The 124153-nt window shown below is 38.2% G+C and overlaps 7 protein-coding genes across 18 annotated transcripts; 4 read left to right on the forward strand and 3 right to left on the reverse strand.

Moving 5' to 3' along the window:
* Nucleotides 1-5815: 5815 nt before the first annotated feature.
* On the reverse strand, nucleotides 5816-34914 carry LOC139991236 (large neutral amino acids transporter small subunit 1). 7 transcript variants are annotated; one of them, XM_072011196.1, is made up of 12 exons: nucleotides 29363-29577; nucleotides 24764-25011; nucleotides 23664-23910; nucleotides 15363-15488; nucleotides 13319-13457; nucleotides 12388-12511; nucleotides 11648-11848; nucleotides 11330-11404; nucleotides 10206-10365; nucleotides 10021-10113; nucleotides 9760-9815; nucleotides 5816-8691 (listed from the first exon to the last, which is right to left on the reverse strand). In XM_072011196.1, the coding sequence occupies exons 1-12, from the start codon at nucleotides 29385-29387 to the stop codon at nucleotides 8689-8691; spliced, it is 1497 nt and encodes a 498-aa protein (XP_071867297.1). In that variant the 5' UTR covers nucleotides 29388-29577; the 3' UTR covers nucleotides 5816-8688. The 7 variants fall into 7 exon arrangements, with proteins under 7 accessions (XP_071867297.1, XP_071867298.1, XP_071867299.1 ...); XM_072011197.1 differs by lacking the exons at nucleotides 9760-9815; nucleotides 29363-29577 and adding an exon at nucleotides 34287-34914; XM_072011198.1 differs by lacking the exons at nucleotides 9760-9815; nucleotides 29363-29577 and adding an exon at nucleotides 30405-30541.
* Nucleotides 34915-42817: 7903 nt separating this feature from the next.
* On the forward strand, nucleotides 42818-49663 carry LOC139990958 (RRP12-like protein). Of its 2 annotated transcripts, none has more exons than XM_072010625.1 (23): nucleotides 42818-43045; nucleotides 43133-43310; nucleotides 43432-43558; nucleotides 44260-44442; nucleotides 44528-44687; nucleotides 44773-44945; nucleotides 45025-45260; nucleotides 45344-45511; nucleotides 45586-45694; nucleotides 45766-45930; nucleotides 46016-46137; nucleotides 46221-46335; nucleotides 46407-46643; nucleotides 46709-46935; nucleotides 47024-47147; nucleotides 47237-47534; nucleotides 47617-47774; nucleotides 47867-48129; nucleotides 48203-48366; nucleotides 48436-48621; nucleotides 48706-48816; nucleotides 48892-49048; nucleotides 49120-49663. In XM_072010625.1, exons 1-23 carry the CDS (start codon nucleotides 42910-42912, stop codon nucleotides 49208-49210), a joined length of 3888 nt encoding a protein of 1295 aa, XP_071866726.1. In that variant the 5' UTR covers nucleotides 42818-42909; the 3' UTR covers nucleotides 49211-49663. The 2 variants fall into 2 exon arrangements, with proteins under 2 accessions (XP_071866726.1, XP_071866725.1); XM_072010624.1 differs by having other exon boundaries at nucleotides 42819-43045; nucleotides 48889-49048.
* On the reverse strand, nucleotides 49545-51051 carry Grx3 (Glutaredoxin 3). Its single transcript, XM_072010626.1, has 2 exons — nucleotides 50754-51051; nucleotides 49545-50397 (listed from the first exon to the last, which is right to left on the reverse strand). Exons 1-2 carry the CDS (start codon nucleotides 50801-50803, stop codon nucleotides 49773-49775), a joined length of 675 nt encoding a protein of 224 aa, XP_071866727.1. The 5' UTR covers nucleotides 50804-51051; the 3' UTR covers nucleotides 49545-49772.
* A 1110-nt stretch (nucleotides 51052-52161) lies between these two features.
* On the forward strand, nucleotides 52162-61992 carry LOC139990962 (uncharacterized). 2 transcript variants are annotated; one of them, XM_072010631.1, is made up of 9 exons: nucleotides 52166-52449; nucleotides 54175-54237; nucleotides 55125-55183; nucleotides 57315-57892; nucleotides 58250-58593; nucleotides 58668-58815; nucleotides 60734-60907; nucleotides 61062-61200; nucleotides 61698-61992. In XM_072010631.1, the coding sequence occupies exons 1-9, from the start codon at nucleotides 52366-52368 to the stop codon at nucleotides 61843-61845; spliced, it is 1737 nt and encodes a 578-aa protein (XP_071866732.1). In that variant the 5' UTR covers nucleotides 52166-52365; the 3' UTR covers nucleotides 61846-61992. The 2 variants fall into 2 exon arrangements, with proteins under 2 accessions (XP_071866733.1, XP_071866732.1); XM_072010632.1 differs by lacking the exon at nucleotides 61062-61200 and having other exon boundaries at nucleotides 52162-52449; nucleotides 61698-61902.
* A 1932-nt stretch (nucleotides 61993-63924) lies between these two features.
* Hr96 (Nuclear hormone receptor HR96) lies at nucleotides 63925-69636 on the forward strand. Of its 2 annotated transcripts, none has more exons than XM_072010630.1 (5): nucleotides 63925-64069; nucleotides 65492-66855; nucleotides 66932-67148; nucleotides 67219-67638; nucleotides 67716-69636. In XM_072010630.1, the coding sequence occupies exons 2-5, from the start codon at nucleotides 65588-65590 to the stop codon at nucleotides 67911-67913; spliced, it is 2103 nt and encodes a 700-aa protein (XP_071866731.1). In that variant the 5' UTR covers nucleotides 63925-64069; nucleotides 65492-65587; the 3' UTR covers nucleotides 67914-69636. The 2 variants fall into 2 exon arrangements, with proteins under 2 accessions (XP_071866731.1, XP_071866730.1); XM_072010629.1 differs by lacking the exon at nucleotides 63925-64069 and adding an exon at nucleotides 64142-64816.
* Nagk (N-acetylglucosamine kinase) lies at nucleotides 69567-73496 on the reverse strand. 2 transcript variants are annotated; one of them, XM_072010637.1, is made up of 7 exons: nucleotides 73337-73496; nucleotides 72787-72955; nucleotides 71776-71860; nucleotides 71203-71301; nucleotides 70781-71033; nucleotides 70097-70395; nucleotides 69567-69986 (listed from the first exon to the last, which is right to left on the reverse strand). In XM_072010637.1, the coding sequence occupies exons 2-7, from the start codon at nucleotides 72843-72845 to the stop codon at nucleotides 69684-69686; spliced, it is 1098 nt and encodes a 365-aa protein (XP_071866738.1). In that variant the 5' UTR covers nucleotides 72846-72955; nucleotides 73337-73496; the 3' UTR covers nucleotides 69567-69683. The 2 variants fall into 2 exon arrangements, with proteins under 2 accessions (XP_071866738.1, XP_071866737.1); XM_072010636.1 differs by lacking the exon at nucleotides 73337-73496 and having other exon boundaries at nucleotides 72787-72977.
* A 215-nt stretch (nucleotides 73497-73711) lies between these two features.
* On the forward strand, nucleotides 73712-96655 carry Dsd (attractin-like protein dsd). Of its 2 annotated transcripts, none has more exons than XM_072010627.1 (12): nucleotides 73712-74381; nucleotides 88098-88445; nucleotides 89399-89580; nucleotides 90003-90403; nucleotides 91110-91702; nucleotides 92188-92671; nucleotides 92999-93410; nucleotides 93532-93675; nucleotides 93756-93905; nucleotides 94013-94400; nucleotides 94627-94858; nucleotides 95504-96655. In XM_072010627.1, the coding sequence occupies exons 1-12, from the start codon at nucleotides 74077-74079 to the stop codon at nucleotides 95747-95749; spliced, it is 3885 nt and encodes a 1294-aa protein (XP_071866728.1). In that variant the 5' UTR covers nucleotides 73712-74076; the 3' UTR covers nucleotides 95750-96655. The 2 variants fall into 2 exon arrangements, with proteins under 2 accessions (XP_071866728.1, XP_071866729.1); XM_072010628.1 differs by having other exon boundaries at nucleotides 94642-94858.
* The last annotated feature ends 27498 nt before the right edge of the window (nucleotides 96656-124153 follow it).

The raw sequence follows: 124153 nt of genomic DNA on the forward strand, positions 1-124153 counted from the left end.
TCGTTCTTTTCTCTACCGAATGATTCGGTTCGAATGCAGTATATTTTGATCGAACGTTTTTCGCGAGGCTATTTCGAGAAGAAAAAGGAAAATAAAAAAGAACTCGATGAATCGCACAGGTGACGAAGCGTACGAGTATCATCAGGCGCAAATACACGCTGAAATTTATTTATACGATAACGTTGGGAGGAATTTTTTACGCTATCGAGAATCGATAGAGAATCGGCGACAAGTAGATGAGCGAAACCGAAAGTAGCAATCCCTTTTTTAATATCGACGAATCGTCGCCGTTACGTTACATCGTTTTATTAGTCTTTGATTCTCACCACTTTTTTCCTCTTTTTTTTTTTTTTTTGTCCTTTTTCCAAGATCGTATCGCGCGTCATGCCGAGGAAAATCGAATCGTACATTATGGAATGGGTTGGCAAGCGATTAATTTCAATTTCAATTTCAATTTGATACGATTATTTTAGATAATTATAGATTATACGCGATTTCTCCGAATAGATCGTCTTTATTCAAAGACGGCGTATTCGCTTGGCAGCCCATTCGGTAGTAATATTTATGTACTATCGCGTATTTAAAAGTAAACGGACGTGTATGTCTCTATAAGCGGTACCGATCTAGTAATTTAAAACGAAGGAAAACGTATTATTAATTAATCTACGAATAACGGTGCGACCTCCTATTGATCATATCTATCGTTAAACTCGATTCAAACGATAAACGATCTTCGCGTTTCGAGAAAACGTTATTTCGAAGGTTTATCGATCGAATCTCGGGTTTTTAATCGCTCACGGTACAAGTCCTTGTCATTCGTACAAATTGCGGTAGAATTCTCATTGTTTAACCATCGACGACGATCTCGAGGAATTATTAATCTTAGAGTATCGGTTTTTGTAATTTATTCGATCGGTTGATCGAAAAATATGTTCTCCAGTCGGTGGGAAAGTTGATATATCGTCTATCGTTCGTTCAAATTAATCAAGGAAAATATCGACGTCCAAGAATTAAGGAAAATAGCAAGATCCGCGGACTACGATCACGCATTTTTATATCGTTCCGAACGTAGGCGAAAGAACGAATGCTACCTTAAATATCATAATAAGTATTCTAGTTTAAATATTTTATATATCTTTTACATATTACACTCACTCATTGTGTAAATTTTTGGAATTCCAAATCTTCCAAGAACGCAGCGATCATAGCGATAAATTATTTTGGATTGATTCTCGAGTCGTTGAGACGGTTTTAAATCAGTGACGCAATTTCGTATTACTCGTAATATCGTAAGTTAGCGTGTAAGCAAGTAATTACCATCAAATATCATCGCGTAAGTGGAAATGCCGGTAGTTCGTTGTAGGTTGGCGCGACGTCACCGAGTCAGCGTGATCGTCCATATACTTCCGATTACGAAAGAAATCTCTCAGTGCTCTCAACTGTGATTTTGTCCGACGAGTTGCAGCTCCGTTTATTTAATTTATCGATAGTTTTCTGCGAGCTACCGAGCATGTTGGAGGAAGATATCGATAGAAGAACGTAGCGGATCGTGTCCGATCCGGAAAGACGACGATGCTGATGCGTGTCTTTTGCTCAAAAGAGACAAAGAAATATGTATTCTCGTATATAAGTACCTCAAATTCTAGCGGACAAGCGTTCCGCAATCTCGTTCGGTAGCCTGTCAGCGATGTCAGCGATGGACGTTCGAATCTCGATTTCGCAGCGATTCGAAATCTTACGATAGCGTGAAAATTCGGATCACTTTGAATACGAATCGCTATTTAGCATCTTTTAATCTCTTCGAGACCGACTGCTCGAACCTTTAAAGATTCGATATCTGTTAAGGCTCGAGGTAGTCACGGTAAGTCCGCGAATCTTCTTAAGATTCGGAATTTATCGAATCCATCGAACCATATCGAAACGGTTCGAGCTTTTCGTTAGACGTACATATTCGACGCGATTCGAAACGTTTCAAAGCTCATCGCTACAGATCGCGTTTCGTTACTCTTACTCTTCCTTTATACGAATCGTGTCTTTGTTCGTTCTCGCTAGTTTATCCTCGTTTTTTACATCATGTATAAATTACTTTACTAGGGCTTTAACGTTCTTCCTCTTTCCCTTTTCTTTTCTTTTTTTTTTTATCGAACATTTTTGTACAGTATGTCGTTTTATGTAGAACAAGGAACGAGTGTCTTTATTTTTTACCGACTCGAAGAGCGAGACGAATCGCCGTGAGCTGGCGCGAATACTAAATCATTCCACTTTTTCGTGCAAGTATTCGCGTGGTAACTGTTTCGCTTTCTGTTCGCGATAATTTACGCGCAATGTTCAAGTTGGAAACGCCGAGAGGCGTTCGTGGTTACCAAATTGCATTGGAATAACTAACTAATACTTTGTCATTTTATAGCTCTCTATTCCTTTCGTTGTCGTTGTGTTTCTTTCTCCGTACAACGATTTATCGACGAAATCGACGTTCCTTCCTACTTGCGTTAAAATTTCTTCCATCGATGAAGATATATCTCTCGGTGTATTTCTTTCGAATATTAGACTAATAGTTTCTTAACGTTATTAAGAATAAAAATTACCGATATGCAAATTGTCGATCGTTATTCCTCTGCAACTAATTGGTATTTCCCCGTGGAGGAATCTCGATAATCGCGAGAAAACCATCGGCAAAGCAGAATCTCCATGCAAGCACGTGAAAGTTCTCCTTTGTACATAATATTTACGATGATAACGATGATATTAAACGATAGCTATATAATTCTATACGAACAGCAAGCGAATAAACGAATAAATTAAGCGTAGATATGCGTGTTTGTATAGGTGCAAGGAGGGATACAAGCGATAGGAAAAAAGAACTTTTTCGCGAGAACGGCAGGAATACCCGCGTGAGATTATCACTGTATTTATATCGTATACCTTCTTCCACGCTTCTTTTTACCCGCTACCACGTGCAATTGCGTAAAACAAAAGACTAAAATGCCATGGAACGATGCGCGTAAACGTAAGCACGTTCGACGAGCGAACAAATAGTATTTGAAATAAACGAATTTAAAATTGTCTTTTAATATTATTTTTACGCCAACGATTACGAATTATTTTTAAATATAAGAATTTTTTTTATTTGCTAGATACGGAAAGAACCGTTAATTTATACTTTATTACAAATACTATTTATGCCGAGAATTACGCGAATCCCCGATGGATCGAGGCTAATTCTAAAAGGCAACTTAGCTACCGTAGATCGTGCGCGGTAATCGTCGATCGAATTTCCCGTACTTTTGATCCGCGTCTCAGCCACGATATCCTCGGCCTAATTTCACGAATTTCTCTTTTCCGACGAACCATATGTCGCTCAAAAATATCGTTTCTTTTACCATGACTAATCTTAGTCTTTTGCTACGAAACCACTGAAATTATTTGAAAAAAAAAAAAAGAAACAGATCGTGGTTTTATCGATGGGATGCGAGTTCGTAGAACTGTACGGATCTCCTTAGTCTGCAAGACCAGATTGTCGATGTTTGATGGCATTTCTAACGAATAAAATATTAAAACGGCACTACTTAAAACAATGGCACTACCTTCTTGAAACTATCTTACGTTTTACATTATTGTAATTTTTCTACCGAGTTTATCAAAATTTTGGTCACGATTCTTATGCAACTTTTGCGTCCCCTTACGCCACTAATTAACGATAAAAGCGATACAGAAGAATCGCGAGTCTGTTTTAACAAACGCATTACGCTAAAAGTATTAAACGAGATCGTCCTGCAACGTTCGCTTTTTATTCCGTCGATACTTTTCTCTTCTCGTCTCGTGATCTTCGATAGATGTATCAGAGATGATCTATCGGAACGAGAAGAGACGAATCAGTTCCTGTCGCGTTGACCAAGCCGAACGAAATTTTTTTCTTCCTTTTGTAATCTCTGTACGTTGTGCACGATGCTGTGGACAATGTTTAAAAATTATAAATATATATTTTTTTCTGTATGTATAAGTTATAAATATGCGAGCGTTATGTATTTATAACTTGTACGTTTATACATATAAATATAGACGCGCGTATAGCCAAGAATTTTTCCATTTACTTACTATTGCTCTTAAATACAACCTGTTGAAAGGAATATCTCGTACCTTCTCGTTTCGTCATGTAGATATCAGCCGAAAGATCTTTTTCACGTTTTCAAAAACAATGATCAATATTTTTTTCAATGCTTTTATATTATATTTGCATTTACCAATTGTTCGAACAATTCTTCCACGCCAATCGTATCGTCAACGATATTCTCTTTTCTCCCTTTTCTTTCCACGGAAGCTGATATTCGGTCAGGCAAGGGGTTGCGTTACAGGCTGAATGGGATTGGTGGAAGTAACACGTGTGTTGTATAATACAATATATTGTCACAGTTTGCTCGACCCCAATTTCCTTCTTTTCTTCGTTTAGATGCTAAGCTACTGCCTGCTTTCGCACCGTTTCCTCTTAATTATTATGCGTTTCAACACGAATTCGTACATTTGACGTGCTTTTAAATGCTCGCAAACGTGGTTGCAGCACTTTTATCCTTTAACGTCGCCTCTTTCCATCTATTAACTCTGAAAATTCGTTCGAAAATACTCACGAATACGATTTCAATGACATTCGCCTAAGATTCTCAACTTCCGGTTCTTCCATCTTTTCACAACTCCGCAATTATCTTACATCGTTATATTATTATTATATGTACAATATAAAAATAATACAACCTTCTCTCGCTACTTACGATTCATCGAGACTCCAGAAGTTGAAATAAAAATGATGCAACCACCGTAGAGTAAAGTGTCGAGACAAACGCTTCTTCTTTCCCTCGCAAGCCATTTCAAGTACACGCTGGTATTTCGTAACATAAAAAAATAATACAAAAATCGAATTCTGACAAACATTCCAACTGTTTATAGATTTTTCTTCTTTGTTATTTTTTATCTTACTTACGCCTGACTAATTAATTAACAGATGTTTATTGTCACATGCGTCAGAGTGGCCATCGATACTCTTATCGTCAAAAAAATATGCAATTCCTCCTCGTTTTCCTACAATTTATTTACAGAATCGCTATCGCTAGCGTCTGTCCATTCGCCGTTGGTTTATTACTCTTTCTATCTTTTTCTAAACGCTATAGTATATCGATTAGTACTTGTGCGTGCGATTAATGTTTAAATTGCAGTAATTAAATTATGGAATTCGTTCGAGGCTATGGGTAAGTTTCGTAAACGTTTATAAACGCTTTTTTTGAAAGAGACGAACCTGGCGCTTGTACAATTAACTAGACGAAATACCGCATCATTCGATGATCGACTAGGCCGTGCATCGATGGACACTCTGTCAGGTCAGTTGTTTTCCATGGGAGTTGACGACGATCGTCGAAACGTATCCCTCAAAAACAGCTAAACCATGGAAAACTTAGATATTAATGGTAATTGCAAGCATCGACGATTCGTCCTCCTTTCTTTCTTATTTAACGCTTGATACTCTCCAATGGGAAAATTCTATATAAATTAGGAAAAAGATATTGTCCGACTCTATAAATCGCTAGTTGGAAAGAAATACATACACATTGAGCATCTAGCGACTTCTTAAATTTCTAATTTGTTTGGTCTTTTTGTTTGGTTTTAATTTTTGATCGGTGATTGCGGTTAGCATCGATTAAAGTATCGACTAAAATGAAAGAAGCGCGAGTTACCGTGAGGTGAGATTGCTTAGATTAAACTTAATATTAAAGAAAATTTGTGGAAAACCCCTGTTTGTAAAATTGCGTTTCGACTATTGAATGCATAAAAAAAAAAAAAAAAACAAACGAAATAATAATAAGAAGAAGATAGAGAGTTAAAAAATCTGCAAATTTCGAAACAAGTGGTTCTGAAGGAATTTTCAAAATACCTGATTAATATCTAACCGATTCGTTTCAATTTTTTGATGTAAAAAGAACGTTCCGCTTCGTAAAATCGTTTCTCGATATATTAAAAGATTATATTACTATTTATTCTTATTTCAATTTTCTGACCACCAAACATATTTTGTTCCAAAATAAATTTGGATCGTGCGAATCATCCAGGCTGGCGAGTTTCGGTAAAGGTAATTCAATTACTTTAGGATTTTACGCGTGGACGCACCAGCGCGTTTCTTCGATTAGACAAGACTTAGCACCGAGAGAACGTTCTTTAGAAAAATCTTGGTCCTAGATCTAAATCTTGCTACAGATATGTTCGAATTTTCTAGTTTCTTTTCTATTCTCTTTGGTAGAATAACGTTTTCGCCTTTCTTTTTCTTACAGATGATCATTCGGATTAGAAATTTTGTTAGTTTCTTGTCTGTTAAAAAATCTCGAAATACGAATATGCTTTCAAAAGTTTTTCAGTTTACCAAAATAATTTCAAATAAAATCGCGTATTTTGTTTTTTCTTCGCTATACTCGAAGAAAAGATTGAAAATCATGACGCGAAACGTTTAAAGAATAAAGAAATTGCTGCGATCGAAAACATTTTCTGGCTAGGTGAAATGTCAGTTTATAAACAATTTGTATCAAAAACATGCGAATACTTTTTAGATATGTTAAGACGTTCAAACTAGTCGCACGATCGCTATCAAAAAATGTCCATCGTCTCGAATCTCACAGTCTACCGAAAAGGTCCGTGCGTCGGCAATCGTTTGCAAAAATCGATATTTACAAAAAAAAAAAAAAAAAAAAAAAGAAATGCATCTCTAAGATAAAGTAAGAATCACAGCGTGTAAACTATGGTATCCGTGAGTGATAGGAGATGAGATAATGGGTTAAGTCTTAAGAGGTTCGCAGTATGTATTATAGTTCGACTAAATTAAATTCGTCAAATGAACAGGACAATCTTACGAGCTGCCGTCATATTTTTCTTCTTTCATTTTCCTCCGATGTTTCATCAAGAATAAAGGAAAGCCTCGCAACATTTGGATTCTACGATCTTTCCCTTTCGCTAACGATAAACTTAAAACAGAATTCACAATCGTCAACTGGTACACACAAAGGTTTCTTTAGTTTTTCATAACAATTTAACATTTACTATTTCTTTTTTGAAATTTTCTTGAAATATAAACTTACACCATGCTCGGTACAATTTTATCACTGATCCTTCGCATCTTCTATATTTACATTCACGCTGCATGCATTCGACATTTTTCGGCAAGGAAAAAAAGGCCGAGAGAAGGAACGATCAAAAATGATACAATCGCTAAGAAATCGACTAAAATCGTTTTTAAAATCTTAGATTACGCTTAAAAAAGTATAAAAACTATGAAAATTCGTACGCTCGTAAGTTTGCTCTGCGTTACACAGACGTGAAATTAAATTTTCCTGTTAAACGCTCGTTCAAAATCTAATAAAAAGAAAGTTAAAAGAGAGGAATATATGAATAGCCAGAGTTACTCGAGTGGCTCTCCGTCCTCTTACAAAGTTTTGCTCGCGATCTGGAGCTTCGTGATTCTATGGTGTACTTATAGCGTACCTACGTGGTGCACGCGCCAACAACAGTGGCAGTAGAACGAGATTGTTGTACATATTATGCGATCGGGTGTCAGCGCGTTATAATATTCTCACCCTTCGTTTCTTCGCTTTTTATTCTTTCTTTTTTTTTTTTTTTTTTTCTTTTCTTTTTACCTTAGTAACTAATCGGAAAACTATCTACGGTTCTAATCATATAAAACTATACAATTAATCCTTTGTAATCCTATTTAAAATCGTTATTCGCGCCTTATTTTATTTTACTTTTCCGCTTTTGATACTTAAAACCATAGTTTTTAATTCTTAATACATACCGCATTAAGATTATATTAATTTACAAAGCGTACACTGCTCTTGAAAGCAACTACGATAAAAAAATTGAGTAACAACCATTTGCAATTATTTGTTGAATATTATTTGGATCACGAAGGATTAATTTCGTTCGAAGATTATAAGAAGAAGGGATAATAAATTAATTACTGTCAAAGAATCTACGAACTATCATTTCTATGCAAGATCTAGTGATGCAAAGTTTGAAACGAAGGGTCGAATCACGGGAATGGAAATGATACAATGTGCAATGAAACGGTATAATAACGATAGAACGTCTCTCTTTCGAGTCGTATCCACGTGTTGTCCAGTGGAGGGGCAAATCATGTTTCCTTTTGACAGTAGTTACGTGTCGATGCTTCTTTATGTTAAAATACAGCAGTTCTTTGTGGTCATTGTCGTCTATGATGTTACACCTCCGTTGGAAGAAACGTGTGAACGATAAATTACCGCAAAAATCTCGAAACACAGTTTAACACAGATGGCGACTAGACAAGAGAACCAGATTTTTATTGTTGTCTACCGGTAGGCGTCCTGATTTGATATGGCTGCCTCTAATAAGGACGCCCTTTATGCTCAGAGAACGAATATTGTTCCAATCGAATTCGATTTTTAAATCCGATATTTTAAAGTTTCCACAGACTTTTCAAATTTGCCACGTAAATAAATACGGAATAAATTTTTTTTAAAGAAAACGCGATTCCCCCTGAGCATTTTGAGCATAGTGTCTGGTTCTCTTGGAACCGGAAGTCATCGTTGTCGAATCGGATCCATCGTAACTGCGGTTAAACCTGAGCGGGTTTCGACTTGCCGACGACCAGCATTATCTTCTGCAGGAACTTCGTGACGCTTACTGCAAACAACGAATAAAGGGATTTAGCGATTGATTTATTTTACATAGCGTGTTCGAGAGAGAGAGAGAGAGAGGGAGGAAGGGTGTTGGGGAGAGAAAGAGAGAGAGAGAGAGAGAGAGAGAGAGAGATGATTAGCTAGAGTTTCAACCTCGATGTAAAGTCGTCAAGCTTTAAAATAGAAATTATCTTTTTCTATAAAATGAAACAACGCTTATAGTTTAATTATTTCATTATGTAAGATAATTTTTCGTCTGCTTAATCCAATAATTGAATTATATTTAAATTTATATGTATATTTATAATTATTTAATAATAATTTATACTTTTTTTTTAAAATTGTACTACATTTTTCTAAATTCTCAAATACTAGAAAAATTAAATTACAAGTAGCGTCTATTCGAGAGCATGATTTAATTAATTATCAACGGACGACACCACGATCGAGGAATAAAAATTAGACAAATCAGCAGTCGGACTTCAATTTCAAAATTACATATTAGTACCATTAATCGTAATTTGTACTGGTGCATCATGTAAGAGCATGTACGAGTTAGTGTCAGCGTGGTGCTGATTATGTGAGTGCAACATGCAAACGTAAATTTGAATAATGTTTGAGCAAACTTAAAGACGAATCAACCAATACTTATGAAACTCTCTAAATCGAAATAAAACCACACGACTAGTATAATATGTAGAAATAATATTACGAAACTTTATATCGCTTTATATATATTTGTTAACTTTATAACGAAATTAACCAAAATATATGGACGATAATATGTCAAAAATTGATAAAATATTCAAACGATTCAATTCTGACTAGTAATGCGAATATAAGAATTATAATACAGTAAAAACTACCCAAGGTGAATAGAATAGAATAATCAAAAAATATACAAATAATACAATGCTCGTGAAGATTCAGATTTGTCAAAATGATTATAGCATGCACGATGATCGAAAAGCAATAAGCTTAGACGAATCAATAATAGAAATCAACAGATGCTAAACATGCGTGACATGAAGAGAGTAAGATCATATCAGAGTGTATCTTTTCTTCTTTGAACCTTAGTCTTTGGTCCGACGACTACCATCATCTTCTGCAATGTTTTGGTAACGGCGCCTGCGAGAACAGATTTAGGCAATTAAAGAGAAACGGAACAAAAAGATCCTATCTTCGTCAATAAAATAAGGATAACCGAGGGAGAATCATAAAAACTTAACTATTCTCTCAAACTCAAATAGTCCCTCCAAATAACCGATTAAAAATATCTTTTTCCCCTTGATGCAACTGTTCTTCCTGAGAAATGTTTCTGGTTTATACTTACCGACTCCTTTCTGGAACAACTTGGGCTTGTTTTTCCACGCGACAAACACAAAATATACGGGTATGGATGAGAGGATCATCAAGCAACCATATCCTGGAAAAATTGAATTTATTTTTTATTAAACTAGAAATTATCGTTTATCAAATGAGTGGTCTATAATACGATCAATCAACGAAGATATATACCTGTTTCCACAGGACTGGCATACATGGGCACGATAGTTACAAAGAGGGTGGCAAGAATATAGATTATGGGGAAGAAGAGGTTCACTTTGATGGGCCTGAGCAGCTTTGGTTGCGTCCATCTGAGCCATGGTAGACAGAGGACAGAAACTCCTATGCTCAACTGCAACGAAAGATAGAAAAATTTGTACACTCTTATTTCTTGTAACGTTTTAACAATTCGTCGAATTTACTCTGTTACTTTCTTCTTACTAGTTTTCTCTTTCTACTTTCTTCTTTTCGACTTCTTATCGATCCTCGCTTATCCATCAATTTTTTCTGTATTTTATTCTTTAATGCTGATAAAGAGACAACAGATATTGAAATAACCAGGTGTAAAAAAACGAAGAAGAAAAATATGCGTGTTTACGGTTGCGAACGAGAGTCAGACGCGAAGGTGGACACGTTCGTGCTCGGCTATAAAGTCGGACAATACCGTCAATTATACGAACCAGCATGAGCCACAATTAGAAAATTGTCACTCGTCCGATTGTGCTAATAATTCGCGGCGAGCCAGGTATAACCCCGCTAATGTTCTAAATGTGACGTGTGCGTACGTACAACGACGTTCAATGCGTCTCTTGGAACATAACGAGGGGCAATTACACGATTTCATTCGCATTGTGTCAAACTGAGTAAACGGCTCCGTATTATTGTTCCAATGGCTGACCGAATAATCAACGTTACAAGTTTCTTGGAAATATTCTAACGATTTCCCCTTGATGCAATGGCGTTTCTCTTTTTTTCTCTACCCGTACGAAGTTAGATTCTGTGATTAATAGTGTACAAAGCAAGGGACAAAGAAGAGTTTTAGATAAACGTTTGGAAAATATTAATTCGTTGTTTGTTTTTATATTTATCGTACGAATGGAGAAACCGAAAAGAATATACGTATATTACAAGCAAATATTTCTAGTAGAACTTCTAGTAGTAAAAAAACACAATTGTAGATTTTATGATAAACCTGTTTCTAATTTCTGTACTTTTAAAAAAAAAAATATAAATAATAAATAAAAGAGTAAAAAGATTTATTTTTCAGTGACCGTAGTACGAATGTTTTTTAATTTCTTAAACTAACTGCTACGTACCCAAGTAGCAAAACCAACGTAATTGATGAGGGCGAAGATGTCGGAAGAGCAGAGATACAACATGGACAACATGGTCTGCAACAGATTAAACAAGTTTTCAATCATCCTGCACAATGGTCACTTTCTTCGATCTCCATCGATTATTCCGAACAACCTAACATTTCTAAGGAAACTTCGTTTCACTCGGCAAATAAACGCGATTCAATCAGAAAGTTGAACAAATGACTTTTCAAGCAAGGTAGAAATCGTTACTATTGACTTTTACTTATACCCGATAATATTGTTTATACTCGAAAAACGATGGAAATAGCAAGGTACCATGCAAAGAACAGCTGGCGTAGGGGTGAGCCTCGAAATTTGGATCATCGTTAATATTTCAGGCATTTGACCCTCACAGGCGCCAGCGTAGAAGAGCCTGGAGGATGTCAGAAGAATTCCATTTACAGCGCCGAACGTGGAAAGGGCGACGAATACTGGTATCATCCATGCGAACATACCGAACAAACGATTCGCGAACGTCTGAAAAAAGAAATAAGGCAGAAAATCAAACCATTATCTTCTTTGTAAAAAGAAATTTTAATTTTCTACCCTTTGTTGGTTTGCAGTAAAGAATTTTTTTTTTTTTTTTTATGACAAGTTCTTTATCCGATACAAAGTTAATTGCCAACGTAAATATATTAAATACACTTTTTGTCAAAGTGACAACGAGTACGGTTATCGTTCTCCTATCTAAATTTTTGTTCCAACTTTAATTTGTAAAACTTGTAAATCAATATCTTACGAATACGATAAACGTGGAATAAACGGCAACAAGTTTCAAGTAAAATGCAAAAATTCCTTGCAATTATTAAATTATAAAGTAACAGAAACTTTAAGAGGAAATACGTGTATTAAGTACGAATGCATAGGTGAAGTGTAAGATAAAGCTATTCTTTCTTCTTCTTTTACAATGTAATGGAAGATCGTGGACTCGGATTTATAAAAACAAAAAAGCATAGAATTTTCAATACCAAAGAAACGTAGAAATCCGATTCTTTTAATTATAAAAATGAACTTACGACTGCTACAGCCTCACTGCCGAGAACTTCCACTGGACTCAGCGTTGTGTAAAATGCCATGTTTGCGAAAACGTAGACTGTTGTAACAAGGACGCACGAGATAGCAATAGCCTTTGGCAAATTCCTAAACAGAAAAGAGGGTGAAAAAGATGAAAAGGATCATATTCGATGGACATATACGACTGAGGATATAATTTTTACTACGATTAAAAGCAATTTAAGAATCCGAAGGGTTTAAAAGCTTTAAAGGTTTAATGCGCAATTTATAGATCGATCGAAATATGTCCAAGGAGCAGGAGCGAATAAAAAGGATGGATATGGTCTTCGATCAACGTCCTGCGAGTCGAAAATATTCGACCTTGAATAGTATAGGATACGAAGTAGAAGCCCTCGCTTAACCTCGTGTCCAAGTTGACGAAGGCGGGCTTTACTGCTCCCTGTTTTAATTAATAGATACACGAGACCGGCTGTTGCAATCGCTATTAATCGTTGCATGAGGCTACCGCGAGTCTCTTAAATGTTTTGCTCCGCACGATTGTTTCAACGACTTCGCTCGTGCTCGTTCATGCCCAAACAGTTTTGAATCGTCAAAGTAAACTGGGATTCCCTTTGCAAATAAACGATTCGAAACGGAAAATGAAAAATATTCGTGTCGACCGATCGCAGAGTTCCAAGAAAAAGAGAGTAATGGCAATTTTGAAGATTTCCAAGCCAGTGCCTCCATTTTCTTTTTAGACTTTCTCTTACGAAACGTTTCTCTGTTCTCCGGCTTGGCAAGAGGCAATTAAGATATTTAGAAAAACCATTTAAAAAGGTAACTTTAATCGAACTAATCGTTTTTTATAGCTTTCCGATTTACGTACGAATAAACCAACGTTAGTCGCTTTTTTTTTTTTTCAAGCGTTTAGCAAAATGACTTATCGTCGCTTACTTGACAGGGTCCTTCAGTTCCTCGATGATGAAGTTCAAGTAGTTCCAGCCGTTGTAAGCGAACAGTCCCGAATAAAAGCTGAGTGCTATCGACGTCACTTCTGTGTTTGTGTTGTCGAACGTGAAATACTGCGTGTGTCCTGTGAAATATAGATAACATTGGTCGATCAGCCACGCGTAGCTTCCATAGTAAGGAACGATATATCCCTAGCTCTTTTCGCATAGTCTCTTCTCTCTTACACGGAAGAATGATACAAGCATTAACGATGATAACGACCAAAGATTTTAACGTTTTTTTTTTTTTTATGCATCAGGTACACGATGTATCTTAATCTTGTCTCATACTCCACTGTTTTTCGTCGTTGAACGATAAACTTCTCCATTCGGTCGTTCGGCACGACTCGTTAAAATCGAGAAAGAAAAGTTCTCACGTCGGTAACTCAATGCTACGGGGGCCCATTTGAACGCAGTGAATAGATCAATTTAAGCGAATCCTTGCACGCACATACGTGCACCTCGAATCGTCCGCGTCTTTAACCCACCTTTTTGATTGGGCAAATTGTCTCGTCCGGTAAGTGAAAGGACGCCTAACAGTCTTATACACCGAGTCTGAAGGGAGGCGTGGGTGGTGTAACATTAACGCGAGCTTCCTCGTTCTTGCCCAAGAAATTGCCAGCGCGTTATTGAATTTAACACGGAGCAAACAATTGGATACGCGATACAGAAATTGCCTTACAACTTCCTCTATTCTAATATTTTTCGTTTGTCATTCTACGTAAATTTTCTAGACTGAACACTTTTCACTCGGTTGAAAATTAAAGAAGAGAGGAGGTCGTGGAATAAACAAATCTCGAGATATTCGTAAGCTTTCTGTTTACAACAACGGAGACTGCGATGGACTCGAATTTGAATGAAAAAAGGGAAAAACGATCGAACGTAATTTAAATATTGAAGATTTAAGATCGAGAAAGTGTTAGAAAAATTATAACGATCCAAGAGAATCTTTCGAAAAGTTATTTTCACGCTCGACCGTTTTATTGATCCGGAAAGGGTCAAACATATTTTTCTCGATTCTATCCCAACTTCTTTTCATTCGAACGCTTTCCTACGATCGCGATGTTTATTGCTTCCTAATAGTACACGCGAGACTCTCCATCCATCGATTTCTCCATAGAAAAAGATCGTTGCATAAAAATCCAGCAATTTCTTTTTACATTAACTAATCTCGGTAAAGTCGAACCGTGGAAAATTGTTTCGAAGAAAATCCTATCAATCACGCGCGAAACCTCGCGCAAATCCACTTTTTTCCTAAATAACGTTTCGAACGCCGAGAGTCCGCGAAAAATCGAGTCTACTTTCGAACGGATCGCCCGGAGGAATGTTTTCTTATCGAGATTATGAAGAATGACGGAACAAAAATCGAACATAGATTCCTACGACCGACAGACCACAAAAGAAACTTAATTTACGCGGAGAAAGTGGAGCAATTGCGTCGATTATTTTCTGCGCCGCCTATTCATACCCGAAACACCGGATTGGGCAACAACCACGTGTTGCAAAAAGAAGAACGACCTTCGATTTTCTTATAACCGCATAATGCCTTTAAAATACGAAAGTGGATTTCAAATAGTAGATAAAATCATGAAAAGTACACCTATTGTAGTAGCTTCAACGTCTTGAAATTTCATCTTGAACATCGCGCGGAACAACCAAACTCGTTGCGTTACATGTATATTACGAGACGCCATTAGTCTTTAATATAATAACGAAAGAACGTTCATTCGAATCAGCGAGACGTTATTATACACAAGAATTAATAAAATAAATAGCAAAATAACTTTTAAAAATAAATATACACATGCCGTTTAGTACGATAATTACAACTGAGAATATTAACGTTCGACAAACTTCTTTCCCTTCGACGAGTACAATCTATTATGTGCGTACGGTACATACATCTTCGTAGAAAATTATGATTGTCGTACGACTTTGCTCGAATGAACCTGCTTCGCGCTATAGAGATTCTCAGTTTGTACGAAACTTACCAGTGAAGAGTTGATAAGCTCCTGCGAAGATGATGATGAAGAGAGCGAGTAATTTTGCGTATGTGAAAATGTCTTGCACCCTGGTGGCCCATTTTACGTCCCAGCAGTTAATGAACGCCAAGATGCCTGGAAAACGAACGATTCAGGAAAGGTTAATATCGATATCATAGCATGTACATACATATCTACGTAAGTATCGTATGTAGTTATACGTAATTCAATATGTACATAAATCTATTATATATGTACTATTATTATTATTACTATTATGAACGTTGGAGAAAATCTCGTCGTAGCACGGTGACAACGCGAATCCGCGAATCTTGCCATCGGTTTCTGCTTGTACGTTGGTTAATTAGATTCATCGGTGGATGGAACTAACGGAAGAAGCCTGTCAACGCGATCGGATTCTTAGACACGGGAACACGCAACGATGACACGTGTCTATCCAACTATCGCACCGGTGAAACTTTTCACGTTCACCGTGATACGAGCGGAAAGGTGACCTAATGTTAACGAACGCGTGATTACGCGAGAAACGCGTGTAGTTGGTTCCGTTTCTCGGTGATCGGGGATATCGAGAACGTGATCGTGATCGTACTATCGCAATGGAATATTTATTACCTTGGAGTGCAAACGTACGCATTAGCGTTAGTCCCGAGCATGTTACGAGGTATTTGCAGCACGGTGGTATAGCGGAACTCGGACCGATCGACTTTACTTCACTTTTGAAAATTCCCGAATCGTAGTATTAGTTTATACGCATATACGCACACGTTGATATTCAACTCCTTTTTCTTCAGAAAGAAAACGTTCGATCTCGATCGGTAAAGCTGTTTTCGTCCAAGAACAACGTGTAAAAGCAGTACGACGCGATTCCTCGTGTAAAAATAAGAAAAAAGTTCGGATAATCGGAAAGAAATCGCGTAGTGCCCGCTTTTACAGGTTATCGGGTCGATAATCTTCTACGATCGAACTGCGTGGTAACATTTTTTTGCGCGCAGCAACACTGGCTGCTCTCATACGATCCTAATTAAAATATTTTCACCATAAGAAGAAATAACATTTTTACGAGTAAAATCTTGTCGTTATAACAACTGCGTGTTCTATGTTACGAAGCCCGTAATGCCGCAATTTCGTCTTTTTATCGCCTCTTTTCTCGATATACCTTGTTCCGTTAATTCTCTCCTCGATATACCTGTCCTTGTTCGTTAAATCATTCCTCGATAATTGAAAATAATTTTCCGTTCCTCAAGGAAAAGGAACAAATACGTCGATAATAAGGTAGCGCCGCTACTTATTCCAGCCTATCGGATAGAAAGGGTAACGCAACTTTATGGTACTCAAGATTCGCGAACGACGCTTCTTTCGCGTCTGTTCGATCATTGCCTCTGCCGCGTAATTACGCGGCTGGCGAATCGTTCGTTTGTTTAGTTGAAATTACGTCAGGTCGATGGACAATGAAATAGAGAGGTATTTTATTTTATGGAACCGGTTGCGTACGTAAACCTAACGCTGCAGACTAACTGGCACCAGTCCAACCGACCATGACGTCAGGGGTGGAATCGATCGTAGATGGTTATCGACCTACTCCCTAGATGAATAAGAAAACGAGTTCACTCGATGTCAGTTCAACCGACCAGATATATATTATCAGGATGTGCCATTTTTCAAACCAGTTGCGTTTCTATTAAAATCCAGGTTTCTAGATTTTGAGCAAACTGCATCTTTTCGGAAGATAAGTCTAAATTCTATTTCAGAAAATATATATCAAATTTACGAACATGAAAAGATTCAGTCCTCTTGAAAAGTACATCTCGTTTAGAACGTGGGAATTGGAAAATCGTGTTCTTCCGGAAAAGCGATTCGTTTATTGTAATTTATTGATATATTATAAATTTATCCGACTTTAAATTATCTCGATACGACCGGCACTCGGAAGCTTCGAAGATAGAAGATATACGATAATATGCAAGATAATACGATAATTGATGGAAATTGTTGTCGATTTAATAATAGAGATCAAAGGGACACGATAATGCAACGATACGTATTGTTATGCAATGGTCGATGTATTTGCAATGTCACGGTCGAAATTCTGACGCAATCAATTGGAGATTTTGCATTTTCAACGTGTGCAGTTATAGTATATGTTATAATCTAATTACCTAACAGCAAATAATGTAACTTGGCAGATATCTGATTATAGATATTTTTCTTCTAACGACCGTTAAACGTCATCCTATTATCGTTTGAAGCTTCGCTATCCTAATTGCAAACCAGCAGTATTAGATCGCCATTTATGAGTAAAAGAAACGATCGAATAACTGTCCAGCGAGCGTTCAATTTCACCGATTTCGAGCGAGAATTCTTTTTGCATAGGTACGATCAAGATCGTTTGAACTTTCGATTTCGAGCTGAGTCAGTGGACTACTAGGATACAGGTAGTATCGGCGAAAATGGAAGGAGGTTCACTGATCGTAATGAGAACGCACGTGCAACGACGACCATGTACGACCGTGAAAAAGATTCCACCTAGCGAACGTGCGACTGGTTCCCTCGTCCTTGGCGGATTCGTTAGCGAAGAAAAGTAAGAAATGTCGACTGACGCAACATCTCGAAGAATATCGCGAGACTTTCCGCCCTCTTTCCCTTCCCACCACTCTTCCTTCTTTCTAGCGTCTTCGCCAGTGCTGTCCTCCGTCATTTCGGACCCTCGTGTGATATTTATCACGAATTCCTCTCGATCTATTAAATAGAAGATAACGCTCGACTTATCAACGACCCAATTCGTCCAAAGAGCGTCGATCCTCTCCTACTTAGATTCTTAAACTATCGTATTTCGGTCTTGATCTCGTCTTGGCAAACAAAATGAATTTTTGACCTTCTAACCACGTGTTTGACCCAACCGAAGTAAGATCGGAGCGAGAAATCACGCGTACCCATAAAAGAAAATAGAAATACGTTTTAACGTTAGAAAAATACCAACTGGCTCGAAAATTAGCAAAAAGGAACGCGGCAGAATCGAATGAAATTTATGCGCAACCATGCTAATTCCCACCGAAACAAGAACGTGTAAAGGATAAGTAAAGTATATCCTGGAATCTTATTCTCCGTAGACATCACTGGCTTCCACTTGTTGTTTCGTCTGTCCCTCCTCTTCGTTTCTCGGCCTGGAGGTTCTTCTTCGTTCCTCCCGGGAACCCCTTTCGGCGAATTATGCTGTTGCGGCTGCCAGTTGACACGTTATTAGAAGATTACGTTTAGTCGCAACGAGACGTGATTGCTGGCGCAGCCTTTTCACTCGATATCGCATCGCCACCGTCTCGTCTTGAGGACGACGCCAGCTCGATCGAATCCACTGGCCGACATATCGATCCTCCTCCAGGCCGGTGTCAATGCCTTCGTTTCACGGCGCCGTTAACTTCTTCGCGTTGTATTTTCTACTTTGCCGAATATTACGCACGCCACAGAAAATCGAGTTCCAAGAGCGTAAAGAGTTGAAAACGGAGAGTACTAATTTGTTGCAATTTTACACATCGTACAAAATAAACAACCAAGACAGGCTTTAATGACAGCAGCCTCGGTAGAAATATCTTGTTCTCTCAAGTAATTGCTTGCGCTAGTCGCGAAGAATTTTCTCGCCTTTATTTTCATTTTGTCTACTTTAAATCATCGAGTAGCGGAAGAGATGTACGTGTCGAGGAAAGAACGAGAGATCTTTATCTAGGGATAAAGAGAAGTTACGAATGGAAAAAATCAATTCTGTTCCGTTCTTTATTACGATATAGACCTACCACTGGTCGTAAAAATTCTAATGATCACAATTTTGGAAGAAACGATTTTTTCTTACTAAAAGTATGTAATCGTTCGATACGTTACAACTTTACTTTACCGTTTGCGACTTAACGTTTCTTTTAAACGCTTTAAACACTCGAGCGAACGTAAGATTAAGAGTTGCGGAATTTCGTTCGTTCGAAGAGTGTCGGTCAAGCGCGCAACGTACGAGGAAATGTTCGTACGAGTAATTGTACGTCAGGCCGGTTAGATTTCCCTTGGACTTAATTATTGATCTTCATCACTGCCGGCTCGTTCTAGGAACTAATTTTTCCCTGCACCGCTATATACGCCACTGATAATTAACATACGATCTGTTGTAACCTCGATGAAACAGTAATGAAAACGAAGCTGATTATCGCGATAAAATATTTTATAACCACTCGAACAAGCTTTCTTTATAAACATATATTTATAAAGCAAATTTACATTCCAATTAGAATCGCTTTGAAATATCGATTTAATCGTTAATATTATACGTTATATTTATTATATATACATGTTATATACACACATATATATAAATAAATAAATATATATGCTTTCCCGTTATCTAAATTTGATGTTCTTTCCTTACGAGGTTATACGAGCTATCACGTTCGGAAAATTGAAACGAAAAGAAAATCGACAGAAAGAAAGAACGAAAGTTTTTTTCATTATCGAGATAAAATTGCTATAATCGGGCGATTTGCGCTACAGAAACAGGGCAGAAAAGTAAAAGGTACAAAGAAAGGAGGCGAAAAGGGTAAAAATCAATTTCGAAGGAAACATTTTTTAGAAAAGAACAGAACAAACGCTCGAGAACCATAAAGGTTGCGTTCCAGGCTCCGTGCACCGCGAACCTTGCATCAGAAGCTGCCATTTTCGTTTTTATTCGGTTCTCGGAAATTGAACGGAACTCATTTCCTTCGCAAACATACCCGAAGCTTTCTCGCGCTATCGGAAAATCCTGCTCGCCGTTCCAGTTCTACGACATTTAACGGGTTATTACGTCCATCGTAGGACAGACGCGGTTCCGGCGTAAGCCGCTCGCGGTCGTCAGGAAATTATCGTTCGCTCTTGCATTTCTAATTAACGATACTTGTCGATCGCTCCGCAGGGTAAAGCGTAAGAAGATTGCGTTCCGAATAGGACTAAACCATTGTATCATCAACCAGCTGGTAGCTGGCGATCGTGTGATTCGATATTGATCGTTTCAAAGACACGGCTATAAAGCTTCATTATCATATATCTAGAAATATCGGTGACGATAAAAGAATTTCAAAGCTAGCGTAATTTGAGGTTAGTTAAATATTACGATACAAACTACCATTTATGCGATATGAATAGCGATATCAAACTGCAACGTGTATATTCTATACATACTAATGAGTAACTTTTTCCGAATAACACACTGAACACCCTATACGTTCCTTTAAAAATGTCATTCGTCTCAATAGCGTTAAGTTAGATTTAGATTTAGTACTATAGCGGACAAAATAACATATATCTCATTTTCCAGTCAGCAGATAAAAAACTAACGTATTACGCAAAACACAAAAACCCAACGACTACTTATTCCAAAAGATAAGGAAACATTACGAAACGTCGACGATCGAATCAGACTCGATCCGCATGCCTTTCGCTCTGCGAGAAGTACAAAGCGCGTTACGCCAACGAAACTACGTATATTTTCTCCGTAACTGCAACTCGATGCAATTTTTTAGGATCTTGCTTTGTCCACAGAAACGAAGAAAGAGAATAAAAGGTGAGAAAAAGAGCAGAATATTTCTGCGGGTACGCGTTGCGTTCGCCGTTTCATAAAACGATATACGCAATACGGTAGATGCAGAAGGATACCAGCGACCACAGGAACTCGATATCTTCTCTGTGGTATTGGTATTCCTGCGGGATTCGTCGAGGAGAAACGCTGTTTCTTTAGTTTGTTCGTAGCACAAAAAATGGACGAATGTCGATTGATAGTTGGTTATTTTATCATACGAAAGGAAAATGGTAAACGAACGATACAAATTTAATCAACTAATATCCTATAGATATTGTCTAATTATATTTAAAACATTCCACATATAGATAGTATACAGTTTCAAAATGTATTCTATCAATCACAAAATTTCTTTACCCAAAATAGAAAAAAGAAAAAAAAATATATATATATATATATATACATAAACGTATGAGACGCAATTTCGTTGCATGATTCATAAAATTTGACTACACGAAGCATAAAATTATTTCCTATAACGGATCACCGGAAATCACGGAACGTTACGACATTGGATATTCCGTCTACCATGATTCTAGGAAGCGATTTGTTCCGAAGATCCCTCGAAATGATTCCTACGTGAACGTGATTCGAGAAAAACTAGGTGAGGTGTTTACGGAATGCTCTCGCACGGTCATCGATATCGGCATGCAACGTTTTATTTCGTTATTACTCACGCTATAGTTACTCGTCGTTACAAAAGAAATAACTCGAAGGCTGCGATTACGATCGTCGCGAATTTTTAGAATCGGCACGGCGTAGAGCGGCGTCTTCTCACAACATGACCAATCGATCAAGAGGAATCAACCCTCTCGCGATGAACGTTCATCATTCATCCCGACTGATTTTAGCAACAGAATTTTATCGTCATTCCTTATAGTAAATGTTGGAGTTATTAAAGCAACGATCGTAGACGTAGGTCTAGGTGATTTTTTAAATGATGTAGAATGGATCAGAGCAATAACGTAAATTATCTATCCTTTGGTAACGATAAGATGAAAAAATTCATCATCTATTGACTCCTACTTTTATGATTAGTACTCTATTGGTACTTACGTGTATTCGACCGAGTTAGTTACAGCTTCAATATTGTGACGAACATTTGAGAGACAAGTAGTATATTTCGTATCGCGAGTGTAGGTAACTTGATGTTTTCATATTGAAACGATTTTGAAAAATTTCAATTCCTATGAAAGAACGTTACAATTAAGTTGCCAATCGAAGAAAACTTTTGCTCGAAGAAGAATCTATAAGAAAGGTCGTAGCTTTGATTCGAAACAATCGGATTTGACTTTTCATCGGTTTGAGATCGAGGAACAAAGCCATGATTCCCCCCCGAGTATTCGTTAAATCGGGGCGTTTACCAGGTCTCCAAGGAACATCCTCGACTATTTCAGAGAAAAACATAGAGCCAGGCGACTCAAAGACTAAGATTATTGGAGGAATTACAAATTGTTGGCGTAATGAGAAGCAGCATTAGCTTCGAAAGCTCCCCGAAGGACGCAAGGACAATGGAGAACGAGTCGTCCGCTTTTCTCTCGAGAAAAAAATGACCAAGGACAAACCGAGGATGTAATTCCACGGACCATTAGAATATCGCCGATCTTTCTAAATAAAGGGATTCTAAGAGGATCTCCGGAGAACGTCCCTGGGACAAGCAATTAGTTTGAAATACTTTTTAACGATCAAGCTTCCTGTCGTACTCGGTAAGTATTTTCTAGGGATTAAAATATTTTCGAAATATCTTTGACAGCGTTAGTATCGGTATTATCAGTATTAGTATAATTGCCGATAAAATAGGCGAGATTGTAAGAATATTTCTTAAAGATAAATTCAGTGTATGATGTTTTGCGGCACGTCAACGATCGAACCATTGAAATTAATATTTACGATCCGGTATAGTCTGGTAAAGAGGAGGCGGTATGAAAAGCCGGCTAGAAAGATGAATAACGGTGAAGCGGAGAAAGTAATTCGATTAGTCGAAATTGGTACTAGTGAATGAAGATGGAACAAACAACCAATTGCGAGGGACAGTGCTACGGCGTTCTTGGAACGACCAGAAAATCCGGCGGTTCAATTAACAACTATGCCGAAGGGGGGTCCTCCGATAGAACAAATCACGTCGTCGCATCGATTAAACGACGCTCGTTCGAGAGCTTAATTTCCGTGAGAATAAACAAACCTAATTTCTTCCACCGGATTTAATTTCTATAATAAATAATAATAAATAAATAAAAAAGAGTGATATTTCAGTGATGACGTTATTGGCTGACATTCTATCTCTTTTTTATAGAGATTGGTAATGCAATTTCTTTTAAATAGGAAGTATTTAAGAAGTTGTCAAGTTTTAATGGATGTTAGGCCTCGAAATAGATATTACGTGGCATTAAAAAGGCTTGTATATGTATATCTACATCTACTTCGGTGAAACAATCAAAAACTGGAGCTTTAAGCTCCAAAATCTGTTCTAATCCGTGAGTCACTTTCTTGATCTAACACGATTAATAAAAATTGAACAAATCCTTTAATTCTAACGCTCGATCGTCTTTCATTGTGTTGTATAACCAAAGATTAGACATATATAAAAGAAAATGAAAAGATAAGTAACAGAGAAAAAAATAATTATCGTTAAAAATTGTTGGTTTCGTGCGTTATTGTTTCCAGAAAGCAAACATAGTTGTATAAAAGATCGATTAACTCACAGATGCAGCAAGCTGCCAATATCCTCGTGGCGTCGTCCGGCGGTGCACAGTCCGGAAACACCGGCTTCAGCACGTAAACGCTAAAAGTCAAGGCAACGATGGCCTGGCTGCAAGGCCGGACTATCATGCACTCAACCCAGAGCCTGATGAACGCCAGAAAGGGTCCGAAGGTCTCCATGATATACGCGTAATCGGCTCCCGACTTTCTGATCATGCAACCTAGTTCCGCGTAACAGTACGCACCTACCTGTCGTTCGACAAAACCAACAAACCATTTAAAATACAGACCATTAATAATAATATCTTAGGTATTTTAGCAGTTGATGTATTTCTCGGAGTCTTAGGCGGGTCTGTTCAAAGTATCGTTAAAAGCGTGTAAAAATCAATTTTAATTTGAATAAATTTAAGTGTAAAATAAAATTAAGCGTAATGTATTGAAGCGTATTCGACGATAGAAAATACTATGATGCATTGAAAGACGAATTGTCAGGCCCAAAATGTTTCAATACGTCTGTACGACGAATTGGTATCTTGTTTTTTAGTTAACAAAAGGATTTAATCAAGTTTTTAAACTTTCTCGCGGCTGTAATTAATTTTTTACTCGAGTTCGTTAAACGGATAAAATACATATTCACGCGATACCGTAAGTACAACATCCATGTAATTCAATGTTCGTAATTACGAGCGATCAACTTTCTCCTTTCGCCGTTTTATATATTTCTAATGGCGCTTTGAAAGAATTGCCATGCGTATACTGTACTTTATCCACGGACAGTGATCGAACTCGTTAGCGTACCAGGCTAATTTCTTCGCGAATCGCATAGATGAGAGAACGTACTCGGCGATCCTAAGTCATAGCGATCGATCACGCGAGACGCACTTCGGCATACCGGTATAACGTCAGAAACTTGAGCGTATAAGCCGTCTAAATTCTAAATATCAAATTCTACCGATACTCTGCCAATTCTACTTTACATTTCAAAATCTCCAACTTCTCTAATAGATTAAAACTTTCTTACACGTGTTAGTTGTTATGTATTTTAAGGAACGGAGCTGCCTCTGGCTCTAGGAAGGAAAAAATGAAATAATGGCGTACGCACCGTGGAGAAGATACCGGAAACTGTCCATACCAGAAGGCTGGCGTTCACGCTTCCTGTATACTTGAGAACGCCGGTCGGGCTAACGAATATGCCAGAACCAATAATGGAGCCAACGATCACGGTAATTCCATTCAATAGGGACATCTTCGCCTCTAGTTTGATCTCGTCGTTGGCTTTGTCGGCGATTGGAACCGGGTCATACGGCCCCTTCTCGTCATCCTTGATGCTTCCCGACTTCGACATCCTGCCTGCAGCCGAACCAATAAAGATGAGTTTCTTTTATTTCTATAAGAATCGACGTACTCAGATTTACCATTTCGTTCATAAAATATGTATTCGACCCTTTTTATTCATATTTTTAATATTTGATATATTATTTCTAATATTTATCGTATTAGCTGATTCTATCTAAATATCTATTACGGTTACTAGGATACAGATTCTTTGGGATTTAACAGATTCCAGTTAAATCCTAAATAAGATAAATACGATCGGAATAAAAATTCTTCTCGATTCTTCTGAATAGTTTTAGAGAAAAGCGGTAGCTTTTCAATTTTCCATCAAATATCTAGAAAGAAAAATAGAAAACACCACCTGTTGATCGAGCTCGATCAAGAACGGCATGAAATAAGCATCGCAAGGAACATGGAAACCATCGCGCAATTTTTTATCCTCGTACGTTCGATTCATTAGACAAAAAGCACCATTCTGAAGAATACAGTCAGTATAAATCAGCTTATCGCGTCCAGTCTGCTCCACTTTTACCAATGGAATTTCCATCGTTTCGTTTCTTGTCTTTGAATAATTCATCTCAGTAAGAAACGATACGGTGTAACTTTTACTTCGTAGCCAGAATGTGCCAATTCATCTCTCGACTTTTCACCTAAGAAGATACAAACTGATTAGTAAGAAACCAAATAAATTTTTATCTCTGAGCAAATGAAACGCAGCTTTGAACCTTTAACCGTTTAAAACACTTTGTTTCAACGAACTATTTTAATCGTTGATCTTTATAAGTCCGAAAACCACGATATCTTATACTATCTGAAATACCTGCGTGTTGGTGGCTTTTTAATAAAACAAAATTTCATCACTTTCATCGCCAAACTGAGAAAGAATTTCTTAACCTTAATCGATAAATTGAACAAGTCAAGTTCATGAAATTTTAGTAATTTTTACTTCTGTGATTATTTGAAAAACATCGAATGGATCGTGTGTGTGTGTGTGTGTGAGCAATATGTATATATTATCGTCGAATATTATGCCTTGCATGGCGAATTTAAACGATCCGCCTGTGACATTCAGCCGATAATCAAATTAACGTAAAGTCATTCGCGCACGATAAAGTTTTTTCTACGAAAGTGTCGTCGTCTTCTTCGCCTTATCCCTGAAAATTATCGAGGCGGTAAATAACATTCCAGGTATTATAAATATTGAAATAAGGAATATAATCACCAAAAATATTTCTACTAGGAAATGTCTCCTGTATTATTACATATACTGTAAAATTGGCGATCAATGCAAATTAACGTAAACAGTGAAAAAATTTAAAAATTTCCATTTCAAAATACAGATAGCAATCTCAAGTAAAATCTACCAAAAAACTTTCAATCCTCTTCGAGTTTCGAGACAAACATAATTTCCATAAAAAATTATAATTTTAGATAAAATTTATTAAAATTGGCGTGTAGTTTGCATAATAAATCGATTGTTATCCGCCAAGCACCGAATGCCGTCAGACGAGATTGTTTTCTGCACGAGCAACATCTGAAACGTAACTTTTGCACGCTGATCGCGTCATTGTGATTTTTTTCGAATGGAAATACCCTCCTTCGCAGCCACGGAATTAGCCAATGGTGTGCACAAACGTCGATACACACCTTTCTATCGCCTGGTCGGCCTTTATAACGTCGTTTATCTGTTGGATTCCAGAAATTTTCGACATACGGTTGTAGAGTTTTGCCAGTAGATATTTTAGTGTATTTTATCGTTTAAAGTTGTTCTACAAGCAACAGAGAAGAATCTTTCTTCTGTAAAATGAGAGAATCGAAGAGATACTGTGTAAAACAAGATGAAAAAAAAGCTAACAAACACTTGATTTTTCGTACATAATTTTTCTTGCAAATGAAAATTTTTTTAGACGTAATTTTTATTGTAAAGTAAAACTTTTTATCATAACAATTTTTATCACAGGTATAATCGAGGATAAGTATTCTAATTAAACTTTTCTAGAATTACAGCGAGTATTACGTTTTATGAATTTGTCTGCTCGTTCTAATGATTCAGTAGCAATGAATCGACGGTAAAGATGAATTTTTCTCTTTGATCTAATACTACTTTATTTACAAACATAATACATACGACATACTTTATAATTTAGTTCACAATTTTAATTATAATCATATAAAAATTTTCTTACACCCTTTGCTAAGGATATCAAACCCTTCCTTCTCTATATTTAAATCCCAGGGTAAACTCAATCACGTACGTCGCTACAATGATTTTTTCATACCACTGAATCAAACCAAGTGCTACTCTCTGCGAAGCTATAAAATTACAACGTGATCTGCCCTAGCTGTAAAATAATTTGCACCAGAGTGCCATAAACTTATCAAACTATTATATAAACTTATTCCAGAATCGAACGCACTATATTTAAACAATAATAATTTCCTCGTTTCTCACGGAGGAAACTAAAATTCTCTTACTCGACGAGCGTTTAAGATATTTACGTTAAGTTTAACCTTGCACATTGTTTGCCGAACGATAACGAAATGAATTCATCGAAACCAAAATTTCCTGATACAAAGTCATATCCATATATCCAAGATCGTCTTAAGCATCGAGGAAAACACATTTTTCGGCCAACAGTTTCATTCAATTACACGCGTATCCAGACTAATCCGCGAAAACTGTCATCTCTTGTACCGATTTTATTCTCGAATCGGTATCGATCGACCAATCACATCCACGAAAGACGATACACGCCTTTCTACCACCTGTACGACGAACACATTCGAAGGTGCAAAACCAGTTCTTAATCCGTTCCGCCACGTTTTTAAAGTGGCAATTTAATCGTACCTCGAATTCCCTAATTGCTTCATAAATTCATAACCAATCGAGATTGAGAGCTACTGTGTCAGATGGAAAGCGACTGGCCTTTACCTAACCTTTACTTCGCCTTTCCATTCTTCCATTATACATACATACATACATACATACATACATATGTTGCACATAATGCACTTGACAATCGATTCGGACCGATTTTTCAGAGCGATTGATGTTAATTTTTCGCTGTAAGTGTATCGAATTGTAAAAAAAAAAAAAAAAAAACTTCAAAAGAATCGTAAAAGATCTCTTCTCCGAAAAAATGTTGTTCGTTAATGCCTATACACGTCAAACTATGTCGCGGTGCTAACAGATATATCTACTTACGTATGTGTGGCTCATGAAAGTATTATATTTGAACGCTTATAGAAACTTCTTTTCAATACGATATGATATACCATGATTTTCGATAAAAATATGAAAACATATCTGTATAGAAATTACAAGATATTTATTGCAAGCACACACTTCAGAAATAGAGGTATTCGAATAATCTTCCCGCGACTTTCCCTTAGATACTCGAAATTTTACTTATTATATTAAATAAGATGTATGGTATATGTACAACAAATTTAATGATTCTAAACTTTAAAATAACATTAATATATATATTAATTATTTAATTATTATTTAATTAATTAATATTAATATATATATATATACTCTTATATGAAAATCGCTAAAAAAAAGAAAAAGAAAAAAGGAATAAGGACGAAGGAGGAAAACTTCGAAAGCCAGTCGTTTTACATAAATAATCGTAATATCTGCACTCTAATGCAGATTCACCGGCGTATATTTCATGTTAATTCTTTGGTTGACAGCGGCGCAATTCGGTGCGTCGATCACAACAAAGTCATTCATCTTTCCACTATCAACGAGCACCTATGGAAAATGGCACGCAAACTTTCAACCATTAGCGTAGAAAGTAACCGATGGTAATATATTTTTATTAATTCTCTGATGTACGTTTAATTCCTTTTCTTTTCTAGGACATATTACGAAATATCATCACTTTGCAATTTCTATTCCTAGATTTATTATAATTATGTATTTTTCTGTACATTATAGCGTAATTATTTTATCATCATTATCGTTTAATATTTTTACACAACAATGTTTTTAAAATAACTATTCGTAAATTTAAAGAAAAAAAATCGCAACTAATATACAATTTATTTACATTACATTAAAGACACGGTAGAGTAGCCGACAATCTTTATAAAATTAATAAAAATTTATTCCATAAACTAAACACACACAGAAATTAGGAAGGTAAACGAAGTTATGATACATAATTTAAAGTTCATTTACACCTCTGTATATATATAAGTTCAAAATTTCGTAAACTTGACCCACAATATCGTTCTAGGATTATACTAACGACTATTCAAACATAACCTCTGATTGTCCATCGTTTTATTTACCAAGTTTCTATATTACCGGTAAGAAACGAAGAGTATCGATAAACTTTATTCTTCCTCTACATACCAAAGGTTCCATACGTGTGTCGCATCACGTTGAGCCACAAAATCCTTGCTTATTGGATATGCAGATCATCAAGCCGATGGAAGCCGTCCTTTATGCTTAAATAGGCGCGATGTGTCGATAAACAAGCGATATACGAAACGAGTAGGATCAACGTAAATCGTTGTTAGAAAGCGAACTAAAAGAAACGAAGAATAAAACGGCGACGTCCGCGCGAGACCACCGTAGGTACTATCGAAAGGGAAACGATAACGATCGATGGTCGATCTTGTCGTGCATTTACACGGTTGAGTGAAAAATAAGGTGTAATTGCATCCAACCGCAAGACGTAATTCGCTACCTGGCACAAAGTGTGAGTTTCCATCGAATTTTCCTATATCGATTCATCGTAATATATTTATTAATCTTTTAGAAGAATCAAGATTCGTCAACTCGTCGCACGCTTCTGTCACTTAATTTTTTCATTGTCGTTTTTTTCAACCCAAAGCTGTCACGTCGATATCGTTCATATCGAAGGTCGAACATCTCCGCGCTCGAGTGTCAAACAGCCTTGCGTAATCGATAAGTTTGAGGCGCCGTTTTGGAAATAATCGGGCTAATCGTCGATATTAAAGCGCGTACAAATTGCGTGTCAGAGATGAAAGCAGTATATTCGGTGTAATCGCCGCCATTTTAATCTCGAAGAAACGATTTGTTAGTAAAAAGATGAAAAGTATGAAAATTTGTTTGGATACTGTGATCAGTGAACGTGCGTTCATCCGCATACACCGATATATTTGTATAGTTAAGAATGGCTACAATACAGAGAGTACTGGTAAATCTATGCTTTTCACGTTTTTCCTAAATCCCAAGGAACTATCGAAGAAGAAAGGCAGGAAGGATACAGTTTGAGCAAGTATGTGAGTACATACATCGTATTTACTACATTCATCGATCTTTATCCTGACATGTTCGTTTCGTCTATAATGTGTTTAGACCGATTAAAGACTTTTACTACGTCGATATTGCATTAGTAACAACTTGAACCAAATATTAAGTTACATACCATTAAACAAGTAAGTGAACGTGGCTTGTAAATTACACGTAACTTGTATCCTGTACGATTAAATTTCGATTAGCAACGATCTGAAACCGTAATAATGGAGAACAATAACCTTGTTTATGTAGGTTATGTTGTCAAATAGTCAACTGTAATATGATATACATGGATATAAAACCCTGTTTTTATGATCGAGTCTACCGCCTTAAAAATATAGCATACAATTCCATTGTTATGATTAATGTTACTTAGAGTGTCCCTGTATCGTGTCACTTAGAGCGTTACACAAAATTTAGAAAAAATCTCGAGAATACCATCAAACCCTGAACTTTCTCCCCGTATTTACTCTTCTCCTCCCTATTTTTACTAGCTTATCCGTCAACCTGTATACCGTAAATATTGACGGACAGTTTGTGCTGATAATTACTTGTTAAATTGTAAAGTTATAACGCATTCGACGGTCCTTAGAATCTACACTCGAGAAACAAGTCGCTTCAACAAACAACGCCACGTGAAGCTTACAACTGGTGTTGATAATCGCACGGTGCCATATTTCATCTCGCGCGTCCTATAGTCGTGCATTATCGAATATCTTTGCATCTTGCGTTCAGAGATAGCATATTGTTTCAATCATCTGGTAATTGGTTTCACAATTGTAAATTTCCTCTGTGTATAGCGATAAGAAGCGAAACAAGGAAGGATGCTTATAAAATTGGGATTGAGAAAGAGAGAGTATTATCGCACGATGTTTCGAAAATCTCGAAATAATTATATAATTATACGTTACTTCGATCCTATAATCTTACGCTTTAGAGTAGAAGGTGATGATAATCGATCTAATTAAATATGAAAACGAAGGATCCTTTTTCTTTTCCCTTTTGTCAGAAAACGTAACCCATCGTTTTTGCGTGCAATAAAGTATTGGTGGTGGAAAATTGCACCAAGAGAAGAATTTTACTAGCAATCTCCCAACAAGAAGAAACGTTTAACAAGCAACCCCAATTTAATGCGATCTCCTGATACGTCAAGTCTGGCAGTCGTACTGCTTCAAGCCTGTTCCTCCAACTACGTGTACAGTAGGCACACGTATCGAAAAACATATACGAATGCGCTATTCTACTACTCCTTCCATCTAGTCATTTGTACTTTGAGCTTTGTGCAAAACTTTGTTCCGAACTTGCATATAGTCGATCTAAGAACCCCTTTCTGGTCTATGGGTTTCATCTTTGCTGACACTTTCATCTTGGATGACACAATACAACAATGTATTTTCTACTTCGAATCACGTCGAGAGTAACAATTTCTGAAAGGTTGCCACCGTGTAACACGCATCTTATCCTTACTTTCGTGTTTACCTTACGATTGAATTTAAAGATTGGTAAAAAATATCGTATCGGTTAAATCTGGTTTTATACGTATGCGCTGAAAACTAAACAGGAATTCCGATGGGTTTGGAGGATCCCGAAACTTTCGTGGAACATTACGTCAGTTTTCATTGATCTTACGCCGCCAACGTCGGTTTGCTCGCCGTGTAACGGGAACGTAACCTGTACTTAAGACAGCCGTAAAAGATAACCACGCGACATCGGTCCCTTCATGCGACACGGATTAACGGAAATTATTATTTAAAAAAATCTTGTCCCCTTCGTGTCGCTCGACGATCATGACCAACGTCAACTTGAAACTTCTAAACGTTGTAAAAAGTTCACGAAATGTCAAACTTCAAACGCTGATACGAATTACAAATCTCGCAAATTCATCAACTTTACAATTTATTATTTCTTTCAATAATTACACCAATTTCATATTTTCTTCTTTTTCTAGATAATTTTAATATCGATCGATTTATCGAATAATTCGACGTATTTAGAAAACTTCTTCTTTCCTTTAATAACTAAATAACCTAAACTTTAATATCGTTATTAAAAATGTTCAGTGATTTATAATACTGCCATTTCATATTTCCTTCTGATTCCAAATTTTTGTTAGACGATATTTATATAATGCTTAAGAGACACTTGTCCGTAGATATTACACGGTATGTTTACCAGAGATGCGCTAGCGACCCTAAATACCTGTCAGAAATGGTAACTAAACGTGTTCAAATCATGCCGGGGATATATTATCGATCCGTTTGCAGTCGATTGTTGTGATAAGGGACAAAGTGTATTTTGTAACGCAGCACCACCGCACGGTCGCACGATAACAAATCCAATTGGAACATCTAATTTTCTGTAATTCGTTAACAATATTAACAAGCGTTTATCGCAATCACGTGTGCTATATCGTCATTTAAGATCGCGAACAGAAAGCTCTCCGAATAAAAGACCAATATATTTGGAACGATACTATTAGGAAAATAAAATGGAGCGTACAAACCCCAATAAGTTGTACTACTAACAGAGTGTAGTGACCAGTTATCACAATAATTAGATATAATATCGATTACTATATTGCTATATACTATGTTAATATATTTTTGTATTACCATATAATTAATAAAAGTTAATATATTATACGTGTATTATTAGGTTACTATCAAAATGAAACGAAAACTGTGCGTATTCAGAATAGTAGGTACTACTTTTAGTACAGAACTAGAATGATTTAGAAATTTGTACTATAGATTTAAAACGTCCTTTGAAACAGGACAGCTGAATCAAGGTAGGAATTTGTATTTTGTCATTATTGATTTTTCTCTGATCTTTTTGCCATACCGACGAGGGTCGAAACGAGGGTCGAAACGAGGGTCGAAACGGGGATCAAGTACGACTACCGCGTACACTTGGTTTACGATTACGTAGAAGTTTGAATACAAGATCGGAAGTACATGGCCAATATCGGGAGCCGAAGGATGGTTAAATGTAAAGAAGTTGAAGTCGCGTCATTGTTAAAAATTACTTTGGTAAAGGGTCAATTTTACAGATACATGAAGAAACAGAAGGTCTAGTCGACACTTGTGTACGTGGTGTGTGTACTTGTAAACAGAATATCGAATAGTACGAGAAGAAACTCTGGTCGAGTGTCAGAGTTTCGTTACAAATTCGACCGAATCACGACTGAAGCACAGCTGGATCTCAACATAGCTACAACTTTAACGTCCAGCTCCTCTTACTAAGATCAATTCACGACTTGGCACATCGAACGTTCCGTGTTCATAAAAGATTTGCATGTAATATTTCAGAGTGGAAAAACAGACGTGCTTAACGCGATATTCACAGGGTGTGCTAACCCGCTCTGCTAACCGATGGAAGAAAAGGCTAGTTTCTACCAGCGTGAACGTAGCGGCACGACGGGCGAAAAATCAATAGACCACGTGGGTCGCCGACCGGGTTTTCCGAACCTAGTTTTCGTCCAGCGTTATCATGCCGGATAATTTGACGTCGGAGAAAGAATTTCGCAATTCGGCGGAAAAAAAGCAAAGATGATTGCCAAAGGAAGCTGGCGACATCTCTACGATAAGGGTTGATTTCATTAACCACCGTATCCCCGAACGTGAATCGTGGCTCTCGTATCTCAATCATAGGCGTCACAATAATATTCGGTCGAAGAAATATCAATAGATACGATTCTTCGAATATTCGCTAATAATGTTTAAAGTCGATCGATTTCTCGGTCCTAAGTTCTCTAGTTCTCTTAGGAGAGTGATAATTTACTTAGCCCTCTCTCGTACGACTGGCGTCGTTATTCATAACGTAACTTGCATAATAACATTACCGACACGACCTTACGAGATTACTCCATGTCCCATCCTTTAGCTATTTACAGTAATTCGCGCGAATATCCATCAAACTTTCATTCAATATTTCCCTCGCTTGTACAACCCTCCCCACGTTCATCGAACACCAAACAAACACCAAAAAGATAGGTCCATTGAAAATTACTCACCGAATAATCGATATTCGGAGGAAACGCGATGCTCGACCTTTAGAGATTCTATGCAGTTCTCTTGTCAAATATCACTGGTCACTGGTGCGTATGGACAGAGGATAGCCTCTATCGACGATCGACGCGTCGCAGAGAAAATTCACCGGGATACGATGTCCGGTATACACGCGACGTACTCAAAGCATCGTTCTTGCTCTCCGTATCCTTAGTTCCTGTTCCGGTTGGTCCGATCGTCGACACCAGCAACTGTCGAGGGCGGATGTGATCCAGCACGATGTAGCACGAGAATTAGAGAAGCCACGAAACGTGCGGCACACTGGTCGAGCTCTGAATGACCGTCGTCGAACGTTCGTTCCGTTCGTGGGCTTCCAGTATTATAACGTGCGGCAACGAGTGCCGGCGCATGTCGTCCCTCTCCTCACCCTTTCTCTCTCCACATTTTCTGTCTCTTTCTCTCTGTCTTTTCTCTGGCGGGCCTATGAAGCCTTTGTGCGCGCGTGCATCACGGCCGCGTGTACATGGCCGCGGAGTACGAACCACGCTATGCCACCCTAGAGCTTTATCGACCGGTCTATCGGTCGTTCCTTTCTACCAATTATTATTATCTCGACCGTTCTCAGTAGCGATTTTGCATCAAGTTAGTCGTCTTCTTTTATGTTTCAGATGCACGACGTATGGACGTCGGAGCGTGATCGAACGCTGCCCCAGGCTGGAATTTAGGGGATCCTGTGATCGCTGGTTGTACGGTTTGCAAATGGATCCTTTGCTGCAAGCGTAGAGCAAACGTTATATAACTACGTAAAATTCAGTTAGTCGGAGTTAGTATTTTCGAGTAAGTACGATCAAAGTTGCAGAAAAGGAAAATTGTGTAAGTTTCTTAAAATTAGAGGTGCGTAGAAATAATTGTTGATTTCGTGAAAAACTATGAAAATTATTGAAACGTATTCTTGGCTTCAGTCTTAAAATACGGCTTATATCGAAAACTTCATGAGCATCGAAGAAACGAAGCAGAGAAAAGACGAAATAACTCGTTGACGACCATAGGCAAATAAATTAAAATAACGAGAAACAAAATTATACAAGTTATCGAGTTAAAAATGTACAGAGAGGCATATTATGTATGTTGTTCGTTTATTGGAAAATCACGAAGAATACCGAAATATACCTAAATCTTGATGCCAGTCTTGAGATTTGCGGAGACTTACATCAAGACGACGCTCAAGTACTTACAGTACACTCGAATAGAAGAATCGAGCGTCTACATGCTCGGCTACGCTGGTATCAAACAGTTCATAATTCATTTACTTTTAGTAAATTTCAATGTTAACAAATTAACATAACTTCTTTCTTGATAAGGATAATGATAAGAATTCATAGCAATTACGATTACGAGTTCAAAGTCCACTGCAATATGTATGCTGCGAAATTCGTTTACATACGTAAACTAATACCCAACCGATATTTGTTATCATAATATACTAAAAGCCATTTTTAAATATTACTCGTTTAAATTTCATTTACACAAAGATAATCTTTCGAAACGAACGAATTTTAAATTCTTGAATTTTATGGAATGGTAGTAATCGTAAATTTCCTATGAAACAGCGATGATTCCAAATTAACGATCAACACTACGGAAGAATCGAACAATTCGATTTCGAGCTTTTCGCCGATAATATACTTGGCTACTATCTGCATAAGAAAACGAGCAGAGAATAAGAGAAATCTATCTTCATGAAACAATTATAATAATATCGCGTGCCATCGGTACATTGTCCGTACATTGGTAAAATCAAAAAGACACTGAGAACACAGAATTACGAGTTACGCGAGTCTATCGGACGAAATTTAACGCTTCGCACGTCGATCGCGCGATATCCTATATAGAGTGGTGCACCTGCACGATTCACGTCAGTCGATCCATATCGACCGCTTTATCGACTATGAACCGTGGTGCACGCTCGCATACTAGCAGGTAGCAAATTTACATTCTCAACCGCTCGTAAAGTATGTTTACATCATGATACGACCGGTACATGCAATAACTTAGAAGTAATAATCGAGCCTGTTAATGCGCTTATTGTAATTAATTACCATTTTCATACGACGTTTCCTTCGATCCGACAATCAACAATATCGCAAACTTCGTTTCCGTTATACTAAATTCTGAATAGTAAATGCTCTTGAAACTTTTCGATTCTTGGTTAACGCTGTTTGTCTTTTATTCTCGATTTCTTAGATCTCGTAGCTGTGCTAGATTCATACTGAATATATCGATAGCGAATAAATGATCGTTCTGACAATGTTTGAATTCTTATTTAATTAATTCGTGTATGTTCTTCTCGGTTCTGTAAATTTTGTAAGTAGCGGCGAATTAATTTGATAAATTATCGTAAATTGAGCCTACTTCCGGTATAGTGGGATTTTGATATAAAGACTCCAACAATGTCCCATTTTATTCTCTTCGATTTGTCAAATCTTACAAGCAGTAATCGATCGATAACAGATTTTGAAAAATTGCATTGTTTCTGGGATGAAAAATCGAAGCTGGATCGCACGATTTCGCTGCAAATTGCATCGGTCAACGCCATCAACGTTCCGTCCAGCAACGAGTAATCGTATTACGCTTTGTCGTGGCCGAGCAATCCTGTTTCCGTTTGTCGCGTAATTAAACCGTGTCGCTGGACGCGTCACGTCGGTTTGATAAAATTTCGATAATCAACTTCCGTCATTAAAAACCGCATCTATCATCAGGATTTCATCGTGTTTTCATCGTGATCTGTAGTTTCCTTATCAAGATCCTGATCGAGCTATTCCTTGCACGCGTGGCACGAAACAATGAAAACGACGAAACAAGATCGTGCCGTGATTTTTATGAATGGCTTTACGAGCACGCGATATTTTCAGAATCGTGACGATTCGTGACGTCGATTTCGTTTACCTAGAACGTAAGATGGAGAGAGAAGCGGTATTAACGCAACGAAAATATCTTGTTTGATCAAAATTTTCAAATTTCAAGATGTATAAAATTGAGAATTTGAAAACTCAAATGTCTGACAAAATTTCAAACTTTGATAATTCAGATGTTTGAAAATTTCGAATATTTCGATATTTAAAGATTCGAAAATTCGGAAAAATGAAAATTCTTTACTCGGTACTCGGGTAACGAGACACAGAGTCTTACAGCTATGGGAAATAGTAGCAGTAGTAGTAGTAGTAGTAGTAGTAGTAGTAGTAGTAGTAGAAACGGAATGAACGCAATCTAGGATAACGATAGCATGTAGTTTCTTGATAAAGAGAGGGGAATACCCGACGCGACGTCATTATGGAACGGTACGTGCTTTCCTAAGACTTTTCTTACGAACTCGGATTCCTTTTATTCCTGAATTTTCCTCCATTATTCCTGGGAATCTCGCTCGATTAATCGCAGAAATTTCAGTATTATTAATTGCTAATTTCGAATCGAATCCTCCGTGTAAATAAAGTTGTACAACCGCATATACGAGGTTGCGAAAAGTGTCTGTTATAACTCGATTAAAAGCGAATATCGTCAATGTATGTATTGGGTTTAGGTCTGGATCAGATTCTTCGATCCAACCGTAGCAAGGTGATCCTGGCAACGCTTGCGCGAAATAACGACTATAATTTTATTTCGTAAAATAACGTTACTTATTCGTTCGTCCGTAATTTTTATAATTAATTTGTTGTTATTTCAGGCGGACGTTGACGGCCGCCTCGTGGCGGCTGAACTGAAAAATCTGATCCAAAGCTGAACAAAGCGATTGTAAAGTTACAACAGATCGCATCCTCGCATATGCATATGCACTTTGTGCACGGGGCGTTTAAGCTCGCCCAATCCTCGTTTATAAACGGAAGATCGGCAACCAATACTGACGCATACGCTGCCACGAACGCGCAACTATAGGCAAAAATACACTGTACCGGTACCGCTACCGGCCGTTTTTCGCGAATATCTCGCTAGCTAAGCGAGTCCACCCATTACGATACACACAGGAGAAGAAAGTTGTAGAAAATGTAAACATATGCAAAAAATCATAGAAATCGGAGGGTACGCGACGTTCCTACAGTCTCATCGTTAAACGTCCTAAAATTACACGTTTATATAATTCATTTAATATACATAAGATATTTTATAACGAAATATAAAAAAATTGGGAAATGATAGCGACGAAAGCAGTATTCGTTTAGAGGTTTAGAGAATTTCCGTCGATACATTCTCAAAACTGCTAGATAATGATTCGAGAGATCAAGACCGCACAAATAAGTAACGATGTTCTGGTGCAACGAGGGAAATACGATCGACGATCGTTCAATCGTTATACGATGCAAAGGCACGATAAACTATTTGCACGTTGCATAATCTTATTTCTCCAATTACTCTTGCTAACCCTGTCATACTTGCCGTTAATGAAATCGCGTGTTTACCAAAGCAGCGGTAATTGAGAACAGTGTCCAAAGTTTTCGTAGTAATTAATTATAACATATTATACCGCCATGTAGTTCGGCCCTTGCCTAACTATAGTTTCATAATATTTCAAGTATTCTTTTTCCAACAAACATAAATAACGTAGTTGACGCAACAAATTGTTGAACTTAGGGAGCTTGGGAGATAAACAGACCGAAAATTTCTGTAATTATGACAAAAAATATGACTTTTACAGGAATGATTTATAGCGAAATATAGTTAACTTTGAACATACTATATACTTATTTATTTATCTAAGATGATTTCACTGTATCTTGTTATACTCGATCGAGTATTGTGTGCGATATGCGTGTGTGGTATCGGAGTATCGTAATTTCGTAAGGAAAGCGATAAAAATATACAGTTAACAAATTTTTTCTAAATTTTTATAGATTTGAGATTTCTTTTTTCGGAAGAGATAATTCAATTCTAAATAAAAATATAAAGCTCCCGAGATTTGTTAACAGAAACGTTAAACACAGATTTCGTGACGTTTATGCATAATAATTACTTATTTATGCGTGCTAGTATATGAAATTTTCAATTTACGTTATGTTTACTCCATAGAATCGTAAACGCCCGTAAAAATGTTCACTCTGTGCGGCAACGACGAACGCTGTTTGATTATAATTAAACGCAAATTAGTAGTAGGTATTAATTCTTGAAAAAAGAATAAAAGATAAAAATTATTATTTCCGACAAGCGCAAATCGATAGAATAACAATGACGATGCAATCGTGATAATAGAATGTACCAATTATACGATAGCGCGCTTGAGAATCATAAATACTTCCATATAAAACTGTCGACTTCGATTCTTATAAAATTCCTATAAAAAGATTCGGATATTTAAAAAAAAATTAAATCCACGTCTAAAAGGACTAATCTTGGAAGAAGTCGTCGTTAAGCCCGGTACTATGGTATAGGCAACGCCTCAAAACGCGCAAGTTCCGACGAAACAATGAAAAAAAAAAACAAAAAAAGGAGACGAAACCCGAGATTGCACGTGTCCAGTTAGAACGCGAAAACTCGTCGAGGCATAAAAGATCCAGCAGCTGAATCTGTTCTAAGGACTTCGGAAACTAGACAAAGGGGTAGAACCTCGCTTAAAGGGGTGCAAGATCGTCTGGAATAGAAACTCCGTTCCAGGTCGGACCAGGTGCATTTTTTGTAGTCCTGTCGCCATGTGTCCCCTTGGTAAATCCGTGAATTAACTATACCGCGTGACTCAATTTTCGTCGTGAAACATCGATCGATTAATTTTTCAAGTTCGCTTCCGAATTTGGAAATTCCGCAACGCAGACGTGGGCTTAACGATGCAAAAATATAATTGGCATTTACGATATGTTGGTCGCACGAGTACATAGAAGTTGGTAGCGACACAAGGAACGGGCCTCGTACGACAGAATCCTCTGGCATTAAGAAGGATTTGCGTGTCAAGGTGTAATAAACGATAACGCGATACTTGTACGATAGCCGCTCGGATCGTTACAGCGTATGATCGAAAGATCGACGCAAGATGCATTTTATCACTGTCCTCGATGTGATTGTGTGAAACTTGTTTTTAGCTTGTTCGTTTGCGTTGTTAGGTAAAAATGTTGGCTGCTTGCTTAGAAAAAGAAAGATTCTTTTTCTCATTACGGTAGCTATAGTCGATACGAGTAACTGGTATCATTGAACGGTCGGCACTAGTATCGGTTCTAACTTGAAACTCGTGACCTACGAAATATTTTAATATCACAGATCTAAATTAAAAGTTATCTAAAAAATTTAATATTCTTCGTTAAGGGGAATTTTTGCAACGCTATAAATTTTTCAATTATTCTATCAACTTGTATCGTTCTATTTTTATCAAAACGATCTTCAAATTAAATACGACGAGGATAGCATTAGGATTCGTGACTTTTATAAATGTTATTTATTTAGCATGTAACTTGTGCTATTGTTGAATATTAGCATAACCATTTTGGTATCTTAATTCTAGGAGATAATATAAACTTTCGAAAATGCACATCTGAAAAACAAGAGACACGAAAAAATAGCTGACCCGTTCACCAAATATCGATCGAAAATGTTCGAAGAGGCCGTTCCTTAATTATACGAGTAACGTAAATTCCTGGATAAGGTTGGGTAACCGGAAGCTAGCTAGGAACGAGGAAGAATCTCGTGAATTCGGCGGCACGCTTATTGCGTGGGACGTGTTTTCGTGACGTCACGGAATCAATACGCCATCCAGTCTCAGCCCACCACCTACGTCACCAATGACACCATCGCTTCTTGTCCGTGTTCAATTACTGGAAACGAGGGTACCATGTCGTCGTCGCTCGAACTTGTTCTTCTAATGCAATTTGCCGAGTGCACGGCGTCGTTTGCAACTGGCAAAACGCGTTCAATTACCACGGCAAGCAAGATCGCACCCTTCTTCCTTAATTTCACTCTATTCATTCGTGGATCTCTGGTGAGAAAAAGGTTTTTTAAATCGCGAACGTAGTCTTCGGATCGTAGTTGAAAAGGAAATGTGATTCTTCTTTGGAAAAATTTCCCAGTTTGCAGCATTTGTCACTAGTAGATCGTTTGATCGATCACACTGTTTCGATGATCGATGGTCTGGATGTTGGAAAAGAGATCGAGAGGATTTTTGATCGCTCGACGCGTGAAACCGAGATATAGCGTAACGAGCAACAGGTTTACGTTACTTTTACGCTCTTTAAGAAAGTAGAGTTTTTTTTGTATTTTACGCTGTGTATCTTTCGCCTGTACTCCTCGTATCTCTGCTTTGTTTTAATAATGCCACAACTCAAAACGTATAAACTTTAAAGAAGAAGCGTTTTGAAATTTATAAAAACATTTTCCTGAGCCATAGCCATACTATCGTATGTTATCGTATAATTGTAAAACTAAGGCCAAATTGATAACGATATATGCAATAATTTTGCCCTCTGACGCGAAGCATTATAAACATGCTGCTTCATATGATAAAACATGCTGGTAAAAAAATACTGTAAACTTTGTATGCAATAAAAGCAAATGCGAAAGTTTTTGAGTTGCCTCGCCATAAAAGCAAAGCAACTGTACGAAATCTAATATACAGTAGACGAAGTCAAGAATATGAATTTGCATAAAAATCAGCGGTCTAATCAATCCGACACGTTCCAGTATATAAATCGGTATATACCAGTATTCACATTCTATTCTTCCATCACGTACAATATACTATTTACGTATATCTAAAATAATTACGATATAATTAATGATAATACAATAATACATATATATACCAAACGCTTCTTGAAACGGACAATTCGTCCACGATGGTCATGGCCTCGTGCAAGAAGGATCTATTCTTTACTATCTGTTAATGATTCCATCTGGCAAACGTTTCCTTCACGATCGAACAACATATGTATCTCCATCGAACGAGAACGTGACCGTTGATTCGTCCGGACTCATAAGTCATATACGGTATACAATAAATTTGAAAATTTTCACGTCGCCTCGAGGAAGAACAGAGTATTCGATCGGTTACTTTGCAAATCGCCTAAACTATGACCGTCTGCCGTCCTAATTACACGCTCGATCATCGATAGTTACATTAATCATTCCGGGCAACGGACGTTTAGATTCTCTATTCTCGATTCGCTTTCCAAGATCGAGTCTCCTTTGATTCGTAGACAAAGTTATTTTTATTATCCATAGATCTACAAACTTAACAAACTTAGACAGATAGATTCGAAACTTAACAAATCTCGGAACTCGAGAACTTGAAAATTTTCAATTTTGAGAAAATAAAATTTAAAAGCTTACGGTCTTGGAAATTCGAAACTTGGATGTTTTTCTGCCTTGAAGGCTAATTTGGCTGGTCTACTATGCATCTGTCAAAAGTTCAAAAGTACATTCGTAGAATACGATGGCTCCCACTTACGTTTAAGCTACACGATGATGTATACATGCTGCCATCTTTTGGCAGTCGTTAGAACATCCTAGCATTTTTGCCATACAACGCCATTAAGGAATTCGTAATAATACAGCACGTGAAGTTTGCGTTTAACCTCGTTTTATCGTTGTGGATAAAAGTATCTGTCTTGATAAATTTCGTACCTTTCAAGTATATATTACTCAAAAATTAGGTAGGAGAAAATGGGTAAATTGGGACCGCGGTTAAGTAGCCGGAAAAAGGCGAAACGTTGGCCGAAGGGTCAGAGTTCCAGTTCTAATCCACAAACTAAAAAGCACCGGGAACAGGCATCATGGATGTTCTTTAAAGATTCAACAGGTATAAACTTACAAATATCAATGATTAGAATTTTTTATGATTTTGTTTTTGTGTTTCATATTATATTAAATTTTGTAATTCTCTTAGTCTCTGCGAAGCCTGGTATAACAAAGCAAGATTTAAAGAAACACAATGCTATTCAAGGGATTGAACCACGGGTAGAAACACCTGATAGCGATGATAACTCTTGGGAAACATGTACAGAAAACACTGCTGATACCTTTGCTACCAATTATAGTAATTGTTCAAATATATCGTTTAGTAGGTTAGTACATGATCGTATTTAAATCAAACTTAGTTTCAAATATCGGCAATATGTATTCAAAGATATTATTAAGTGTTAAATTGAGCGATTAATTGAATATTATTGAATAATAATTTTACAGGTTTTTAAATCATTTTCAATCGAAATCACTGTTGCATAAGGAAATGTTAGCTGTGTTGTCTGCTGTAACGGAGATTATAAAACAGCACGGTGGTAATGAATCTAGCACAGAATATTTTGCTGCATTGGTACGTATTACAAGACGCTTTTTAACCCTTTGCGGACGGGGCTGCTCGACGAGAGGATGTCGCTATGGACGAGAGATATTGGCGCACACGGTTGAGAAAATATACACGTTGAACGATTACGTTACTCATTGTCGAGGCTTGTATTATTTCCTTCGATATTTAGTTCATCGTCACCGTGACTATCGGTAGAAATATCGAAATATCTGAACTATATCCTTGTTGAACCGAGTTCGTTTCCACTGTCTGAACCACCGTTGTCGTCTTCTATCTTGTCAGGTTCGAAATAACATTCGTCATCGCTATCAAACCTTTTCTGAATCTTTTAGGCATCGTGTACAATGCATACAAGGTATTATAAAAATATATAAAATTTATAAAAAGCTTGCTGATTCGTCTGGTAATGCCATTGAAAGACTGAAATTCGTTCTCGCTCGGCCATCATCCTACATCGTGAGTTTACGTTAAACGGAAGATAAGATTTCTAAAGATCTATAATTTTCTTCCATCGAAAACATAGTACTGTTTAGTTTACTATACCCGTGTGTAAGTGTGCATAAGATTATCGCTCAGAAAAATAGACGTACGTCAGACATCTCAAAATAAGTAGCAGGAACTGTGAACAGATTCGGGCGGCTATATACCGATACCGCAAAGGGTTAAGAAAGGTATGGACAAACTAATTATAAATATTAATATCTTAGATGAGCACTTTGGAAGCGATTGAATCGGATGCGTCAATCGCAGCCACGCTCTCGTTATTAGGCATGGGCCTAAAAACCGTCCCAAAAAATGTTTTAAATATCCAATTTGGAGCTGCAAGTGCAATTTTCTTACGTATCCTTGTTAAGTATGCATCGTCGGAAGAGTACCTAATACTTCGACATGTAAATCGTTTTTCATTCTATTTCTTTGTATGATTTTAAACATTACACCAAGGTATATACTATCTATATTTTTCATTTTTCACAGAGTATTCATTGTTTATCCGTGCTCCTTCGAGCGCAAGAAGCAGCCATATGGTCTAGTTCATCTACGATGCAAGTGTTGGATGTTATTTTGTCATTTACTATACACTATAAACCAAAATTAAGAAAATCAGCGCAACATGGAATATGTGCTATATTAAACGGTAGCGCAAATTTGAATAAAGAAATTATTCGAATAAATTGGTCAATGTTTGATAAACTTTAATATTACAATGTTAACAATTATAGGAAGTGATATCATGAAAGGTGAAAACCCACCGCAATATCATCCAGCTACTCCATACATCGCAAAATTCTGCATTGGTCAACTTGACTCCGAGTCCGATGGTATTACAAATGTTCTCCATATCCTTACGCTACTAAAAGACATTTTCCATCATTTACCAAAGATTCATGTGAAGGTATTTGTTAACATTTGTTAAGGAAATACATAGATTTATATTATATAATTAGGAACTTTTGTTTTTATATTGTATTTAGACTGTCAGTGAATCTTTATTGAAACTTATGAGTATGAAAAATGTGTTAGTAACATCATGTTGTTTACAAACCTTTCATGGTTTGTTCGTTTCTCGACCATCAGAAGCTATTCTACCAGTACAAAGAAATGGGCAAATCATTACTGCCTTATATGATTATCAACCTCCAGCAACTGATACGCAACCAACTTTAGCCTGGCTAACTGTAATGCGAGAAGCGTATTTAAATCTAGCCTGGTAAACAAACTTTTATATTTAAGCTCCTTATATCCAATTTCATTGAAGAGATAATAATCGCTGAATGTATTTTTCCTTTGTAGCAATTCATTAAATTTATGCGCAGTTCTTTTACCAAGAATTTTAGACAGATGCATGCAATTGTGGCTTTCGGACAAATCGGAAGTTATATCAGGTTCTTCGCACACGATAAAAATTTTATTAGAAGACTGTGTCGGTAAAATATGTGAAACCGAAGAATCAATGAAAACGTAAGATTAGATCTAATTATTATTCTTCGTATCTATAATTTATATTTCATCATTCATTTATATCATACTTTTAGGTATAAGGACACTATCAATCAGATAACTTTTATGATCCATCAAGCATTAGGTTATCAGTATTTGGAAGCTTGGTATCATATTCTTCATTTAATAGCCCTACTGTTTCAGGTAATATCGATTTTTCTTGCTCCTTACCCTTTTGTCAATGCTGTACAATTCAACATTCCCTTTTATTACAGGTAACTGGTAAAGCGAAAAGTCCGCAATTAATAGAGATATTAAAAAGTCTAGCTGAGTTACGTGATTCTTACAATTTTGCATCGAAAAATGACGCTGAGTACGCTATTGGAGCTGCGATAAGAGTGCTAGGACCGGAGACAGTATTAAATTTGATTCCATTGAAAGCAAGTAATTCTATATGAATCGGATTATGCTAAGAAAGAAAAGCTTTATTTTGTAACTATAGCGATATAAATCTCTATTCTATAGGTATCGGACAATGCGATTAATTTAAAAAGAACTTGGCTACTACCATTATTGAAAGATTGCGTGCTAGGTGGATCACTTACTTTCTTCACGGAAATATTACTACCTATCGTTGCATTGTGCGAGTAAGTATTTCAATCTATCTTTATTATAAGTGTATAAATTATCTTATATTGATATTTTTAATGATAATTGTACTTGATTTTAGAAAAAAAGCAACCGAACCTATAGGCGGGAAAACTTACGAATTTCTCGTTTGCCAAGTCTGGGCTATTTTACCAAGTATATGCAACAACGCTACTGATGTGAAAGATAATTTCAAGGTATACATCAGAGATAAATATAAAAGATATATAGTATCAAGTATTCATGAGATAACTTTTATCACGTTTAGAATATAGCTAAACTGTTAGGAACAAATTTAAATGAGAAAAAGGATTTAAGGATGTCGATAATGTCTGCCTTACGAAGATTAATAACGAAAGCAGTCGAGGATGACAAAAAAGAAGATATACAAGAACTAGCTAGATTTGCAAAGAATTATTTACCATTGTTTTTAAATCTATACACTACTAAGCCACTTGGAACTGACGAAGAAGGACAACGCTTTGCTACATATGATACAATACGAGTAATTTGTGAACAGAAGGAGTAATTTTCTTTAAAGAGATTAACTAATATTTGGTACAATTACAGGTGTATCTTACAATTACGGATAAGGGATTGGTACACGAATTATTCGATCGTGCGTTATTTAAGTTGAAAGAACCTGATATCGACGATTTTTTCAAAGAAAGTATTCACGATATCGTAAGATTATTTATTAATTATACTGACACTGATAGATTAAAGACGTTTTACGATATGTGTGTACCGCTTCTTAAAGAAATTTCTAGAACCAAGGAACAGAAGAAAGCATATAGGTAACTTTTTAATATATTTGGAATTAAATATTTTAATTATCTTTTCTGCAAAAACAAAAATTATTTTTTTCCTTGTATGTTCTTTCAGGTTTTTAGAAGAGATATGTGCCAGTGAGAAGGAAACATGTAAAGAGTTTGTAGTTCAACACAGACGCGAGATACAAAAATTATTAATATCCTCGGCTACTGAAGTCGCAAAACCAAGCAGAGGAGTAAGTGCTAACTTATAAACGTTGCTCTATAATATCAATTTCTTATGAAAATTTTAACAAGTAAGCCTCTTATTCATTTTGTTAATTAGGCACGATTAAGATGCTTAATCAATCTCATCAAAATTCATCCACAACTTGAGAAAACTAAATTCTTAGAAGCCATTGTGCCCGAAGCAGTAATCTATTTAAAAGATTTAAATACGAAATGTCGGACTTCTGCGTATCAACTTTTAAACACTATTGCCGAGAAATTTTTAGGAAATCCTACACATCTTAAAGATTATGTTAATATGCTCATGGTTGGTTTGAGTGGTGCGACAGGAAATATACAAAAGTATTGTAGCGCGTCCTTGCTGGCACTTTCCTCTATCACTTATCATTACAATGGTACAGTTTATTTCAAACTAAAGTTAAAATAAATATTTCGTGTATAAAAATAAGTAATAGCATATTAAAAATATTACAACAGGATCTTTAGGTATAGAAACAGTTAAAGAAATCTTGGAACAAGCTTGTATTTTTGTTACAAGTCCGACGAGAGAAATTGCAGAAGCCGCATTAGCATATATCAAAGTCTATATTACTGTGATGCCATCTCATATTGCTGCTTCGAATTTAAAATCGTTGGTTAGTAACAAAGGCGTTCAATTAATAACAATAAAAGGTTAGTAACAAAATCCCGTATAGCTCAATAAAAAGACGAATTAATGAATTTGCAGATAGACGCTATATGTGCAATGAACGATGACTGCCATAGGCATTACAGACAAAAAGTACGAGATATTCTAGTAAAGTTAATAAGAAAATATGGAATGGAAACAATTTCTGGCATGATTCCAGCCTCTAATACGATGTTACATAAGAGATTAAAAAATATGAATAAGGCAGAAGAAGCGAAGAAAAAGCAAAAAGAATTGAAGAAATTGAAAAAACAAGAAAATGACGAGGATACTGAATTCAATGCAAAGAGGAAACCTAAAAGGTAACTTCGTATTTCACTTTAAACGAAATTTTTCTTAAACCGAAACAACTCTATAACGTTTATAAAAATTCAGTATGGAAGAAATATTGGCGGATAGCGATGATGAGTATGATGAAGATATGGACAATGAAGAGTCGAGGAAAAGGAAGAAAAGAACATCGCGAAAGGAAGCCTGGATTCATGAGAATGAAGAGATTGTTGACCTCGTTGATCCTGCGGCTGCTCGAAATATATCAAGTAAGTCTAGATATTTTTCAAAATTCGATTAGTCGAAGTTGGAATTAAATTTACAAAATAATTTTTTAGCAACGCAACCTACAGTCGCTATAAATTCAAAAATAGCAGCTATAAAACGGAAAGATCGTGAATTTAAGACAACGTCTGATGGCCGTCTTATTATCACAGTAGATAATGAGAAAGATAATGAACCAGAACCCAAGAGAAAGAAGAAATCTGCACTTTTGTTGCACAGCGATTCGGAAGACGATTACGGTAAGAATACATAATTGTAGAAAAATGTAAAGTAATTCAAAGAAACAAGTGAACAAAGCCAATGAATTTATGTTATATGATCAGAAGATGATGTTCAGTCTGTGGCCACGTCGCAAGCAATGCATAAAAAACGTAAATATAGCGATAGTTATGATAACATTAGCGTAAGAAGCGGATCCACGTTAAAGTATCAAGGTATAATAGTAATATATAATCTATAGTAAATTTTGATCTGTTGTTTAATAATCATAATTTTGGTATCCATAGCAGGAGGATCTGGAATACATCGACCATTGAAAAAGTCAAGAACGGAATATATACCAGGAGCAGAATATAAAGCGTCAAAGGCTGGAGGCGATGTTAAAAGGAAAGGAAAACCAGATCCATATGCTTATGTACCTCTGACAAGAGCGTCGTTAAACAAAAGGTAAATAACGATACCATGAATTTTGATTTAAATTAAAGATACTCATTGAATTGACTTATTTTTATCTTTAGAAAAAGGAAGAAGAATGCGAGTAAATTTCAGAACATTATTAAAGGAGCGAAGAAAGGCGCGAAAATTGGAATGAAGCAAAGGAAAAACTAAAGTATAACATAGTATAATATAGTATAAAAAAATTTCAAAAACTATGCTTTTGTGATACGAGTCTCTAATTATGATTAGATTTCACTGACTATAAATTTGTACATACACAACAAGATACATGATATAAAGATGTACAAGAAATGACATTTCATTAAAAATTTGTGACGATTTATAATATATGTGGATTAATACATTAACAGATAAACATTTGAGAGATTGGCATATTTGAAAATAAAGTGACTTCGTTACAGAGCAAACGAATTCCTATATTACTATTTATTTGTGTTATGCAATCTGTTGACTAAAAATTAGCGCTTACAAAAAGATAAAGATACTTTTAAGCAGGTGGTTTAATTTATTGCGTATTTCCATAGAAGAAATATTGAAATCCTTACAACTGATACAAAATAACTTACAAATAATTATATTAATATGGGGACTGGACTTTTTTTTTTTTCGAAAGAAATTATATGATCCTTAATAAGTGCCTATAATTAAGCACTTCTATTGAGCTAAAAGTATTTAAATATTTATGTAAACAGAAACTCACGTTTCTTATGCATTAGCTCTTCTTAGGCAACATGCTTTCCAGCTCTCCAGATTCCTTCATTTCTTTTACAATATCCAATCCTCCAATGAGCTCTCCATTCACATATAATTGAGGATACGTTGGCCAATCACTAAATTTTTTAAGTCCTTCTCTAACGTCGTTATCTTGTAAAATATCAAACGTCTGGTAATCTGTCTTACAAGAATCTAAAATAGACACTATTGTTCTAGAAAATCCGCAACGTGGAGTGGTAGGAGATCCTTTCATGAAAAGCATACAGGGTGCTTGATTTATTAATTTCTTTAGTCTTTCTTCGAGTTTTTCTTTAGGTTCACATGTATCAAACGAAATAGAATCTTTATTGGTCGATAATTGGCGCTTAATTTTCTCCGCTATAGCTGCAGGATTAGCTCCATCGATTCTATCGACTATGGTGTCATTTCTTGTGAGAACAACCGTTGGTACCGCACTGATACCAGCTTTCAAGGATACATCAGGTACTTTTTCAGCTTCGATCTTGGCGAACCTAACCCGCTGATACTCGGCCAGTTTGCTCATTTCCTCGATCACATCATTTATTTGCGAACACTGATCGGCCCAGGATGCGTAGAAATGAATGACAGAAAGATCTTGTGACCTGACACGACAAACGAACACGACCTTGAAAATCACCGACTTAGCAATTTCCCTAGTTTATCACAGAATTATATCGATAAAAAATTGTGACTTGTGAACTTTTTCACATCGAACGAAAATAATATAAGGTCGTAGTTATCTTTTGTTATATTGCAATATTTAATCTATTTCATCATAGAAGTAAAAATAGAAAATATTTTCTTTCGCTACTTTGAACAATATTTCGAGACAAATTGAGATATATTTCGAGATTAACTGAATCTTTTATACAATAATATGTTAAACAATGAATGATATTCATCGACTAGGTTATATTGTTTCTAGAAACTGAATTACTTGTTATTTAGAATTACTCACTTGACGTAATTTTTGTATTCTTGTTCAGAATTGAGATTAATGATAGACATCCTGTCACTTTATTCTGTGTAATTGATAAACACGCGATAATATTATCAAGAAATATTTTGCAAATTCGTTTATTCACTACGACAGCTTCTACGCAACTTTTAACACCGCTCTTACGAACGTTTTACATTCACAAATGCGACAGTACCGCGGCTGTGCAGTAGTTCGCCAATCCCCTACATTCTATAGTAGAATAGTTCCACTGCACATGGTATTCTACAACAAACTTCATTAAATTATTTTAATAATTTGTGAACAATACTAATTTATGGCTTAATTATCGTTACTATTTCTCTGTTATTTGACGAATAAAATAAATTGAAATGTTGTTAAGGAAATTACATGTATGTATACAAATTTTTCTTTGAATCTTCGTTTTAAATCCTTCAATAAAAAAAACCGCATATATTATTTAAATTTAAATAATTTAGAAAACATTTAATCCAATATAAAAGATATAACATTTTTTTAATGAAAATGGAACGAAATGACAAATGTATTACACATTGTGAACTTGACTTTAAGCCACTGATTCTCAACCGAAAGATAACGTAAACAAGAATTTATTCTATAATTTATTCCACGGTCATATAAGATCTCGACACCAATATACCGAAGCCTAGGGAAAATCTGGAAATCGAGTCTCGACTAGTTATTGATTATTGATCTTTCAATGTTGACTTTTCACGGTTAGATACGACTCAGTTTTCGGGCGGTTTTCCCTAATGAGTGTGCAGATCTGTTTATATAATCATGGTTTATCCGATGGGACGAGTCGGAAGAGGTACATAAAATTACGTACGTAATCAAAATCTGGGGGAAACCAAAATTCAATTCATAGTTTGTAACGCATAAAATGGAAAGCTATTCTACCAAACATTAATTCCCTAATGGATATATCTCTGTAAGATGTTAACTGTAATAATCTGCAAAGAAGCTATGCAACGATATCGAAGAACGTACTATGATAAATCATAGTATAACTTGACTTTTACTTGCTGAAGCAGTACAGTAATGTTCCGTTGATTGTTCAAGTGAATGGAACCTTATATGTGCAGTTATGGAAAGAAATACATTTCTAAGAAATCCCAAGTATTTCTCCCTTTATTTAGATAGTAGAAATTCGCTTCACAAAAGGAATTTAAAAAGCTGGTAAATATAACTGGTGGATGGCCACTTAAAGGAACAAGAAGCCAGTTAATTTGTCGTTAGACACTATCGATTTTCGTACAGTAACTCTCGAAATATCGTAAGGGAGGAATTCTGCGAACTGAGAACCACTGGTACCAGATCGTATCGGATAAAACAGGTGCACCATAAGAAAGTGACCAATCGGAATGGCGATGGCTAGCTCGTCGTACGGATGTACGAGATAGTCGTCAATGGACGTCGGTAGAACGGGGTGGGGCAGGGGAGGAAAATACGAAGCAGCGAGGGTTGTCAAGAGTCAAGACTCACGACTCAAGACACCTCGCCCACAAAAACCAGATGCCAGATGCAGATGCGACTGGGCGGTGAACACGTGCGACGCTTTTTTGTCACGGTCGCGTGAACACGCGGTGCAATGTTCAAAAAGTTGTCGCGAAGCGACGCCCTTGAGGACATATCGAATTGGAGCACCAATGATGTGTTGTGCCTACTTCGAAAGGTAAGTAAACTCTGATTCAGTGAAAAGTCATCTTTGAAATTGTCAGTGGCGAATCGATCGACACGAATTCGATACCGAGATCTCAGACGAATTCGTAGAATATAGTCGTAAGAGGGATTGGAATAATTATAATATTTATAATTTAAAAACTTAAATATCTTCTATCAACAACGAGTCTCGTTTCAGTATGATTTATCCAATGTTTACAATAAATAATTCGATAAGAAGACCCTGCGTGTATAATTTGTCGCTACGTTTCGTAAACGATAAATATATAGCAAAAGCAAAGTGTCGATATACGTTGAATTATTCGTGTAAATCGCTAGAATAGGGAAACGATCGATAAACATGTGTTTTTTCCCCTTCGTGACGTCTCAGAACGGGTTAGTTCACCTTACACTGCCTGTCACACTGCATGACACATTAAGAATATCAAAGTTCGCATATGAAACACATGTGTACAAACAGTGGTTCACGCGCGTATTTTTAACTAATACGGAACGAGTATACGAGGTTCGCGTTCAACGTTATACATACTCTCTTTTTCTTGTCATAAAATCATGCGACTAGAATACAAAAAGCCACTGAAACTCGTGTGAACATGATCGAGCAACGAAAGTATACCGACCGAGTATACCGTTCGAAAGCAAACACTTCGATTCTAAACTAAAGTTGCACGACCTACTGGATAAATTATCAAACACGGTAATGTAATCACAAAATAAGACGATAATGTAATTTGCAATGAGAACACACAGAGTATTCGCGTTATTAGTTGTCAGCATTTTTATCGTAAATGTTAAATTTGTGATATTTTATTTTAGTAACATTGAACTGTATTTTTGTTGTAAGTCGTTGTACTCGTTCTAATGTATAAGCAAATATAAAAAAATATTATAATTGTCAATTTAAAAATATTTATGGTTTTTCTATCGCTAATTCCTAATAATAGGATATTTAAAAAATCGCGTACACGTATCTATTGCGTTTCATTGATATTATATTAGCGCGACAAATTCAAAAGCTAAAGCCAGACAACGTAGGACACGCGTTTATTTCAACGGAAGATTCGATAGATGCAACGCTAGAACTAACACGATCGAAGAATTTAGGCTGTCATATACACGTGTACAAGACTAAACTTGGTAAAATTCTGAGAAATATGTCCTATCGATTCTAGTCGATTGAAACAGCAGTACGATAACGCACAAACAATAAAGTAAAGATAATTTGCATGCATGGTGCATCCTCTAATTGTAAGATTAGCTACCATTTTTCAGCTATTTCTGTTCATTTGTAAAGAAATGTTTTGAAGAAAAGTTAGTCAGTTTTCGGTCTGCTACACATTTGGATATTAACAATTCTCAAAAAACTTTTCTTTCGATAGAAAATCAAGGCCAATCACCTTGACCCTTTTAAAATGGCATCGTGTATTTTAAGATGGCCTTGATTTTATCTCGAAAAAAGAAATTTTGAAAATGTGTAACAGATAGAAAAGTGACTAATTCTTGCAAACATTTTGAAAACATTTCCTTGATATATTATCGGAAATGTGTGAAAAATGGTGGTTTGAGAAAATAAAAGAAGAGGATACGCTGTGTATATTTAACTGTTTTGTTTTATCGTCGCGATGTAAATATTTGCACAAGATACACATGTGCTCCTTATCGCTTTATCAACGATGCACGTTCCGTTTGATAGAACGAGTTATCCTTGCTTTTGCAGAATGGCCTGCAGGAGTGCTGTAAAGCCATCGCAAAACGGCAGGTCGATGGCGACGAGCTGCTGGTAAGGAAGATCTTTCTATACTCTCTTTTCCTTTTTTTCCTCTTTTCCCTTTTCCCTTTTCCCTTTTCCCTTTTCATTCACGCCTCGTTGATAATACCATATATAGCTACGTTTATACAATTGTACATCGATAACTACTTATACGGATTGACGATGAAACGTTTATAAACATAACGAGTTCGTTTATCACGAACTTTTAATCGATTAGGATTATCGCGTCTCGGTAGAATGCAAGTAAAAAAGAAATGCAAATAAAAGAACCAAAACTTTTTTCCATAGAGACAATTCTTGAAAATAAGAATAGGCGAAAGACGTTCGTAGTGGTTGACTCGTAAAAATATTTTACGAATATATCGTACATGTACGTTTGTTAAACATTTCGAAACTCCACCGTTCCACCGTGTCTGTCATGATCGTATTACCAAAGTTTGAAATAAATCTGGATGTATATGTATAGATTTAGAAGTTGCAAGATATCTGACACAGGTATATACATATTATACAGATACAGATACATATAGATATTTAAATTTCAAATTATTCGCCACATCAACGAGTCTCGATATCTCGATATCAAAAGATCATCCGTAATACTAGTTAGCCCGTATGCTTGAGATGATTATTCGTGCTGTATATTAATTTTGTACCAGTTATTGTAGGTGTTTCGCGTTTCGCCAATTAATAGAGAAACTCGAATATTAGTTTATATCTTTTTCTTAAGTCTTACAATGCGAAGAAAAAGAAATATCTAGCCCGTTGAATAAAGAGAAAATGCGCGTACAATGCAGCGAGCGTCGAGCGGTTTCATTCATAATTCGTGTCGTTATTTCGTTTCCAACCGGCGCGTGCTCTCTTATACTCTTCTTAATTAATTGTAATTATTCCAGCACTTGACGGAAGGGAAGCTGGCATTGTGGAAGAGTGATCTCACGCGTCCATTGATATGGTAAGAGAACGAAATATCAGACGTGTCTTATTTCTTCGCGAAAAATGGTGCAACAGCGTGAACTTGTTCCCGTGACCAAGTAGAATCTCGAAGCTTCGTGTCACGGTCTAACGGTTCTTCTCTACGAATCATCTTCCCGAGACACACCTTCGAATCGTGATCCGATCCAGTCGTGATCCACGATTTCTCAGAGGACTCTATTCTGGATAACTCGAACATCTTCCGGACCAGTGATTTTATCGATTCGCCAAATCTATAAAATAAAATCACTCTGCTTACGTGGCTCGCTTATTGCACGTAATCGAAATTCCAAATGCAAATACTTCCATCCTGGACTTTCTATTTCTATTTTTTAATACTTGGAAAACAGTAAAGTTTTATGTTATATTTAACTATATTATCTCGTAAATATTAATCTATTTACGATAGAACGTAATCGAATTAACGTGTCTATCGTATTTCCATGATTTGAAATACTCGAGTCTATTTTTTATTATCAAAAGTATAAGTGTAACGCGAAACGCAAACAAATACTCGCTCTCTCGTCAATTATTTTGATTAGAATTTCTTATTCGACAACTGCGACAAGCTTAACATTTTGCTTATTTCTCACGATATTTTAAAATATTCTGCGTTTTCTGCATTTTTTTTTCTTTTTTTTCTTTTTTTTTTTTTTTTGCTTTTAAGTAAAGATATATTATACAGGCTGTTACGAAATAATGGCTAAATATTATTTTAAATTGAAGGGAGAAATACAAAAACGGTAGAAAAAAGTAACAAAACCTTAGTTCTCTCGAATGTTTCGATATGGTAGATAGAATATTTTAAACTGCATAAAGAGGGCAGCAATATTATGAGTCAGCATGTAGAAAAATTCACGTGTTTCTGAATCAGCATTACGGATATAAGGGCTATTAGGTGCCAAGCAATAATTTATAGAGAAACACGATAGAATTCGACGACATAGGTGGATGAAAAAGGAAAAGAATTGAAAGTGAAATGTTATTGCGTTGACGCGACGTTGATCGATGAATCGTTAATTCTGGTAAAAAGAAAATGCGAGACTTGAAATCGAAAGAACGACGCAGGTGTTAAGACGTGCGTTCTACTTCCATTCTATCGTTGAATTTCGCACGAACAGAAGAGTTGTATCGTCATCAGATACTATATTTAACAGGTTCTAACTACATATACGCTGAGGTGGAATTGTTTGCATTCTATCGATATTACAACAGCTATTCGAGCGAGCAATTCTAAGCATCGCGGTGGCTTGAGTCGGTGAAAAATTTGGCGAGCGACGATGCTATAGAAAGCGTGGCGGGACACAGTATGCATACCGAGAGGAAGGTTCAACGGCTCGACGAAAATCGTAATACATATGGCACGGCTAGCACTTCCGAAGGCCATGCTAACAAGACAGTATGGCTCCGATTATACAAACCGGTGCCATAAGTGCGTAATTCTATCGTGTGGGACGCCCTCGATCATCCAATATCGTCACTGACGCCACAAAATTTATTATCTTCTTTTATTAAGGAAATTCCACTTGACAACAACGCGACTGTTACCGCGGCGACATTACCATGCTACTGCTAATAATAATTAAAAGATAACGTTTCTAGAAAATTCGAATGGCGTACAACAGAGACGTTAAAAATTACGATATTTAATATCATTGCAACAGCGTTTAATATCGTTCGTGCGAAAGAGTCCGGTCAAATATTTCTGGCTAATTTTAAATGCATCGATTTAGCCATTATTTTTACGTTTAATATAACACGTTTCCATGTGCTGTAATATATAATCTATGGATTGTTCGCAACAATTGGAAGATTCTTCTCCGTGTCATTTTGATCTTTATATCCATTATTTGTTGTCTACGTGTCTTTTTTCTAACAATTGCCTCAAAATCAATCTTTATCGCATAATACGAATAAGATGTCCTTATGTCCGATGTTAGTTAAAGTTTCTCTGCTCTCCGATCTCACCTCTTAGACAAAAACTTGTAAAATTAAAGAAGGTCGTTGTATCTACTTGTCTATCAAAGACTTCGGTTATACGATCCTTCGATTACTCTAAACGGTATATCAATAACAAATTGTACCATTCGAAACATCTATTAATTGTTTAGGAGTCTCTGGACATTCGTGGAGGAAGTAAAGAAGACACCTGAAAAATTCGTAGAAGAAAAGATAGTCGAGATTCAGTCGAACGAGGACCCGTTAAGCGACACCGGATCCTGGGGGACCGACTTCGAAGACGAAGCAACCGAGGAAAATACCTTAGCAGAAACTCAGAAAGTTTCTCGATCAAATTATGGAGTCAAAGGTAACAACCACAAAGAAAATAACGCGGACCTTAAACGAGAAGATGTCCGAGCGAAGGAAGCAAGGTCTAGGCAAGAGGAAGAAGGAACTTACGCCAATTGTGGTCCCATGCAGAACGACGAGAGCACGTACGCAAATTGTCAGGAGACAAACACTGTCCCGTTAAAGAATACGTCCAGATTGCATAGCCAAATGGAAAAGTCTCTGGCCGAGCAACTTAAAGAACAATTAGAATTTAGAAATACCAAAAAGCCGATGACGGTACCGAAGTGCGAAGCATTGAAAGGAAAAAACGTGGAGGTCGCGGTTCTGGATGTTACTCAACCACGGAAATCGTTTCTGCATAATGCGTCGAAAACCAGGACGAACAACTCTAATCAGAGTTAGTAAAGATTATGTTAGTAAGAACGGAAAAAGATCGCGAAGCTTTCAATCTTCGATCGTATGTTTAGCATCACTGATTAGCGTTTTTTTTAAACAGTGAAAAAGAAAGAAAAGATTATAGTCGTGTAAAAATTCGTAAATTCAATTCGTGAAATGATTCTGGCGTTCTATCGTTCTTTAAAATTAATCGAAGGCTAAATCGAAAGCAAAATCATTGAATCGTATCTCTCTATGATGTTCCTTTATCCAAGATGTGAGAGGTGATCTAACAAAAAAAAAGAAAAAAAGAAAAAAAAAAGAAAACAAAAATTCGAACAATTTAACAAATAATTTCTTTCTTAACCAATGGTTTCAGAAAGAATGACAGTTCCACCGCCACCACAGCCAAAAAAGAACAAAGACCAAACGATCGTTGAAAAATCGAGCAAAGATCAAACAAAGCCTCCTGCAACGCTTAGGAACCTCGATCTGGTTGCGAATTTGCCTGCAAGAACAGAAGAGAGCGAAGACGAATACGAAGCGTTCGATGAACAAATAATCGAACAAAATCAAAAGAAGAACATGTCGAAGGTGGACAGTAAGCAATCGTTGAGCAGCGGTCATCAAAGCTCCGCGGAGAGTGTTTATCAACCGCCAAGTATTACGAGCTACGAAGAAGAAGAAGAACATTACGAGATCTATGAATCGATTACGGAAACGGTAAGCATATAAATTCTATCTTCATTTTCTGATAATTAATTCGATGAAAAATTAAACGAAAGTTACTTTTCCAGTCAGATGATAACGGGTACTATTTAAATCCCATTCAGAGGCCGATAAATACAAAATCACCTCCACCGTTACCAGCAAAACCTTCCCAGTCATCAACTACCCCCTCTCCAACTCCAACTTCAAGTCGAACAGACTTGGACAAACTAAAGGGTTTGTATAATATTTATAATTAGTTGTTTCTTCCATGATACGATGAAATTACGTCCCATGCCAGTGTGAATAGGAAAATAAAAAAAGGAAATTTAGATAGAAATCGTTGAAGATAGAAAATGCAACGTGTTACGAGGAACGAAGCAAAAAGTGCAGGCTGCATTAAATTAAAATAAGAAAAAACTCTCGGTGTCTCAACTTCTCGTAAACATGTGCGTGGCAAATGGCTGGCCCCCAATATCTCTGCAACCTGATGCGCATTGCAATTGCAGCCAGTCATGGACGAACTATCGTTCCCATTATCTCGAGTCGTTCTCTGCCGATATATTTAGACGTTTCAAATCAAATTCGACAATTCTAATTACCAAAAAATTCAAATTTTCAGTGGTAACAATTCGTCGAGATAAACAAGAACGCGTGTGAATTATTAAGTATACCGTATGCAAACCATACTGTAATACTAATAATATGAATAGCAACAGGGACAAGTGCGGTGTTTCAAAGCTGTTGTTCAAACAGAAGAGCAATGCTTCGAGGAGATTACGATTTCCAAAAAGCTAATTAAACGAAAGCTTAACATTCGAATGTTATCATCGTAAACGGAAGAGGAAACAGTGGGATGGAATGTGTTCCTGTTTTTATCTGAGATTGAGCAAACAGCTTTTGGGAGGTTTGGGCGCTCGTCTGGCGGACGAGGTTTCCGATATGATAGTGAGGATCAAACGGGGGCTTTCACGGTGTTGTTACTCCCAACCACCTGATCCACCAGGTACAACAACCTCTTGCGAAGCAAATTCCTCGCGTGCTACGTTGTTTGCGCATTCTTTCGCACACTTGTATACACACTGACTATACATACTTGAAAGACAGAATCATCAAATTTATCACAGTAGAAACGCGCTCGACTTTTTCTTCCAAAATTGGAAATACCTCAAGACCTAGAGCAATCTGAAAATAAGTACCAAGTAAGCGATATATTTTTAAACTTTGAGGTGACGGGGTGCCCCCATACCGAGAGACCAACGGATGGCCGAGCTTCGTTGTTTATTCGGCCGAGCCTTGGATTAAACGTCAGTCCGTGTATTAATTTCGAAGAGTTCGGGTCGTTTGGAGTTTTTCCGTCGCCTAACTTTTCTCCGTAGCAACTTTTAAATATCGCGAGAGATTTCTTCAATAGCTTTCTCCCAGCGATCGATTATTTATCGGTTTGTAGTAGAAGATTTCAATTTTCTACGGATGGACTAAAATTTCAAATCTATCGACTAACAGCGTTCGTTATAAATTGTTTAGAATTCTATATTCGATATTACAATTTAGATAATAAAATATTCTAGCTGATACTTGTTCCGCTTGATTCTGCTTACGGTGTTTAGGATAATTTATAAGCGAAACCGACCAAGAGAACGCCGTTTTCCTTCGGTTCTTTCTTCGAATTCAAGATTGGACCGACACTGAGCGTATTCGATAAACGTGAAAATTCGCGTATAGTTACATCGCCAGGTAATGAATAGAATGAGAATCGACGATGATATATCGGTGCACATTCTTCTGATAAACGAGATTAAAATTTTTCCGATAAAATTGCAAATAGTTTGTTCACTCCCTGAGTGAACACGAAGGTTTTACGAAAATGGCAGCCTTAATTGGAGATCCAAAACGAAACGTGTCCTTAAACACCGCGATTCGTCGTCAGGCGAGTCTCTCGGAATGTTTAACTCAGGCAGCCCTCACTCAAGCCCGCCTGAATCTATCAAGTTAGTGAAACATTGGCCTCGAACTATAGTAAATTTCACCGTATCTTCAAAATATATTCCATCAATAAATTTTATGAATCTTCCATTGAATATTTAATAGATCGAAAAAATTATTACGTTGCGCGAGACTTTAGTGTACCTAACGCGTTCTGTGTTGCTTTCAGAGAGATCTCCTGAGAAGAAATCGGCCACGTTGCCTCATTCTCATAGCAATACTTCTTTGTCATCGGAAAGGGCTACGAGACCATTACCTCCGCCGCCTGAGAGACAATCGTACGTTGATAAGCCTTGGTTCCACAATGTTACCAGAGAACAAGCAACGGGTCTTATCAAAGAACGTAAGTCCTTGTCGTAAGTCAAGTAAACTCAAAGCGAGAATAATAACTGTCGTTAACGTTTTATAAAAATAATCAAGTGCTTATATTATTGTTCGCTTAGTTTGCGTTTTTTCATTAGATTATAACTAATTATGAACGAATTTGCTATGTTTAGAGAGTACTTACAGTAATCCTCAAGACGGATACTTTCTCCTAAGACCGTCTACGACAAAAGTGAATAATCCTTTGGCTTTGGTGCTCTGGTACAAGGATAGGGTGTATAACGTTCCAGTCAGGAAGAGACCTGACAATAGGTAAGAAGGAAGCTTTGCGCGCTAACATTCCTTGTCCGTATAGATATCTCTGCCGAGTACCGGACTTGTTCTAATAATAATAAATAAGCGAATAATTAGAAAGAAATGATTGAATCTATAATCATATAACTAACAATTCGATAAGAAAATCTCTCCAAAAATGATAAAATATTATATTAACTTAAAGGCTACCTTGGGTGAAAGTTCGCTCTGGTATTTTGAAAAAGTTTAAAAAGTTAAGCAATTAAACAAGGGAATTTATCGTTATTCAATATTAAACGAAGAATAGAAATGATTGTTTGCAATAATTACTTCAATAACATTAATATTGATAATATAATGATGATATTAAAATAAAGCTCGTACAGAGTGAAACTTCACACATGACAGTGTCTCTAAGGATTAAAAGAATTTTTATAATATCTGTTTTAGTAGAAAAATAAGAAAATGTTGATAAGGAATTGAATAAAACTGAATATCGTATATCTGTCGAATAGGTACGCATTAGGATCAGCGAAAGTAAATGAGAAATCGTTTTCGAATGTCGAGGAGATCGTAATGTTTTACACGCGAGAGGAACTAGTGCTTCATAGCGGTGGCGTGGAAATGGGGAGCACGAAATTAACAGATACTCCGCCTAAATAAGCCTTTGAATGCTCTCACATACCAGCTTGTGCGATACAAACACTGCCCAAATAAGAATTTCAAAAGGAATTAAAGATCAGACAGGATGGTTTTGCGTGTATAATATTTATTCAACAAGTGCCTTTTGTACTCGTCATCCGTCGAAAATCAACTTTGTATATTTTTGATAAGCTTCGAATGCATTTATATGAATTGTGACACGCGCATGCAGAAACGTTTGATATTTACAAGAAAGAAAGAAGAAAAGGAATAGATCTCTCGACGATATGCGTATAATTGCATATATTTTTAATACGAACATTTACAAGCAGTAATTTAATGTTGAATTTGCAAATTGGCAATGAGATTTGAGGTAGTTGCTATTTTTGTAACAGAAAGAACAATAACTTTGTACACATATCGATATTATAATTTTTGTATACTTGCTGCTGTAGGTTTGTTTTTATAAGATAATTCGAGAAAACGAAATTTCGGAAGTTAAGCATATATATATGTGCTACAGATTTGTAAATAAGACTTTTCTTTAAACAGTAATATTTCGAGATATTGCCGAGAAAGTTTCGTAGCGTGTTTCGTTTAGTTTATTATAATTTTAACTTAAGGAAATAAATCTAGATCGAACAAGAAGTAACTGCTCTTTATTGTTATTGGTTGCGTAAAAAAAAAAAAAACATGTTTGATTATAAAAACTGATTATGTACATAAGAATTACTTTAAGAATAATGTGATCTGTACCACAATTCACAAGGTAGTAACTGGAGATAAATTAAACAATTGTAGATATATTTCAGGAGGTGTGTTAAATTTATAAACGATGAAAGAAAATATATCGTAATCAAGAAAGGTTAATAGAAAGGAACGTCAAGGTCGTTTCAAGGCTACTTTTTTCTTTAATTGCCATATGTGGAGGTCTAAAAATATCACGGACAAAGATCAAAAGCTACACAGGGTTAAAGACAAATTCAGTATTTTACAGTATTCAGTTTTATTATGATAACGAAACTTAATTAGACTTAATTGATACCAATTACTTACTAGTTACTGTTAAGTGCCATATTTAAATGAACATAAAAAACGACCTTGGAACCTTTCTTCTTTTTATATCTAAATTTTTTTGAGTATATATATATATATATAATATATCGGTATACAGATTAACGAATCAACCAATAGATTGTAATCTATGCATTTATATTTTGCCATGTCATTGTGAGAATAAAAGATAATTTTTCAAAAGAGACGAAAAAGTTTTCTATTGGAATTCTTTTCCTGATTTATTATAAATATTTAATAAAATCTTCTATTCTGTAGACGTTTCTACATCAGATGAAAATTAAACGTGAAATCGTGAATGCGTGGAATCAATTAGCTGTTTCTATGCGATCTACGGTACTCGTAAAATGTATTATTATGTACTTTTTCAATGAAGCGTTTCTCTATTAAACTCTATATTTCATATTGATAGTATTAAATTTTTGTAGTAACGTGAAAGTATTATTAAACGAAATGAAATTTAATGTACTGGGGCCTAATTAATTATTATGCAAGTGTTATAACGAAGTACAATGATATGCGAATGCGTTTTACGGATACCTATGTTCTTTGTTTATCGATGCTAACACGATTGAAATTAATCAAAGGTTAAATTCGAATTGATCAGCCGACAATTTATTACTCGGTCGTGTTTATCTCAAAACTATGTTCGACGATTGATAACGATAACGTCAATTAAGTAAACACTCGTGTAATCAAGTTCCCAGCTTTCTAGTCGAGTTTTAGACGATTACGCGAGATCTCTTATTGCGTGAATTGGCTTTCAATCGTGGAGAAAACGAATCGATGCATTATACATATGTACATAACGTAATTCGAAGTTACATTCTGAAATCAACCTTGGGTGGACGGTGGTTCCATGCAGTAAACGTGTGCGCGTGAACTTTGAACCTGTTACTTAACAACTGCAACACAATTAAGAAGAGCACAATGCTAGACAACTCGTGTATCTGATATTGCTTGATAAGACATGCGCTCGGCGCAAGACACGAACCTCGGATTCATACATACAGGTTGCTCGTTCAATATCCTGCAATTATATAATTTGATAACACGCGTGAGAAGCAAATTGTGTATCATAAAACGTTCGATGCGTTATCTCTACTATATACTACGACGATAATAATTTTCTAACGAAAAATAAACTACGATTCGCTTAAGCAATGATACGGTACGCTTCGTAATATCTTTAATATACGAACCATTTCAATTCGATCCTGTATTGCTGAAACAACGATAGACTGGGCTCGATCGCTAAAGATCAATTTGAATGCATTTTGCGCGGGAATCTGTGGTCAGAAATCTCTTTTCATACGCAAAGAACGGTGTATTTGAAAAATTCCCTAACCGCTGCAGGTCTGGTTACTTTTCTGACGTCACGTCGCTTGCGGACAATGACGTAGTGGGAGGATGCATAATATAGTTATATTTATATAGTAGCGAGTAGTGAAACATATACGACAGGTTTGTGCGCACCACTCGGTTAACTACTTGTAACTGAATGTCAATTGAGCGGTCCATTTAGCTTGTCACTTAAAGCTTTTCAAGCGATATCTCTCACGGATCCGGGACGTTGTATAAAAAATGCTGATCGTTTCGAAATCGTGAAAAATCACGGCTCGAGATCGTTTGATTTCGTTCCGTCAATTTTCGCGGACGATGCGATAAAAACAACACTGACATGAGTCAGTCATCGAAGAAGCGTAATTCCGAGCGGGAATACCGAATGGTGCGTTAAAGATAAGAGTGTCAATCGCTGGAGAAATCGGTCTGGGGAGCAATGGAAGATGAACAACCAGCGAGAGAGACGAATAAGATTTGCGGTGTGTGTGGCGATCGTGCGCTCGGTTACAATTTCAACGCGGTTTCGTGCGAAAGTTGCAAAGCTTTCTTCCGACGAAATGCTTTGAAAAATAAGGTGACTAATTTGGAAGATTCTCGTGTATTTCTAACTTGAGATATAGAAAATATTTCTTCAAATAGAATTTCAGCCGCACGTAGTCCCTTCAAAATATGGTATACATATTTCATCAAAACAATTTCCATATGATTCAATACACTTTTCCAATGACTTTTGTTATTTTAGATTTTTCTGAATGACCAATTCTAGAATTCAAAATCTATCAGAGATATTGTTTAGCTAGAGTAGATGATATCTTTAATCTTGCCCAAATGCTATATTCATGTCCTTGTGTTTCATGGCATATTTGCCAAATGTAAATGTAAAGTAAAATAAAATTACACTAATATTCTTGTTGTTCTGTTAATATCTTTGTTATGAAGTTTCTTCTTAGTTAGTATTGCTCCATCGAGTTCAAACTTTGGGAAGATTACATGTCGTATCTACTAATCTGATATTTCATCTTCCACGGTCATTGATCCAATTCAAAATTTCTACTTTGACAAATGATTTTCATATTAGATATTTCATAAAGGAGATGACACAATTGTAGATATTAAACGTAGTATAAGTAAAGTAATTGTAATACAGTGATTAGAAAATAAAATTATAATGTTCTTGAACTATTCGATAGATAATGAAAGATACGTTTGCTCAATTCATTCATTTAGAATTATTGTTGTATTTTTGCAGGATTTCAGGTGTCCATTTACTGAAAATTGTAATATAACACCAGTCACTAGACGCTTCTGTCAAAAATGTCGCCTAGACAAGTGCTTCAGCATAGGTATGAGGAAGGAATATATTATGTCTGAGGAGGACAAAGTACTGAAGAGACAAAAAATAGAACAGAATCGTGCAAAGAAAAGACCAACCTTGGAGAATGCGAAACCATCAAAAATAAAGAAAGGTTACTTGGACGAGTGTAACTTTGATGACACCTCTATGTCGGTTAATTCGGTTGCGTCAACTGCATCAGACACATACTTTTGGGAGTCTGATAGAAAATATACAGATTTAGATGCGAATAGACAGAATGTAACCGAAAGCTTGAGTCCTGTAACAGCTGCAAGCGTACCAAGTCCTTCTAGTCCACCGGAAAATGGAGCCATAAGCGGTTCAAAGACGCTAGATATGATGAAAGACTCTTCCCATAACTCAAACTCAAACTTTGAAAATTATGACCATTCTTCTTCACCTCGCGGTGAAGAGAATGATGTCGATGCTGAAAGGTTGAGAATGGATTTCAATTCCCCTTCTCAAAATCAACAGAGGTTAGACAAAGTTAAATCTCCGACTCATAATTTAGAAAAGAGTAAGAAGTCAGTAATAGGTTCGAGAAAATCTGACCAAAATATATCAGATCTGAATTCCGAGTTTGCTTCTACTAATAATGAATCTATGAAATATTCTCCTGAATTTGAAAATGCATCTTGCTACAACAAGTTTGATTGTAGCCCTGTACAGAGTTCCCAATATATCGAGCATACATCACATTATAGGAAAATGAGCATAGATATGAATTCAGGAATGCACACGAGCGTGCAAAATTCAGAAGAGGCAGTGCTTAGTGAAAAACAGAGTAAGAAGACGTGTTCAGAAGAAGAAGACAATTTTATTAGTAATAAATTCTCGCAAGAGAACTCCACTCTGATCACAAAACTTGTTAATAATTCAAATTTTATCACGAAAATATTTCAAAACGAAGAATTACTTATAAAGATTATGTCAGACCCTGTTGTTATTAGCAAATTAGAAGCAGATCCCCAGATCTCGCACTTTTTCAAAAAAACCGGTGTCGTCACGGATAAAGAAGCACCATCCGAGAAAGAAACAAGTACTCGGTATAAAGATGATGTAAAACCAAGTAACAATAATTCCAGTCACGCGTTTAAACCGATGTTAAAAGTTAAACAGAAACAAGTAGAAAATCCAATTTTGACCGATTTAATTACGAATTCGAGTCAAGAGGAATGTATAAAGCAACGGGATAATAGTAGCGATTGGAACAGAAATGTATCGGACGTTACAAGAGACGTACTTCAAGACGTGCAAAGGTATAATCGAGATTCACGTTTGCTTAATGTCATTAAAAATAATTATACGTTGTACTATCTATGAATTATATTTCAGAGTACCAATTGCCGTGAATTCCATCGAATCTATACTTTGCGAAGCGATTAAATTAGAGTTTTCAACATATTCCGCTCTCGGCGGTATGGAGACCAGAAGGGTATTGAACGATGCTGAAAGAGCAAAGTTAAATGAATTAATAGTAGCCAACAAGGCGTTATTAGCTCCTTTAGACGAGGATATAACGAATTTAATCGGAGAAGACTGTAAATTTAAGGTAATAGTTGCTACAGCTTAAGAAACAGACTTATACGTTGACATTTATTAAAATGTGTATTCGGTTTCAGAACAATTTCGGCCGATCTGATCCAGCACTATTAGACGTTATAAATCTTACTGCCATTGCTATTAGACGTTTGATAAAGATGGCGAAAAAGATAAACGCCTTCAAAAATATGTGTCAGGAGGACCAAATAGCTCTTTTGAAGGGTGGTTCCACGGAAATGATGATTTTAAGATCAGCACTCAATTACGATGTTGAGAAGGATATGTGGTGGATACCGCATAGTCAAGAAAGTATGTCCAATATAAAGGTGGACGTGTTAAAAGAAGCAAAAGGGAATCTCTATACAGAGCATTCAAGATTTATTAGAAGTTTCGATCCTAGGTGGAGAGACGAGAATATTATTTTAATTTTAAGCGCAATTGCTTTATTTACACCAGACAGGCCGAAGGTAGTGCATAACGATGTAATTAAATTGGAACAAGTAAGTCTAACACAATTTTCTCTATGTGATTATAACACGTTAAATAATTAATATTAATAATATAATTTTGTTTATAGAATTCTTATTACTATTTGCTGAGACGTTATCTGGAAAGCGTATATCCCGGATGCGAAGCCAAATCTATGTTTCTAAAATTAATTCAGAAAATTTCGGATCTTCATAGATTAAACAACGAAGTTGTTGGAGTATATCTTAATTTAAATCCGTCGAGCGTCGAACCACTTCTTATAGAGATATTCGACCTGAAACATTGATCGAACGTGTTCAACATAACGAATAGAGATTAATCGTGTAACATTTTCGATTACTATCCCTTCAAATAGTAGGAGTAACGTAAAATCGTTATCGTCGGTTTGCATTAATAGTCGCATGTTCGTATAAATAATATATAGCAATAATATCGAAGAAAGGAACGTTATGAATTATCAGAATTTGAATCGATATATAGATATGTGTACACACACACACACACACACGTTAATGTACATAAACTGTAATATTATATGAACGATACTGTCGCCAAAAGTTTAATCGTATCAGAATTTATATCCATATTATATCATAGAGTATATTAAGATATTCATGTATGTATACCGGTATACAACAATGCCCCGTTAAAATGTTGGATCCACAAAATTGATATTAACAAATCCGCGGAAGGTTTTGATTCCTTTTGATTTCTTGCGTTCAGCTCGACAAACCAAGCGTCAGGAGAACAAGATGCTTAAATCTGATCAACTATATAAGTCGTTGGTTCGGTCGACGAAAAGTGAAATTTAAAAAATTGTTTATCTCGTTACGATGAAAAGGATTTAATCGAACTAGTTTGAACTAAATAAAAATCAGGGAATCGGTATTAACGGGACATTATTTTAATTAATTCCTGTTGGAATGTAAATGGATTATTGTAATGATATAAAGAAGCATTTCGCTTGTAAAATATTAATATCACTACTAACCGTTGATACGCTGAATTTTGTGACAAGCAGAGATTATAGTTGGAACAATTGTGAAAGTATCTCGTCGTATCACGTCATTTTGTCGGGGGATAAATGTGTACAGGTAACGCGTTAGCATAATAATAATTGTTAAAAACGTTATGTATATTTCGACAAACGTACCTTAAATTGTTAAATTTAGAGAAGATATTTGTTATACTAAAGCCAAGTTCTATACGTTCATGTTTAACGGATTGAAATGTATAAAGAGAAAGATATTTCTCTATGCGGAGATCAATTAAAAAGTCACATAATGATAAACATGAATTCAGTGCTTGGTGAAAAGATATGAAAAAGTCGATCCAAGCAAATGAACGCAGGATACGATCTGCATAATGTTCATTCGTATTACGAATGCTAGTGTGTACATATTAAATTGTGATATCGAGTCAAAATATATTTTTCAGATACTTGTTACATTTGACTTTAAAGATATCATTTCATTCCTTTTACTATTATATCGTTAATTAGCTCTTTATGTTATAAATTATAAACAATTGAAAAATAAGTACCTTTTTCTTTTTTTTTATCTCAGTCGTCATACTCAGATGGAAATCTATAACCAAGCATTTGCAGGATTATGATTATCAATAGGCAGGAAGAGGTAACAAAAAAAGTCAAGCTGACGAGGAAAAGAAACATGTATCCTATTGTCTTAAAAATGAACAGAAAGGTGCGGAATAACCAATCCCAAATTGTTTTCAGTATCATTGTTTGTAATACTTAAAAATTTATCAAAAACAAAAAAAAAAGAAAAGAAAAAAAAAAAAGAAGGAAGACTGGACGTGATCGATATATTATATACGATGTGCCATACGGGCGACGAAATCTTTATCGACAAATTTAACAAATGAAAATGTCAATTGTTATATAATTAACAATAGGTTTATTCTTTCCCATCTCTATGTATTTGTTGCTGTTGAAAATATTTTATATATTTTAAAGATGTGTAAATATAAAATCCGCGTATAAAATATAATCTTTTTGTTTCTATTTGTGTTTTTATCTGTGACTCCTGGTTACAACTCAGTCTCCTTTCGACTCGCTCGAATCATTCGTTGCTCTCGGTTTTACATAATTCTTCCGCTTGTATCGATGAAACACTTCGATGTTATCTTCGTAGGGTTTCGTAAAGAACCAATCGATTTCCTCCGCGGCAAGGTAACACGCACCCAATGCTGCTGTTGCTGTTAAACGGATCATAGTTAATTCGTCCAGCGCGTGAGATTCATGGATTTCATCGATGAAAGCGTCCTTCATAACATCCCATGATTTCCAAACCGATCCCACGCAGACAATCTTTAATCCATCCTTAGCTAACTTGAGATCCTAAAGAATCATATTTCTCGTACATAACACAATCAAACAGGATGCTTCTCAAAATTCTCCAAATTCTTCAAATCTTTATACGAATTTGCAAACCAGAATAAGCGACTCACGTTATGGGCCTTTTTCGAAAGAGCTATAATATGCTTCGCGAGGTATCTGCCATTTTCCGAAATAATATATAAACAGAGTGGATCTTTTTTCTCACAACCTGTCACAATCTCCTTGGCAAACATAGCAAAAACGCTCTTATCGAAATCTTTATAAAAATGCGGCAATATCTCCTTCCTATCGGTTACGTTGAAATAATGCCTCATAGCTGGCCATACGTAGCTTATGGGTTTAGGAGCTGGAGCTAAGCCATCGATATCGTCGAATACGTATTTACAAGCCCTATGGGCGATCCAGAAAGCTGAAAATCCATCTTTTTTGTAATTACACCGCTGATGTTTATCGATATGTAAATTCATATTTTCGTGGACATAATATAAAAAGTAGTATTTAAGCGTAGGTTTGTTTCATCTAGTAAATGACCATAGAAAGAGAACACGATAAACAATTTTAAGAATCACTGGTCAATTCTACGTTACGCGTTTTGATATCCTATTGAATATTTCAAAGACGACGGTTTACAAAATTTCATAGATACGTTTCAAATTATCCTCTTTCCAACTATATAATAGATGATCAAAAATAAAGAATTCTTCTATGTTAGAGACTCGATGAAATACCGAAACTATTCATGGTCATATCTCTCCATCTTCACGAGTTATACATAAACAATTCCCATCACGTACCACTGCCTTCGTCCCCCATGAAATGTCCCCATCCGCCGCACCTTATGATTGCTCCATCTAAATTCATCAGCAATGCGTTGCTACCGGTGCCAGCGATTACAACTATCCCACCGTTTGGCAAACCAGTCCTGAGACTACCGATGGCATCTGAATTGACATAATAAGCTTTAGCGACATTTGGATACTTCTCTTTCATCATTGCCGTAAGTTGACGATCGGTGCTTTCCTCTCCACATCCGCTTAGGGTAAGACCCTGATTGTTTAATCGATTAGAATTTTTTTAAATTAAACGATTCATTTAATCCATCGAACGATAAGAAGAACGATCGCTTATCATACGATCCTCTATAATTAGACTTATCTACGAATTAGTCATCGGTATGTATAGTTCTCAGGAATCGTGATAATTATTTTATATTTACCAAGCAATCTAAAGGAATCAATTCAGATATTCCTATACTCTGTTTCCCTCTTTCGACCATAGCGTTGATTCTTGCAGTTGCTTCCGCCATTCCGAGTAGCTGAGTAGAGAAATAAGTCAAATAGTAAGAAGCGAAATAAAATAATTGTAAAAGAATTTTTAAACTAATTATAAAACTTTTGTAACTTATTACTTTCTTACTTATATATGTAATCTGCTTATTACGTAAGCTTGTAATGTGGGAGGGCCTAACATAAGAATAATAGTATTTTATAATTATACATAAATTTTATATTTTACATATGGCTGGTTGAGAATCATTGTGGCGTAAGTTAATTCGTCGTTACCTCTCTTTTTCTTTTTTATGTAAATTAAAGGGGGGGGGGGGCGGTACTAATAAAAATTGAAATACACTTGTGACTTACTCGCTACAATGATTTTCAGCCTACCATGTATGATCATAATGAAAAAATGAATAAATAAAATAATTTACAAAAATTAATAACAATAAAAATGAGAAATTAGTAGAAACGGGATGAATAATAATTGTTAAAAAGTTGGATCGATCGATTACCCAATGATTGGTGCTCGGCCCCTTGACTTCCGTCAATAGTGTCCCTTTGCCATCGATGATGACCAGCGTCGACTGCGTCCCGCCGCTGAGGATCATTAAATTCACGTCAATTCGTTGATCCGTTATTTTTTGGTGTTACAGTTGGTGAAGTCTCTGAACCGTTTTCGATCATACGGTTATTTGTAGCGACAATAGGGGATCGTGCATGAGAAGTTACATAGAAGTTAAAAGCAGAAAGCATGTACGCCCTGTTAGAATCGCTTAACGTAATCACTATCGAAATAGAAGGTGACTTTGCTTTCGTTTCATCTACGTTTCAATTATACCGAGAAATTTGTAGAATAAAATTATACATACGTCGTCGTAATATTGAGTTTTTTAAGTTTGCAAAAAAAAAAAAAAAAATGTCTTCGTGTGTTTACGTTAATTTTAATGAATTCTAAAATAACGTGCAATTTAAATAGTTCTTTGAATCGAAACTTTAAAACGAGTTTGCGATTACAGTATAAAGATTTACCGACAAATATACATTTGTCGATAATCGTACAGAAAAATTGAAAAAATCTACTTCGAAATACTTTGTTCTCGCGTTTACCATCATTTCTACTGTCGTTATACTATTAACAAACCTTTTCTCGTGGAAATGAATTCTTAACATGATTGCAAATACGAGATAATTAAATGTATTTAATTTCGTACAATACAATTATAAAACGACGATTTTATCTGAATGCGCCAGAATTAAAATAATGCGGTACATTTATGTACGTAAGCACAGAACACGATATGATAATATATTTTCGTAAACAAGGATGATGGATGAATTCTAATTGGATCTTTTATCGGTGAACATTAATGAGAAATATACATTTATTAACGGCAACTGCTACTCCACGATAACGTTATTTAATTTTGGATAAGTGGCGCTAAAAATTTCTTAGTATTTTCAGTATGTAATAAAAATTTCGAGAAAAGAAGAAAACTGGGAAAGGACAAAAAGAGATTACTCACCCATCGATGCCGCCAATTCTAATTTCTTCCGGATGTTCTGGTAGCTCTATCTTAGACATACTCTCTTTGTCGGATAATTCCGTTGATCGTCTTTGTCTTCTCAACTCCCTACGAAGCTCAAACTCATCGATACGTTTCTGTTTCCCTTTCTTTCGCCCCCCTCTCTTTCCTGCCATTTTTTTAATCAGACAATTTAAAATTTCTTTCGCTCGGTGATTTCTTTCGTTGACAAAGGGATCCAGCAATTTGAGGGCGGGATTTAAACGAACATGCTTATCTGATAACGCACGAGTTGGGAAAAATAATTCAAACATCGCCAATTATTCTGCATTACGAATAAAATAGATCGACAGAAAACATACGGAAATACAACAACAACTCTATATAATCAAGCATAATATTGAAACACATATTTCTTGTCTTGTCATACAAATTTTAAATATTTAAATTTCAATTATAAAATGAGACGTACATTGATCGACCAACGATATCGACATGTATACACGTACGCACAATATACGTTTAGCATTTTCGTGCTGTGTCAACTTACTAGATATAAAGATTCAACGACTCTTGAGGTACGATTAAACGAGCATATGTCGGGCAAATGTTAGATTTGTGGAGTAGTAACAGTAGTTGTACCGAGTAGCAACAGAGGCGGAAGAGGTACGGCGTGTACCGTGACTGCCGCGATAACTGGTGTTCGCTGGATCGGTACGCGAATCACTAGAGAATCGCTTTACCAAGTGAAGTTTGCTTTCGTTCGCTGCCGTTGCGTGTTTCATGTTACATGGCATTTAGATGTTGCGTTCGCTTCGACTAATCGTAAGTTCTGCGTTCTGTGAAATATCTGAGAGAGAGAGAGAGAGAGAGAGAGGGGATTTTCGACTTAATATCAACCTGAAAAGCTGATAGTTCGTCGACAACGTGTTCCTAACACTCCGCTGACTCCGGATATCGGGCGAGGGGTCTTAGGTACTATATACAGGTGTCGCTACAGCGCGCAAATCACGGGCGCCGCCATCTGACGGCAGCCGCCGAAATGATCACTTTCAAGAAAGTCACTAGACTATACCATCTACGTGAAAAGTCCGGCAAGTGTCGTATTCCGTGGTCGCGACACCGTGAGAGCCGCGCGGTGGAGACCGCACACTCTCGACTCTCGACTTCGGCAGTCGCGCAGCGAATAAAGCGAGTTGCATCGAAAACGCGAGCGAGAAAGGTGCCCCATATGTATCTGGTCCGGTGCGTCGCCGTCGGCCATTGTCTCTGACATGGAAGCCTATCAAAATGGCAGAGGTCGTGCAGATGTTTTTGTTCCTATATAAATCGAAATACCGTCGGAAAGGGCAGTGCCGTGAGGTGGTACGGGATCAGTGCGGTGTAATTGCAGTGCCGTGGCCGATACTGTGGGCGGCGCTGATCTGTTGGGTGGTGCACGTAACTGCGGCCGCCTCCTCCTCCTCGTCGTCGCTGACGACGGAAACGACCTGCGACACGGACAGTTGCGTCAACGGGGACTGTGTCAATGGCACCTGCGTGTGCCACGAGGGTTGGCAGGGCTTGGCGTGCCAATTCTGCGGCGGAAAAGTCAGGTGAGTGACGAAAGAACGTGCGAGCATAGATTACACGTCTCGTACCCCATAGTACGACGCCAGCTTTCCAATACGAATACGATTATCGTATAAACGGACTATCGCGTACGTTTGATTTTCTACGAAGCAACTCATAGGGAAAGACTATGAAATGACACGTATATCTGGAGATACGACCGGAGAAATAAACAAGAAGGGGTAAGATCGAATGCGCGAGCATGTCCCTCCCGTTTCTCTCATTTCAGGTCCATCTCGTTTACCAATCTCGTTACTAATCTCGTTACTAATCTCGTTATTATGTGAAATATTACACATAGGTGTTTCTGACAAATACATCGATAGAAGAAGTTTATACGAAATTATACGTGCCAAGATACGACCGGAGAAACACAAACAGGCTAACTGTACATTCCGTGGTGCCTGTGCAACGGTATCGACGGGTTTTTAGGTCGACTCGGTCTCTTCGCAGGCTTTCATCGTCCTCCTATAAACCCTTTTACCAAGGAGATACGTAAATAAATAGCGCAAAAGAGAGAGAGAGAGAGAGAGAGAGAGAGCGGTACGTGCGTACGCGCGGCTTCCCCGGATTTAATTGCTGTGCCGTGTGTGCGCGTCTCATGGTCCTTCGTTCAGAAGGGAGATAGAAGAAGAGGGGGTGTTTGGTCATTGTCCGCGGCCGTGGTTGACAATGAGTAGTTAGGGAGTAATCGGGACATCGGCGAATCTAACGGTGACGGTGATGGTGGCGGTGACGGTGACAGTGACCGCGGAAATGCACGACCCGACGTATTTTAAGACTCAACTCGAGTCGGGGGATTAGATTTTGCGTGGATCGATCGCGACGGGTTTAAACTTGACAGGGAAACTACGGTTTCCGCCACTGTCAAGGCTGGTTTGCTTTTTACGCGCGCTTAACGTAATAATCCCATCGTAAAGGAACATCGACGACGATCATATCGGATAGGATCGAGTCGTGCGCTTCAGCGTACTTGTGCAATGTTTATCGTAGAATCGTACGCAGGCACTCGAGAACAGTCGACGTCTCTGTCGTGCGTTGAGCAATTGCGGTGAAATCCGATGCGAACGTCGCTTCGGAACTACTCTCTCTTTGTCGCATTTTGTACTTTGCTTCGTTGTATCGGCATACAGAGAAGTTGATAACGGTCGCTCGAGTCCAAACACGTTGCGGTATTTGCATGGAAAAGCTACTAGACGATATATTGTTTTCATCTCATCAGAGTTTTCAATGTGACCAATTCGTAATTTTTATACATTCGCGACGAAGCAGTTTCACGAATTATCGTATAATATGCGAATGAACGTTTGTTTCTCTCTTTACGTTCTATGATTATCCGTATACTTTTCCTTCGAATTCCACACGTTTTCTACTTTAGTCGCTGATAAGTCGCTGATAATCATCGAGATAATCTGTTATCTATATCGTTTAGACGGACAGTAAGCAGATGGTGCAACTTTTTTATGTAAAAATATAATTTAAAAAATTGACTTTCGATCTCGTTTTCAACGTAAACACCCCACCGTCGGCAGGTCACGTTTTTATGAAACGTATCACGAATACGTACATACCGTTTTCTCTAAGTTCTATAAATATTGTCCGGACTCGACGAAGCAACAGTTTCGGCAAAGAATTCCTAAAGATTCGCCTACGCGTGCCCGATCGTATTTCACCAATGAACGCTATACATTATACATTGTACGTTACACTCGCGTGCTTCGAGATAATACGTAGTATATATATATATATATATATGTAGTATACTCGTGAAAAGTTCGAAATCATATATCCGGCTCGTGAACAGAGTTTTGACAATTGGCTGACTGTAATTGGATTATTTGAAATTTGAATTTTCGCTTTGAACAAAATCGAAGAATACATTTTTAATATTGTTTTCTACGCCACGCGTACGTATGTGTGCCCGTTGTGTGATTTATACATGTTAAATACACGTACACATAATACATATAACTAAGAATTTATTTTCGTACTGGCATTATGCACGATTTTTATTCGTCAGTATAATTCCTACCGTTTATGAAAGTGTTATAAAGTGAAATTTTATATGCAGCAATCGTTACTTAAAATCGTACATCTAACAATTTAATAAATAGTAATTTTATCTGAAAATCCATTTAAACGATTAAAGTTCGTATAAAGAGATATAGTTTAATACTTCTTTATTCGATATGTAATAAAGATGAAAGGAAAGTTTTGGTAAAACGCTATTGGCATAAAAATTGGCGCAAACCTACGTTCGATTGGAACGCAAAAGGAAAGAAAACAGTGAGAAAGAAAAGAGGGCGTTTCTTAACCAGCAAAGCAACTGTACACGCGTTTGACGCATCGCGTGCACCTATTATTCTATGCTTGTCACGGACTAACGAGAGGAAAATGCTTCGCGATATACCACATGGCGCTGAGCGCAGAGCGGCTTATTTATCGTTTTTTATTTTCTCGTGTACGTGATCGCGACACGTGCCTCGAGCAACTCGTCGAACGAACGATCTATCGAATCATCGAACGTTTATGCGCGCGTCTGACAAAGCATATACGCGCTGTGTGGAAAAAAATCGATGTTGTTTAAACGCGCTTCGTATAATGTTGCTCATCCGAAATGTAAACAGAATCCAGTTGCCAGTGCGATGGTGAATGAGCGGTGACGCGACTACGTTGCTTCGTTAGTCGGTTCTACCTCTGCTCGCGTCTTCGCTACGACTCGTTCTAATTTGAAGTGCGCGCGCGTTAATTGTCGGGGACATGCGTGTTTCCGTTTGGCCGCGTTTCGCACCTATGCAACCGGTCGACCGCATTGTTCAAATAGTCCGTCGATGTTAGGCGATCAAACTGCGGCTAGCTTCGTTAACTGTCTCGTGTCACGGTATGTGGAAACTTGAACGTTGATTCATACTACATTCGTATGTTAATACCTATTATCGATATATATTATTAATAATACTACTAGTTCATGTCGTATTAGCGTGAAATATAAGAACGGTATTTCACTATGTTATACAGTTTTACAAATTTATTTGTTACAAGGGTATCGCCATTATAGTTGCGAATTTTAAGATAATCATAATATCAGTTGGCTAACTCTATGTAACAGCTAGATCCGCTCGTAGTTTACGACGTATCGGTTAATCAAAGGCTTTATGCTTTCTAGATGAGCGCATTCGACCATTATGGCCGACGATTATCAAGCGTAACGTTGTTTTTATCGTAATCCTAGCTAGGAAACTGTACTCTGTTTATTAATTACAATCGATGGTAATTACCGTCGATGGTATTTATCAGCGAATTACCTTACGACAAGGTTTCGTTTATACCGTCTCCCTGTCTCTCTGTAATTCGATATCATTTATTCGACCAACCGAATCGATAATCGATGAACGCGTAAGACTGTACTACTCTCTGTCGCATACCTTATCGCGCGATTAATTATTGTCATTAAGCGTTAATTGCTGTTCGAAGCGAATTCGATCTCTTTCGAATGCCAGATTAACGAACATTCGATATAATTTTGAAACGCTTATTCGTAGAGCTCCGATGAATATTGTTCGAGTCAACAGACGGGCCCAGAATGGTTTACAAACGATTGTTTTATCCTCGTTCGAGGTTTTCGTTATTCGTGCGATATTTCGTTAGTTTCGTTACTCGTATTTCGTTATTTTGTTCGAACAAAGTTTCGGCGAATGAAATTATTTCGACGAATCTTGAGAGGACATTATCGTCGCGTAGGTGTTCTAGCGTTATCTACGGTTACACGTGTACGTTCGCCATTGTCGAGAGACGACGAGGAACTTTGGTTCTCACCTCGGCCCTTCCAGTCTGCTCTTCCCGTTTCCGCTCGAGGAATTCGTCCCACGTTGGCCCGTCCGCCGGCGTTGTTTCGCCTTCTTCTAACACGTGTATTCCCGCGGCTACCTGAACTGGCTCTACGTTCTATGACTCTTTCGTTCCACCATCTATCTAGATGTCGCGAGATGATAGTTTCTCGATCAGAACCAACCGAACTTGCTTGTTTACGGTTATTTTGCAACATCTTCGGACTATTTAAGCCGTTATTTTATAATCAAATTGATCAAATTGATAGCAGCGATTAATATTAATTAGAAAGTGCGGTCGAGTCAAATTTCGACTTGGTCGAAATAGTAAAAACAACGGAAATCGCATATACATAATACGCATATACGTAATAGGTAAGACGTACAAAGTATAGTATTCGGTATAATATTTAATGGGCGAGGTAAATTTTTGCTTAGGTTCCATGCTGTAATTGTATATATTTATAGAAATATAAATTTGCGTAAACATTTATAGCTTACTTATCGATGTTAACGATGTTCTGTATTAAGTTAAGCTCGCGATTTGAAAAATTCCGTAACAGATAATAGATTATAGAGACAAATGTCGTGTTAGACAATTAAACGTATTCTTGATCCTGGTATTAATTCGAACATCGAGTCAAACACGCCGAATCTTATACCGAGTCGATCGTTGTATATTCTCGACCAGATTTAAATGCACGCGCAAATGGCGCGGTATTTAGATGACGAAGGGGAGGAGTTTATGGACTGGGTGGCATTTAGAACGCTTTCCAATTTCCCTAGACTACTTAGCTTCATGAACATACACACGATGCTGGATTCTTCCGAATCGAATTGGAAGAAATTTACGACGATCCTGGAATCGCGAGAAAACTTTTCAAATTCCAGGTATCTTTCTATGTATTTCTCATATATATTTTCCAAGTATTTTCCTGATTAAGAAATTTGACTCCTTTGAAAAGTACAACGTGTATCGTTTCGTTTAATATGCGTACAAATAATAACTTTCGTATTTGCGTGATACAAAGGAACGTATACGTCTCTCTCTCTCTCTCATTGCACCGTTTCTCATTATATAAATCAAAGTTTTTGTATGAAAACGGATAGGCGTACACAACAACCTGATTGCGTGTTTACTTCGTTGCACGACACGTACTAATATACATATTCTAAATGAACAATAATTGCACACCGCGAAACCAATAGTCATGTTTGTTCGTGATAATTTGACAATCATTCCAGAGATTCTAACGTTTAAAATTTTTAATCGTAAAGAGAGCATTGTATAAAATCGATATTTCTCTATATCGTACGGTGGAAATTTCCAATTGAAAGTTTAATCAACAGTTTGAAATTTAATCAACGACCGATTCAACACAGAATCGAGTGAAATATCAACTCAACGTATGTACGATTTAACTTGAGCTTAGAACTTAACGTAGGATTCGGGGTTCGTTGGAATTGGTGTTTATTTAAATATACAACCGTGAAATCTTCGAAACATCAACTGCGAATTTCGCTCCATGTTCTATCTAACGAATATCCTTCGTTTCAAATACCCAAGCGAAAAATATCCAAAACACGTAAGTTACCTCAACGTTTGAACAGCGACACCTGACTCAACGTTTCGACGAACATTCGTTTTATGCGGAATCGCGATCCATCGAACGATATTTCAGCTTTCGCCACAGGGTCACTCGTTCGATGTTGTTGAAACGCCACGAAGCTACCGGGCGCGACGACGCGGCGCGTGGACAAAAACCGGCTCGGGAACCGGTAGAATTCGATCACGCTCGGTGTGTTTCGCGTGGACACGGCACGATACAAATCTAGAAAGTAACTTGCCAATGCCCCCGTGATCGAAAATCGGCGAATTTCTATGTCTTCCTTTTTCGCGTCGACGTAGCTTGCCAGCTACATGGCGGGAGTACGATCAATGGCGGCATCGTGCCGGTTTCCTCCGCGTGGTTTTATCCCCTATCCCTTCTATCTTATCGTTGTATTACGAATCGACTAAAACTTTATATAATACTCGTCCCGCTGGAACAACAGATATACCGAGAATCAGGAAACATCGCCAATGTTCGATAAAACCGTGAAATTGTTCGTTTAAGTTGATCAGTGTGATCGTTTGAAGTAAATTATTTAAAGAAGAAGGGGATCGGTCCACTTCTTCTTTCAAGTTCTTTCAGATGAACTTTTCTTTCGATAATATATGCAATAACGTAACTGTAAGGATCACAAGGAAGCTTCTACGATCGATCGATCGGAAATACCGCGTACACGCGAAGAAACAACGGATACGTATTTATTTGACGGTAAATTAACCAGCTACCGCTACAATGGCGACAATGGCCCAAGAAAATGGCGTACGGTTATTATACGAGTGCATCGATAAAACAGAATGGTAATTAAGCTCGGCACGTTTTTCAATTCGATCGATCATTACTTAAATAGACGATTATCCGACTATCGAACCGTGTAGATAATAGATACACTCTGTGTCTCGTTGAAATGTAAACACATTGAAATCATAACCCCAATTGTTCCAAGTTAATTAATCTATTAATTTATGCTTGGTTATTTTACTTTCTCTGGTCGATACGAATACTTGTAATGTTTGTATACGAGAACATATTAGTTACGATCAGTTACTTGGCCTTCAGTTATTTACTCTGATTCTATATTTTATCTGAAAAGTATATTCTGCCGTAGAAGCGGTTGGGAATTAAATTAAACGGCGTAATTAGAAGGTTGGTAGAATGAAAGAGTGAATTACAGAACTGTTCTTTTACAATTAGCATCATTTTTTAAATAAATGGAAAATCTGTAATTAGAAAATTAATAAAATTAAAAGAAGGTGAAACTTTATACGGCGGTTACCTATTTGCTTAGGTATCGTTAATTTGACACGCTGTGCTAGTGATCAAAATCAGTGCGCCTAAGAAGACAGATTAAATACCGTAATTAGAAAATTACATTGCAATTTTCTAACAGTCACGTGTATCAGGGTTATTTATTTACTTCAATACCACAATCGTTCGCTCTATTTCACGAATCGAGGACAAGGATTATCTTGTCTGCAAGATACTAAAAATACTACAGTTACGAAATTAATAGAAGAAAACGTATTTTACCTTGTTATTACTGGCTATTCGAGTATCGAAGAAACGGAAGGTTACGCTTGCTTCGAACTTTTATATCTCGATTTCACTCTTTTTCCAACGAAATAATCAAATTTTTCATATTTTCGTTATAGATATAGACAGATCTACGACGATAGATTTAGTAAGACTGAATCGAAAAATCATCCATATCGATCTAGCGTTTATTCGTGTTTTTTCAAATTTACGAAACTTTTTCTAGCGATGGCAAAAACGTTATTAAATCGAGAAGAATTGAAAATAGGCGGCAAACCCTTAGTAACATAGGTCTCATAAAAATCCAGCCAGCCAGCAAGAGTTCCAAAATCACGTTGTATCTTCTTGTAAATCTCGAGCACCCTTCAGCAGACGTTCTTCTTCCGAGTGCTTTCCTTTATGGTTCACGCCGATGCTCCGTCGTAAATATCCATCGTTTCTTCCTTCTTTGTCCGGTTTATTCGCTTAATTCCCGTTGCGCGACTAGTTAACGTTCAAATCTTTTTTTCTATTAACAATATTTTTCTATTAATAACAGTTTTGTATCGCCGCAATTTTTATCACATGTTTTGCGCAGAAATTTTTATACATCGATTAGTACGAATGTTCTGTTTGAAACAACCGATTCGTTATTATGTATAATTATTCCGTAACAGCCCATACCTACGATTATTTATTACGGATAAGTATGCATACAGATTATTTAAATGCTCCGGGCAGAAGATCTTAACGTAGGAAAGACTCGAACTCGTGTTTAATTTGTTAGTTCGTTAGTTGCGAATTCTTAGACAATTTGTAGAAAATTGAGAAGAAAAGCTAACCTAAACGTTGTTCCGTGTTTCCACGATTTTGTCCTGAAAACCTCTTCTTACATTCGTATAGATATTTTGAGACGATGGATATATTCCTTCGACGGTTCGCTGCAGTGCCTCGTTTGCAAGTATCTATCTATCTATCTATCTATCTATCTAACTAACGTTTCTTCTTTACTCGTTTCTCCTCCTCTTTCTTCGTTTAATTCCCGTCGCGCTACGAGTTAACGTCGAAGTTTGTTTCCACGCTGCTTTATGCGAAGAATCTTCGTTCGCGCGTGGACACGGTTCATTACGAATTCTTGCCGCGCTTCTTAGTCGTCTTGGCATTTCTGTAAATCGTGCCGACCCTGAACGAACCCGAAATTTCACGGAATATTCGTTAATTATTCACGAGAACGCAGGCAGACGAGCCCCCTTTTTGGTTTTTGTTTCGCTCGGAGCTAACGTTACTTTCCTTTAAGCCTGATTGGTGATTAGTGCGAGAAAGATGGTATTTGCGAGGCTTATTTGCGATTAATCGCAAAAATTACGATATTACGATATTACGATAAATCGCTGTTATCGGAACTTTATTCGGTCACGAGGTCTTCGCTAGTCAAATTCCAGTGAAAACGTGTAAATATTATTAAAAAAATATCACCAAGAAAGGAAAGAAAGATTTGGAAAATACAACAAACGCTCGACATATTTCCTATGTATTGTAACAACCTAATAAATTAGCATTGGCAAGATTGTATATCCAAGAAGGGAATAAAACCGAAAAACGAATCCGATAAAAGCGAGCATCTTTGTGACTTAAACGCGCGTATCGAGACGATTAAGCGCAAGTCGAGCGAAATAAAAACGACCGTTTGCCTCGTATTCCGTTGTAAACGACGGTATTGTCACGTAAAATAATAAAAAAACACAAAAAATAATAAAAAAACATAAAAAAAGACAGAATTTATTTCTTCACACTTGATTTACACTTGACTTCCGAACTCTAGGAGCGACTTTTTAAGACTGAAGCTCTTACAATTCCGCCTTTAAAAACTGATTTGTTTCTTTCTTTGTCATCCCTCAATATCCCCACTATCCACGCGTTTGTTAGCCGTTCTCGAATATTCGGCAAAAGGACCGTTGGGATATTGAGGGTTCATTGAGCACTTCGCCTCGCCGACATACACTGTCGCCGAGTGCGTCACATCTTTATTTCTATCATCAGCGGTTCCGAAGCGCGGCCTGGTCTTTGATGTAGATCGAGGTGTAGTTGATGTTACAGTATCGTCGGGTGACCGTTCGATCGCCGATGAAAGCGAACGGAAGGTAGCGAAAAATAACGCGTCCAACGAAATAAGAGAGGTTCCTTCGTCCGTGGTACTATCTGACGATGAAATGGAAAGAGTTGGTACGTCCAGCGCGTCGTTGCATCCCTCCTCGACATTTCCATACTCCCATTTACCCGTGTTTCTTTTTATAGCCGCCGCTGCCGCCGCCGCCGTTGTCCTTTGCTTCCTCCGTCGGTTGGCTTCTCGCGTAAAGACCGTCAGTGTCGAGCTACGCCGCGCCGCGTCGGTCGTCGAACTCCTCGTGACTCATCCCGGCGTCTTCTCCTTATTGAATAAGAATATTATTTCGTGCTAATGAGAATGATAATACAGCAGCCACTCAACCAAATACGCGCGCGGATATTGTCGACACCTGCGAACGAAATAGCGGCGAACCTGAGCGTTTTTATGTTGTGATCGGTGGGTGGTGTCAATGGGTAATTTTAAGGAAAAGCTTCCACGCTTTATCCGGCTTATTTTCTAATTTGATATATCGATTTTAGGATGGTTGTCAATTTGTGGAAAATTGAAACGTAAACCTAAACTAAACGTTGATTTCGTTTTCCTGTGGATTTTTCGTGAAAACGTTGGTTTCTTCCTTCGCGTAGAAATTTGATGACAGTTGGTACGTGTACGAATTGGACTATCGCCGTTCCATAGTCCACTCGTGAAAACTCGTTGTAGCCGAAATTTTCTTTTTACGAATACGTAGTTTTTTTTTCTAATTCTATAAAAAATATCGCGATATGATCGTCAAGATCGTTTCGGTAGATCACGATATTCCACTGCCTATTCCTAAAAAATCAAAGACAAATTCAAATTTTATTCCGATTTCGCGGAATATCGCCTATCCTAAGTTGGATTACGACGACTCGTAATCAATTTGTGGCACACCGAAATCGAGATCAAAGTAAGCGTTCTCGCGTTTGTTTCGATTCCTTACAACGACCTTAGTTTTTCTTTATTTCGTAGAAAAATGGTGGAACTTTTGTCGTCTAATGGACGATGAATCGAAACGCGCAAAGTTTATCTTATCTTTGCAAGTTTCTTATACAAAGGTAATTTTTACTTTTCATTTTCCTACGTAAATTCTAAGACGATCGTCGGCTGTATAGATGGACAATCGTGTCTGTGAGAAATCGTTGCGCGATCTACGCGGGACGAATTAATCGTCGGAGAAACGAACAATGCTTGCCGGAGATTACGCTACGGACAGATCGTTCGACACTCGTTCGTTAAGGTACAGCGGTACGCTGTTATTACGTAGCCCGAGAGAATTATTAAGCGATTTGTACTCGTCGTCGGTGGTATCAGGCGGACGTATTGCTCGAAATATGTAATTCTACCGTTTTCTTCTGTTTAAAAAATTAAGAGAACAAACGGACGTTTACGTACGACGGAACGAGCAGCGATATGATCGTACGGTTAAAGCGATTAATAAGATACAATTGTTAAAACGATATCTTGAAACGAGTGTCATCGTACTTCGAACCATCGACGTCGCGACACTACGACTTTCTTCTCGCCGATCTCGCGTTCGTTTTATCGATCGATCTTTGCACATTTAATACGCAACAAACACCGACGATCATAATGATAATATTCCGTTGTATTTCGGGATAAGAGCCATTTTCGACAATACGATTCCTATTTCCGGCTTCGATCCGATTTCTCCGCTCGTTTTCCTGCTATTTTATGCAAAAATGTTTCGCGTTGAAATATTAATACTCGGCATCCTGGCCCGGGACACGTGTTACGCTCGTAAATCACCGATCAGAATTTATGCGGAGCCAAGTGCGCTCGCTACGCATCGGCTCTCGCACACTCCATTTTTCCTCTCGTTCCGTTTCGCCCTCCGCCCCTTCGCCTTCCGATTTTCTCCTCTTTTTCGCACTATCCGAGCTAACATATCGTTATTTCTCTAACATCCTCGACGACAACGCTCATCCGGGCTTTTTCGCCATCCGATCCATCCACTTTGATGTTGCCTGCAATTTCTGCGTTCGCGTGTTTTTCACCGCGATCGATAATTCTCACCTTTTTTCCGCCGTTTAAGCGATATCGCCGCCGTCATCAACAATCATAGAAAGCGAGAAAATATGGCTCGGAGAACGAACGAGACGTTTGCCTTTCGTTTTGTTTCAATTTTCTTCTCTTCGTTTTCATGGTTTCGTTGATTTGCCTGGCGCTCGTATCACATTAGGTTTTACAGATCACAATTTTATTAAGACAAATTGATCGGAACAACGAAAAATTTGATACTTTTATATCTTTTGATTCGACCATCGATTTATATTATATCGATATAATAATAATTAATATTACTTGTTGCGGATCCAATTGGCGACATTTTCCATTTCATTTCTACGATCGATTTGATAATTTATATTTGCTCGATTCTATTACTACGCATTTACATACACAATTTGAAACAGGGACCGACCTCTATCTTTAATTCATATCGAGGATCTCGATGAATCGAACGACGCGATACGTTCATCGAGAGTCTCTATGACACAGGAAGCAGGAAGCAGGAAGCAGGAAGTACAGTACATCGTTATAGCCACGGTTCTTTGTCCCTTGGAATTATTATTCCTCGAGCGTCGTAGACGAGGTAATAGATCGTCCTTTTTCCATGTTTCGTCCACGGTGTTTGTACGCTGGTCCCTCTCCCGATCCGCGGTTTCCCGCGTTTTCAATCTCTGCTGCCGTAATTCTTCCTTACTCGTTTGAAAACTTGTTTGCTCGATCCTGTACTTTTCATTAACGCTACGACGAATGGCCAATTTCCAGCATAATTTTCATGCTTTGAATTAAGAAAATACAAGTACGATTTTCGTTACATTTATGCAAGAATTTAACAACTATCGATATTCGAACACACGTTATTAGTTAATATTGACACGGTGCTTGTGCCGCGTCGTTAATCAAATTTTCGATAAGCCAAAAATATCTATATTCTTGAAATTAAGAGTCGATAAAGGCAAGAGAGTTTCGAAAGTTGCCGACTTACATTTTTCCAGATACACGTATCGTACGTATCGTACATATCGTAAAATTGATCCTTAGCAAGGATTAAAATACACAGGATTCGATTATCGCGTCAAAGACATATCGATCAGCATGGTTGATAGTACCCGTTGGTAAAATTTTGTTCCAACAAGGATGAGATATGCACATAAGCAGCAGGTAGAGTAATTTGTAAGATTATTACGATCATTAACGACCGCTTGTACTTGTACGCTGATTCGAACTAATTAGCGTGGAAATGGAAGCAATGGCGAATCGGTGTTTATCTAAACAACGCAAGGTTTACCTACTGCAATTATCATGTACTTTACGTTATTTTTCATATACATATAAGTATAATACATCCGGCGCGCGCTGTCTACTCCTCGTAGCTTCGTCGTTTGTCTCGAACGCTTTCTCAATTACTTAATTACTCGACCGATAGCCACGTTCCTAAGTAGGTATTAGGTGTGGTTTAGTTTGTCCTTAATTCAAGTACGATTTTAAAGGCGTTTGTCCGCCTATAACTACGTATACATACTCCATCTATACGTTATGTTTCTTGCGAGAATAAGAAAGAAACGCGGCTACAAATAATCGTACTAAAACTGTACGTTTTACTAATTCGATAAATATTGCCAAACTAAAGTACAGTTTCCTAATTATGCAACTTTCTGCCATATACGATACGCCACGTTATTGAAACGAAATAATCAATAAACGAAAGAGGGCGCGATTTCAATTGATATAAAAAGAGAAGTAACAGCAGCTATTTACCCGTTATATCGATCTAAGAATATGTACAATATAAAGAGCGATATCGATATATAACGAAGCGTTTATTATTTTCTCTTAACCTTGAACAAAGAACAACTCTTATCTCGCCCCGTCTCGATTCTTCTTTCAACGTTCGAGATTAAAAGCTTTCCAGTTTTCCACGACGTTGCGCTCGATTCACGATTAATAATAAAAAGCCAGATGGTATACGAGCAGCTATGCTCGATCATCGTATTATCCGACCTGATCCTCCACCGACTGATCTTTTAATCGCGTACACGTGTACAATAATTATCATCTGTTCACGGCCTCGTCCTCGTTTATCGTTCTCGACTTTACGCGCCGCTCGCTTTGTTCCGTCTTCTTCGAGTTGTATCGTCGTGGCGTGCGTCGATCGTCCGCGTGGCCATCGTCCTTGACCACGACGACGCGTGACGCATGACGCGACGCGATGCCTCGAAGAACGCGGAGATCGATAGTTCGGATGCTGCATTCTTCGCTGAACGCCCCTACTCGCCGCTTTGTCCCGACGATGATAATATTATCGTTTTATCGTGTTACTATCGTGACGCGCGACTGCTCTATTTTTTCGAAAATTGCCCACGGATAACGCGGTCGACCATTTATCGTCCGAGGCGGTGTAAAAAAACGGACTTTTCAAGCCGAAAGTCCTTATAATAGCGCGACGCACGATTACATCGTAACGACACAACGATACAACGTACGATTAATCAGAGGTGCGAATGTAGCGTAACGTTGAGTCGATTTACACGTACGATCGATCGTGCTTTCGTCGTCTAACGATTTGCTTATCTTTCGCAGACTGACGGAACCAACAGGAAACATTCACGACGGTATCGGCAACTACACGGCGGACGTAAAGTGTTCCTGGTTGATCGAGAGCAACCCAAACTCCACGATACGGATGCACGTGGAGCAATTCGCGACAGAATGCGGCTGGGACCACATGTACATCTACGACGGTGACAGCGTCGAGGCGCCGTTGGTTGCCGTCTTCTCCGGATTGATGCACAAAGATGGCTACCACATAAGGCGCGTGCCGGAAGTGATCGCGCGCTCCGGAACCGCGCTGCTTCACTTCTACTCGGACGTCGCGTACAACATGAGCGGCTTCAACATCAGTTACAAGATCAACGCCTGTCCTAGCAGGTGAATTATCTTCTTCTTCTTCTTCTTCTTCTTCACGAACATTCTCCGATCCTTTCACACTTCAATCTCCGTTACATTATTTCTTTCGCTTTGCTTCCTTCATTTTCTTCTCTAATCTTTCCACGATTTGAATTATTATGTTTTCAGAAATTTATTCGACAACTTTGTATTTCTTTCTACGTTTCATTACTTTTTGCGGCAATCTTTCGGATTTGTTTCGAATTTATTGCGAAATATTACTGAAAAATGTTACCGAAAAATGTTCACCGAGCAAATTTTCAGGCATTTTCGTAGGTCGTATTCCACGATCGCCGAACGTTTCGAACGAAATTTCTGAAAAGATCAATATCCATATAATAAAAAATTTGCGTATATTTACGTCGAACTTTGACATACGAGAGAATAATCACGCGAGAGTTCATTGATCCAAGCGCACGGTATCTTATTAGCGTTGCCCATTCATGAATTCGTTCGACGAACAAAAAGATACGGAAGGCTTTCTTGTTATCGCTATTGTCTTTGGTCAAGAACCAGAACCGTATCTCAAATATTGCTACACACAAAATACCGTTATTCGATTTGATTACTCGTAAAAACCTGAAAACACGTATACTTTTTATTCAGTCTCATAAACGCACGAGAAATCTCTACGATAAAGAAACGGCGATCTATTCTCCAGATCGTTTATTCCGAAATCTTTTTTTCATTCTTTAAATATTTTACACCGCGAGAGGGTGAGTAACACACGTTGCCACGCGTTCTTCTCATCATTGATCGTTCTGTTTGCGATATTTGGTAAAGCCCGATCGACCAAACGTTTGTTCTATCCTCGTGTACAAATACGATAAGAGCGTGTGTACCGTGCCTGTTAGCATCGAGATACGCTAACTTGGTTTCTTAAAGATTCGCGCAACCTACTTTCCTCGTGTGTACATAATTTTCGGTGTTCGTAGGTATTCGCACACCGACTGTTCCGGCCACGGAGTCTGCATCGACGGTGTGTGTACGTGCGATGCCACGTGGACCGGTGAAGCTTGCGAGATTCAAGTTTGTCCGAACAATTGCTCCGATAATCACGGACAGGGCGAGTGTAACCGCGAGAGCCATCACTGTGACTGCGTGCACGGTTTCAAGGGTGACGTATTTTCGTCAAAAGCATTTACCGTCAAAGCATTACTAATAGACAAATATCTTGCTTCGTCATGTCCTAATCTTTGTCCTTCATGCGCAATTTAATCTCTAAATATTACTCGTATTTGAATTGTCAATACAATATTACAACAGCTGTACCATCGAAAAATCCTCTGTCTCTGTATTTTTTTTCTTTCTTTTTTGCAAGATAAATAAACATTTCGTAATAATTTATCCGATACTAATGCTAATAAATCAGGTACGAGTACGTGTATTCAATGTTCGTAATCGGTCGAATCTTTAAGACCGATAGAAATTCAACAACGATCAATTATTAGCGAACCAAGCTTGAACTCGGAAACTCGGAAACGATTAATCGTTTGATATTGCATAAAACTGATTAAAATAGACTCTCTGTACGTCCAGGTTCCGACTGCAGCCAAAGAAGCGATCGTGGATTCTGGGAAAGCGTATCCTACAAAAACTTGTCACCGGAAGGTTCGGCTAGTCATTGCTCCGTCGTTTGGAAGGATTCCTTATACGTAGTCGGCGGTGAGAGCTTTCATCGCGCAAAAATGATCAACGTTTATGATTTCAATGGAAACGTCTGGGAGACCCCTCACGTCGAGGGTAAGGTTCCTCTGCCTCGGTACGCTCATTCGTGCGTACTCTTTGGCGACAAGATATTCATGTACGGTGGCGTACTGTCTAATTCTACGGTGACCAATGAGATCTGGGCGTTCGATGTGTCGGCAAAAGTCTGGGAGAACGTAACGGTGCACGATAACTTCCATAACAACAAAACCATACGCGGTGGTCCTTTAAAGGTGGTACATCTTTCCTATATCACGTCATTTCTTTCATTTTTAAGTATTTCACAACATCGTCAGTGTAGACATTGTAGACGATTGGAATATTTAATACGCAGCGATACACAACTTATATACGCAACGGCGAATTTTTGCCCTTTTCGTACAACTATTAAGTCTATTAGTCGTTGTTCTCCTACCGATTCTTGACCCTGTACCTTTCTCGTTTCTTTAATTCCTCTTCGCAAACTAATATGTCTCTAAATGTTGCAACGATACTCGATTCTTTTATTCTTTAAGCGTTACGATTTACGTTAAGCAAAGATTCTCAGCAATAGGATGTAAAATACCAGTGTATTTATACCTGTCTTCTCGGGGTTACACTCTGCCGCGCTGATTACCGCCACGCAAAAACTGTACATAGAGAGCTAAACTTTGGGATCGGCGAACCCTCTCAGTACGAATTAGACGTTACCTAAAATATTCCAATATCTCGATATTATTGTACACTGTCGTTTTCGCTTATTTTCGCGATCGATAAAAGAGAGCGATAATATCCTTACTCGGTATAAGTAATATCTGAAATCTTCAAGCATCTCGATTTTCAATCGATCGATCGAGAAACGAATTCGACAGTGATACGTATGTAGTTTAGCATCAAGGGGTTAAAAGTTCTTTCTCGCTTAACTCGGGATACTTTTATATAATGCCTTATTTCATACAGGTAGCCGGACACTCTGCAACCTTGGTGCACGGAAAAAAAGAAAAGATGGTGGTGATATTTGGCTATTCGCCTCAGTATGGTTATCTGAACGAAGTTCAAGAATGCTATTTGGGTACTCGCGAATGGCAAATTGTGGAGACTGCTGGATTCCCTGTGAAGGGCGGTTATGGTCATACGTCTGCCTATGATCCGCTGACGAATCTCATCTACGTATACGGAGGATACGTATCAGAGACACAAGTCACACAGGTGTTAACCAGTCGACTATACTCCTATCATCCTATTAATCGTGAATGGAGATTGCTCACGTCAGCGCCATCGGCTCGTTTCTTTCATACGGCTGTATTCGTTTCTGGTGGCTTGATGATCGTCTTTGGCGGTAATATGCACAACGATACGCAACATTCGGACGGAACGAGGTGTTATTCAGCGGATACGATAGCGTACGACGTTACGTGCGACTCGTGGCATCAGTTTTCTATGCCGAAAGAGATGACCGATCTGCCTAGGTATGGACACACCGCGACCGTATTTGAGAAATCCATGTACATTTACGGAGGATTCGATGGACAGATGTTATCCGACATGTCAAGGTACGATCAAGGAAAAGGTCATCTTTCCTACTTTCCTTCATTTTCTCGTATCTTTCCTACCTTTCTCACTCCTCTCCTTCGCCTATTTTGCATACTCCATAATATCACGTATATCGCGTTCCTGATAGAAATTACGATTTACTTTCAACAAACGACAGATTGTCGTTTTTTTTTAATCAACTTTAATTTTAACCAACAACTTTAAACCCAGAAAAATTTCAATTTCTCTATAACAATTAATATAGCTTATTGGAATAAATCGGTTCTATTAAATATTTAGGTAACGCGTGACTCGGATTTTGCTTTTGCTTTTGCTTTCGCTTTCGATACGTCGTACGATGTCTCAATATACTAGGCAATTAAAACTAATTACTAGGCAAGAGGTTAACCGTTCTTTCTATCTTTTCTCCGAGCATTTTCTATCGATCAAGGATAGGCGAGAATCTTCGTTTGCTAATAATACAACATACGTATATGACCGTCAGGTACACACCAGGGAACTGTGAGCACTTGATGAATCAGAATCAGTGTTTGAACGCAAGGACAGGCGTGAAGTGCGTGTGGGATAAGAGAGAGAATCGGTGTATACAGATCACCAAGATAGCCCGACACGTGCTTCTGAACGACGACATGCACGACGGAATTTACATGAGGTGCTTAGACGATACGCCACCTCGTGGGATGACGTCTCACAAGGAATTATGCAAACTGCTCACAGACTGTGTGGCATGCGTACAGACATCGTACAATTGCGTATGGTGCGGCAAGAGTTGCTCGTACGAGATTTGCCGAGACAACGCTAACGCACCTCCGACTAAGGCCATCACCGATCTGGTACAGTGCGATCTTCACACTGGCATAGAGTGCTTACAATTGCACACCTGCCATGCGTGCTCCAGTAATCCACGTTGCATCTGGTCTTGGTCGAACGGACCCGATCGGTGTAAGCCGTACTCGAAGGCTCGAGACGTGAGTATACGAGCAAAAGTTATTTCTACGCTAAACTTTCTACAGTCAAAATGAAATTGCAAAGGTTCGACCGTCGGTGGTACCGTTTACTGTCCACTCGACCGCGTTTCCCTTGTAATCTCGTAGACAAAGCGCGACTCTTCGTTATCTATTTTGTAACCAGCATGTACGTACGTGCCCCTGTGTAACGATATTTTTTTTTTTCGATACGTTGGAGGTTTTGCTAGCGCTATGATAAATCTCCTGTATGCTCTACGGTACTCTACGACAATATACGACCGATATATGGTAGGACAAGGCAGTAAATCGATTTACGAATGTTTGCAGCAAGTGACGATTTTAAACGGAACTATTCAAGCGCAGAGGCTGTCCATAGACTCTTGTCGCAGTCCTTGCGTAGACTACACTTCCTGCAAAAATTGCACAGAGTCTGATTGCATCTGGTGTCAGAACGAGAAGAAATGCGTGGACAAAAATGCGTATCCCGCGAGCTTCCCTTACGGGCAATGTCGCGAGTGGACTACGATCGATGCGAAATGTCGGCCGACGGAAACGGGGAAAGAATGGTGCACGTTTTATTCGTCTTGTACGACGTGTCGCTCCGATCCTGGATGTGGATGGTGCGACGATGGTTCAGGGACTGGGAAGGGACTCTGCTTGCCAGGCGGGGCTCGTGGTCCAAGCGGTAAAAGCTTGGACGCGTGTCCGTTCGAACGATGGTACTTCACTAAATGCCCTAGTAAGTAAATCGTTGATGGTCACCGTGTTGTATATAGGGCGTGTTACAAATTATTAAATAACATTTGTGTGTGTGTGTGTGTGTGTGTGTACCGATGTTTTTGAAATTACATTAATTTTAGCTTGCCAATGCAACGGGCACAGCAAGTGTCTCTCGAACAGCAGCATATGTATCCAACCGTGTGGAAATTTGACATACGGACCTCACTGCGATAAATGCATTCCCGGTTATTACGGCAATCCATTGAATGGAGCGACTTGCCAACGTAAAATTCATTCTACTCCGAGTAATATCGTTAAGCCGTCGATATCGAGTGGTTCGCTAAATTACATTTTTCCGTTGCAGCCTGTTTTTGTAACAATCAAGGCACGCAGTGTACCAGCGAGACAGGCAAATGTTTCTGTACAACGAAAGGCATCATCGGGGATCATTGCGAACGATGCGACGTGTCCAGCCTTTATCACGGAGATCCTACCAATAAAGGATCGTGTTTTTGTAAGTTTCTTTTAAACGAATATTTCTTCCAGTAATAACAATTTCTCTTCTCGCTAATAATAATTCAGCGAAGATTAATTATATCGAAATTTAAAATTCTTCCACAGATGATCTGGCGATCGATTATCAATTTACGTTCAATTTAAGTAAAAAGGAGGACCGTCAGTACCGAGCGATCAATTTTAAGAATTCTCCGCCAAAACCCGATATCGATGCCGAGTTTTCCATTACGTGTTCCGTATTGGCTAAAATGAACATCACCGTGAAGAGAGGGAACACGCTGGAAATACCGTTGATTCTTGGCGCGAATTGCACCACCAGCATGTACAAGCATCGATTTATCAAAGACGGTTACGGTTTCGGTAGCGAGAACAATAACACATTGACCACGTTCTACGTTTACGTGTACGACTTCCAGCCGCCTGTGTGGATTCAAATCTCCTTCTCGCAATATTCCAAACTCAACTTGCAACAGTTCTTCATAACATTTTGCACGTGAGTATTTGAAACTTCGTGTCACAGCTAACCAAATCTGTAGACAATACGCGTCAACCGTGTGTATACGTGTTGCGTGTAGGAATTAAAATTACGACCAAGATATCCAGAACACTGTGATTTTCTTTATTATTCTTTCTTTCTTTATTTTATTTTTTCTTTTTTTCAAAATTTCCCATGCCTCCGTGTCGTCCTAAGCCGCAGGCAGTATTTACTTGTAAACTAGAGATTACATGCCTAGGTGCTTCCTCGCTCTCCTGTTGGTGGCTGCTATCCTTTGGAAGATTAAACAAAAATACGATATGTACAGAAGAAGACAGAGATTGTTCGTAGAGATGGAGCAAATGGCCAGTAGAGCGTTTAGCCAGGTTTTGGTAGAAATCGAGAGGCGGGACATCGATAATTCTGACTCCGAGCGAAACGAGTCCGAGTTAATCAATTGCCGCAAGAAGAAAAAGGTTGATATCTCACTCAGTCGTTTATATTCGCGAATAAAATAATTATATAACGCACAGGCTGCTTCGCATAAATCGAACATTTGTAATAACATTTATAATTACTATCGAGGATGATACAAAATGACGAAGAGGATAAAGAAAAATGTCGGATGACTGGAATAAACTTTGCGTCCGCTCTTATCGTCAATATCGTTAGACGCGTATCTTCCAGCTACGTATATACGCTTTTTCTTATCCTTAAAAATAGTGGAATTGATTCAAATGTCCAATTTAAGCGAGACATCCTGCGCGTAAATACACATAGTAATCATATACAGGATTATTGCCAAACAGAAAGGCGATATTTATAGGGTTAGTTGTAAATATCAAAGCTGCTAACAAAAAAAAAAAAAAAAAAAAAAAAAAAAGTTATTTTTCAAATAACATAGAAAATAAAGGAGAACAGGGTTGGCGTCAAACGTACGATTCAAACAAAGACGCGGAGACTAGCGTCATGGATTTCGATACTTTCGATTCTATGACGTTGCTCGCGATTCTCGTTTCCCCGGCTCAAATTTATTTACGGTAGCGCAAATTTGACCAATTATCACAGTAAAAGTATGTACGACTCGATGTTATTTGGTTTTGTTGGTGTAATATTTACAGGATGCCCCTAGTCCGATCGCGTTGGAGCCCTGTTGCGGTAACAGAGCAGCGGTCCTGTCGTTGCTAGTCAGACTGCCTACTGGCGGTGAACCTTACACGCCGGCTGGTCAAAGCGCCGGTTTAGCCGTAGCATCTGCGTTAGTTACGCTGGGTAGTCCGCGGAGGCCTTCTCAGGAATTGACGACGAAGGAACCGACAAAAACACGAAAGTCTGCCAGCCAACACCCAGATTCCACATGCATTTAGCGATAAGGGCACGAAAGTAGAGACTTTTAAAGTGGGTGACTATATACGAGCCTTAGACATGTTTCTGTGATCTTGCCTTAGCGAACGGGCAGGACTGTTCAAACTCTTCGAACTCTGATAGAGTGAAGTGTGTAAAATTATTCGTTAATTATTATTCTTAATTTCTCTTTCTTTTCTTTTCTTTTTTTTCTTTTTTTTCTCACTTTTTCCGTTCTTTTCATTTTTGTTCGTTCCGCGACGAATCTTCGTTTCGATCCGTATTTTCCAAGATGGAAAATCGCGTCCGTCATGCTCAACGGGTCGGTCAGTTAAGTGGTTCTCTAGTGTATGGATTTTCGTTGTGAAACGGGGGCCGGCCGTGTTTCGTTCAGCCGATATTTGGTAAGTAAATCAAGTCCATGAATCGTAAAAATCCACGGTACAACGCGTGGGCATAACACGCTTGACGGATTCCAGATTCCTTTCATCGTCATTTTAATTCTTTAATTCGTTTTTGTCGCGACGATGTACAGTGTTGTATATAGAATCGTTCTGTGCGGTTTATTTTTCTTCGTTTACACGTTGCGATCGAACGGAATCGAGTTCGTCCCGCGATCATCGACGTGTCTTCGAAAAAAGGGGCTATAAGAATAGAGATCGAACGTTGTAACAAAGTTAATATTCAGCGCTGTCCTTTGGTTACAAGTTTCGGTGAATTCGTGGGAGCGATCGCTGAAAAAATTAACGCGGCAGATATCGGCGAACGAAATAATATACGTATGGAGAAATTCCATTTGCCGAATGTAGAGTACGGACGTGTAATTTTCGTTCTTCGTTTTTCTTGTATAGCTGTGTAAATACGTGTACGTTGTATATCCCAAGTGAAAGATCACGATCATGACACACGCGAACTGTACAGATATAAAATTGATTCGAAGGAAGAAGGAAAGAAGCGGAAAGCGAGTGACAAGGAATATATCATCTTTCGTGTATTTGTCTCTTTCTAGCAAGCGGCGAAAAATCAATTCTAAATTAACGGAAATGAATAGAGGCGTATCTTCGTATTCGGTATACCTATTTATCTATTGTGCCAAAGCATTTTTATATTGGTATCGTTATTTAGAAAAAAAAAAAAAAAAATAAGAAAAAAGAAAAAGAAAAAAAAAAGAGGAAAAAAAAGGGGAGAAAAGAGAAGGTATTAGAACGTCATTGATGTAGATTCGAATTTTCATTAACGAATCAATTTTAATCCCGAGAGATCGTGTCGTCAGAGCATAAATGTCCAATTTTTGGATTTTTTGTATGACACGGCAGAATTCATTCTTTTCATCGATTTGTCTCTATTCGTTTCCATAGAGAAAAAGGATTCGTTGTACGATCGAAAGATACGAATCAAGAAGGAAGCTGTCCATTCTTTCGTTCAAATACGACAGCGTAATTTCGATCGTACAACGTCCAACGTAATTTTAACGTAATAACGAAGTGGAAGGGGTCGGGGGCGGGGGCGGGGACGGGGCGGAGGAAGGAGAAGAATGATGCGGACGTTGCAATAAACTGTAAGAATCGCGGTTATTCTTCGATCGACGATAAACGGTTTTCGTTTCGTTGCAAGATGGCAGTGCTGGTTGTTTTTCACGTACCATGCCTAAAAAGCAGCGTTCGAACGCTCGATATTATAATCAATCGTTGCGTATGTGCCGACTATAATATCGATCGCGCGAACGCTCCTTCTTAACCTTAAATAGGTTTAAAAAACGGATAGAGAACGAAAAAAAGACAAACAAACGTATATGTTACGTGGCTGTGGTTTATTTTTCATTTAACCTATGTATTATCGTTCTTTCATTTATATTACCGATATATACAAATTTCGTATATTTTTTGCGTGGCCAATAAACGATAGCTGCTTCCGTTCTGAAATTTAGAATGATCTCACGTTCTTACTTTCTGTTCTGAATATGGAAGCAGCTCTTACTATCGCGTGTTCCATAAAAAAAAAAAAAAAAAAAAAAAAAAAGAAAAAAAAAAAGAAAGAAATTATTTTGTGCATTCTGCCGTGCAAAACAGTTTCTTATAACTAATCTATAACTTAAACCTCCAGCTCCAGCACTTGCATAGCATACACACAGAATATTTGCGTATACGCGTCGTCTATTTTAGTCTCAGTTCCGATAATAGAGTTTTTAACGCGCGTGCAATTATTTTATCACACTGTTCGTAATAATTACGGGATCTCCTGCTTGTTGTACGAAACAGGTACCAGAAAGCAGAAAAAAAGTACCGAATATAGGATTATCCGTTGTAGAACTTTTTATCTAATTTTCTTTTTATTCGCGTAGTCGTAAGTCGATCGGCTTTCAATGTTCAAATTTACCACGGTTAAACAGAGGATCCTGTAATTATTTTGTGCACGGTATAAGACTCGAGTACACCAAGAGTGTCGATTTAGTTATCTTTAAGTTTTGGTCGAACTTTCTTTCGGAGCACCAAACATTTTTAACCGATTTCTATATTTTTTTGACAATATATCACGAACGCAGCGTAAAACTATCTAAGTCGCGAATCTAAGAAACGTTTCAAATTTAATCGAAACCGATATATTTTCTGTTTCTTTTATACACGTCCCTACGGCTAATACCAGACTCGCCAGATATTTCGTTTCCAATGATTTCTTCTACGTTGTTCTTCCCGCATCGGTGGAATTTATCAAGTTCTCGAGACTTATTCAAATTCTACGTCAAATTCTATTTCCCAACCTCAAAATTGGTACTTTTAATCGCGATTTGTCGAGTCGAATAGCGTTAAAAAGTATAGAAATCGGCGAAGAATCTTTGGTGTCCGAAAACGAGGTCTAGCCTCGAAGTTTTCGCAAAGAATACGTACGTTCGATGATTTCGAATACATACGAGCGATTTAGGCGTTTTTTTCGTCCTTTTTTTTTTTTTTTTTTATTTTAACCGTTGTATAGCACAGGATCAAGTGCAATGCATTACGTTTTACCATGTAATACTCATCGAGTTTCTTTCATTCTCTCTACTATACTCGAAGCCTCTTATTGTGAGGGTGCAACCAGACGCTAGCCAATACGTTGTACGTGATTTAAATTGCGACAAAGTTACCCCTGTTATTCTCAAGAATCGCTATTACCTTATCAGAAAAAGAGAATAAGAACTATTTACGCTTGTCTCTTGATCGTGCTCTGGTTGCACTCGTATACAGAATAGTGTATATTTTATTACCGTAAAGATAATTTAATTTTTTATACGACTGTTTTATTTTTCTTTGTTTTCTTTCTTTTCTCTCTCTCTCTCTTTCTTTTTCTTTTCTTTTTTTTTAACAGAGTAATAAAAGCGGCGTACTTTCTTCGTTCTGCGCGAGAATTTAGTTGTACATAATACGAGTATAGATAACGTTACATTATATTTAATGAGAATAGGAGTACGTATATTGGATAAATTGCTCAACTTTCGAGTAGATCCATCTTTATTACGTTCGAACGATAGTTTTCTCTTCTACCAATTCATTTTCTTTTTATATTTAAAGGTTAAGTTTCTGTTCACTCGAGGGGAAAGTATTTAATACAATGCCAAGAAATATACAAGATGAGAGAAATATTCGTGAAAAATCATTAGAGGACGACGCTTTGATCGATGAATATTCTTCGCCCCCGTTCTCTTCTTTTCTATCCATTGCATTTGTCGAGGTGTCTTGATACTGCCAACCTTTGTCTATTCCTTACTTAACTTTTACGATTTATCCGTCTTCGAACGTAAAATGCCTACCATTCGTTCACCCGTTTCATCGTTGAAACCAGTTGCTGCTAAGGAATTTTTCTTCGGCGCGTGGTTACCAGGCAAATCTTTGTCTCCAAACTTTGTCCACGTATTGAAAATCGAAATTGAAAACAATATCTTTTTGCTTCTAAAGCCAATATCGTTGAAAAATAATGGAGAAATTACGGATAATTAGGGATTTTGCTGTATCGTGGCTTCTATCGTACCAATTGAGAGTCAAAGACGATATAACGATAGCGAGGCAAGATATACAAATGGTCTCGGGTGTACACGACTGACTTCGAACACGTTATAGCTTCGAAAGTCACGCAGATGACGGTTCTTGATATTTGAAGCAGCAGCAGGGCTAACTACGTAGACCCGAAAACTAGGACAAAAACAAAATAGCACACCGTTGTTGTTCATAAACGTGATCTACCCTTCTTTAATTCGTCCAGAGACTCAACCCTTTACCACTACCATAAAACGAACATATATTTCTTCTTTAGCGATTGACATTAAACGTTCAGTTTTTCTATAAAAGGAAATCAGACACGAACGAATGCACGAAATAAGACGCGAAAAAATTAAAAGATTTTACGAAACGGTGTTGCTCGATTACGTATTATGCAAAGAAGTTTGCACTGGATGGTTAATCTGAAGGGTTAATCGTAGTATACTAAAGAGACAGAGACCGTGGGAAAGAAAGAGAAAGAATGGAAGAATGGACGATTATAGCGTTGGACGTATGTAGGATAAATACGACGTTCTCCAAACGCCTTCGAGTTCTCTCGAAAGCAGAAAACACAGAGACGAACATCGTCGTCGTGCAACGCGTCTCGTATTAATCCTTGGTCGAGGGAAACGCGCGGGGTTTAGCGTTCAACGTTTTTAAAGGAACATCGGACGGAGAAAAGGAGAATTATATTGATGTCCGTCGTGGGATTTTAAAGGGATTGCGAAATTTTCAAGAGACAAGATATCCGTATCCAGAGCCTAGGTTACGTCGGATCTGTGCACGGTCTAGGATTCGTAGTAGAGCTGTTCGGTACTTTCGAGCCAAGGTCTCTAGAACGTTCGAGGCATCCAAGATATTTGGATGTACGGCAGAGCTAAACTTTGAGAGCTTTCAAAGTCGTCTCTAGGATCATTTGTAATCTTCGGAATCGTTAGAATTTCTGGACTAGAATATCACCGAGATTGGTAAGATGCTTCTAGGATAAATATGCTTCCGTTCTAAACAGAACGTCGAGGATTTCGACTATCCGTATAACTCGTGAGATTTCTACGATCTCTAGGACTTTTCTTCCTCCAATAATCGTTATTAATCAAGCATCTCTAGGATTTGATGCTAAAGCTCTTATTATCCCTGAAACGTTCTCTAGCAACTTGAAGATATCTCTGGGATTTCTTTCCAACGTCGAGAGAACCTAGCTATATGTAAATATGCGCATTTAGACCCTTGAAAATTGAAAAGACGACGCGACATCGATATATTATTATAAACACGGACTGTTCGTCCATTACGGAAACAGGATAAAGAAAAGATAATTAATTCGTATTCATCTACCATATTCCATGTTTTCTTCCTTCCCATTTTATTCTCTTTCGAAGATGATCGACGAGATCGATACAAGAATTTTTATTCGTAAGCTCGCGGTCCAGCCTCGAACCGAGTTTGGCGTTTAACGTTTAAGAATACTTAACTTAACGTGTAAGTACGATAGGTAGGTATGTAGGTAGGTAGGTAGGTAGGTAGGTAGGTAGGTAGGTAGGTAGGTAGGTATATTACAATAACGAGTATAGCTTGCAACAACAATTTTTCTAGGACACAATTGAAAATATTTATTTTTATTCAAACGTAAGCGTAAGGGTACTGTTTGATAAAACGACGAAAAAAAAAAAAAAAAAAAAAATTAAACGAAGATAAAATGAAACAAAAGAAAGAAAGAAAGAAATAAATAAACGAAAGAAGAAAACATTATTAATTGTAAGAGGGAGAAAGAGAGAATGCGGTAGCGAGTATACGTTAAAATAAAAGTATATACGTAATACTGTGCAAAAGTCCAGAAATCTAGAGACCATCCGTTAAACGAAAATGTTTCAGCGATATTTTACTAGAAACTGTCAGAAATCCAAGACTTTGCGATTAAATCGTAAAAGAAGAAAAAGTGTTGTCACTGTTGAATAGTCGAGCGGATAATAATTTTCCGCGGCAATAGTTGTTCGCATAACGAATATCTAAAAAAATGTACATTTCTCTGTCTTGTTATTATTCGATATGTAAATTAAAATAAATAGATAGCGTAGGACTTTTGCAGGGTATTTTATTTCTAGGATTTTTCGCGTGTACAGCTCCGTTTAAATCATCGTACACCCATGCATAAATTAACGAACGGAGAAACGGAGAAACGAACACACCTACGGCAACGCATAGAGGATAAGAGAATCGTTGCTCTTAAAAAACACGTGTGCTCGGCGCTCCTGTATATGTACGTGTATGTTGCGCGTATGATAATCGAGTCGGCGATACAGATTGTGCGCAGGATGTTATCATTGCCTTGTTGTCATAGTTCTCATTAACGTCATCTGTTAGGAAGAGAGGAAGCACTCCGATCGTCAGAGTTCAGGGTCTTACCGGCGTTGTAAGTGAAAACGACCCGTCACTAGTCCGACACTATCGTCCTCTCTCTCTCCGCATACGTTTCGAAGAATATACATACATACGTATATCGAATATTTTGAAATTATTTTATAGCGTTTTCAAATACATACACAACTGTCGTAAAATATACATATGTATTTACATACTGTTTTTTTATGTTAGATAAAATGGTAATAAATTTATTTATCCGTATACCAGCATTTTGATATATTTTAATTCGTGGAAAATCGGTAAGGCGAAGCGGAACAACCGCGAACAATTTCCCTCTTTCCGCCGTTGGATCGTAATCGTTACGTTTTATTTCAAAGTTTCAGTTTTCCAGACACGTATATTTTCATTCCAAAATTCGGATAAACTTTGTCTCAAAGTTCTAGGTAAGATACTTTCTCTTATTTCGAAGTTTTATCCTAAAAATGACGAATATAAATGATTAACTTTTCCATCGATCGACGGATTAAAGCGCGGCTACACACGGATCGACTGGCGAGAAATTTTAGCGAAACCACGTCTACGTTAGGCAGCCACGATCGAAACACGGATCGAGCCGTTTAATCAAAAATAGAGGAACGCGCTATATTTAGTCGGCGGACTATACAAGTTTTGAATAATTTCAAAGTTGCCTAATGTAAACGAGGTTTAAGTCGTTCCGTGCTATAGGAAAAACGACTCCGATCGATTTAGTTGACCCGTGCGTGTCCGCTCTAAGAATGCAACGATACGAGTCTCGATCAAAGTCAACAACAGCGTCGTATCAAAGAGGTTAAGCGGTTAAAGTTAAGAAAATGAAATTACACCATTTCTATTCGCTATATATTATCACACTTTGAATTTCAAGTTATATATTTTCTTTTCTCAAAATTGTAATCTACCAAAAGTTATCGATTTTTCCCACTACGGTGACGTTAAAGAGAGAGCAAATTGCAAACTTTCAACTCTCTATATTATTCGATTTTGCTTCAAATTTTTATTTCACGTGTCCTTCGGAAAAATCTTCGTTTACCAAAGTTTCTCTCATCTTCCCTTCCAAAAGAAAAAAAAAAAAAAAAAAAAAAAGAGAGAAAAGAGAAGAAAAGTTTACCAATGAAATAATTAGTTTTCTTTTATCGGCTGTAAGAATCGTTCCTTTGACATTTGGAGTCTTCCAAGAACCGTCTGTTAAAATCACACGAGCTTGATGATTACGATTTTGCTCGTCTTGTATGTTACCTACATATAGAAGTAATCGAAATCTATTTGCGGCGTTCAACCGAGACGGCAAGAATGGCTTCCGTGTACTATATTTAGTCTACGATCAATTCCCTCTTTCTTTTTATATTCCCTCTATCGTATAATTTACTAGTGCGCATACGAAAAGAGAAAAAGAAGAAAAAAAAGAAAAAAAAAAGAAAAAAAAGAGAGGATCGATTCTTCTTCGTGAAAGATGCAAAGAACGAAAACGAAGCTTTACCGGTTATGAGAGAATCGACGGCAGATTTCACGTTATTCGACGAGTTTATATACCCGATTTGTTCGCTGAAAAAAATACGTCGAATAGAAGAATAATTTCTCGATGAAAACGACTCGATCGAAATTTCTTCGGCAAGGTATATTTTTCTCACTTGCGTTCTAATTCGTGCGTCGTCGCGTTCTTGCCCTCTTTCGCGTTGCTCAAATAATCGCTCTATCGCATCTAATCGCGTCACGTGCCCTTTGCAACGTCGAGGAAAATGCGATAATTGGTCGGTCGTTGGATCTAAAGAACAATGACGTATACACAGTGTACACCGCACATCTACCTTTATATACATACCTATCTATCTATGGAAAATTTAAAAGCGTAAAAACGATATACAGTACTCTCTACTACGATTAACCTACGATAACCGTTTAAACCTTTTACTCTCGATTCGCTGTTATCAACAAATTATCGCTTAACCAAACGATAAACGTGCCATTTCATAATTAAATTAATTAAAGGTCGTTCATTTTTTACGAAACACGTTGTTCGTTTTTGGCGCGTTACGTTTGCCTCGTAATCGTTCGAGCAATAAAAATATCGCGAATAAACCTATTTTCATCTCGATCGAATAAGGATTACGATCAAATTTCTGTCTTATATGGGCGCGATTAACCGTCCAAAATGTGCACGCTTGTGTGAGAAACGGCTAGTAATTGATTCATACGTGTACATACTTTTACCGCTTCTCGCTTAAACTCATCGAGCTTCCCATTTCAAATGTCATAAACACGAACGCGAAATATGATTTTTCACCTTTGCTTTTCGAGACATAGATCAACGAGTTTTCACACATGGCGAAACTGTAACGTCGCAGTTACGTTTCGTTTCGTTTTTTGCAACCTTATCGTTACGCAACCAAACTTCTAGATAAAAGAACGTTACTTATCACGGAGCCAACGGATTATGAGACGAAAGGAACAAATACCAACTTAGCTGCGTTTCTTCGCCTATCTTTCAGAGACATACGAGAGATGTACGTAAAAACGCGTGGCCTAACACGTTATACGTATGTGAAATTTTCCAAAATCTTGAAAGGAAAAATCGAAACGTTTCTTTTGCGGAGATCAACAGGAGAATTGTGGTTCGACGACGATACTTTTTCAAACGGTGGGGCACAAATGTCGTTTCTCCGATGGAACTGCGAGAAAGAGAAAAGGCACGTATCGCGTTCGTATTTTTGCGCTGAAAATTTCAACGAAAATAGGTGAAAGGCAAAGCGAAAGAGAAATTGTATTGTAGATTATTAACATGTACGAGTGTGAATGTAAGAGTGGAACAAAATGTATTGTATTATATTAAACGAGACAAATATTGTTTAAATAAAGTTGATATACATAAAGTTTCTTCATTAAAATTCGTTAATTTATTCGTCGCTGTATTATCCTATCATACGTGTATATGATTATATGCGTATACGTACATGCGTATATGATGATTGTTTCATGGTTTAGCGTGGTCGTATCTCTGTTTGGTCTCGTAAGATTCGTAGAAAAGGCTAGTTAAAGAAAGAGAAGTTTAGCACGGTATGGCCAATTCCCTCTGTTTTCCGCCTCTATGCTCCGTCTCTTTTGCGAAAACAAGCAGCAGAGACGATTCGACGTTAACCAGGGCATCGAAACGAGCGAGAACAAAGGGTTTTAATAAAACGTCGACTTGAAACGCGCGCGTGGTACGGTAGTTGGAGGAACAGGATATTAAGCCATCCGCGACAGAACGGCGAGCGAAAAAGGGATGCAGTTGCTCGCCGAGATAGCTTGTACCGGCTGTCCTATCTTCTTCCTTTCATCTTGCGACACTTTTCGTTCCACAAATGGACGTGGCACGCGCGTCTTTTCAGACACGAGAATCAAAACCGCTACACGCCATCCAGATCAAACAGAATCGAATTAAAAGAAACCGGGGTCCGTTTCTCGACAGACTTTCCGTCGTCAATATCGACGAGTATCGGATATAAAATAGGATTCTGTGGATTCCGTGGATTTTGAAACTCCGTGTCACGGGGAGAAAATCGATTTCTAACCAACTGGCTAATTTAAACTTTCCTTCTCGATGTTTCGCGTCGGACTCGAATAAATATCTTTTGCGAGCGAAACCGCACATATGACACGTTCGATCGTTGTTTCAACCTATGCTAGAAAATTACCAAGTTTGCAACCTTCTGTAGAAATCGAGAATTCGAAAGAAAAGCGAGCTTAGTTATTACCTTAACTGATATTCTCGTGGAAAAGCGCTATCGATCGCGATTGGAACCGGTATCTGTCGATGAAACAATTCTTCGCATAAATCTGATACAATATTTGGGAAATTGTAATTTTATAGAGATCGACAATTTTCGTTGGCGGTTCGCTTAGTTCGACGGTTTATTCGGCAAACCCGTTTGTCCACATTGTCTATGATATATACCGAAACGAGGGGAAAAACGAGGCGAAAGGTAAAGAAGGAAAATTTGGAAAACAACGGCTCTGTCGTCCGAAGGATCGCACGAAAAATTACCAACGAACGAGAGCCGAGAGTTCAGCGCGGTTCGTCGAACGGAAATCGAAAGGATCCGCGTCTGCTCCGACTCAAATATTTTCTCGACCTTAAAAAAAAAAAGAGCAACCGCGAGACGCCTGAACGAGCGATATCCGGAAACTCGTTTTTTTTCGCGTCGTGCGTGGCGGCGCCGAGTCGAGCATAGAATCGACCATGTTCCATTTCCTCCGATTTATTTTATTCTTCGATTACTTTACCGCCGGTAACTTGTCTGTCTGTATCGCGGCCACGTGAGGGCTGTTCCTTTAAGAAAAGTTAGCCTCGTCCATGTTGGTCTTTTTCCAGCAATACGGAACGATACCGTGGCGCGAGCGTCTTTAGTTTCCGTTAAATTCGTTTCCAGTTTTTCTAATAAAATATCGATCGCGTTATAACATAAACATACGAGAGTACGAGCGTCTCTGGCGAGTAAATTGAAAGCAGCTTGATCGTGGTAGATGTTGCAAAGTGGAAGATTCCTCGGCAAGCCAACTCGAACAGAAGGTATCCGAGATGCAATCGTTTACCTAGCAAACAAACAGCCACAGTTTCTAGTTATCGAACGCCTCGTAAACTCTCGGATGATTTGCAGCGGTGCCAGCTAACTCGCGAAATTCTCGTAATTAGAATTTGCGAATCTCTGCACCCTGCCACCACGCACCGCACACCGTTAGTAATTGGGGTAAACATCGAGTCTTTCCGAGCGAACCAAATAAGTTGCTCGAGTAGCGGTGGTCGATTTTCCAACGCTGCAATCGCGTGCAATCGCATCGGGAATTGATTCGAGGAGGCAGCAACATTGGTTGAAAAGTTTCTTTTACGAACCAACGTTTTTCTTCTTTATTAGTCGATTCGACGATACATCGATCGAATTACCTATTTTTCCTTAATTAAGCCGAAATTCATAAAGCATCGCGTTTATTAATTGACCGTATTTTTTCTCTTATTTCCATCGTTACGGAATGTCAGCTTATCGCCAAAACGCTTTACGTTTAATTTCGTAGTCGTCGAATTTCAAGCGAATTTCCAGCCAATTTCCATACGATATTACCGGGTAAGTTTAAAGCGGTAGGTATTTAGAAATTATTCCTGTTATCGCGTATACTTGGTCCGATTGTTGCGACAGGAATAGAAAATTTCATCCGCCCTATTACGAAATTTATTCAACTTCTATCCAAGCTCGGCCAACAACGGGCTATTAATTTAAAATTCGATTAAACTTACTTTCGGTGTAGGGTAAAATAAATATTAATTTATTCGAGTAGGATGTTGGAAAATTTCGCTGTGAAACCATTGACACGCTAACGAATAAATATGTCCATAAATATTCCATTTCTATATTCGTACGTGTATGAAAATGGGTTTCCAACAGACCGAAAGATTTTCCTAGATCACGATATCTGTTGCGCTGTGTACACGATAACGTTACGTCCATTCAACTAGTCACCTTTGTCGCTAACGCTAAATGGACATTGAGAAATAGGACGATGGTCGAGTACAAGATTACCGAATTAATCGGACGCAGCGCACAAAGAAATCCTATATATATATATATCCACGAAACACATTCTCCAGATAAATCCTACCCTATTGTGGACGCTATATTATACCATATCGCGTCATCCTATAATCCTGCTATCCTCTTCCTCCAGTTTCGTCCATTCCATCTTCGTTCGCGATGCATGAAACTGATCCTAATGCAAAATATCAAATTTCTACCAAATTCCGGTTGGTTACACAATAACGACGATTATGATTTTAGTTACATCGAGTAATTAGTCGGGCAGGTCGATATTTTGCGCACGATAATTACTCGTCTCGGCAGAATTGGTAAAAAAAAACGAGGAATCTTCGCTTTACGAAATAAAATATCGCGCAAAACTCGAATAACGCGCTCTCTACGTATCGAGCGATATAATAACACGGCAGCGTGTAACAAGCGAATAAATTTTTGTCGTCGCGTCTCGGATCGTGTTCGTTTTTGTTTCGCACGGAGGTTATAATCGGTCTTTTTAACCCCGTTTGCTCGATCGACACGCGGCGACAACAGAACGAAACGAGCAAATATTTTCATTGTTTCCGGAACAATATCGAGGATGAAAATCAGCCGAGACTAACGAGATAGATCGGACACGGATGAAAAAGGAAATTCCAGACAAGCGACGCGATCCTCGTATTTACGATCGAGCTTATATCGCCTTTTTACAAAATATCGAACGATCTTTTAGCGAGGTAACTCGAAGAATTATTCTCAATTTCGTTTCTTTTTTTTCTTTTTTTCTTTTTTCTCTTTTTGTTTTTTTTTTCTTTTTTTTTTACGAATCTTGTAGAGTAAAGTTAAAAGTTCGTAATTGAACAAATTCTATTACGGATGCAAGCCCTTGGTTAACCATCCGTAAAAGTATTCGCTTTGAAGACAATTCTAGTAGATAATTCCAGAAAATAACCGGGAATAACGTATACGATTTAATTACGCGGATACGAAATCTGTTTAGTCGTGTGTATTATCGATTTATGACGCGGTAAAATTCTAATTCCATCTGTTTTCGTTCAATTTGATCGCACAAAGCGATCACATCGAATCGAAGCTACGATATTTTATACCAAGATTTACGCATACACTACGCTTTTACGCTATTGATTGTCAACTTTTGAACCTCCAATTGTTGTATCGTTAGAGGTTTCTGAGTAACAGATTGAATCATCGTCGTTGATAATATAAACGTGTCGCTCCGATTTCGTTTTGGAATAACGCAACGTTTTAAAACGCGTTTGCGGACGCGATCGCTGCCAAAAAATATCGATATCGAGAGACGAGTTACCGAAGGTTTAGCGAGCAACCGGCGCCGACAGCGAGACGAATCGTTTCAATACGAAATCACCGTCGGCGAGCATCTGTCCGTTTCTCAGGATCGGACAAACGGATTCGCATAATTACCGAGCGAAAACGCTTCTCACATTGGCGTGCTCGCGCAACTTTAATATCGCCTACCGCGTATTCGGCAAATAATAATAATAACAACAACAACAACAACAAATTTTTTTCGTACCTGCTTCAATTTTAATCGATCCCCCACGCGCTGTTTCTCATTTTACGTTCGCATCTTTCTTTCCTACTGCTCGTGTACCGTATCGTTTTTCTTCGCTCCTTTTCGTAGGTTTGCTGTCTATTTGGGAAAGTTTTTCGAAGGGACGACGACATCGCGGATAATAAATGAAAAGGATACAGAGCGCGGTAAACTTTTCTAGCAAATCAGCGTCTTGTTAATAAATAACACGCAGGCAGAAGCAAGCGAAGCGACCGAATCGTAGTTCCGTGGCATTCCTTTTTCTTACTTTTGTCGCTTATGGGCGAAACCATTAATTTCTCTCTGCAAAGATATAGACGTTATTATCTCTGCTTTGAAACACAGATGGCAGAGAAAAGAGAGATTCTATCTTATCCCTGGATAATCCTAAGCTATTTACCTAATCTCTGGAATCGTCGAGATATTACTAATTCCTTCGAAAGCCGGAACTTGCGCGGAACTTTCCAACGAATCGCGAACCCCGGCCACTCCTAATTCCAACTCCATTTGGCACGCCTGCCAGTCGCTAATTCCCGAAAACTGTCTTACCCCTCGTTTTACCGTATACGCCGCTAACGTAATTCGTTAAATACGTTAAATTCGGCTAATTCGTTAAGTCCGACGGTCCATACCAACCTCGTTCGATTCCATCAAACATCTGCTCGAAGAAAACGCGCTTCGCTTCCGTTTCGTCTGCGCCAGATATTACTTTATCGGGAAACTATAGCTTACTATCGTCTACACTCGGAAAATTATAGCGGTATAGAAACTAAGTATAATTTATCGCCACGTAGCAAAGGCAAAGGGACGAAACGCAGGATTTTATAAACTAATATCCTGTTCCGAGGTAATCAGGCAATATAGAAAAGGCAACGCGAAAAGTTTTCGAATTTTAGAAGCCTGTGTTCCATCGTCCTTTTGATAATTATAATTATTCCATGATCTTAAGCGGTCCCTTAATTTCGTAGAAATTGTATTGCACGCGAAAGTCGACGAATTAATCGTTCCGATAAACTCGTAACAACGTAGTCTTGTCAAGACGTTAAATTTTCTATTCGATATACTAATTTTCCGCGCAAATTGCTGGATAATAAACAAGCTTATAAGCAAGCAACTACGTATGTATTTCAGTTCTTTCATCTTGGTGCTTCAAAGAGCAACGGCAGACCTTCCTTGCCTCTCCGTCCCTTCGGATACTTGCAAAGAAAATTACCTTCGCCGTGGTAGGAAGCGAGGAGTAGAAAAGCGTTGGCCGACCAAGCGGATAATTCTATCATGGTTCACCGTAAACGAGTACCGGAAGCTGTCCCCAAGACGTTCCGTGGCATCGCGTCGACGCGATGGCGCGCTGTCTGCCGAGTGGCGAGTTCCTTCTAGTTTACCTTACACGAATTTCTATACAGGATATATATTATTTCGCTTTATTTTCTATTTATATTCTTTGCTTTTTGTAAGAGAGACAAACACCGCGCCACCGAATACCAACTTTCCGACATAACGAACCTTCCGTCTCCCCACCCCGCGGTGATCTCTTTTTCATCCAATTTTCCCTATTTGCGAAACCGATATTTCCGTCGCTTTCCACCAAACTGACGCAACGTTTCGCTCTCAACGAAACAAACGTTGATCGAGCTTTCGCAAGCTAAAGTAACATAACGTAGTAAGTATCGCTGTATCCGTGCCTATCATCTTATTATCGATTGAAAATTTCCGATACGTGTATAATTAATCTTCCGTACTGTGAATTTTATGAAAATTCGTCTTCAAGTAATTCGGGAATCTTATAATTCTGCGTCTTGGAAATTTTACTTCGCTTCGGAGCAATTGAGACGATGATCATCGTTGCGGTATACCAAGAACTTCCATAAATATTATATTCGGAATGTTTCATTCGTTGTTACAATTAGAATCGGTGAAACGAGTCGGAAGCTAACGTTCGAGTTAGTACCCCTCGACGAAGTTTAACGGACGCGCGGATGCGCCATACCCTGAGTTAACCGTAACCGAACGAGGCTTCTTTCCTCGAGTGGCTCAGCTTTCGATCCGGGATGCTCGTTTCTTATCACGTTTCAACGGCTACGATAACTTTCTTGCCGAAACTCATTGCCAAAGTTTCGAGCAACCTTTCGGACGCATCTCCGTGTAAAATTAACCTGACGTGCGATCGCGGGGCTCCAACATTGGCAACAAAGTTACATTCCAATTCCCAACACCGTTCTATCGCGATGATAACGATATATGTTGTAATATTATATTATATTATATTATACTATACTATATCGTATTATAGGTAGACATTGTAGATAGGTATAACAGATAAAAATCTTTTATTCTTGCGTAAGAAGAATTTGCTCGTGACATTTCTACTTTAATTTCTTATTCGACGATTATTAAAAAATCTACTTTTATAAAACATAAATTATGCCAAGCAGAATTTTCGTTCCGGCTTTTGCGTCTCGATGAAAGAAATATTCGGAATTTTCAAATTTCTAATCAAACGTTTATTACTCGATCGTTGGGAAATACTTAACGAGATGAATTTCATTTTTAACCGTTCCTAAACTTTTTCCAACGTTTCTCTTACGATCAGTTGCTTTTCCATTTCAGTGGTTAACGAAAAGGTCGAAAGTTTTCAAATTGCAAATTACGATCAATTTCGAAGAACGTTAAAACCGATCTGTTGGATCTCCTTTTCCCTGATCTCCTTTTTCCTATTCTTCGAATCGTGATCAGCGACCAAATTTCTTTCAAAAACACCAGTTTTTACTTCCGACGAAAGAATTTCGAATGCGTTAATATCGTTGCTAAATCGATTCGGAAGAAAATTATACAAACACTTTGAGATCTCGCCGAGAATCGGATGAAACGAAACAAAGATCGGAAAGAGACGTTCTCGCTTTTAAAGCACATCGAGAGACCCCCGGCCAACGACAGGTTCAAAGAGAGCTTTCTCGTAAAACGTTCGGTAGGTTAAGCGGTAGCAGTGGCGGCAAAGAGAAATAACAATTTCTGGCCGTATAAGTCTATCAGAGGTAGGAAAGGAAACGAGGGGCGAGATGCGTTGGTTGTTTCATCGTTGGAAGGAGCGAAGGAGCATAGTTTGTTCCTCTCGGAAAGAGAGACACGTTTGGTTATTAAACGTCTGGAACCGTTGTTTCCAGGCAGTTTCCAAGCGTTTCTAAGCGTTTCCAAACGTCGGCAACGACGAACAAAGCATCGTTTCAAGCATGCACACAGTCGCTGCGATTTACCTTTCAGAGTGATTCGGTTGCTTTTTCCGTTGTTTTTTCCGTTGCTTTTTCCGTACCTTTTTCCGTGCTTCCGTTCGAACTTTTCCCGATCGTCTTACGAAACTGTAGCCGTCAAAACCGAAAGATCCTTTTCCGTCTCTCTGTTACTAGGATTCCTTCGATTCCCGAATCCAACCACAGTACTTGGATCTTCAAAGTGTATTTATTCCGTTACGACGCAAGATGATTATAGATCGTAGATTATACAGATTATATATTACATTGATCGTAGAGAACTTTATAGATCAGATTCGATAACGAAGTTATAATTTTAATTTTAATTTCGCAACGATATTGGGCATTTTACTTTTCATTTCCTACGTTGCATCGCGATACAATGCGAGACAAACGGCGAAACTTTGGAATTTCCGTTGATCCAAGAAGAGTTGCACAACGTATGCACGTTTAATAAATCAATTGGAAAAAAATGATACAGCTTCTCACGCTTTGTTTTAGTACACGCGCGATATAATTCTCGATGCTTAACGAGCAATTCGATTCGAGGTATCTCTCCGTTGACCGAAAATATTAATTACGTTTAATCCACTTTTATTCGTATCGTGGTAGGTGAGAACTGTTCTCGCTCGTCTGGTTCGTAAGTTGTGAAATTTTTCTTTAGCGAATTCTACGGAAACTCGAGTAACTTTAAACCAACCGTATTATCACCGAAACTTGTACAAGTACTATTGGATTAACGATCTAGCTTCGTGTACTTAAGTTATTGATACAAACGAATCGTGAACTGGTGTATATAAGGTTATCGGTGATCCGCATCAGCATCGATCAGGCTACCGTGTTTTACGAGCAGGTACTACGTATACCTTCGATATTTTATACATACCTGCGTCGTATGTATATTCTTTATACGTCGCGTCGTTGCCGCGTAAACATCTGCAGCGTAACAACGGATAAAAAGATTGCTCCAACTTTTACAGGAATCGGACGATTCTATATCGCAGTTTTCACATTATCGCAAAGACGGATTCGATCGATTAGAGAGAAGAATCTCATGGCAGACGGCTTGGAATATGAAAATCCGAGTAACGTTCGAAGAGAAGCGGCGGGCCACGTCGCAACGATGCTTACGGGACTTATTAATTAGGAGTTTTAATTAACCGGTACCTGGTAATTGAACGTAATTAGCTGCTGACATGCAGCCAAGCTCGGCAGAAACGCTATTATAAATAGTTGCTGGTATTCCCTGTGAAATTCGCTGCACGGCAGCGATAGCGAATCTCGTTCCGATAAATTGACATTTTTTCCAAAAAATTCACCTACCATCCAATAACCAGGAAATAGGAGGTACGTATCTAGAAATTAGATATAGATAAATGAAACGTTTCATCGTTCCCAAATATCCCAGTCTACGATTTTTTAACTTTGGCCTATTAAAAATTAGAGGATCGGATAGAAGCAACATTTTTTCCTCCTAACTTTCGTTGTATAATTTCGAAAACGAGGCTGAAAATATCGTATAATAAAAAAAAGATTTCACATTTCACATTTGCATTTTGACTCGTCACCGGATAAAGCTATTCGCAGGTGGTCGCAGTCGATCGATCGATCTTACTTTCCCCCTTTCTCTCTCTTTTTTAAACAATTTTGTCGAAAGTATCGACGAAACGAAGCTCGACGATGGTCCGTATTCCTAAGTAGAAGAGTCTCTTTTCTCTCTCAGGCTGAAACTTCCTGCGTCATACTCGAGCGTTCTAATATTTTTTGCTTTAAATTCGCTTTGATTAAAAGCGGTAAAAAAAAAAAAAAAAAAAAAATTGGTTATTCGTTGTTTTAGAGCTTGTCCCCATAGAGTCGATAAAGGAACATTTCGGATGGGAAAACAACGATCAAGGTGGATGGTTAAAAGGCGCGACATCGAAAAACACGAAATTACAAAATGTCAAATTGACGCGTAACGACCAATACCGTATTTCGTAGTTACAGAATCGATCTTCGATCGTCAAGCTGACCCGTAAGAAACGTTAAAACACTTGCGAACGTAATTCTGACAGTTTCTCGCCCGATCGGTGGATCAAGACGCGGCAACGTCATTTACATTGCGTCCTATCCATCTGCCAAGTTTCACGTGAGAAAGAACGATCCGGATAGCCACGACAGGCGAATAATCCGAACGTTGGCAGAGCTTGGCCCGGTGTCGTCTGTACCGCATTCCAAGATGGTGTGTACCACGGCTATTTAAGTCTGAAATTTAAGTCGCCTCGGTCCACTTCTCTCGTCTCGCGTTCCTCGAATCGATAAATAATCGAGAGCCGAGAGAAGTCGCTGTTTCCAGTCCGCCGATCTCCGCGGAGATCGGCCACGGAGAGAATTTTCGAACGAGTCGCGAGGCTCGTTCCGCCGGTACGGATCGAATTATTCGTTAACGAGACCGTTCCATTACTTTTTTTCTCTTTTATTAATTAAAATCTTCGCGTTAGCGAATTACGTAGATGCGCCATTCGCGTGATTCGCCATTTCGGTTATTGGGAAACGTTATTTCCTTCTTACCAGCGACCAGATAAAACGAAAGCCGAACCAATCGCACGAACAATCAGAAAGCAAACCATCGGTACGCGTCGATATAATAGAAAGATATTTAATAATAGAAACGTATTTTCAAACGCGACGCACAGGGAACATTTTAATTTCGGAAAACTCGGGACAGACAAAGCGTCGCTCGTAAATATTCGCGGACGAGAGAACGGCGGCCGAGCGTGTAAAAGGGATTGCAAAGGGTCAGCGACTTTTTTTAAGAGATCGTTTAGCCCCGGTATCTGCTCGGCGTCTCGCGCGTTTCACGAACAGACTTGCGAGCCGGGTTGCCGCAGGGGTCCCTTAAGCGAGCAGAGGTTACCATAGTCTCGCTGTTACTCTCCATATAATCACATATAAGTTGATTAACACGATATCGCTATACAGACGATAAAGCCAGTTTACGGTTAATCCCGCTTGCGATTGACCAGATTGTCGATACGATCTGCCGAATTCTTTAATTATTCGTTCGTCGTTTTTACCTCCTAGTTTTTATCTTGGTCTTGGGTGTTAGGAGTGCCAGGTTGCGCCTCGCATCGTAATATTCTGTCCAAGTGCACGTATACGCCTAAGGCGTAAGTAATCAATTTTCTAGAATGGAATTTGGTCGACCAGCGATCTTTTCAAATTGCTACGCGTCCAATTACGATTTCGAAAATGTTGCGAGTGTTTTGTGCGCTTTCTGCCTTTTTTTTTTCTTTTTCTTTTCTTTTCTTTTCTTTTTTTTCTTTCTTCGCACCATAGCGATACATTTGCGCGTACAAATTCAGACCCTCCATCGACCTGCAATCCTGCCCCGTGGAAGAACGTTATTTTAGCGCGACATTTGCCATTTCGTCGGCGAAGCATATCGGCCGATAGCGATAGTCGATGGCTCTTTCTAAAGCTTCTTGCTCGTTCGACGAAACACGATTGCTCGTATTGTGACGAGGCAAGGTCGGCCTTGCTGACCCAATGGTGGGCAACCCACCATTGATAGGGTTCTTTGTCAGCGAACGAGTGGACATCCCGTACTGGACGGAGATTTGTGCCAACGTTTGACGAAATGCTGCGCGAAATATACGCGCTTCGCTAAGTTATTAGCGGCGGTATCTACGAGGCTGAAAAATATCTTTGGAGAATACAAAAGAGAAACGAAGGGGAATTATACGTAGGCAACGGCGGAATTACAAATAGAAAAAGAAAAAACCAAGCGCGAACGTATCGTATCGATTAAAAAATTCGATAAACGTTCGAGGCAACGTACTTTCAAAATCTTTGAACGCGAAAAACACAACTATCCTTTTCCTCCCCCCCCCCCCTCTTTTTTCTTTTTTCTTTCCCTTACAGACTGTTCTCATAACTTCAACCTTGATCTAGAAGAGATAGTTGAACATCAAAGAGACAAATTTTCTTCGCATCGTGCAAAGTACATACGCGTATACGCAAACGTATGTTACGCGAACGATGGAAAAGGACACGTTTCGCTCGTTATCCCAGGTCGTGTTTATCCGCGGCGGCCGATCTGTCCCGCCGTCGATAAAACCCCTTAACAGTGGGGGCCGATGGCAGTCCGACGCCGGCCGTCGTTGCGAGCGGATATGCCGAGGCTCGTCACACTTCCGCTTCATCGGGACCGTGTACACGATTCCAAGAACCTCGAGGATCTTGTCGCGAATCGATCGGTCATCGCTCCACTGTTCTCCTCTTTTATTACGAACCGATGATTCTTGATTTAACGGTCGATGAAATCCCAAAGGTGAAAGCAAGTTTCAGTCTCTTTCTCCTCTCTCCCGTGTTCTTTTCTCGGTATCGTGTTCTCGATATTTCAATATTCTTCGATTAAAGAGAATCTAAAGAGAACCTATTACGAATATTTGAAATTATCAAAGAATTTAAAGTGCCGGTTTAAATAGAAAACAGTGTACTATTAGAATGTCGTATAAAGTACGTATCAAGCGCAACGTTTCTAACGATTCTTCGAGGGTTTAAAGAGTGAATTTCTGTGAACTACTAGCAAGTTGTTTCAAGCGCGATCGTTTATCGGTATATAAAATGATAAATTTTAAAGAAACGTTTATCCATATCTTCTTCGATAGGAAATTGGATCCATTAAATGCAACGTTCCCAAGTCACCGAAAAGTTTTAACCAAAGCTTAAGTTGCTACTGAATTTGCAAAGAATTTTACACGGTGAAAAATCATATATTGCGTACTTACGCATCTTAATCAGCGATAAAAACATCGATGTTGAAACGATAAACGACGTATGTACATGTGTGTGTGTGTGTGTGTGTGTATTGTATCGTGGAATTGTCGACAGGGTGAAAATAAAAACGGGATGTCGACGAATGTCGCGGTTTACATTTAGATGAAAACGAACGTCCGAGTAAATGGGAGCGAGTGTTTTTATTTTCGTTTTCGTTGTCGTCGCGTCGTACCGTCGCGATTTTCCATCGTTGAAACTGGATCTGTCGAACGTCCGATAGATTCGGTCTATCGAATTTATCATATCGGATGACGACGGAATCCGCTACACAGCGACGTTTCCGTCCATGAAAATCGTTCGAGATAAACGTTGATCGCGTCGTTTATTCAATTACTGCGAACCAGTTAATTGTATTTTCTTTGTGAAATGTATTTACGTTTCGTTTTCCGATAAAGTACGGGGTGTACTCTTATCCTTTCGTAACCAAGTATTAAGAAACGCAAACATGGCCCCGTTAATAATAACCGTCACAGTGTGTGTGTGTGTGTGTGTGTGTGTGCGCGCAAGCATTCAACGCGACAAGGAAGAGAATCGGAAAAGCGTAATTCATCTCCGACCGTTTTTGACGCATTGTATCGAAGTTCTCATCAAACTATCAACCGAGCGTGCGTGTCTTTGGAAAAGAACGATCGAATTTCGCAGTTCGACCAGATACGATTAGATCTAGACATTCGTTTAGTTGGAAATCATGCAACGAATAGACAGATATAAAATCCGCGATCTACGAGATAAATCGATAATGCATATAGTATATAGTATATAGTATATCGAGTGGATGAAATTTTTGCTAGCATTTTGCGTCGTTGGCGAATTTGGCAATTTGAAAAAACATTTCACGAATTGCTCGTGACCGCGATCTAGAATTTTGTTCACTGCTCTCTAGAACGAAAAGATTTTCCAAAAATTATGGAAAGTTATAATCAGAGATGAGAAGACAGAAGCTTTGCTGTTCGAATATACTCTTATCGAAATATTTTGAAATTCGCACGGCTTTCGATCGATAAATCAGATTCGACTGAAATTGAGATTTGAAAAATGACAAATGTTTAAAAAAAATATGCCACAGGAAAATTTCATCGATCTTGCGTTCAGCGATAATCAAAATTTCCGATAGATCAAATCGAAAGAGATTCTAGTAATTGTATCGAAATCTTTGCCGATTGGATAGAAATTGAGAATACTGGAAAACAAAAATTGAAAAGGAAAGATTGAGAAGTGATACAAAAAAAAAAAAAAAAAAAAAAGAGAGAAAAAGAAAAGAAAGAAGAAAAAAGAAAAAAACGACTAAATTGTCCAATGTTGCAACCATAACTAATGAAATATACAGATGGAAGGAAAATTTCTGCGAATGTCGTTAACCAGAAAAGATTCTTCCATAAACGTTAAAAAAACAACCCATCCGTTAGGACGCTTGTGCTTGACCGGACGATGAGAAGCGTTTCACCTGTGATCATGATCCTCGAGGTTGTTTCGTCGTCGAGTGGGATACTCGTGAATCGCGAAAGACAAACGGTATCAAGCGAGAATCAGGTACTCGAGCGGTCGTTTTCACCGATAGAGAAAAAGTGGTGAAATTAGCCTGGCTGGATTCACCGGCTAATTAGCGGTGTAATTTCGATTTTTCGCCGAGTCGACGAGAATCGCCAGGAAAACTACGAGTCTCATCGAGGTTCTTGCAGCTTCCGGTGAGTTGGAATGTTTGTTGGGCCTCGTTAATGAGTTTTTAAGTACGCAAACCGAGTCGGCGGAATTTAATTCATCTCCTTTCCTCCCTGTGCTCGTTCTTTTCGTCGAAAGCGCGTTAACTCTTCCAGTCTTTACAACAACGTCGTTATATCCTGTTTTTCCGATCGGTGCGCCAATAATTCATTTCATTTCATTTCATTTCATTTCGTCCTTCGTCGCTTCATACATGTACGTATATTTGGCAATTAGATTAGAAAAATACGATCCGGTTAAAAACGATTTAACGATCAAAATGTCGTTTAACGCACGAAAAAAAAAAAAAAAAAGCGAAGTGGGTCGTGTTAACTATCGTCGAGATTCTTCGTCGAGTAAATTGGTAATGAATCGAAGCGATATCGTAATTCGTAAATAATTATTTAGCGTGCCAATTCGTGCATTTCCACTCGTAACGACCCAATGGAAAAAGAGATAATTAGAGAAAGAGGAATACGTACGCGTTGCGTGGAATTGAAATTTCAAAATCGATCGACGATCGATCTCGGCCACCGCGATCGTTTTCCTACTTTCCACGTTTAACATCGACATCGTATCTCGTTAAAATTCACGTTGTAACGTAAACAAGGGCTCGTTTTCAACGGACGTCGAATCCTTTATCGACGCTCTCTATTCTCTGAAATCTATAAAAAATAACACGCCTGCGTTCGATTCATCGTGATTCGTTTTGCCAGCTTCTAGACAAAAAGTCGAACAACAGGCAAAGCAACGTTTTGAAATCTCGCGCGATCAACGGTCTTAACGTTTTCGTGGCTCGTAAGTTGTGATCTGTAGAGTGAAACCCAGAGGGCTAGGCAAACGAGAATCATAGACGCGACAGTTTTAAAGTTGACAGTTACACAGACTCGTATCGAGTCAAGAATCATAGAATCGAGTGCTATAAGCTTGACAGTTATACGGTACACTGTACGCGGAGTTAGAAATTTACAAAGTTACCGAGTCTTACGCTCGTTAAATTGCTACCTGATAAAAAATAGAAAACTACAGCCGTCACGTTGATCTATTAACAAGTATATAGTTGGTTTATCATCGTTGCTAGGTTTCATCCGATACCACGTAATCGAGGGTGTCGGAAGAAAAGTGCTGCAATTCGCACAAATCCTCTAATTTGACCGAAACGTGGGTCAGGTCGATCTTTGATAAAAAAAAAAGAAAATCTGTTTCACGGTATTTAAACTCGTTGATATATTCGCTCGGTACTCGTCGAGCATACGCGATAAAATACTCGATGATTCTCCGTTCTTATTTCATTTCCGAAGGAAATAAGGACAAGGAAATAAAATCGTACCAGCGGTTTTTCACCAAGAAAGAAAATGTACTAGCGCCAGTTTTACTTTCAGCGTCTCCGTCATCGATCCGACACGAAAAAAGAAAAAAAAAAAAAAAAAGAAGAAAATAAATAAATCGCGTTCGATTACAGTTTATTTTCTCAAAAGGAAACGAAAATACACTTGTAACTTGTAACGCGTTCCTGTTTTCCCCGGGAAGAGTTGCCTAGGCTCTTTCCCCTCGGGGGCGACATGCTTTAAAATTCCACTCGTCCAACAAAAAAGTATCGGTTCTACCAAATTCTCGCTCGGACCAACTCCTAACAAACTCTTACAGCAGCGCTACTAACGTTGCAAAATCTGTATAAATACGTATTTTGATTGGAATTTCCAACACTTTTGCGAGCCAGTCTATACCGAGTAATATCTTTCTGGTAATAACTTGCGCCAATTATATTTAGAAAGCGTCCGGTATCTTGCGTTTCGACGATTTTTTAACTTTTTTTTGACGAAAATATCGCAAGCGTAATCGACGCGTTCGCCGCTTGAAGATGGTTTAGATTTTCATGCGAGCGGCGAAACAAACGACGACGACAAAGCGACGGACGATACGTTAGATTTATACGAAACTCGCTGATATTACGCGGTCTTTGCCCGGCGATTTGCCCATTCTATAGGCTCGACACCGATTGTCACAGAGCGAGGTCGTGAAGCTTCTGACATGCCGCGCACGCCGAAACCAGAGAGACGTTACTCGCAGACAGGTTCGTATAGCCAGGATCGTAACAAGTATCCAAGCGGCAAATAGATAGTAACGACGAATACGAGGCATTATTTTTATATCGAATCTTCCACATAACGTTTCTGAGGTGCAACGTGGGCCGATTTTACGACGAGATAATCCTAAAGATTATAGAAATACGAACGTCTATGACGGACGAAATATGGAAGGAAGTAGAGCGGCATGATTTTGTTGCTCCATACTGCGCCCCCGCGAATGCCAATTTCGCCACTTGCCGCTCACTCTCTCTCTCTCTCTCTCTACACATATACACACACACACACCTGTACGTACTCTACGAATCTAAATAAACACTCGCAACTACGTACGCGAGTCTACGAGAAACGTCTTCGGACATGTTACTCGAACGAAGATCTGTCTGTTCGCGACTGTCGTGATTTTACGTCGGCCGGACTTAAAAGACTCGTCTAAACCTGACTCAGGCTATCGATGATAATCGTTTTCTTATATACGCAGTATTTATCGTATTACGCGCAAGGTGATAAATGTAATGCGAAAGATCCGTGCAACACGCCCGAGCTCGCCCCCATGCCCTCCCCCAGCTTTCCTTTATACGCGTATACTAGGTATACAGAAGAAAAGATCAGAATCAGATCCGGAATAGATTTTTAAATTCGGCTGCCATTCGCTGTGTCGATACCGACAGTCTTTTGCCTCGAAAGCTAAGATCGAGCGACGGTTGCGTACAGACAAAAAATTGTTCAGGATCGTGGCTCTGACGACGTGATTCGAAAATCATCGAATTTTCTAAACAATTAGCGAATTTTCTGTTCACCGATAGTGTCGGAAAGAAAGAAGGAACGTGGAAACTGGATTCGCACGTTGGGTACGCATCCGTATTCCGTTGCTTCTTGTACCTGTGCTTCAACGGAGGTGGAAGAAGATGGTGATCTCGTGGGATCGGTTAGGCCGCAGCAGCTAGCGCTGCGTCGACAAGTTTGGAAAAGGCGAAAAGTCTGGCCGTAGAACGTAGGATGTGGAACAAGAGCGGTGCCACCGGTGGTTATTTTTGCGGCGATAAAGCCGGCGAACGCCGTCGTTAGACGGGAAATGCGCTCGTTAGAACGGCTTCCTCTTGACTCTGGCTGGCTGGCTGGCTAGCTGGCCGGTATCCCTGCTGCGAGCGACAGCCAGGAACGCCGATATTACGACGCGTATCAGACCCCGTCTAGTCTGCCAGATCCCCTTTCCGTAACATTAACAAACAAACACGCTGTCTTATATCGTACGGGATCGACTGTACTCGATCGAGCGATTCGCGTGGCAAAAGTTCGCGTGCCTTTACTCGCTTTCCAGGATCGTTCGACGATGATTCGAGAATGATTCGTTCGACGATGATTCGAGGATGATTCGAGGACAATTTATCCAATCAGACGTTTTTCACGCGGATTTACAGCTTGCAGCTATATTGCTTGCGTTATCAGAATAAAATACGAGTACGAGTATGTAGCGCGATGAAAATAGAAACGATGAAAAAACCGTTGCTATAACAACGATATACTCGACGTAGATGCAAGATAATTGTCCGAGCTTTCACCGGCAAATCACCGGCGCTCCATCAAATAGGCGAACACGTAGCTGCATTCGCAGTAGTGATTTCGTGATATCGCGATGCGTTGAAGACGGGTCGTTTATGTCGATTAGGATTAGCGAACTGTTCGCTTCCGTTTGCACGCTGGGAAGCTGACCTCTCTATAACCCCCAGCTAAATAATCGATCCGTCTTTCTTTGAAACTTTCCAGCATCTCGTCCCAAATAATCTTATCCAATCTTCCTATTTCATTCAAGATGCTCGGATCCGTTTGATATCCGTATGAAATTTTTCAGCTGCGCAAACATTGATTTTGCAAAACTGTTTCAACGACAGGATCGAAGCGGCTTCGATTCCACGTAAACAGGTTTTACGGATACTCTAATCGGACGCGGATCCTAATATCGGAGTATCTTCGTCGATGGAACATGGAACATGGAACATGGAATATGGTCTGGTGCGTTCGCCAGTCTTTAATTGGTCGCAATCGATCGGGAACGTTCGAAATGTCGTTTCCGAGATCGTCGCACCGAGATCGTCGCTCCCAGACAGCTCGTTTCCAACTAATTTCGAAGCGGAGCAGTCTCTGGTCGATTCGGATGGCAAACAGGAACGTCCGTGGAAGAGAGGACTGGATATTCGTGTTGAACATTTGAAGAGAGAAGAAAGAAGAGTAAAAATCAGTTTACACGCCATTTGGCTGTACTAAAATTCGATTCTCCGATCTTATCGGCTCTTTCGCTAACCTTCGAGTTCGATACATTCTTCCCACGTGTCTTTGTACGTATCTCGAAACTCGCAGAATCGTCTGAAAATACATTCAAGGCGCGCCGTAAAATCACATCGACGCAACGATCATCGCCAACCGGTCAAGAACCACTGACCACTCGCTGCAGCCTGCTCGATCACGTTCGCTCCGAGAGGCAATTACCTCATTGAACGCCGCTTTTGGTCCACCCAGTCGGCCCAACGACTACGAAACGACGCGAATAAAACGCTAAAAAAAAAAACAAACTTCGACAGCTTCCTTCGGAGATTGGAAATTCTTCGAATTTCCAGTTCTACGTTCGCGATTCAAATTTTTCAACAAGTAAGAGAAAAACGCCATGGTAGATTTCGAAAAAAGACTCCTCGATTTATACGCTTGGAATACGTTGGAATACGATGTCTCTCTGTTCTCTGCATTTTTGCTCGATAATTTCGTTCAACCCGAGTACTCGTATTCCCTAACTTCGCATCAAATCTCGCGTTTTACATAATTAAAGGGAGGGGGAAGAAGAAGAGAAAGTACGGTAAAAAATACTCTCGTTCGATTCGCGAAATAAACGATCAAAGCCGTCGACGTGTATATACGGACGTGTATAATACGAGTAGTCATCGATTAACAAACGAGCCAGCCAATGGATCAACGTCTTGCCATCGTCGACTATTCATCGTTGCCATTCTATTTAGCTTAGCTTGGCGCGGTTAATCTCGGCCTGGAGTATCGTGTGCACGGTG

Source organism: Bombus fervidus, chromosome 9 (genome assembly GCF_041682495.2).
Source record: "Bombus fervidus isolate BK054 chromosome 9, iyBomFerv1, whole genome shotgun sequence".
In the NCBI taxonomy this organism is placed as follows: Eukaryota; Metazoa; Arthropoda; class Insecta; order Hymenoptera; family Apidae; genus Bombus; species Bombus fervidus.

What these genes read in the sequence shown, in the direction of transcription:
- LOC139991236 (XM_072011194.1), bottom strand. Translation starts at nt 29,387, where the DNA reads ATGCGACACACGTATGGAACCTTTG. An exon ending in ACACACGTATGGAACCTTTG is followed by an intron (nt 25,012 to 29,362) that starts GTATGTAGAGGA and finishes GTTCGGCTGCAG; the next exon opens with GCAGGATGTCGAAGTCGGGA. An exon ending in TTTCCGGTATCTTCTCCACG is followed by an intron (nt 23,911 to 24,763) that starts GTGCGTACGCCA and finishes GTCGAACGACAG; the next exon opens with GTAGGTGCGTACTGTTACGC.
- LOC139990958 (XM_072010624.1), top strand. Translation starts at nt 42,910, where the DNA reads ATGGGTAAATTGGGACCGCGGTTAAGTAGCCGGAAAAAGGCGAAACGT. An exon ending in ATGTGAAAGATAATTTCAAG is followed by an intron (nt 46,336 to 46,406) that starts GTATACATCAGA and finishes TATCACGTTTAG; the next exon opens with AATATAGCTAAACTGTTAGG. An exon ending in ATCCACGTTAAAGTATCAAG is followed by an intron (nt 48,817 to 48,888) that starts GTATAATAGTAA and finishes TGGTATCCATAG; the next exon opens with CAGGAGGATCTGGAATACAT.
- Grx3 (XM_072010626.1), bottom strand. Translation starts at nt 50,803, where the DNA reads ATGTCTATCATTAATCTCAATTCTGAACAAGAATACAAAAATTACGTC. An exon ending in GAATACAAAAATTACGTCAA is followed by an intron (nt 50,398 to 50,753) that starts GTGAGTAATTCT and finishes TTGTCGTGTCAG; the next exon opens with GTCACAAGATCTTTCTGTCA.
- LOC139990962 (XM_072010631.1), top strand. Translation starts at nt 52,366, where the DNA reads ATGTTCAAAAAGTTGTCGCGAAGCGACGCCCTTGAGGACATATCGAAT. An exon ending in ATGAATCGATTACGGAAACG is followed by an intron (nt 58,594 to 58,667) that starts GTAAGCATATAA and finishes TTACTTTTCCAG; the next exon opens with TCAGATGATAACGGGTACTA. An exon ending in AGGAAGAGACCTGACAATAG is followed by an intron (nt 61,201 to 61,697) that starts GTAAGAAGGAAG and finishes TCTGTCGAATAG; the next exon opens with GTACGCATTAGGATCAGCGA.
- Hr96 (XM_072010629.1), top strand. Translation starts at nt 64,679, where the DNA reads ATGGAAGATGAACAACCAGCGAGAGAGACGAATAAGATTTGCGGTGTG. An exon ending in GAAATGCTTTGAAAAATAAG is followed by an intron (nt 64,817 to 65,491) that starts GTGACTAATTTG and finishes GTATTTTTGCAG; the next exon opens with GATTTCAGGTGTCCATTTAC. An exon ending in GAGAAGACTGTAAATTTAAG is followed by an intron (nt 67,149 to 67,218) that starts GTAATAGTTGCT and finishes ATTCGGTTTCAG; the next exon opens with AACAATTTCGGCCGATCTGA.
- Nagk (XM_072010636.1), bottom strand. Translation starts at nt 72,962, where the DNA reads ATGGCAGGAAAGAGAGGGGGGCGAAAGAAAGGGAAACAGAAACGTATC. An exon ending in GGCCGAGCACCAATCATTGG is followed by an intron (nt 71,302 to 71,775) that starts GTAATCGATCGA and finishes TTCTCTACTCAG; the next exon opens with CTACTCGGAATGGCGGAAGC. An exon ending in CATGGGGGACGAAGGCAGTG is followed by an intron (nt 70,396 to 70,780) that starts GTACGTGATGGG and finishes ATGGATTTTCAG; the next exon opens with CTTTCTGGATCGCCCATAGG.
- Dsd (XM_072010627.1), top strand. Translation starts at nt 74,077, where the DNA reads ATGGCAGAGGTCGTGCAGATGTTTTTGTTCCTATATAAATCGAAATAC. An exon ending in TTCTGCGGCGGAAAAGTCAG is followed by an intron (nt 74,382 to 88,097) that starts GTGAGTGACGAA and finishes TATCTTTCGCAG; the next exon opens with ACTGACGGAACCAACAGGAA. An exon ending in GTACTTCACTAAATGCCCTA is followed by an intron (nt 93,411 to 93,531) that starts GTAAGTAAATCG and finishes CATTAATTTTAG; the next exon opens with CTTGCCAATGCAACGGGCAC.